This window comes from Phacochoerus africanus, chromosome X (assembly GCF_016906955.1).
Source record: "Phacochoerus africanus isolate WHEZ1 chromosome X, ROS_Pafr_v1, whole genome shotgun sequence".
In the NCBI taxonomy this organism is placed as follows: domain Eukaryota; kingdom Metazoa; phylum Chordata; class Mammalia; order Artiodactyla; family Suidae; genus Phacochoerus; species Phacochoerus africanus.
This window is the reverse complement of record NC_062560.1, coordinates 44,007,162-44,123,433: the sequence shown is the minus strand read 5'-3', so window position 1 is coordinate 44,123,433 and position 116,272 is coordinate 44,007,162. Positions and strand designations below refer to the sequence as shown.

The following is a 116,272-nucleotide window of genomic DNA, read 5'->3' as shown; positions in this document are numbered from 1 at the left end:
GGATGAGGGTTCGATCCCTGGCCTCGCTCAGTGGGTTAAGGATCCGGCGTTGTGGTGAGCTGTGGTATAGGTTGCAGTCACGGCTCAGATCTGGCATTGCTGTGGCTGTGGCGCAGGCCAGCGGCTACAGCTCTGAGTCGACCCCTAGCTTGGGAACCTCCATATGTCCCAGGAGCGGCCCTAAAAAGACAAAAAATAAAAAATAAAAGTGAAAGAATAATGGGATCACCTACATATTGCTAGTGAGAATTTAAAACGGTACAGCTGCTCTGGAAAATAGCTTGAATTTCGCAGTTTCTTATCAAACTAAACATACAGCTAACCTATGACCCGCATTGCATCCCTGGGCATTTATCCCAGAGAAATTGAAAGCGTATGTTCACACAAAAACCTGTCTCCGAAATAGTCTTAACAGCTTTATTTGTGATACCTAAAACTGGGATTAACCAAGATGTGCTTCAGTGAATGAATGGTTAAACAAACGGTGGTAACATCCCTATGACAGAATATACGCAGTGACAAAAAGGAACAAACTATTGATACAGGGAACAGTGCAAGTGGATCTCAAGGGAATTACGCTGAGTGGAAAAAGCCAGTCTGCAAAGGTCTCATATTGTATGGTTCTATTTATGTACCATTCTCGAAATAACACAATTATAGAGATGGAGAACGGATTAGTGGTTGCCAGGGGGACAGAGAGGGGGATGGGGGACCATAAAGGCACAGCACCAGGCTCTTTGTGCCAAAGGAACAGTTCTGTGCCTTGACCGAAGTGCTCATTACATGAAATCTACACAGGTGATGGAACTGTATGGCAACACACACACACACACACACACACACACACACACACACGGCATGTAAAGCTGGTGAAATTCGAATAAAGTCCATCTATTGTACAAATGTCCATTTCCTCATTTTGATATTGCCGTCGAGTGCTGGGAGAGCTGAGAAAAAGGTGGAATCTCTTTGTACTTCTTTTGTTTGGGGCAAGTTAGTGCGGATTTCTTATTTTTTCCAAATTCAAAGTTTAAAAAAGGGAGTTCCCGTCATGGCTCGGCGGTTAGCAAACCTGACTAGCATCCATGTGGGCGCAGGTTCAATCTCTGGCCCCACTCATTGGGTTAAGGATCTGGCGTTGCCGTGAGCTGTGATGTAGGTCGCAGATGTGGCTCGGATCTGGCATGGTTGTGGCTGTGGTGTAGGTCGGCAGCTGCAGCTCCGATTGGACCCCTAGCCTGGGAACCTCCACATGCCGTGGGTATGACCCTAAAAAAGACAAGAAGACCCCCAAAAAAGTTTAAAAATGACATGTGTGGGAGTTCCCACTGTGGCAGAGCGGGTTAAGGATCCGGCCTTGCCAAAGCTGTGGCATAGGTCACAGCTGTGGCTCAGATTTGATCCCTGGCCCAAATATACAGTATATGGAAACATCCATATACTGCAGGTATAGCAAAACAAAGAAAAACCGTGCGTGGAGAAGGAACTGTGCTCAATTGGCAGAGTTGCGGCTGTGTGTGTGTGGAGCTTGCCCTGGGCTCGTGGACCATAAGTGGCATCTGACAACTGGTTGATCAGCCTCCCTGGGGACAACATGGCAGCAGATCGCACCAGACCCACACCTCTGTTGTCAGGGGTCGGTTTGTGACCCTTGCGGTGGATGCCCAGGGAATTAGACCCTTTCAGGATTGGCATCAATGGCTCAACACACTAGCTGGTCCCACACTGCCCAAGTAAGGACCATGGGCGCCTGGACACAGTGCCACACAGCGTATGGTAACCCAGTTACTGTGCAGGACGGGGCCCCAGCATAAAGCCTAGTGCATCCAGCACAGGAAGCCAAGGAAGCCTGGATATGTTGAGATGCCCTGTTCCACGGCCGGGTGGCAAAGAAAGCTTCAGGGCATGTGACCCTCTAGGTCCCTTCCCTCGCTTCTCTTGAGGTTGGCCGGGCACTGACTGCAGTGGACATGTTTTTAGGGCATGGCACTGCCACCTTGTCTGAACAGCAGGTGGGGACAGACTAGTCAAGGCCTCCGAGATGGACAGTCCTACATTTTGGATACCCCAAACATCCAGCCACCACCAAATGGGGCCACCTTTTAGCAAAGGTCACCGGGGAGGGGCCATTCGCTGAACATTTCATGGCCCGTATCACCTCCAGGGGCAAATGCCATTGAAAAATAGAATGGGTTCCCTTTTCTCCCCACACTCTCCAGCATTGGTTATTTGCTGATTTGTTAATGATGGCCATTCCGACTGGTGCGAGGTGGTACCGCATGGCAGTTTTGATTTGCATTTCGCTAATAATTAGTGACATTGAGCGATTTCCCATGTGCCTACTGGCCATCCGCATGTCTTCGTTGGAGAAAGGTCTTGCCAACTATTACGTTCAGAAGGGTTAAGCAATGAGGTCTACTGTACAGCATGGGCAACTGTAAACCAATCCCTTGGGATAGACCGTGAAGGAAGACACTATGAGAAAAAGAATGCATATGTGTGTGTGACTGGGTCGCTACGCTATACAGCAGAAATTGACACAACACGATAAATCAACTATACTCTAATATTATTAATTTATTTATTTTTGCTTTTGAAGGCTGCACCTGCGGCATATGGAGGTTCCCAGGTGAGAGGTCGAATCGAGGAGCTACAGAGCCACAGCAACGCCAGATCCGAGCTGGGTCTGCAACTTACACCACAGTTCATAGCAACACCCGGATCCCTAATCCACGGAGCGAGGCCAGGGCTCGAACCTGCGTCCTCATGGACGCTAGTCAGATTCTTTTCCGCTGAGCCACGACGGGAACTCCCTCTAATATTTTGTAAAGGGTGGGGGTTGGGGGAGTATCCTGGAGGTCTCCTTGTTGGAACTCTGTGCTTTCATCACTGCAGCCCGGGGTTCAATCCCTACTTTGGGAACTGAGATCCGCCTCAAACCGCTGCCCGCCTCGGCCAAAAATCAAAATCAAGGATGGACTGGTGAAACTGGAAAAAGCTAAAAAGAGAAAGAGAGAGAGAGAGAGAGAAGAGGGCCAGCAGGGCTCATCTTGCAGTAGAGCACACAGTGAAAGAGGCAGCAGGGGCTCCAGATGTGGGAGTGCGCCCCAAGAGAACTTCCTCTTTGGAGACAGGAAACAAACTCCTGGACTCGGAGAACTGACTTGTGGTTGTCAAGGGGGAGGGGGAGGGAGGGGGATGGACGGGGGGAGTCTGGGGTTCGTAGATGCAAACTCTTGCCTTTGGAGTGGATAAGCAATGAGATCCTGCTGTATAGCGCAGGGAACTATTATCTAGTCACTTGGGATGGAACAGGACGGAGGATAACATGCAAAAAAGAATAAAGATATATATCTATGTATGACTGGGTCCCTTTGCTATACAGCAGAAATGGACAGAACATGGTAAATCAACTATAATAGAAAAAATAAATTAAAAATAAAAACAAAAATAAAGCTGGGGGCAAGGCGAAGACACCCGGACTGGCTGTAAGAGACCCAAATCACTCGAGATGTCCTTTTCACTCTGTCTTCTTCCTTCCACGCAGAACTGCAGGAAGCCGGCACCTGCTGTAATAATTGATTTTTCCACTTCCACTACAGTTTATGGAACCCACTTCTGATGTGCTCACCGGGCCTATACTTAGTGGCTCTGCACAAACCAGTCTGAACTCTCTAGCAGGACCGGGGATGGACAGTCCCATGGCCCTGGACTTCTTCCTCCTGGCCACCAAGGCAGGGTAGGTGTCCTTGCCAACACCTCTTGCTGCATCTGGATTACATGACGTAGTTAGCTGGCTTGGCTCTGGATCAAGAACCTGCCTGAGGTCTGGTCTCCAGCAGGTGTGATCTTTCTACTGGGAGCCATAGCCCTGGTCACTCTGATCTGATGTCACTCAAGACAAATAGAAAGGATTCTGTCCAAGTCCCTGTCAGTACAGCTACTAATGGGACTTTTGCTGGGATGATTTTGTGCTGTTTTTAAAAAAACACATCAGATGGCTTTTTATTTTTCTGTTTTTGTTCATTAGTGATGCCTGTATTATAGAGGAGATTTTATGAAGAGAAACTTTTTCAGGCAACGATGTCACTACCAAACACACACGATTTAATTCTGAATGCAAATAAATCAAGGTAGGCGTTCTCTTGTGGCACTGTGGGTTGAGGATCCAGTGTTGTCACTGCAGCATCTCACGTCACAGCTGTGGTATGGATTGGATCCCTGGCCTGGAAACTTCCACAAGCCATGGGTGTGAGTAAAAACAAGAGGAGTTCCCGTTGTGGCTCAATGGTAATGAACCCAACTAGTATCCATGAGGATGTGGGTTTGATCCCTGGCCTCGCTCAGTGGGTGAAGGATCCAGCGTTGCCGGGAGCTGTGGTGTAGGTCACAGATGCGACTCGGATCTGGAGTTGCTGTGGCTGTGGTGTAGGTCGACGGCTACAGCTCCGATTAGACCCCTAGCCTGGGAACCTCCATATGCCACAGGTACGGCCCTAGAAAAGGCAAAAAGAGGAAGAAGGAGTGGGAGAGGGAGAGGGTGAAGGAAAAGAAAAAGAAGAAGAAGGAGAAGAAGAAATCAATGTAGGTCTAAAAAGACTAGAATGGGGAGTTCCTGCCGTGGCGCAGTGGTTAACGAATCCAACTAGGAACCATGAGGTTGCGGGTTTGATCCCTGGCCTTGCTCAGTGGGTTAAGGATCTGGCGTTGCCATGAGCTGGGATGTAGGTCACAGATGCAGCTCGGATCCCAAGTTGCTGTGGCTGTGGCGCAGGCCGGCGGCTGTAGCTGTGATTAAACCCCTAGCCTGGGAACCTCCATATGCCATGAGTGTGGCCTTAAAAAAGACCAAAAAAAAAGGACAAGAAAAAAAAGACTAGAATGGTTTGAAAATCAACAATTTTTTAAGATCATATATACATGTAAATTTTATTGGAGTAGGACGTGTGCTTCTAAAGAGAATTATTAGCCGAAGGCAGGACAGATCAGGCAGTGCCATTGTCAGGGAAAACCTCTGCCGTGGGCCTGAGGGACCTTGCACATCTCTACATAGGCCAAGGCGTGGCTGAAGTCTGACACAAGTGTTGCAGAATGTCCTGTGATTTCCTGGGGACATGACAAAACAAGCAGCCGGGTGAGGAGCCGTGGAGGGGCAGTTTTCTGTCCGCCTCCCCGGCTCCGGTGCGGCTGGGAAGCCCACTCTGCCCACATTTAGGGTACAGCTGCAGGCTTCTGTGCAAAGTCTAGACAATTGTTTGGCTGGGGTTTAGAGTTGATTTCTTTCTTTTTCTTTTCTTTTTTTTTTTTTTTAAGGGCCGCACCTGCAGCATATGGAAGTTCCCAGGCTAGAGGTCGAATCAGAGCTACAGCTGGCAGCCTACACCACAGCCACAGCCACGCGGGATCCGAGCCGCATCTGCAACCTATACCACAGCTCACCGCAACGCCGGATCCTTCACCCACTGAGCGAGTCCAGGGATCGAACCCAAAACCTCATGGATATGAGTCAGGTTTGTAACCCACCGAGCCACAACGGGAACTCCTGGAGTTTACTCTTCAATGACTCATGGTCTGTGCTGCCTGTTATCTGGCTCCTGAGGTTCAGTAGCCAACTGTGGGCCCAGGGACATGGGAGCTGACAGTACGCAGGTCTTACTTTTGCTCCCTCTGTAAGTTCTACACTGTCTCAGTGCATTTGGCCTCACTGTCTCTCTTCCAGCTGAATCCATGGACCTGTGACAAGCCAGCCTAGCAGCTGCCACCACACTGCTGCTTAAGAGCTGCATTGCCTGAGTGACATAAATGTGCTGAAACACGAGGGAGGATATGCTTTCTCACACTTTGGCATTTTAATGGAATATCTTCTCACTGTCACTTTATCTTACAGAATTGCTTAGCTTAAATTAAAGTGGGAGTAACATGCTACATCCTAACATTACGTCTTTTTTTTTTTTTCTTTTTTGGTTGCTCTGCAGCAAAGTTCCCAGGCCATGGATCAGGTCTGAACCGCAGTTGCAACCTACCAGCTTCGGCAATGCTGGATCCTTAACCCACAGTGCCCGGACCAGGGATTGAACCCGTGTCCCAGTGCTCCAGAGACACCACTGATGCTGTTGCACCACCACGGGAACGCCCATCTATGTCTTTTTTTAATAAAATTAACTTTATTTAACCATTTATGCTATTAAAGGAGAATGTTTATGTGACCACAAAACTTTTTTTCGATATGATTGGTTTTTCTTTTTCTTATCCATACTGGGGTCAGTGCAACGAAAACAAAACAATGTTACTAAACAGATATAATATGAATCCAAATATATATGTTTTTATACATACCCTGCATGATAAAACTCTAGAAATTATGAGGAAAGTATCACAGTCAGTGGATTTCTTTTTTTTTTTTTTTCTTTCTTTCTTTTCCAGCCGTAGCTAAAATCCGTATGAAGCAGTGAGTTGCAGAGACATCAACAGGAGCATTAGGCTATAAATAACACATCACACACCAACTTCAGAGAATGAACTCCCGGGGCCCTTTGCCCACTGCTGAGTTTTGAACACCCCCTTTCCATAAGCTGGGACTCAAAGCAGTTCTCCTGACTCCAGTGCTTGAGTGTTTTTTTGTTGTTGTTTTTGTTTGTTTGTTTGTTTTTTGTCGTTTTGCCTTTTCTAGGGCTGTATCTGTGGCATATGGAAGCTAGGGGTCGAATCGGAGCTGTAGCTACTGGCCTACACCACAGCCACAGCCACATGAGATCCAAGCCATGTCTGTGACCTACACCACAGCTCATGGCAACGCCAGATCCTTAACCCAATGAGCAAAGCCAGGGATCCAACCCACAACCTCATGGTTCCTAGTCAGATTCGTTAACCACTGCGCCACGACGGGAACTCCTTGAGTGGTTTACATTATGCTACGTGCCTAGTAACTGGAAAAACCGTATGTAATAAGAAATCAATTTACTTCATAGAGTTTGCAATGTGATAACATAAAAGGAAGGACTTATTCTGAACAGTTTTGCATTGTTACATAATTATACAATGTTTTGGGTGACCAAAAAGCAGGGCTATGACAGAACATTTCTTCTTTTTTTTTTTTTGTCTTTTGTCTTTGTTGTTGTTGTTGTTGTTGTTGCTATTTCTTGGGCCGCTCCCGCGGCATATGGAGGTTCCCAGGCTAGGGGTCCAATCGGAGCTGTAGCCACCGGCCTACGCCAGAGACTCAGCAACTCCGGATCCGAGCCGCGTCTGCAACCTACACCACAGCTCACGGCAACGCCGGATCGTTAACCCACTGAGCAAGGGCAGGGACCGAACCCGCAACCTCATGGTTCCTAGTCGGATTCGTTAACCACTGCACCACGACGGGAACTCCGACAGAACATTTCAATACAAAATATCTCCCTATAGTGTCAAAAATGGGGCAGGGCAGGTGGTAGGTATTTACTCCATGGACGTTTAAATAGATCAATCCTGTTAATTACACCATTTTAATAATATTCTATGAAATCCAAATGTTCAAAAGACCAACCTTAACATTCATACACATGCTGAAACTGTATTTTTTTTTTTTTTTGTCTTTTAGGCCCGCACCCGTGGCATATGGATGTTCCCGGGCTAGGGGTCCAATCCAAGCTGTAGCTGCTGGCCTACACCACAGCCACAGCAATGCAGGATCCGAGCCGCATCTGCAACCTACACCACAGCTCCCGGCAACACCGGATCCTTAACCCACGGAGCCAGGCCAGGGATCGAACCTGTGTCCTCATGGATGCTAGTCAGATTTGTTTCCGCTGAGCCATGATGGGAACTTGCAACTGTACTTTAACACTCATTAGTAAATACTATTCATTGAATATTTGTTCCAAGCCCCACAGATGAGGGCGGTAAGCCCCCAGGTAGGCCTCTGCCTCCTTTCTCACGCCACCTCTCAGAGCACACAGTCACTCAATCTGTCTGTGAGGCAAAATGGTCATTAGGAATCAAAAAGTTTGCTCACAAAATCCTCCAACTCACCTTTTAATTTTTTACTTGAAGAAAACAAAAACACTGCAATTCATATTTTTTTTTCTTTTTACCGCCACACCTGCAGCTAGGAGTTTCCAGGCTGGAAATTCCCAGGCTAGGAGTCAAATCGGAGCTGCAACTGCCAGCCTACACCACAGCCACAGCAACGCAGGATCCGAGCCACGTCTGCGACCTACACCATAGCCCATGGCAGTGCCGGATCCTTCACCCACTGAGCGGGGCCAAGGGATTGAACCTGCATCCTCATGGACGCTATGTTGGGCTCTTAACCTGCTGAGCCACAACGGGAACTCCCAATTCACATATTTAGACAACTTTATCACTGTTGCTTGTAGGAAAGTCCTATCTTGGAATTGTACAGAAAGTTCTTGTGTTTGGTAAAGTGGGGAATACTGGGTTCTGCTCATCGAATTGATGAAAGAGTATCCTTCATGCCACATGTGGATTATTAATTTTGCAGAGAATTTCAATGCAAAAAAAAAATCCCCACTAAATCTATTTATTTATTTGGGTTGCACCTGCAGCATGTGGAAGTTCCCAGGCCAGAGACTGAACCCGAGCCACAAGAGCAGCTGAAGCCACAACAGTGACACCACCAGATCCTGAACCCACTGAGGCAGCAGGGAACTCCTGAATCAATATAATTTCAATGTCATTTCACAATTGAGAAAGGATCTCACAATTCTGTTGCGTTGCACTTTGCAAAGAAACCAAGATACCCTTTCTCTATCACAAACTATTTCCTGTTTCCATTTCATAATCTTTGTTGGATGCATGAGGACTTTGGGGGTGGTAAAAAAGAAAGTTTTGGATTTTTAAAATCACTATGGCCTTTAAAAGTGTAGCAAGTTACTGCATTGTGCTTTCAAAAAAACATATCAGGGAGTAACAATATAACAGAACAAAAGCTGAAAATTATTTTCAAGGACTAAAGAAAGGAATTTGTAGTACATGTTGCATGCTCTCTGTGAAAATAGCGAACTGTGGTGAAATATCTTTGGCAGGGGGGAGTAGAGATTTTCACAAATGCAGAAGAAAATACTACTTTTCTGGTTCTGAAGAGTAACAAGGACAAGGAAAAATATGTCAGAACAAGCAGACAAATCAGGTTCTGCGTCTTGAGGATCAAAATCCCTTATTGATTCTCACTAAGAGAATCACTGTGAAGAAGAAGGTGAGTTTGATAACAGCATGAAAAACAGAAAGAGAACAAGAAGAGCAGGAAGCACATTTGAATAGCCACAGGAATGGCTTTGACCGTGAGCAATGGTGTCAGAATTTCAGAAGCGACAGAAAAAGCAGGTAGACAGATGGTGGAGGAAATTTGCTGCAACTCTCAAGCCATAAGGAAGAGAGCCTTGAATGTGTCACAGTTGCTTTTGAGCACTTCCGGGGTCATAGATCCATCTCTGTGAGGAAAAGCTCTGCTAGCCCTTCAAGACTGGTTGTCTTTGGGAAATATGGGACAGTTCGAATGGAAAAGCCTAGGATTTCTTTTTTCTTTTCTTTTTTTTTTTCTTTGTCTTTGTCTTTTTTGTCCTTTCTAGGGCCATACCCGAGGCTGTATGGAGGTTCCCAGGCTAGGGGTCGAATCGGAGCTGTAGCCACCAGCTTACACCACAGCCACAGCAACACGGGATCCAAGCCGTGTCTGTGACCTACACCACAGCTCACGGCAACGCCAGATCCTTAACCCAATGAGCGAGGCCAGGGATCGAACCCTCAACCTCGGGGTTCCTAGTCAGATTCGTTAACCACGGAAGCATGACGGGCACTCCAGGTTTCCTGATGAAAGGAAATCTTTGATGGGGTATTCAAACCCAGAGCAGCATTTTTTTTTTTTTTTTTTGTCTTTCTGCCATTTCTTGGGCTGCTCCCGCGGCATATGGAGGTTCCCAGGCTAGGGGTCGAATCGGAGCTGTAGCCGCCAGCCTACACTACAGCCACAGCAACACGGGATCCAAGCCATGTCTGTGATGTACACCACAGCTCATGGAAATGCCAGATCCTTAACTCACTGAGCGAGACCAGGGATCGAACCTGCAACCTCATGGTTCCTAGTCGGATTTGTTAACCACTGCGCAGCATTTTTGGAAAATATTTTTGAAGAGCATTTTTTTTCATTTTTTAAAGTTTTATTGAAATATAGTTGATTTACAAGGTTGTGATCATTTCTGCTGGACAGCAAAGTGGTCCAGTTATATATACACACACATCCATTCTTTTTCAGATTCTTTTCACATATAGATTATCATAGACTATTGTGATAGCTCTTGTTGACCATCCATTCCATAATACCACACTATGCATATGCCAATCCCAAACCTGCAGGCCATCCCTCCCCTGCCCCCAACCTACCCACTTTGGTAACCATAAGTTTGTTTTCAAAGTCTGTGAGTCTGTGTCTGTTCTGCAAATAAGTTCATTTGTATTTTTTTTTATATTCCACATATAGGTGATATAATAGGATGTTTGTCTTTCATTGTCTAACTTCACTTAGTATAATCATCTCTAGGTCCATCCATGTTGCTGCAAATGGCATTATTTCATTCTTTTCGGCTGAGTAATACTCCATTGTATATAGGTACCATATCTTCTTTACCCATTCCTAAATCTTGATGGGCATTTAGGTTGCTCCCATGTCTTAGGTATTGTAAATAGTGCTACAATGAACATTGGGGTGCATGTACCTCTTCCTCTTATGGTTTTCTCCAGATAGATGCCCAGGAGTGAGATTGTTGGATCATATGGTAGTTCTATTTCTAGGGGTTTTTTTTGAGCAGCCCCCATTCTGATTTCCATAGTGGCTGTACCAATTTACATTCCCACCAGTAGTATAAGAGGCTTCCCCTTTCTCAGCACCCTCTTCAGCATTTACTGTTTGTAGATTTTTTGATGATGGCCATTCTGGCTCTTGTAAGATAGTGCTTCATGGTAGTTTTGATTTGCATTTCTCTAATAATTAGCGATGTTGAGCATCTTTTCGTGTGGTTTTTTTTTTTTTTTTGCCATTTGTATGTCTTCTTTGGAAAAATGTCTATTTAGTCCTTCTGCCCATTTTTTGATTGCGGTGGGTTTTTTTCATATTGACCTGCATGAGTCATTTGCATGTTTTAGAGATTAATCCTTGTCAGTTGCTTCATTGGCAAATATTGTCTCCCATGCTGTGGGTTGCCTTTTTGTTTTGTTCATGGTTTTCTTTGCTGTGCAAAAACTTTTAAGTTTAATTAGGTCCTATTTTTTTTGTTTTGGTTTTCATTTCTCTAGGAGATGGATACATCAGAGAGTGTTCCGCCTGTGCTTTTCTCTGAGAGTTTTATAGTATCTGGTGTTATATTTAGGTCTTTAATCCATTTTGAGTTTATTTTTGTTTTTTTCTTTTTTCCTTTTGCCTTTTAGGGCTACCTGTGTGGCATATGGACGTTCCTAGGCTAGGGGTCCAATCGGAGCTACAGCTGCCAGCCTACACCACAGCCACAGCAACGAGGGATCCAAGGCACATCTGTGACCTATCCCACAGCTCCTGGCAACGCCGGATCCTAAACCCACTGAGCGAGGCCAAGGGATCAAACCCATGTCCTCATGGATACTAGTCAGATTTGTTACCACTCAGCCACATTGGGAACGCCTGAGTTTATTTTTGCATGCAGTGTTAGAGCGTGTTCTAATTTCATTCTTTTACATTTAGCGATCCAGTTTTCCCCGCACCACTTAGTGAAGGGACTGTCTTTTCTCCATCGTATATTCTTGCCCCCTTTGCCAAAGATTGGAGGGCAGGTAATTAGTATGTTCTTCATGGTTGTTTGGGTCTTATATGAAAAGACCCTCTAAGAAACCATCACCTTCTGTGACACCAGGTCAGGCCACTCGACTCTCAAGTCAACCCCTGGTCCTCAGCAATGCAACAAACATTTAATTTAAGTCTAAAGATGATGCGCCGTAGCCGTCCTTAAACTCTCATGATGAGACTTTAGCAAATAGGGACCTCAAAGGGTTGTCCCCAAGAAACATAAGACGACCGAGCCTCTCTGCTGAAAAGACAATGCCAGACTCACTGAAATACCGAATGCTCTCAAGTCTACACAGCCCCTGGAAAGAAACCCCTGCCTGATGGCAGCGGTTAAACAAGGGCAATGCAGAACGGCATTTAGACATCGCTGAGGAAGGGGTTCGATGGTGGGAGGAGGGGAGGAAATACGCAAAGCATCTTTTTTTGATGTAATCACCTGTTTGTTCCAGAAAAGATGCAAGTGAGTCATTGCTCTCCCTGTGTCTCCTCTACCCACGTCCCCCACAGCTCTTACAATTCCAGAGCGGAAATAATGGCCAATAATCACGGCCACCGCAAGTAACCAAGTGATGGTCACAAATGCGCGATCATGAATGTGAAATATCTTAAAATACAAATTACCCAAATGAGTAAAGCACGCACACACATCCTTAAGGGAGGTTACCATAGAGACAGTGAGTCACACTGTTCCCACTTTTATTGCTTATCATGGCTCGGGAATGCATTCACTGTAATTATATTCTTCCTAAAACACTAATACACATGTGCAAGCACATGCGCGCGCGCGCACACACACACACACACACGTGCACACACACACATAGGCTAAACCCAGTCAAACAATGTATTCCTACAAAATTTAGGTTACGCTATTGTTTCATCTGTGCTCTTGGAACCATGGAAACTCAGAGGAATAAGAGCTCCAGGTCCAGGAGTTCCCGTCCTGGTGCAGTGGTTAACAAATCCGACTAGGAAGCATGAGGTTGTGGGTTCGATCCCTGGTCTTGCTCAGTGGGTTAAGGATCCGGTGTGGCCGTGAGATGTCGTGTAGGTAGGTCGCAGACGCGGCTCGGTTCCCACGTTGCTGTGGCTCTAGCATAGGCCGGTAGCAAGAGCTCCGATTCGACCCCTAGCCTGGGAACCTCCATATGCTGCGGGAGTGGCCCTAGGAAAGGCAAAAAGACAAAAAAAATAAAAAAAAAAAAAGAAATTTAAGATGTCTGTCTTTCCTTCAAAAAGATCTTGGGGAGTTCCCTGGTGGCTCAGTTGGGTTAAGGATCCAATGTTATGACTGCCGTGGCTCAGGTGGCTGCTGTGGTGCAAGTTCAGCCCTGGGCCTTGGAACTTCCACATGCTGAAGGCTCGGCCAAAAGGGAAAAAAAAACAAGGAACAATCTGGTCATTACCAGGGGGAAGAGTTGGGGGTATAGATGAGATAAGTGAAGAAGATTAAGAGGAACAAACTAACCCCCCCTTTAAATCTGTGTTAAAAAAGAGCTACCACAAATGGCTGAATTCCTAAAGAAAGTCAGCTTTGTAAAACTGCTCACTTTCAGGAGTTCCTATTCTGGTGCAGCAGAAACGAATTCGACTAGGAACCAGGAGGTTGCCAGTTCGATCCCTTGGCCTTGCTCAGCGGGTTAAGGATCCGGCATTGCTGTGAGCTGTGGTTGTAGGTCGCAGAAACAGCTCGGATCCCGAGTTGCTGTGGCTGTGGCGAAGGCCAGTAGCTTCAGCTCTGATTAGACCCCTAAGCCTGGGAACCTCCCTATGCTGCAGGTGCGGCCCCAAAAAGACAAAAAATAAAATAAAACAATAAATAAATAAATAAATAAATAAAACTGCCCACTTTCAAATCTCATGCCAGAACTCCTAAGAAAGGAGCAATCCCTGTGAACCTGAGACATCCCTCCCTTGGCCACCCTGTGACGGAGAGCCCTTCATTAACTAAGAAGGCATTAATCCTACCATGGCCGGGGCACAGAGAGAAAGCTAGGGAATGAGGTGGTCTCAAATAATGAACCGATTTCTAGAGAGAGCTGGCCCTACCAACATGGCTCATGCCTTCAAATTATAGGAATACATTTCCTTTCTTTTTTTTTTTTTAACGCTAACACATGATAAAATTCATTAGCAGTGACAGTACTTTCTTTTTCATTAAAGAAATAAAATTGCTTTTTCGCACATTTTCTAATAGTACAAAATAAAATAAATAAATAAATAAAATAAAAAATACAAAATAAAATAAGAAATAATAGTACAAAGGGTGTGGCTATACACAGGGAACACTACTCAGTATTCTGTGATATTTCGTCTTTTTAGGGCCACACCCGCAGCATATGGAGGCTCCCAGGCTAGGGGTCGAATTGGAGCTATGCCACAGGCGCAGCAATGCTGGATCTGAGTCAAGTCTGCGACCTACAGTACAGCTCACGGCAATGCCGGATCCTTAACCCACTGAGCAAGGCCAGAGATCGAACCTGCATCCTTATGGATGCTACTCAGATTTGTTTCTGCTGAGCCACAATGGGAACTCCATACACTTCAATAAAATTTTTAAAATTGGAGACGTTCCCTGGTGGCTCAGGGGTTTAAGGATCTAGTCTTATCACCGCTATGGGTCACTGCTGGGGTGTGATTTCGAGCCCTGGCCCAGGAATTTCTGCATGCCACAGGCATGGCCCCCCAAAAAAAATTTAATGGGAAAAAAATGAAGAAAATAAAAGAGTGGGGCTGTAGACAGAAGAACCTGCTGAAAGATACCACTTATTTGCTCTAGGACCGCGGGTGAAGGCAAAATGCCTACCTGCCTGAGCAGCAGCTCCATCATCAACAACGTGGCAATGATAACACCACATCCCACAGTGTCATCACAGAGGACAAATGAGAATGTATCTGGAAGCTTTTTGTGTGTGTCTTTTTAGGGCCGCACCCATGACACATGGAGGTTCCCAGGCTAGGGGTCGAATCGGAGCTATAGCCACTGGCATACGCCAGAGCCACAGCAACGTCGGATCTGAGCCATGTCTGCAACCTACACCACAGCTCACGGCAACGCCGGGTCCTTCACCCACTGAGCAAAGCCAGGGATCGAACCCGCAACCTCATGGTTCCTAGTCGGATTCGTTAACCACTGAACCACAACAGGAACTCCTGGAAAGAATTTTTTTAAAGAGTATATATTACGTGTATATATGTAATTGAATCACTTTGCTATACAGAAGAAATGAACACATTGTAAATCAACTATACTTCCATTTTAAAAAAAGAAAAAGCTGGGGAGTTCCTGCTGTGGCGCAGCAGAAGCGAATCCGACTAGGAACCATGAGGTTGCGGGTTCCATCCCTGGCCTCGCTCCGTGGGTGAAGGATCCGGCGTTGCCGTGAGCTGTGGTGTAGGTCGCAGACGCAGCTCGGATCCCGCGTTGCTGTGGCTGTGGTGTAGGCTGGCAGCTGTAGCTCTGATTCGACCCCTAGCCTGGGAACCTCCATATGCCGTGGGCGCGGCCATTAAAAAAAAAAAGAAAAGCCATCTTCAAAGTCCTAGGGAGGTTTTGTGGCATCTTACTCACCCTTGCCCCACCCTCCCCCTGGGACATGGAATTGTGGTCTGAAAGCAGCAGCCCAGTTCCCAGTACCCTCTCTTGAACTGGAGGGGGCAGAGCAGACTTACAAGTGATGGCGTACCTACTCTATCCATCCACCTCGTTCTAGGTTCCTTTCTTCTTGCCTTCTTTTAAATTATTCATCATTCTGTTTCCCTCCCTCTTTTTTGAAACATACTTTTGCCAGTCTTTAGTTTTCATACCTTTATCAAAATACAGTATCAATCTAACTTGAAATCTAGGAGATGCATTCCTTAGTAGGCTTTAAACTATATCCAAATTACGATTTCCCTCCTCAGCTGTCTGATGTGTTGTTAAACTCATCCACCGACTTTTTTTGTCTTTCGAGGGACACTCTTGCGGCAAATGAACGTTCCCAGGCTAGGGGTTAAATGCGAGCTGCAGCTGCCGGCCTACGCCACAGCCACAGCCACATGCCAGATCCTAGCCACATCTGCGACCTACACCGCAGCTCATGGCCACACTGGATCCTTAACCCACTGAGTGAGGCCAGGGATCAAACCTGCCTCCTCATGGATACTAGTGGGTTCCTACCCCCCTGAGCCACAACGGGAACTCCTCCACTGACTTCTTAAAATTTATTATCTCAGATATGTCACTTCTGTTTGGTTCTTTATCAACGCACTTTCATTTTTAAAAGTGTTAAGTTTCTTGTTCCCGTGTAATCATCTCTATTGCCATGACCAGAATGAGCATAACTGTTTTACATTGAGAGTTCTGCTCAAAGGGGTCTGTAATGCTGCCTGTTGTCTCCTATGTCTCCTGATTCTTAGGCATGTTGTTTCTCTTTCTCTCTCTTTTTTTTTTTTTTTTTTTTGGCCTTTTCTAGGGCCGCTCCCATGGCATATGGAGGTTCCCAGGCTAGGGGTCTAATCAGAGCTGTAGCCACCAGCCTACGCCAGAGCCACAGCAACACGGGATCCGAGCCGCGTCTACAACCTACACCACAGCTCAGGCCACGCCGGATCCTTAACCCATTGAGCAAGGGCAGGGACCGAACCCGCAACCTCATGGTTCCTAATCGGATTCATTAACCACTGCGCCACGATGGGAACTCCGGCATGTTGTCTTTTCAAGCTATTTTTGGCTGTATCAGGAAAGTTATTTTGAATGAATTCATTTGAGGAAGGCTTTTGTCCAGGACTGATTATCCATAATTAATGAGGTCTCCCTGTGCTTAAAGCCGATTCTGAGCCAGCTCTTTATGCCTGCTTCCTCATCTGCAAAATGGGGTAACAGTGCTTAAATCATATGGCCTTTGTGAGGATTAAACGACAGTCATGCCTTTAACTAGTATTTGTTGGAGTTCCCGTCATGGCTCAGTGGTAGGCGAATCCAACTAAGGTTGCAGGTTCGATCCCTGGCCTCGCTCAGTGGGTTAGGGATCCGGCGTTGCCATGAGCTGTGGTGTAGGTTGTTGCAGACGCAGCTTGGATCCTGTGTTGCTGTGGCTCTGGCATAGGCTTGGCAGCTACAGCTCCAATTGGACCCCTAGTCTGGGAACCTCCATATGCCGTGGGTGTGGCCTTAGAAAAGTCAAAAAGACAAAACAAAAACAAAAAACCCCCCTAGTATTTGTTATTTTCACTTAGGTCCATCTGAGCCGGGTTCCTCACAGCAACTACATTGATTTGTCACCTGTTAATAGCAGGCCCGGAGGTTTGTGGGTAATAAGGCTGGGCTGAGTGAGCCTCAGAGGGGGTCTTGCTAGGTTCAGTGCCAAGGGCACAGGCTGTGGGGAATGATGAGGCCCTTTCCTGTGGGAATGGCCTCTCAACTGCCCTGATGAGGATTCCCTTCCTCAATATTAAGAGTTGGGGTGTTCGTCCACGTCCAGATAACCACACATTTGTCCCCTCCACACCGCCCCACGGTTGTCCCCCCGGGAGCCCTATTTCTCGGGGGTGAGAGCTGGTAGCTGATGGCAGGGCTCAGGTGGCATTTTATGCTCTGACACACCACGTGGCTCCCGTTCCGTGGTAGGTGCTCCGTCTCATTCTTCTGTGGGATGAGGCCTGGCGGGGGGAGCTAAGCATGGGGGGCAACCCAGACACGGCCCATCTGTCCGGTCGGCTTGACTGGCTTGGGCCAAGTGTGCCACCTCTGCAGGGGTTCTCCTCAGAGGACAGTCCGGAGGGCCTGTGAGGTCATCTGGTTCGCATCTTTGTGTCCACACAGATGCCTGCCTGTTCCGGGTGTACCTTCCCCACCTCGGCTGTGGCGTAGGTCACAGCCACCAAGATTTCTCTCCTGGGTCCAGAGAGGTCAAACGTCCCCTCCAGGGACTCTACCTCCAGTGTAACTGATAAGGTGCACTGCCTTCCAGACATAACGGGAGCAATTACCTGACCTCTGTATCCTGCTTCCCCATCTGCAAGTGGCGACGACAACTCCTAGGAGTCAGTGTTTGCAAAATGCTTTGGAAAACACTGGGCATACAGTTGGTGCTGAGAACCATGTCTGGCACCCAGATGGTGCTTCAGAAGCCCTGAGACTATAGTACCTGGCACACAGACGGTGCCCCATAAGCACCCAGAGCAGCAGCCGTCACACACCTGGTGTTTAATAAGCACACGGGCATAAAACTGGTGCTTCGTATGTGAAAAAAAAAAAAAAGAAAGAAAGAAAGAAAAAAACCCCACACTGCCAAGGAACACACTGGCACTTTTATATATACACAGCGCAAGGTAACAGGGTTTCAATAAGAAAATACACTCTGTGTTCGGGTGCGCCCCCACCCCCACCCCCTCAGGACACCCCAGGGTGAGGACAAGGGGGCAGGAGACAACCATAAATAGAGAATAGAAGGGAAGGGCAAGGTTCTAAGGGGCAAACACAGGTGGGGAACACACTGCTGGAGGGAGACACGACCTCTTCTTCCCCGGGAGAGAGCGAAATAGCAGCACAGGAGAACAGTAGCCACGACGAAGCCTGTGACACCTGGCACGGGTACCTAACATGGTCAGAGGACAGGGGTGGGCTCGGGAAGGAAGGGAGCGGAGATGGCTTCCTTCCCTGTGGCAGGGCCAGGGCCTCAGTTTACATCCATGAACTCAGAGCTGGACGGGATACCACAGGCGGGGGACACGGGGGTCTCAGAGAAGCCGGGCTGGGGCTGCAGGCGACGGGCCACGTCCTGGCGTTGGTAGAAGAGGACGTAGGCTGCCTTGGACTGCGAGGAGAGCACGGGCGTCAGTGAGGGTCGGGGAAAGGAGGTAGGGGGTGCGGAGGGGGGGAGACGGGAGGATGCAACCCACACCTCGATCTGATTCTCTGTCACGGGCGAGACGCTGTTGTCATCAAAGTAGTGCCACTGACCGCTGTCCTTGTTGCAGGCGAACGTGGTGTCTGTAACAGAGGGCGAAGCCCGGCGTCCTAGGCCGCCCTCCGGGGCCTCGGAAGCGTCCAGGGCCCGCTCTCGCTCCTCCCACCCCGATGCCCTCGCTGCCCCGTCCACACACTGCGTTTCCCACCGGGGGTACCCCGCCCCGTACCCCGCCCCCCCCGTACCCCGCCCCCGCCCCGGGGCGCGCCCCTGCCACCCCCGGGCACCTACAGTGTCCGTCACGCAGGCCCCCGTAATGGTTGGAAACCGCGATGAGATCGTATTTGTACAGCTCTGGGGCCGACTCGTTCTGCGGCTTGATGACGAACTCGGAGAAGTCCAGGTCCCTGGGGGTGGGGAGACAGGGTTAAGCAGGGTTACCAGCGCCCTCTTCCCCCCGCCCCCACTTCCCTGCCAGCCTCCCCGGGACCAGACCGGATGGGAAACTCCACGAGAGTGTCCAGCTTCTCGCGGGAGAACTTGGTGTAGGAGAAGCGCTTCAGGTGGATGATGAGCGTCTCGGGCAGCATCCACAGGTCCAGCTTCTTGGTGGCCAGCTGGTGCTGCTTGCAGGTGGGGCAGTACCTACGGAAGGGGTCAGGACACAGACACTCTCTGAGCACCTACTGCATGCTCTGTGTGCCATGGGGCCTGCAGGGGCCGCATCTGGTCCAGAGATGCTCTCTTACTCCTAGCCTACCTCTTCTTTTTTGTCTTTTTGCCATTTCTTTTTTTTTATTTTATTTATTTATTTTTGTCTTTTTTGCCATTTCTTGGGCCACTCCCGCGGCATATGGAGGTTCCCAGGCTAGGGGTCGAATTGGAGCTGCAGCCACCAGCCCACGCCAGAGCCACAGCAACGCAGGATCCGAGCTGCGTCTGCGACCTACACCACAGCTCATGGCAACGCCGGATGGTCAACCCACCGAGCAAGGGCAGGGATCGAACCCGCAACCTCAGGGTTCCTAGTCGGATGCATTAACCACTGAGCCACGATGAGCACTCCTGCCTCTTATTCTCATTTGCTCTCCTGACACACTAAAGTCCTGCCAGCCACTCCCCAAGTACTTCCCAACTGCCTGGTGCGTGAGGGGCAGGGCGGCAGGAGGTACATGTAGTGGTAACAGGGACCAGGGCAGGGAGTCCCACCCAACTGGACCGCCAGAGGCCCTGTTCTGGCCCCTTACCAGGGGTTTTCCTTCTCCAGGGTCTCCACAGTGGTGAAGAGCTCAATGCACTCCTGCAGCCGCACCGGAGCCTTCTTCAGCACATAGCCGACGCAGTCGTGCTTCACGTAGCCCTAGGTCAGGGGAGGGGACGGCCAGGCATGAGGACGAGTGGATGCAAGGGAGCAAGCAGGGGAAGAGCACAGACTCTGAAGCTAGGAATCCGAGGCCTGGGCGCTCTGTGGGCCATGGCTCGGCGGAGGCGTGGCGCGAGCTGAAGGTGCCCCCCGCGTCCCCGGGAGCTCGTTTACCTCGGCCTCCACCTCATCATAGTACCGCTTCTTCATCTCTGGCTCCCAGTCGATGGCGATGTACGGCTGGGCTGGGGGCGAGCGGAGGTGGTCATGGGCCCTGCTGCCAAGGAAACCCCACCTCCCGCCTCCCCAACCCTGGCTCACAGCTGAAGGAGACACCATGAGTATCCTCGTTGAAGGTCGAGCGGTCGCTGGTCCCGTTGGAGTTCACTGTCTGCAGGGTGAAGAGGTGCTTGCGCCGGGCCCTCTGGGGCCAGTGAGATGGTCCAGGGGAGTTGTCCACGGGGGCCCGGCTCCCGCCCGCGACGCCAGAGCTGGGCCCAGCCTGCTCCAGCCCAGGGTCTTGGGAGCTGCTCCCAGCCACATGTCCAGGCTTAGGGAGGGTGTCCTTATCCTCCAGGTCTGCGAGGACAGGGGAGGATGTCAGCGGTGGGGCCGTGTGAGGCCCGGGGGGCGGAGCGGCCACGCACATCCGGGCGGACCCTGTGTGGGTCAGACCCACCCCGGACCCTGCCGCCTCGAGCCGACCCACCGCCCCTCCCTTGGCCATGGGACCACTCGCGCAGACCCTCATCCTGGCCGATCCGCCCTCCTTCCTCCGCCTCACCTTTCTCATCACCATCGTCCTCGTCATCTGAGCTGGGTCTGGTCACGTAGCGCCTGCAGACAGAAGAGACGCTCGGGGAGGGACACGAGGGCAGGGAAGGCAGAGCCTGGGATTCTTCTTTGCTTATGATGGGAGGCCCCTGGGAACCCTCCACACAATCAGCCGTCAAGGGTGAGCCCAGAAGGCCTCAGAAGATGCCAGGGGAACGCAGGAAGAGGCGGCCTGACAGTTAAGGAGGGTGGATCTTAGGTGTGACAGGTCACTGCTAAACAGACACACAACCAGTTGTAAACGTCCATCAGGGAAGGCCTCTGAGGAGCGCTCGTGAGGGCAACATGATGAGGAGGTAAAGCCTGGTAGTGTGTTGCTGCTTGCCTCACTAAGGACTCCGGATCTTAAAAGCACAGTGAAAATCCATTGGTAAAAACACAAATCAGCAAGCCTCTCCGAGGAAGAGACAGTTAAGGACAAGATGAAGCTGTCTGTGTTTCATCTGTCTTGTTCACCTCTGGAGAGGTGGTGGGCAAAGCCAGAAATTGAGAGAAAGAAAGAAAGGAAAAACAAAAACAAAAACAAAAATCTATGCGTTCCTCTGGCCACGTTAAGTCTGAGCTGTCTTCTGCAAGTGGAAGGGCGGTGGCAAGTACCCAGCTAGACACTCAGGTCTGAGTTCTGCCCCCCCCCACCCCCGACCCCAAGGGCAGACTCACGAGAGGCGGTACAGCAGGATGTGATACAGGGCGTCCCAGGAGAGGCGGTCCCGGGGTACCGACACCAGGAGCGGGTGTCCAAAGAGCATCAGGCCATAGTAGGAGTTGTTGTAGTCCCGGGCTGGGGTGCGCTCCCGCAGGTAGATGGGAAGCACAACGTCCTCTCTGGAGTTCTCGCCGATGGCAGCCCTGCCGGACACCTCGTATCTGCGGGGGATGGACGTCAGGTCATGCCTGATCAGGACACCCAAGAGGGATTCACGGACTCCGCCCCAGGTGCTCCAGCCACTCACCACTCATAGCCTGAAAATATTCTGAAAAGGGTCTGAAGAGTCACCCAGGGTTTGGTGTTTCACAAACTGTTGGGATGATGGACACAGTTCTTTGTCTACGTGATGTGTGATAAAGTACTTTGGTATTATCAGGGCACTGAGGGAGTGGACATTTTTTGTGTGTGTGATACAGGGACCTGGAACCATTCTCTTTCTGGAAAACTGCTGGGTTTACGAAGACCTTTTCTACTCATAAAGCACTTTTTATTGTCGTTATCCAAAGATTGCAGACTTGTTCTCAATGCTTTTGTGTTCAGCAAGCATCTCAGCGTTCCCTGCTTCAAAAATCACCCGGCTTTGAAGGACTGCGATATGAGCACGGAGTGCCGATCAGCCTCTGGTGCCTATGAGGGGCTAGTTAAGTGTTGAACAAAGGAAGGAAGAAATAGGAGCCTCCCCCACATAACGGGGAAGACCGCACCCAAGGATGCCCTGTAGCAGGATGCTACCCCGCTCTCTGACCGGCCTGAGCTCCCCGACCCCACTGAGGCACATGGCCGAGGCCCCGAGCAAGGGCAGGTGCCCTGCGAATCAGGCCAAGGAGGGGAGAGGGGATATGGTTAACGGAGGAGGGTCCTGAGCACCCCCCATCTCCCCGGTGCTCTCACTCACATGAAGATGTCATCTCTGTCCAAGATGCTGCTCAGAGACTCCTCCAGCTGGTAGATCTTATAGAAGCGGTGACTGAAGACGTCGGCCACCATCATCTGGGAATGAGAGGCGGGGAGGGGACCGGTCAGTCTGCAACGTCTCCCCTCGACCCTTCTGCCTCCGTTCCCCTGAATCCCAACCACCCTCCGTCCACAAAGCCTCACCCTTTCTGGCGAGACGCCGGTGTGTTTGGCCAGAGCCACACACAGATCCGAGATCTTGCCTTTCTTGGGGACCACGAGCCGGTGCTGAGGGAGAAACGGTATCCACAAAAGAGCAGCAGGACACGTGGAGAGTCAGGGCAGGAGACCCGGAGGCAGGGCAGAGGAATCCCACTCTAACTGCAGGGCCCTCATCACGGCCCGTGCCCCCACTGCCCCCGTACCTGCTCTGGCTTGCGGCGGGGGTCCATGGAGACGAAGAAGACCTCCATGACCCTTTTGTGGCTGACAGGCAGCGGGACACTGAGGTAGCAGAAGGGGTCGAATGTCACAGACACGTTGCCGCAATCAGGGCACACCAGCGTGGACTTGAAGAGGCCATGGAAAGTGTCCACGATCACAGAATCGTTCCGCCGTTTGTGGTTCTGCCAGGCCTCCTGAGCCACCTCCTGTTGACAGCGGTGTGATGGGCGGTGAGGTCCGCCCAGGGCAGGGGAAAAGCATGGTTTGGGGGTGGATGCGCATGGGATTCCAGTTAAGGTTAAGGCCACGGGCAAAGTCCAGAGGCAGCCTTACCGCCAGGGCTGTCTGGAGACTGTTCACTGTCAGGGCTGGGGGTGAGGTGGGGCAGGGGCCCTGGGTGGGGGTTAATTCTGGATTGGTTGTAGGGGCCGGGGGTGGGGGGGAGCAGATGTGGCCTTGCTGCCAAGGCTGGGACCAAGGTCAGAAAAGAGGGGTGTAACAGAACATGGTCAGGTGTGGGATACGCAAGGGGGACCAGAATATCCCTGGGACAGAGGCCCCTAGCGGCTTTAATGAGGCCCTCGGGATGGGGGGTCTTCAGGAGCACCCACCTGATCTGGCCTCCCCGCAGCATCGCACAGCTCCACGTATTCCTTCTTCTTGACACGGTTGAGGTCCTCGTGCAGCCCATCCAGGAGGAACGACAGCAGCTCCTGTGAGTCATGCTGCTGGTAGCCCAGAAACTGGGACGCGAAGTGGCCGACCTTGGTCTGAGAAGATGGGCAGGGCCATCAGCGCGAGTGCGCGGGAGTCAGGCGTGGTGGGGGGGAGCTGTGGGCAGAGCCGTACCTTGAACACGTGGGGCACGATGGAGCGGTGGTGGCCGGACCATGCCTGCTTCACCAGGTCTGCGTAGGCCTCGGCGATCTCCCCCTTCATGCCCAGCGGGTTGCAGAAGTTGAGCTCCTCCAGGTAGCGGTTTTTGAGGAAGTACTCGGTGAGCTGCGGCACGTTGCTGAGGCACTGCAGGAGGCAGGGGCCAGCCAGGGGAATGAAGAGGAGAGCGTGGTCACCAGGGTGGGGCAGGAGGACAGCAAGAGAGCAGGGAGGAGGAAGAGGGGAGAAAGGGCTAGGGGGGTGGGGGAAAGAGGGCACAGGGTGGTGGCAAAGGAGCGGAGCCACGGGAAGGCAGGGAGCGAGTGGAGGGGACAAGGCACCGACGTTCTGGGAGCCCGGGCATGTCACGCCAGACCTCTGGGGCCCCAGCGTCCGACCTGACCCCTTGCCCTGCCATCCCCCCTCGCGCTGTCCCCAACCGCCACTGCTTGAAGCCACCCCCGTGCTGTGCCAGATCTAGCCCTCAAGGCCCAACCTGCAGGGCCGAGTTCATGAAGCACGTGTTGCCCAGATTGGTGAGACCGCAGATGCCTGGCTGGCCCTGGAAGTCCTCCTCCTCCTCCGTGGCGCTGTTCCTGGGGTGGATGAGAAACCCTTATGAGCTGAGGCCCTGCCACCTGCAGGTGAGATGCGCTCAGGGGCTCGGTCGTTCTGCCTACGGCGGGACCCCACTCTGGACCAGAAACCCCAAGGGCTCACATGGCGTGCGGCTGTGCGCTGGGCCAAGTGCCATCCTTGTTTCGGGTCTCCATGATGACCACCTGGTTTGGAGGGAGAGGAATAAAAATTAGGAAAGGCATTCATGGAGGGCCGCCTGGCACCTGGCCCTCACTCACCCCAACGTGAGCACTGCTGGTGGGCAGACAGGCCCTCCCCGCCCTTACCTGCCCAGTCTTGAGAGCGGCGTCAAGCACTGTGACGTGTGTGTTGCACAACCTCTCAAAGGAGCCCTCTGCGTTCTTGATCCACAGCCGTGTCTCCTCCTGGGGGCTCACCAGAAACTGCTCCCGCGCGGTGTGTAAGACGAGGTCTGGGCAGGGGGATGGAGCACACTCAGCGCCTTCCTAAGCCCATGAAGGAGCCACCCAGCTTGGCATCAGACTCCTGAGGTCGCTGAGCTGCGACTGCGGCTGGGAATGCCACCCCGGGCCGGCCCCCCAGAGACTCACCGAGCGAATCTGTGTGGCTGAATTGAGCAGTGTGGGCTGTGTCCATATCACTGTGCTGGACAAGCAGCAGTTCTACTGGGTACACTTCGACCTTCTGGATGCCGGGCAGCTCCACGACCTGGAAGGAAGGAAGGGGGCACACACAGGTGTACCCAGCCAGCACACACACGGACACAGGCACCAGGACCTGGGAGGAGCACGCCCACAGGCGGACACACAAGGCACCGTCACGCGTACGAGGATGCGTGGGGAGGGGGGCGGTGGCATGCACAGGCAAGCAAACGCAGGGGACACAGCAAGACACTGTCTAGTGACTGGTGAGGGGAGCGGAAAGCCGATACAGGTGTATGGATCCAGCACACACCTCCACACACAGCTCTGGACCCGCGCCCTGGGCCCACGAGGCCTCCCTCCTCCCCTCCTCCCCACGGAAGCTCCCCCCCACCCACCGCCGCCGCCACCAGCGCCCCCTGCACTCACTATACCTTGCGTTCGACAGGAGGCTGGCCATGCTCTAGACCATACCAGTTGACCAGGTAATGCCAAGCAGCCGCTGGGAGCAGCACATAGTCCTCACCTTCCACCAGTCCCTTCTTGAGGCGCCAGTTTACCTGGTCTGCAGGAGAGCAGGGGGAGGTGGCAGAGGAACAATCAGGGAAGGAAAGTGATGAGTCACCCTGGCCATCTCACCAGTGACCTAGCACAGAGAAGGGGCTTATGATCATGTGTGGCGACGGAGGGGACAAGAACTCCAGGGCGAGGCTGGCGTGGGAGGCAGAGGCCTGGTACCTTCAAAGAGCCCAGCATTGTTGATGCAGCCAGGGGAGGTGCTGGAGTCCTGGTCTCCTCCCTGCACGTACTCTTCCCACTGCTGGTACCAGTGCTGCTCCACGAGGAACCTGGATCAGACAGGTGACAGGGGCGATCACATGGTTACCGGGGGGTTGATCACTTCCCATGGCTATGAGACTAAAAGCATCAATACGTTACAGGCGGAGGTGACCAGGTTCACGTACACTGAAAACTAAGACCATGCTATACATGTCAAGCAAACGTTTGCAATGAAAAATGAGAAATGCTTCCCAGGATTCAACATTTCAGAAAACTTGCAGCCTCATATAAAAATAAATTAGAGGCAAAATTTATTCAGTGAGACCCAGATTTGGAGAGAATACTTAACTTCTTAGGATACTAAAAGAGAGTTGGTTAAAAAGAGACAATGTGCTAAGGAACAGCAAAAAAACACCCCAGCCTCATACCCACAGTGCCAGGAAACAGGAGATTTTATTCTAGAATAAACAGCAATTCACTCGTCTTAGTCTGTGGAGTATCACAGTTAAACTGGGTTCAAATTAACTGTTTTTTATAGCCAATGTTATGAGACTTTAACCATTGGTTAAGTGGGCAGTGTTTGAAAAGGGTACAAAAATCTTTCGCTAAGAACTTGAAAAGAAATTTAAATGCCAAAAGAATCACCAGGTTTTCCTTCAAAGACCACGTACTGCCATCTTTAAAATCATTTTTGTACTTGGGATTTATTTTTGCTCTATATTTTTCTAACCTTATGGACTAGCTCACTCTTTTTATAAAACAGTGGGGAAAAACATATAAAATTTACCATTGGAACCATCTTTAAGTACAGCATCACCAGCTCTCTGTTAAATGACAAACTTTTATACACACGACTAGGAGACATTTAGGACTGCTGAAATCTGCCTTCCGAAAATGTCATGAGAAATTCTCAAGTCTGCAAAATACCTGACATATACGAAGTGCTAAAGGGATATGTGCTGTTACCATTCTGATTCCCGGGCTTGGACAAAAAAGTTCACGTACACAGGATCCTCATCCTCCCAACCCAAAGCTGCCCTGTTATGGATTTTTTTTTTTTTGCTTTTTAGGGCTGCACCTGAGGCACATGGAGGCTCCCAGGCTAGGGGTTGAATCGGCGCTATAGCTGGAATCGAGCCGCATCTGTGTGTCAGTGACCTACAGCCACAGCTCACAGCAATGCCAGATCCCTGACCCGCTGAGCGGGGCCAGGGATCGAACCTGCTTCTTCATGGATTCTAGTCGGATTTGTTCCCTCAGCGCCACAACGGGAACTTCCTCTGCTATGGAATTGTTGACACAAAAAAAGGCTGTCTGTCCCAAGTATTTAACAGCCTCAAATAAACACTTCTTTAAAAATTACAAAGCTGATGAAAAATATGTTAACACTGTATTGGTTAGTTTTCCAGCAGTCTAACTCCAGACATTGGATTCTTTAAAATGGCAACGTTCGTTTATAAAAGGGATCAGAAAGGTGGGGGGTTGGAGGTATAGAAAAACTTTGAAATAGTAACATGTCGCCCGAATAGGCAAACATTTTCTGTGGGTTGCTTTTTATTCATTTATTTATTTGAGGGGTTGCAGTGACCCCCACAGACCCTGCACTTTATGCATGCCAGGGACACGCACCCTCCCCAGCCCAGTGCTCAGGCCACAAACAACTTTCCTCACTTAGCTTATCTAGAAGACCAGACCAGGGACCTGCCCCCTGCCCCCTGCCCCCAACTGGCAACTTTGCAGCCCCCCTTCATGGTTTTTAACTGCCTTTATTGACGGTCTGTGAGGTTAATTTGCTCAGGAAGGCTAGTTTATTGTTAACGTGACCTTCGATGCACACGGAGGCACAGCTCCTGGGGTTATTTTTTATAGCAGATTTTTCAAGGAAAGTTAACATTAAAACCACTCTTTATAGTGGTAAGCAAAACCTCCAGATCTGGCTACAACCTGAATTTCTAAAGGCTTCATAGAAGACCAAAGTTTTCCATAAATTTTCACAAAACATTGCTACCATACTTTCTCAATTCAAAGCCACTGAAAAATTTTAATATTTCTGAATTGGGATGTCTCATAATCTGTCAGCTCAGGCGGCAGTCATGACAGATGTGTCACTGTCTAATCAAAAAGCACCCAAGTGTTACATTTACGCCTACATATTCCATTTTTGGGGGTTGCTACTGTAAATGGTATCGTAAATTTTAATTTTCTAATTTCTTGTTGCTAGTACATAGAAATAAAATAGATACTGCTGAAGTCACTTAATGTTTGTGTTTACTTGAATTTGTTAAAATGATGTGAAATATGTGTTTATGGAAAGAAATTACTAAACAGTAACTGTCCTCTAGATTTCTCCTGTGTCTGGAGAAAATACTGGGTTATAATATTTTGATTAATAATTACACTAGATGTAATACAAAGAAACAGATATGTGGATATCAATTGAGAGATGAGATTTTCTACTTGTTTTGTTTATTATAGGGTTATTAGGTTATTCGGATGGTAAGTGTACTATTACATTGTTCTAAATGTATTATTTATATAGCTGTAAAAACCTAACTATGTAAATAAGAAGGCATATAAATCAATCCTTCTGCAAATTGTTAAATGAAGAGCGTACCAAAGGAGAAAAAATAGAATCTGAGCCATTTTCTGTAAAATGACAGTAATTCATGCCCAGATTGGCAATGCCTTTTTTGTCACCAAATCAGTTAACTCTTGGTGCTTGCCATTCTAATTCATTTTTTTTAAAAAGAATCCTTGCTTTTAAAAAAAAGTTAAGCTCCTAATAATCTTTGTTAGTTATCACTGTGTGTTTTGCAAGGTTGACTTGCAAATATTGTCTTCAACTTATATCATTTTCTATCTTGTTAAAAAAAACCAAACCATTCTTGTTTTATCGTTCCCAAATTCAGAATAACAACCCTGTTAAAATGTTTTCTTTTGTGCCTAAACTGTCACTGGGAGATACCACAAAGGTTTGCCCTATGACGCAACAGGTTTATCTAAAACGCCCCCCATTTTCATTCACATTTTCATAAAAGCTCTTTCACTTTCCAAACTTGATTTTTAAAAAATGACAAACCAAAAAGAAAGCTTGTATTCCTAGGTTTACTAGTTAATTATATTGAATTACAGATAGTAATATAAACACCTGTCCATCACTGCAGACTTTTGAAGCTAAAAAGCATACTCCCGTTCAAGCAACAAAGACGAGTAGAGTAACTGTCCCCCAAAAGACACCCTCCCCTCCACCGCCCCAGGACTCTCGACTCACAAACCCTTTTCCCTTTTTGGTTCACAAAAAGTCTGAACAGGTACTGGGACTACCGCCTCCATTAGAGGGGGATTGTCAGAGGCCTATTGTTTATTTCAGTCTTTTCATTAGATCTAGCAGCCAAGGCATATTTACCTTGTGTGACAGCTACAGCAGCAATCGGCAACCAAATGTGGAAATTTCAGTTGATTTAGTTCTAGCGTCTTCACTAAAGGTAATGGTTCCCCGCGCTACGCAGCCTTCTCCATTGACAGAAAACCCTCAGCATCTCTAGGCTCGTCTCAAAGCTCCAATGAGATGCTGCTTTCCCTTCGCGCACCGTTACCAATGCTGCGATACTGAACCCAGCCACCCACCTTCCTTACCTGAACAAAGAGAACCCCATGCTTGCTTACCTCTGTTAGGAAACTATCCACAACCTGCACAGACCTAGAGACGCCTTCAGCTAACCAAGATTTAATTGTTGGGGGCGGTTCATCCTTGAAAATTTGCCAAAGAGGCTATACTAGCACAGGTTTGTTTTTGGTTTTTTTTTTTTTTTTTTGCATCTTCTCTTAAAATGTAAGCTTCGCCTAGAAATAAAATCAGTTCAGATGGCCAAATGAATGAACTGCCCTCGGCCAGCTCTGCCAGCTGACAAAAGATAGAAGGTGCAAATATTAAAGTGGATGTTAGGTTTATGATTTGGGCTTAGTCCATGAATTTGAAATGCTCTATAAACACAAATTTCCTGACCACTGCAGCAAACGCTTGTAAAATGGACTGCACATTAAAGAATCTTGAGATGCTTTTTGCTCTATATAAACATTAAAAAAATGGAGTTAAGGAAAAATGCTGCATGATATTATCCACAAGAGCAGCGATAAACCAGCTTTAATACTGAACCAACACTGATAGGATACATTTTTTTTATCATCAGATCGTATTTTGTTATCCACATAACATGAAGTTAAGTACTTTAAAAGTGAACAATCCAGTGGCATTTAGTACATTCAGTGTTGTGCAACCTCTATCTACTTCCAAAACACTTTCAACACCCCAAAAGGAAACCTGGTAGGGGTGGGGTAATCTTAAAGGGTATTGTCACAACAAGGCTGTAAAGGCAGGATGGGGGTAGGAACCAAAGCCCCCAGACCCTAGGCAACACCTCCAAATGGGCTATAAAAATGTTCCTGTTATTGCTGTTGTTCTCAGGAGGCACTGAGGCTTTGCCTTGCTGGAGAGCTATAGTGTGGTGGTAAAATAAACTGCTTGGCTTCCTGTTTCTCAGTTGGAGAAATCCCCACTTGTCCCTCCAGGAACTGGAACATGTATCTCACTAGTGCTGTGATTAAGGAACTCTGTAAAATTAGCAACCCTCACTCCTAAAGGCTTTCAGGTGAGAGCCATGCTTGAGGCGATGGATCGAGGAACAGCAAGAGTCCAATATGGCCGGATGGAGAAAGTGAGGGGCAGGGTAAGGAGAAGAGAGATGGGAGAAGAAATGAGAGCCAGGGACCAGCCCCGCCATCATAAAGCCCCTGCAAGTCCCTGTAAGAATTTTAGCATTTACATGGCCTGAGAGAGGAAGACCGTTAAAACGTGTTGAGCAAAGTATTGTAAAAGCAATACTAGGTATGGACGAGGAAAATAGTACCTTCACAGTGGAGAAACCCAGCAGAGACCACCTTCCCCCAGGGATCAAGGCTAACGTCACCAATGACGTCATCTGGATACCGAGTACCCACCTGATATGATGCAAAAGACACTCCGTATGCATCCAGTAGTTCATGTATATCCCCCATAAAATGAAAGCTTAGACCACAAATACTATTTAGGGATGCATACAATGGTGGAAAAACGTTAACGAAATTAAATTCAGGAGAAGAGTGTCCTGTGGCGCAGGGAGAGGGATTTTTTTCATCTGGGAGGGGCACAGAAGGATTTCTTAAGGTAACGGTCTGAATCTTCAACCCAGGTGGCTAATTCACACAGTTTTTACTATTTAAAATTTTTACTTTGAAATGGACTCAGAAAAACTGCAAAAATAATACAAAGAATTCCCGCGTGCCCTTCATCCAGATTCTCCAAATTTAACATTTTAACCATTTGCTCCATCGCTGTTTATTTAAATACATTTCTATGTACGCTATTCTTTCAAGCGTTTCAGAGTAAGCTGCTTACACGATGGTTCTTTGCCCCTAAATGTTTCAGCATGCATTTCCTAAAAACAAAGATATTCTATTTCATAATCACAATACAGTTATCAAATGTAAGAAATTAGGAGTACTAATATCTAATCTACAGACCTTAGTAAAGTTGTACCAATTTTCCCATTCATATCTCTCACAGCAGAAAAGAGAAAATAGATCTTCGGAGAAAAAAAAAAAACCTGATTTTTAGAAAATAATTTATTTTTTCTGCTCCGGGATCCAACCCAGGATCACACGTTGCATTTAGTTATCATGACTCCTTCAATCCCATTAATTTCTTCAATCTGGAACAGTTCTTCATCCTTTGTCTCTCACGACCTTGAAATTTTGAGGAGCACAGGCCGTTTATATTTTTTAGAATGTCCATCAACCTGGACTATGCAAACGTTTCATATAATCTCTTCGAGTCTTAAGTATTTCACAATTTAAAAAACGAGATGCAACTCGGCGAGAAATACAACGAACCCAGGCACAGTACATTTCAAGCACTGGTTAGCAAAGAAATCAATTAAACAAGCCGATTTATCAAGATACGCATTGACATTTTTCAAAATAGCTATTTTTTTCCCGATTCCAAAAACAAAACCGTACTAAAACAGAAAACAAATGTAACATCGAAGGCCCCTCCCGTGCCAATCACCTGCACTTTCTCCCGTCCTGGGAAGGGCTCCGCCAGAGGCAAAAACCTCGTCGCGTCACAAACTTTGCTCATTCGCAGGCGCCATTTTCTGCTTCACAGGCACCACCTCCCCTCTGCAGTCTTTCCTCGGTCTCAGGACACGCCCCTTGGCCTGCGTCACAAGCCTCGTTCCCAGGCGCCAGCTCCCTCCACAACGCAGGCTCCGGCTCCCGCCCCCCGCCCCCGCCCCCAGCCGCTCGGCTCAGACGCCGGGCTTCTGCCTGACGTCATCCGCTTCGCCTCCGTACTCGAGCGCGGATGGGCAGCCGGGGCCGCCCCCCGGATGCTCCATTACGCCTCGCAGACCAAGCGCCCCGGCTCCTCTGCCGAGACCGCCTGCTTCCCAGGCTCCAAGTTCCAACCACGCGGTCGGGCCGTTTTTTTCTCATGCCCCGCCCCCTGCCTCTCCACAACAAACCGCGTCCCGTTCTCAGGCCGCAGGCTCCACCTTGCAGGCCCCGCCTCTTTCCCAGACAAGGCACTTCCCCGCCCCTCCCGTCCTCAGTCCCACAGGCCACTCCCCCGCCCCCACGGCAGCGCTCCTGCGGACCTCGACCGCCGCGTCCCCCGCCAGCACCAACGCCCCCTCCGTCCCCTCCAGCAGAGGCTCTGCTCACAGCTCTGCCTCACCAGCTTTCGCCGGCCTGCAGCGGACGCCCTCGCCCATTCTCGCCGTTTTCGATCTGGCGCCGCTGGCTCTCGAGGCCCGGCACCGCTTCGCGCTGTAGCTCCTGTTCCTCGGCCGCAGCCGCTGGACTCGCTGCGACCGCCGCCATAGCCGTTCGCCCTCCACTCACAGCAACTGGGGATAGGAAGAGGCCCCTCAACTGCCACTTCCGGATTCTGGTCCCGGAAACGGAAGCAGAGCCCCCCAAAGAGCCAGGGGGCTACTGCCATCTTGAAATGGGACCCCACGCGTGGACGCGTCGAAGGGCCGGGCGGGCATCGGACCGTGGGCAGTCATCTCTGCGACCAGTAGGCAGGGTAAAATCTCCAATTGGGAACTAAGGACAAAGGTGCCTTGTGGGATTCTAACGCCATGTTGAGTCACGGCAAACGGTTGTGGGGAAGGTGAATTTAGAGCGAGGTGGACCAGGACGTATTGAGGAGTTCTCGGGGGAGACCCGAAGGTTCCAGGTCTTCTCGGTCCCATGCTTTGCTAGGAACCGAGGGCCTCTATCCTGGGAGCGGTGTAGTTAGCCAGACCAGAATGCCCTTCCTTCGTGGCACTACCCTTCTTTTCCATCAAAACCTAATGCAAAAGAGGTCACCACTTCCAGGGTGCCACCCAGGCCTCGGGGCTCTTCCCTGCCTGACCTAGATTTATTCTCTGGACAAACGTGTTGAAGAGAAGTGAGCCCCAGGGCCAGGTGTATTTATTGGCGTTACAGCAATGATAATAATAGTTGGCCCTGTTCAGGTGTTTTACTGCACGTAGGTAGTAGCCTTAGGCAGCAGAATGCCTATGGGCAACAGTGGGGACCAGAAACGTTAATTCACTTTGCCCCAGGTAGTATGTGGGGCAATAACTAATATTAACAATAATACTTCCCTCTTTGGAGCTGTGGTTTGAACTCGGGAATTCCAGTTTTACAGTTGCAACCCTAAAACACCAGGCCAGAGATTCTCAAACTGTGGTCCTAGGCTTTCTACTGGATCAGGAGACCCTTTCCGAGGGTTCACAAAGTCAGAACTCCTCACAGTACTTTTCCATGGTCATGATCTCTTGCAAGTGCAGTGGAATTTTCCAGAGCCTGCATGACCCAAGCAAAAGCTCTTTTGATGTCCTCAATTTTTAAGAATATAAAGGGATCCTGAGACCAAAAGTTTGAGAACCAGGCCACTACACCAGGGTTTTTCAACCTAGACACTATCGGCATTTCTAGCACTGTAGGACGTTTAACTGCATCCCTGGCCTCTGCCCACTAGATACGGGTAGCACCCCCCAGTTGGGACAACCAAAAGTGTCTGCAGACACTGCCAAATGTTTCCTGGGAGTGGGGGGAAGATTATCCCCTGCCGAGAACCACTGCACTAGGCTATACCATCCTGTTCTCTGCCAGGGCTCCCGGCCCTCTGTGTTGACAATTGCTAATATTTCCCTTTTTGACTCCCTGCATCTACCTGCCTATTGGCTGTCTCCACCTGACCATCTCACAAACTCCCCGAGACAGGATCATCATTCTGGGTCCAGTTCAGTGGCTTCCCTATCACCACCCATTCCCACAAGCAAAAACACACCTTGCGTTGTCATACTTCTAGGCCTGTGCACACACAGGTCCCTGGGCCTGGGGTGTCCAGAATACCCTTTCCCTGCGCAATTGCAAACCCCACTACCACCCATACACACACTCTCAGTTTGCTTCTATTTTCAATTAACTCCGCAGGGCAGCCTCCAGCTCAAACCTAGCACAGGTGAGGGGATCACAACTCAGTTATATACACTTTGAAGGATGAAAGGGAGCAGCCCTTTCACCTGGGGATCCCCAAAGTGGCACTGGAATTGGATATGGCATGTAGCCGATTAGGGACACCTCAAGCCCAACTGAAGCTTGTCAGCTTCTGTGAATGACTCTGACTGCCCCTCTGCAGACCCTCCCTACCCATTTAATCGGTAGCCTGTCTTTCTTACAGTCCAACAAGAGGCCACCCTCCCTAGGCCTAGCCTTGGCTTCTCCACCTTCCAGAGGCCAACCTCTGCCCACACCAGTGACCTTACCACTTCCCAAAGCAGTTGGGTGAATTCTAGTCCTTCTAAGCCTGGCCTGGCAATCTTGGCCCCTTTTTGTAAGGTCTTCTTCTCCACCGCCCTTGCTTCCAGAGGTGGCCATGTCATCTGATTCTAGCTAAAGGATGGCACGAGAAGTCTGCTGAACAGCCTGTGGAAGTTTCAGCCCTGTTACAAGGAAATAGGTAGGGAGGGTGTTTTCCCTGCTTGCTTTCCCATCTTTAGGGACATGGCAGCCATAGTGGAACCATAAGGCTGCAAGCTATGACCGAAATGCTTACAGCAGCACAGTAGAGGTCCATGGGCCACTGCCACTGCCGGACTTCAGTAATCAGTCACTTATTTAGGTTTGTGTTAAGTGTAGCGTTCGCCTGGCCCTGCCCACCCCACCTCTTCTGCCTGGAAGTCTAATCCTAGGCATTGTCCCAGATGGTGAACAGGGGCTAGACAGAACTCCCAGGACAAAGGAAATCAAGCCTTGGGTTGAGGCCAAGTCCCAGGCTGTATCTTACGACCTCTCTAGCCCCTCACAAGCCATTTCAGCTTTCCTAGGGCTGTTTCTCACACATGCCCATGGTTTCCATTACTTCCTAGACACCAGCAAACTAAACTTCCAGTTCCATCAACGGCCCCACTCCGGAATTTTATCTCTGTATTAAAGGATTCCCCCATCTCCTAAGTGGTTCAAAATCTGCCCTCCTCCCATATTCTCTCTCCAACTAGTCTGTCTCACAAGGTCCTAGCCAGACATGTCTTGGTCATACTGGGCTTCTTTGCCTCATCTCCCAACCCATTTTATTGGGCTTTCCAAGTGTCTTTCAAACAAACAGCCTCCCTACACCCGCCAGTCTCTGCCCTCTATCTGGCTTCCTTAAATTCTTGGATAAATCTAACTCCTCTTTCTGCTAGATTCTTAGCCCCTCCTCTATACAGCCTTCCCTACCTGCTTCAACTCAATGTTCTGCCCTTATGTGTGCAACCCCTCAGATGCCTTTTTCAATCCGGACACATCCCTGGCCCACTCCCAGGGTTCTCCTAGATGATGGGGACCAGGTATGAATTCTCCAAGGTCCCAGGACTCATCCTGGGTTGAGCCCAACTCACCCCCACAGGGATCTGCAATCAGGTTTTTCACTTTAGACTTTTTAATATTCATACAGCGATTATGGTGCATTCAGGAATCCCCCACCCCGAACCCCCTTGGAGGGCCCCTGCCCCTGCCCTCCCACCCCATTTGAGGGCCCCAGGGTTTAGAGTGGAGGAAGGGGAGGTAACCACCTGTCTGGGGACTGACCCCAGAGACTGTCCCTGCCCTGCCTCACCTTCCCCAGGGGTTAGGGAGTAATGCCTGGGCAACCACCCCCCCCCCCACAAGTGCCCGTCTGTCCCCTGCTTGTGCACATAGACACACTATGGCTCCTCACTGAGTTGGTCAGTTCCTGGCAGGGCCCCTACTCAACAGCACCGAGTGGGCTGGGGGCAGCAGGGCTGGGCTAGGGAGACCCTGAGAAGGAGGCCCCAGCTATGGGACTGCAGGAGGGAAAGAGTGGGGGCCCCCCACCTCATCCATCTCCCAGAGAGTCTCCAGTAGTCCCCAAGTCCCCCAGCGGCTGGGGATGGCAGGTGGGGGTCGGAAGGCGAATGGTCGAGGCATGCTTTCCCTTAGCTGACCCCAGGGTCTGGTGATGGGTCAGGGTTCTGAATAGGGGCTGTGTCCCTGCCGTGGAAAGGCTGGGAGCGGGGCTTCATTGCACAAAATACTGTAGGAGGGCCACACGCAGTTAAGTGGGGCCCAGCCAGTCTGTATACAGAGATATTGCATTTTAAAAATGAAAACCTCATTTAAAATAATTAAAAAAAAAACAACAATGAATGAAACAAACAAACAAAAAAGGCCCACACAACATGAGGCAGGTGGGGCAGGCAGGAAAGCAGGCAGGGGAGCCTCAGACCCAAGGCATCACCATGTCCTGTCTGAGTGGAACTCCCCAGCCTGGACTAGCTCTGGACCCCTGGCTGGCCGTGGGGCAGTGGTCCTGGGGGAGGGTATGATGGCGAGGGGTATGGGCCTGGCCTCAGTGTAGGAGGCTGGCACGGCCATGCTGTCCGCCGGCAACTACCGAGACAGAGAGAGAGAGGAAGAAAGAGACAGACAGACAGACAGACCAGGCGAAGGAGCGATGAGAGCTTTGTTAGCACCCAGCAGACAGGCCAATGGGTGGGCCAACAGGCCAATGGTCAGGTGTCTGGACAGGCAGCAGGGGACATGTGGGCAGGTGAGCATGAGTCAGGCGGGTAGGTAGACAGCAAGCAAGGAGGATGCAGTTGGGGGCTGCCCTGTGAGGGGTATGGCATCCCTCCAGCTGCTGCCTGCTGGGGCCTCGGTCTGTGGCTTAGAACTCGGTGTCCACCACTCGGAAAGCTGGCCTGCCTGCGGGGGAAAGCAGAGCGGATGGCTGTTGGTGGCAAGCAGAGAAGGTGGATGGGGGAGAGAAGAGGGTGAGGGCCACACCTACCTGAGTCAGGCATTGATGAAGACCGAAGGCTGGCCTCCTTTTGTAGCTGGATCTCCTTTAGTGCAAATATGGAAGTAGCTGCAGGTGGAGGAGAGAGAGAAGTGGGGCGTGACCCATGAGGCCATCCGGGACCACCTCCCATGTGGCCCCATCAGGGAAACTAGAAAAAGCTGCCTTTCCTTTGAGAGCCTTGACTTTCTTCATCAAATAATCACACACACAAATCAGTTACAACCAGGGAAAATGGAATATAGACTATTAGGTGATGCCAAGAAGTAAGTAATTTTGTCAAGTGTGATAGTGTTATTGAAATTACCACCTGCTAAGTCTAGATGATGGATGGTGTTTGGAATTTGATTGAGATTAATCCAGTGGGCCATTCTGTAGTGTGATAATGGTATTGTTACTGGCATTTTAGAGATACATGCTGAAATTGTTTATAGATGAATGATATATCTGGGACTTGATTCAAAATAATCAGAGTGAATACAGATAAAACCAGACTGGCCATGAGTTGATGATGACTTGTTGGAGTACTTGGGAAGACATCATATTATTTGGTCTAATATATAAATATATTTAAAGTGTCTATATTAAAAAGTTTTAAAAGATGTAAAAAAAGAACATCCCATGTGACTTCATTTCTGCAGGGTACAAGAACAGGGAAAACTTATCTATGCTGTAAGAAGTGGCAAATTAGTGGCAGCCCTTGGAGGAGGGGCCAGGAATAACTGAAGGAGGAAAAACGGGCACTTTGGGGGGTTCCCGTCGTGGCGCAGTGGTTAACGAATCCGACTAGGAACCATGAGGTTGCGGGTTCAGTCCCTGACCTCACTCAGTGGGTTAAGGATCCGGCGTTGCCGTGGGCTGTGCTGTAGGTCACAGACACGGCTTGGATCCTGTGTTGCTGTGGCTCTGGCACAGGCCAGCGGCTACAGCTCCGATTAGACCTCTAGCCTGGAAACCTCCACATGCCACCAGTGCGGCTCCAGAAAAGACAAAAAAAAAATGGAGGGGGGGCACTTTGGGGCAGCTTCTCATGTCCTATCTCCTTGACCTGTATGCCAGTTACACGGGTGATTCATTTGTGAAAATTCATTGTGCTGTATACGATGATTTGTCATTTCTCAGTGTCGATTTTACAACACTTGCTGTTTTAAAAAAGGTAAAGTGATTTTGCATGTTTTTATGTATGTTTGAAAGTTCCCATGAAAGGTAAAAGAAATCGAAAACTAAAAAACCTTTGTGTAATAAACACATCACACATAGAAACAAGGGCATACCTTCCACCCCGCCCAAGGGTGGCACAGCCAGAGCCCGCCACAACCCGCCCAGCTGTCTGCAGCTGTCCTGTTCCCCAGAGCCCCCCCACCAGCTGGTCCATTCCCCAGGCCACTCACTGTCAGGAAGTTTATGGATCCGCTCCCCCAGACTGAGGAAGAATGGATGTTTCATGGCATCCTCTGCGGAGATCCGATTGCGACCTTCAAACTGAGTGGGGGTGTGTGTTGGGTGGGGGAATATTGACATTTTCAACACGTAGGCTGCTCTTCCTCCCCGCCCCAGACCCTGCCCCGTAACTCCATTTCCCCACACCTGGAATCCATGAGACGCCCTGCCCCCACCCCCCAGGCTGGCCCAAGAAGGTGGTCTCACCTGCAGCAGCTTGGTGAGGAGGTCAGCCCCGTCGCTGTCAAGTCTACCGCAAGGACAAGGGGACCTGTTTTAAACTGAGTTTGGGTACTCTGGCCCCCAACACCCACCCACCCACCAGCCTCACCGGGGTGCATGGCTCAAAAGGGCCTCGGCTCGGTACTTGGGATAGTTGTATGTCTTGAACTCTTCGTTGGACAGGATGCCCGGCCACGTCTCCTCAGTTGGGGTTCCTGGCGGGGAAGCAGAGTTAACCCTAAGCATCTCCCAGGGCCTCCCTGGATGTCCCCACAGCTCCTAGGGCTCATCCCCCACCCCCCTCACCTAAGATGCGGAAGATGAAGTGCAGCTGTTCCTCCACCGTGGAGCCTGGGAAGAGGGGCCGGCCCGTGGCCATCTCATAGAAGATACAGCCCACACCCCTGGGCAGGGAAGGCACAGTGAACAGGAAAGCAGTTGGCTGGCTGGCCGCTGTAACCAAGCCACCTCCCCTTCACTGCATGGCCCCTGGCACACTTCCACCTGTCCTCACCACATGTCAATCTGAGTGGAATAGTCCGTGGATCCGAGCAGGATGTCGGGGGGACGGTACCACAGGGTTACCACCTCATTGGAGTAGGTCTTCGTTGGAATTGACTTGGCCCGGGCCAGGCCTGGCAGATGGAGAGAAAAGGCAGCTGGAATGGAGGAGGTCCTGGCCGGTGTCGGGAAGAATGCAGTTGGGGCAGAGGGCATCCTGAGCAAAGCCTGGAGAGGCTGGAGGGGATCGAGACAAGGTGGCTGTGGGGGAGAGGGAGGCTGGGGTCACTGGGCAGAAAGGGGAGGCCAGGGGTACCGAAGTCGGCCAGCTTGAGCTCTCCTCTCTCGTTTATGAGCAGGTTCTGGGGCTTGAGGTCTCGGTGTAGCACCTTCTGCCGGTGGCAGTAGGCCAGGCCACGGAGCAGCTGGAACAGGAACAGCTAGGGACCCAGGAACGGCAGGCAGAGGTCAAAGAGTATCCAGCAGCCTGAGCCCCAGCAGGCACTGCTCCCCCTCCCAAACACAGGCACTGTGCCCGGAGCCTTGTCTCACAAAAGAGGACAGGGTCCCAATGCCCTCCAAGGGCTCCCAGCAAAAAGGCCAAACGGGAAGTCTGTTTCTGGGAGATTTGTGGGGTGGAATGGGTGAGTGGGGGGCCCCCTTGTGCCCCTGCTTCCTGCCCCACACCCACTTTCACGTTGTGCATGTTGATGACGTTCCCACAGTCATCCAGGTACTGCTTCAGGTCCTTGTCCTGAGGAGAGCAGAGCAGGTAGAGGAAAGAGGGTCACAGCCTGTGGCTCTGGGCCACCTCCCCACCTCCGTCTGGGCCACACTGCCACTCAACCTTACCAGGTACTCAAAGACAAGGGTGAGGGACTTCTCCGTGTGGATAATATCATGTAGCGTGACGATATTGGCATGTTTGAGGTCCTTGAGCAGGGACACTGCAGGGAGCATGGAGGCGGGATGGGAGAAGAGTCAGGGCCCACCCTCAGGACAGAGGCGAGGAAGAGCCCGGGGTTTCCTGCTTTCCCCATGCGGTTTGGGGCGGTGGTTCACAGCCACCGGCTCCAACCAACCTGATACCAGGAAGAAGGTGTGTCCCCAGGTTCCAGAGGTGGACACTAAGGCTCAGAGAAGAGCGCAGAGCAAGAACCTGGGATGGCAGCCCCAGGCTTATGTGATACTGGATTTTCACAACCCATTTTTGGTTTCTGAAAAGGGGCCTTGCTCCAACCCTTAGTACACAAGCCTGCAGCTTATGTGAACGTGAATTTGCATACTCAATTTCTATGCAATTCTGATTCATTCCATGTGATATTCTAACTAGAAACGACTGTGTCAAGTAAACTGGTGAGTGCTTTCAGGGATATTCTCAGAACTGAAGCAAGCACCCTGCTTTCCAATGCATCTGCCTCTTTTCCATATGGCAAGATTCCTGGTTTCCCTAATTTATTATTTGGATATGGGGGGTTGGGGTGACGGGTACTTTCTCATGAAGCCCAGAGTCTCAGGAGGGAAGTCCCGGCCAGAACCCCCAGTCCCCATCACGCCGTGGGGGGAGCCCAGGAAGCCTGGAGCAGATGGCCTGAGGCCTGTACCTTCCCGGATGGCGGTGCAAGGTGCCCCCTCTTCATGTTCCAGTCTGATCTCCTTGAGTGCCACGAGGTTGTCTGTGAGCTTGCTTTTGCCTTTGTAAACGGTGGCATAGGTGCCCTGGGATGTGAGGAAGAGTGACAGGAGAGGAGCTGTGAGGCTGCGGGACTTCTCACTGACCCTCCCCCCCCCGCCCCGCCCTACCAGAGGCCTGCTGGCTGTCTCTCACCTCTCCCAGCTTGTCCAGCTTGATGTAAGTCTCCAGTTTCCCAAAGCCGATCTCAGACTGGGGTAAAGGAGGCAGGTTGAAGTAGGCTCGGGGGAAGGGACTGGGGAGAGGAGGAGGAGGAGACACGAAAAGGAGACAGATGCTCACCAGGCTGACACGCCGGAGGCGGCGGCTGAGCGGCTTGTCGAAGATGGGGCTATTGAGGGTCAGCTTCTCAAGGTAGCCCTCGGGCAGCCGGATGTCGGCTGGTAGTGACAGGCGCTTGTTGATGTCCTAGCAGGAAAGATAGGGGAGACAGAGGACCATGAGCTCCAACTCCCCTGGCCTAACCCTCTTTTCCAGCCCCACTACTGCCCGGACAGGGGGTTAAGCACCTCGGTGGAGATCTTGCGTGGGGGATGGTTGCGCATGCGCACCCTCACTGGTGACTGCACCTCATCCGAGGACGTGGCTGAAGCCTGGTCACTTTCCCCGTCAGACCCCATCTTCAAGTCCTCGTGTACAATCTCTGGTCGTGGGGACAGGTGGAGGGCAGGCCAAGTGGGGTCAGGAGCCCCAGGACCACCCCCCCCCACCCCTGCCATGTAACACCTTCCCTCATCACACATGTGTGCGCACGGCCCCCAGAGCAGCCTGGCGTCCCTCGGGGAGAGGGTGGGAAGGCCCAGGGAGGTTCACGCAGGTCAAGACTGGTTGAATGGGGGTGGGTGGGGTGGGCAATAGTCACCTAGTGCAGCACCCCGTTTCAGCGGCGAGCTGAGACTGCGGCTGGCCCAGGGCCAGTGGGCAGGCAGCAGCAGAGGCAGCCAAAGGCCCCAGGAAGGCAGGCCCAAGGCAGGCAGGCGCCAGGAGGCCTGAGGGGACTGTCACAGAGCTCAGGAGAAGGGCAGAGGGAGGCATGGGGCAGCTGTGGCAGGCGGGGCACCCTTCCTTCCTCCCCCTGAGGCCTGGGCACAAGGCCAAGGAAAGGGGCACGGATGGACAATAGAGAAAGGGTGCTGAGAGGATGGGGGAGAAAACGGTGAAAGGAAAATGAAAGTAACGCAGGTCTAAGAGGAACTTGGCTAGAAGGCAGCACAGCTGGGGACCAGTCTGGGAACAGGGACAGTCAGTGGACCTACCTGGTGCAGAGCTGAGTGGGCCCCGTCCAGAGCGAGGTTCCCCAGGAGCGGTACGTGTGGGGGCCTCTCCAAGGTCACTGCCACCACCACCGCCACTCTCATCGAGGCCTATCTGTTCTGGGGCACCATTGGTCTTGTCTACACTTCGGCCCCCTCGGAGTGTCATTGACAGCTGCCGTTTGATCTTCTTCATCCGATCCATGGCGACCTGAGCAGGGGGAATGGATGGGAATGGGTTCCACATTAGCATTTGCCTGACCCCCACGAGCACCCCAAATCCCTGACCTCCCAGTGAGACGCACTGACACGAACTTGTGTCAGTGTCCACCCAAGCACTGTGGAGCCCGGCCACCCCTCAGGATTCCCGGAAACCTGGCATGGATGGGGACCTCTGTCGGTGCCCACCACCTAGAACGGCCAGCCCCTGGGGACCCTGCTCCTAAGCAGCCCACCTGGGTACTGAGGCTTGGGTGGCTGGCTGAGGGAAAGGGCCCAACTGATGCAGCGGTGGCCTCCATGGCGGCAGCCTCATTGTGGGAGCAGGGAGTTCCACAGCAGGCACTGGGTGCAGCTGCACTGATGGACCCAGCCACTGGCGGGGCTGGGGGCTCGCCCAGGATCCTGGGACGACTGACACGGCCCCGGGCATGCCCATAGAATGGCATGTTCCGCTGGCACCAGCCCCACATCACCCCCAACTGCTGCCAAAGCAGAATGCTCCCTGTGACCACAAGGACCCTCCTGCCTCCCCCAGCAACCATCGTCAAGGTAACCAGTGGACTACCCCATTGGTCTAACTGGTGAGGGGTGTTGGAAGAGGAGGTTCCTGCCTGGACTCAACCACTGGGTGAGGTTATGGGGGGGGGACGGAATCTCAAAGTATACCTGCTACCCTAAGAGCTACTAGAAGGATTCAATCAGGTTGGGACCATTGGGTCCCACACCTAGGTTTTTTATGAGCCGGGTCACATTTTTCCTCTACTGGAGAACGCACATCTCCTTTATCAACCCAAATGAACACCTCAGTCCTTAATGTGGCCCAGCCACCCAAGCCTCAGTACCCAGGTGGGCTACTTAGGAACAGGGTCCCCAGGGGCTGGCCGTTGCAGGTGGTGGGCACTGACAAAGGTCCCCCTTCTCCCCGGCCTCATCTCCCCCTCAATGGTTGCTAGTTGCTGTTCTGCAGCCACACCCAAAAAGTCCAACCTCAGGGCCTTTGCACTGGCTGTTCCTGGTACCCTTCCCCTAGATTTCAAAAGAGCTCACTCCCTTACCCTCTTCAGGTCATTGCTCAACTATCACCTTTTTCATAGATAACCCTCCATGAATATAAGCCTGTTTAAAAATCTGAAACATCCTGAGTTCCCTCACCTGGCCAATTATTCCCCCCAGCATATATCACCTCCTCAGAAAAGACACCATCTAACTTATTGGTTGCTTTATTCTTTACTGTCTGTCTCCTCACCGCCATAACTAGAAGATCAGCTCCGCCAGGGTAGATTTCTGTCTGTTTAGGTCATGGGTATATCCTGAGAACCTAGAATAGTGACTGACACAGAGTAGATGTTCAAAAAGTGCTTACGACAGAAATTAATGAATCAGAGGAATTCCCGTTGTGGCTCAGCGGAAACAAATCTGACTAGTATCCATGAAGTTGCAGGTCTGATCCCTAGTCTTGCTCAGTGGGTTAAGGATCCAGTGTTGCCGGGAGCTGTGGTGTAGGTTGCAGACGCGGCTCGTACCTGGCGTGGCTGTGGCTGTGGTGTAGACCGGCAGCTGTAGCTCCCATTAGACCCCTAGCCTGGGAACTTCCATAGGCCACAGATGTGGCCCTAAAAAGAAAGAAAACGAAAAGAAACGAAAGTAATGAATCAAGGGCTAAGGGCCTAAGACCAACCTCTGCCAGGGTGAGCATGGTTGAGTCCCCACTACTCACGAACAACCCAAGACAAGGTAGCCCAGGGACACTGGCATCGGCAAGAAGATGACCTAGATGGGGCTGCTGGAGGGAACAGGGCCACCGAAAGGCTTAGGCCAGCCTTCTTCTGCTTCCTCCTGGGCTCTGGGCCAGCAAGGAGGGAAAAAGACCTGGCTCAGGAACCATCTGGACTCACAGCAGGGCCTAAGATGGCCCTGGGCCCAAGGGAAGTGGAGCTAGATAGGGGGTTGAGGATGAAGCCGGAGCTGGATTCGAGGAGAGAAGTGGGTCATCTGTTACCTTGAAATAAAGTGCTTACCCAAGTCGTCCCCAAGCCCCACTTTTTGCCTGAACTCATCACCCCCAGGAGGGTAGAGGGGCCAGCCTAATAGAAAGACCTCAGGAAAGAGGACGAAGTCCATCCAAAGAACCTGGGGATAACAGCAACAACAAAAAAAATCCTCACCCAGGAGGCTGAACACTGGACCTGAGGCTGAGGAAGGTGAAGCATGACCAGCCCCCAAAGACTGTCTTGTGTCCTTCTCTATGGAATGGATACCAGTCGCTTTGCCTGTTGTGGCAGGGAATAGGGGACGGGGGACGGGGGGGTGGGGGGGAACCACTCCATCCTCCTGGATGGAGGATGAAAAGGGAGCCAGAAGGAGCCATGGGTCCATGACCTCTAAGTGGAGACCCCAGGGGCTGGACCTGTTCCAGAGTTCAGTCTGGGGGGATTTCAGAAGATAGGGTACAACATCTGTGTATCATCCAATGCCCTCAGCAGGGGAACCCTGGGCAGGGCCCTGTGAACAGAGACACTTGAATATTAATATGCAGTAAAACGTTTAAATATTGTTCCAGTCTTCTGAGATTTCTGGATTTTAGAAGGAAGGAGCAAGACACTGGATACACGACCCCACTCAAAAAAGGGCACATGTCCTCCCTGACCCCCGGAAGGGATGCACCCATCCTCAGAATACTTTCATACCCACGGATACTCACCACCTCACATCACATGGACCACTGAGGACACAGCCATCACACTCTACTGACTCACATTAAGAACACACCATCCTGGAGTTCCCGTCGTGGCGCAGTGGTTAACGAATCCGACTAGGAACCATGAGGTTGCGGGTTCGGTCCCTGCCCTTGCTCAATGGGTTAAGGATCCGGCGTTGCCGTAAGCTGTGGTGTAGGTTGCAGACGCGGCTCAGATCCCGCGTTGCTGTGGCTCTGGCGTAGGCCGGTGGCTGCAGCTCTGATTAGACCCCTAGCCTGGGAACCTCCATATGCCGCGGGAGCGGCCCAAGAAATAACAACAACAACAACAACAACAAAAAAGACAAAAAAAAAAAAACACACCATTCTGGAGTTCCCATTGTGGCTCAGTGGTTAACGAATCTGACTAGGAACCATGAGGTTGCGGCTTCAATCACTGGCCCCCGTTCAGTGAGTTAAGGATCCGTGAGCTGTGGTGTAGGTCGCAGACGCAGCTCGGATCCAGCGTTGCTGTGGCTCTGGTGTAGGCTGGCAGCTACAGCTCCAATTAGACCCCTAGCCTGGGAACCTCCACATGCTGTGGATGTGGCCCCAGAAAAGACAAAAAAAAAAAAAGAGAGAGAGAACACACCATCCTCATCCCGTCCAGACCCATCCCATGAGCACACTGGACTCTCGCAGTGTCCCGCTTCCTTCAGTACACACTGGACCCTCAGGAAGGTTTCCCTGCATTTTAACTGCCTTCGGCACCCCAGTTTCCCTATTTATCTCTAACTCTGATCTGCACACAAAGCCTCAACGGAGCACGGACCTCCACCCAGTCGGCCCCTCTAAAGTTAACTCCGAGCACCACATATAGCCTGTGAACTTCTCTCCCAACATGATTCTGACCCCTATGAACATGCACTTGAGACCCTCTACCGCTAACCCACATGAGCACTCACCGGACCTTCATGCTGCCCTGAATGCCGTTAACACAGAGCGAACACTGCAGATCCCTGACCCGTTTCTGCCCACACTCAGGCCTCTCCACAGCTATGACCATCATGAGCACATCCTCTGGTCTCCCACTACCCTATCCCCCCACTTCCCAGCAGCGAACACTGCAGATCCCTGACCCCTATTAGCACACACTGGGCCTCACGCAGAGCCGAGCCTCCCCATTAACACACCCTGAACCCGTACTGAGCCCTGTTCCCCAGGGGCACACGCGAACACGCTGTTCCATAATGACCTGACCCTCATTGGCACACACAGACCTTCATTCAGCCCAGAACCCTATTAGCACACTTCAGCCCTACATGGCTCTAATCCACTTGAGCACACCTAGACCTTCCCATATTCCTGTCCTTTATTTCTCTTTGCTCCAAGTCCTCCACAGCCATAACCCCTGTTGGCTGACAAATGGATCCCTTCAGAGCCCTGATCTTCCGGATCCCCCCAACAGATCCCCTCCACAGCTCTACGCCCCGCAGCACTCCCTGGAACCTCAACACACCTCAGTCCTCCCCCTTGGACACACGCACACACTGTCTTCACAGCGTCCTGACACGCATTAGCGTATTCCAGACTTCATACTGCTCTGATTCTGCCCGCACTGGCACACATCTAAGTGCCCCCGTGACTCGAAACTCACACGGACAGCCACTAGATCTTCCTATATTACCCTGCCCCTTCTTACTTCTTATTACCCTAGAACCTCATCCTCCCTTGACCTCGTGGACATGGACACACACACACACACACACAGATCTCACACCAGCTTGATCCTTAATGCACGGAACCTCTTACAGGGCTAAGACACTTCGCTGACCACCAACCCCCGGCCCCACGCCTATGTCCACAGCTCTGATACCCATTAGCTCAGGCTCAGGTCTTCACTGCTCTGCCCCATTAGCACATACGGGACCTTTATCACCATGTGCACATACCCTCTACAGCTAGGACCCCCATTAGTACCCTCTCAACACTCCAGTTCTTGCACTACCCTGCCCTCCACGGGCACACTCTGGAACCTCACACCTCGCAGTCCCTCACGGACAAATACACAGCATTAACGCCATCCTGACCACCCCCTTAGCACACACAGGGCCTCAGGAAACGGATCCTATTAGCACACCTTCTGGTACCTCTACCACCTTATCCCCCAGGAACACACACTGGGCCTCTCTCTACAGCCATAACCCCATTTGCATATCTCGGCACTCCTCTGACGTCCTCTGCCCTGTTACACATCCTCGGGTCCCTCTGTTGCCCTGCACCGCCCCTCAGTTAGCACGCACTGGGCCTCAAAACCTTACACAGCGGGAAGATCTCACCACCACATGCTCTGACCCCTCCACAGCTCAGGCCCCCATGGGCAAACCTCGAGTCTTCCACCACTCCGCCACCCACTTCCACACCCTCTGGTCCTTCGATCACCCTGCTCCCCATTTGGACCCACGGTACTTCCCATCCCCAGCTCCCAGACCGGGCCCAGGGCGGGGCCAAGGTCAGGGAGGCCCCAAATGACCCCCCGCCCCGGTGCATTCTGGGAAACTCGCTGGCGGGGTGGGGGGTGGCACATGCCAGCCGTGCAGCCCAGACCCCTGGGCACCGCCCGGGAGTCTGGGTTGGTCCCGGTAGAAGGAAAGGCAGCCCCCACCCCACCCCTCGGGGACGCGCTCACCGGCGGGGGCGCGCGAGCAACCTCAGCGCCGCGGGGCCGGCGCGGCGGCGCCTGGGGCGGCGGCCCGGGCTGAGGCCGCGCGACCTCCTTCTCCTCCTGTTCGCCGCAGGCGCCCGTCCCAGTAGTCTTCGGCCATGGCTGCTGGGCCCGGGCCGCCGCCGGCTGAGGAGGAGGAGGCGGCGGCGGCGGCGGCGGTGGCTGAGGCGGAGGCGGCGTCCCGCTCAGCCGGCCATGAGCTTGGCCGCTGCGGGCGATGCCCCCGGGCTCGCTGGCGCCGGCTAGAACCCGAGAGCTCACGGCGGCTCGCGATTCAGAGCCGACTGTTAGCGGAGACGCGGCGGAACCCGGGGCCGAACAGCCAATGGCCCAACCGCTGCGCGCGCCGCGCGCCGCGCATGCGCACGCACGTGCTGGAAAGGGTGAAGTGGGAAGGAGGGGACTCACCTCGGACTGCATGTACCAAAAGACCCGTCCGCAGCGGGAGGGGGCGCGGCCATCGCGCGCCCACTGGGGAATGTGGCGCCGGCCCTGGAACGGCGCCAGGGGAAGTGTGGAGGTTGTATAGTACTCAGTGCCGATCTTGCTAGAAGTTTGCTAGCGCCGAAGTAGGCAGCAGCCAGTGACCAGCGTGCCAGTCACCATTCGCTCCCCCTACTCGGTCTCACTTGGTACATCCCCATGATGGCAAACTGGACTTTTGCAAGGAGGAAAAAGACAGATGAAGCTGTCAGTCCTACTCCCTTGAGGTGCCTCGGAAGGCAGGGATTTTAAAGGTTCGCGAGAAGATGACTTTTCTAGGAGAGGTGGCCAGGAGAATCATTGGCTTTTACCACCTAAGATAGGACAGAGTCTAGCCCCGCCCAGCTACTCCTCCCCCTCCTCCCTGACCGCGAGCTCATTCCCACTGTGAACGTGTGCGGCCCCGCCCTTTGAGGTTGTCGCCCAGCCAATCGGATTTGCCCCCTGGGGTGAGGCAGCGCAAGAATGAAGGGCGTGGCCTGGTTGGGGAGGCGTGATTTAGCTGTCCCGACCACGCCTCTCCCAGGTTTTCATTGGTTTTCACCGTCGAGAGGGCGAGCCCTCCTTTTTGTTCTGCGTTCCCCTGTCAGCATAGGTCGAATATCTCGCAAAATGTTTGGTCAAAATACCGTTCAATCGAATTTCGTCCCGCCTCTAACTCCTCCCATCTCGGTCAGTGAGATTCCCGGGGTGGAGCCCAGGCTGATGCGAAAGACCGACCTTTATAGGGGCGAGTGCATTACTGTGCACGCTTGAGACTTTGGACTGGAAGGGACCTCTTTTCCGCCTCACTCGAGGATTTGCAACCTGAGTTTTACTGCCACCTCGCAACTACCTCTTCTGGCCCACCAGAGCCTCGCCCATGGCTTCCCCCACCCCCGCCACCTCCCCGGCTCTGCGGTTTTCCGTTTTATCGAGTGGCAGCGTGTCAAGCACTGCCAAACAGACCTAATCCCTCACCTCTCTCTGCCTGAAAAACTCGTAGCACTATCACCAAGCCCAGTTCAAATGGCCACAGCCTCCGGCAGGTCATCTGGAACATCTTTACACTGCACCCCAGTCCAAAGCCAGCTTCCCTGTTTCTTCTGTGCTTCCCTTTACCGTACTCTTGGTGACACCAGTTCATACTAGAGCGGATTTGCCAGAGCATGTCGGGAGTGGAGATACCTGACAGACACCGCGGGATAGATAATCAGATCCATCGCATCCCTGACCTCAACTCTTACCCTTCTTCTCACTCAGCTCCGGGAACACTAATATCCTAGCTATTCCCTAATAAAGCAGGTACAATCCAGCCTCTGGGACTTCACACTTGCTCTTCCCTTTGCCTGGGATGTTCTTTCCCTCAGAAAGCCACATCCCTCACTCTCCTCTTCCAAGTCCTTGTTTCAATGTCAGCTCCTTCATGAAGCCTGCCCCGGCTCCCCTATTTAAAAACGCCTACTGGCACCCCCATCAATCCAGACTCCAAACCTGACCCTGTGGACCTTTGGAATTACACCAATCAACTTTAACATACAGTTTACTTACTGTGTTTATTGTCTATTCTGGGTTTCACCCTAGCAAAACACACACTCCAAACCAGAACAGGAATCTTTTTTTATTCGTTGCGGTCTCCAACACCTATAATAGTGCCTGGCACACAGTACGCGCTCAACAAATGTTTGTTGAGTGCCTGATGGTAAATAGTTCTAGGAAACCTTGTCCCGCCCTGTCCTTTGTGCCTGCTGGATGCATGGAGCTCATTGCAGAGACCCAACCCCTGCCCACTGAGCCCTGGTCTCCTATCTTGCTGGTGTTATAAACATGACAGAGAAATAAAATGGCATGGGCGGGTAACTAAGATGCAATCAGGAATCGTGGGTTCTTGATGAAGCTGTTCTTTTTTTTTTTTTTTTTTTTTTTTTGCTATTTCTTGGGCCGCTCCTGCGGCATATGGAGGTTCCCAGGCTAGGGGTCGAATCGGAGCTGTAGCTGCTGGCCTACGCCAGAGCCACAGCAACGCAGGATCCGAGCCGCGTCTGCAACCTACACCACAGCTCACGGCAACGCCGGATCCTTAACCCACTGAGCAAGGGCAGGGACCGAACCCGCAACCTCATGGTTCCTAGTCGGATTCGTTAACCACTGCGCCACGACAGGAACTCCAATTTTTTGTCTTTTTTTTTTTTTTTTTTTTGCGCTATTGAAGCTGTTCTTATACCTTGTGCGAATTAGGTAGCAAGGGGATCTAGGAGCTGTGGTGCTAAAGAAAGGGACAGCAGTGCCCTGGAGAGTCAGGTGTAATGGAGGAGATACAGGGAACAAGGTCTAAAGTACCCATGAAAGGCCCTGAGATAGTGGAGAAAAGAGGCAGAGGAATCAAGTTTGTGTGCAGGTCTCAGACGTTGTAACAGTGTAAACAGTGGAGAGAGGGGCAGTGTTTGGCGTACTCTAGAGCAGCAATAATGGAAAAAGGACCCGCAGTGGGAAGACCTCTCCAGTTGACCTAGAGAGCTAGCATCGCCATTAAATGGATGCCAGAGGTAAAGCACTTCAGTCCCTCATGTCCCGGTGGGGAACGCAAAGAAAAGTATGGAAGGATGAGGTCACCGGAGCAGCGCGGGCCAAGAAAAAAAAAAAAAAAAAAGCCATGAGGGAGGTGGGCAAGGGCGTACCCTGTGCTTGGGATCTGGAACTGACCCAGGAGGCAACACATGTGGGGACAGCCTGTGATGGCTATCAGGTCAGGGTCAGGCCAGGCTGTGCGAGTCCCAATCCTCAGGTTTGAGTGAAGGAATGAGGGGGTCTGTTTCTAAATGGGAGAAGCTAGAGTCTGGCTGAGTGAGGGACGGAGGTATGAGTGGCATCCCCGGGCACCAGGTGGTGCTTTCAACTGTCTGGAGTGCTCGGCCAAGACCAAGGAAGGAGTGTGGGCAGCTCTGCAGTCCTCCTGGGGCTTGCGGTAAGCCTGCTCTAAGCAATTAACAACCCACAGCAGGCTCTCTCTGCTGGAAGGTGGGAGGCCTCAGGACAGGCCGACCAGGCCCAAGGGACAGGAAGCGGGCTTTTCCTCTACAGATGTTCTCAGCCACATATTTTCATCAAAACTGCAAAGTATGCACAAACACTGGCATTCTTTGGTCCAGCAGAGCTGCTGAGGCCCACCCCCAACTGCCCCGCAGAAGGGAGTTCTTGGCACTGGGAACCTTGATGATAAAGGCTTGTCCAGGATCTGAGTGCTTTTATCCAGGTGGGAAGGGACCTGCCCCAAGGCCATAACCCACACTGACCAAGTCCTGGCCCCCCAGTTGCCATAACGTTCCTCTTCCAAGTCAGGGACAAAGTTAGAGGAGCTAAAGGATTTGCTCAAACGCTCCTCTTTACTACCTCTCAAAATCAATACGGCAGGGAGTGAGGAGCCAGAGACGGAGAAGGCGGAATTTGAACCCGGCTCAAGGAAAGTCGCGTGGACCTAGGTATCTGCTCTTGAGGGCCTCACCAGTGCCTCCATTTCTTCCTAAGCAGGGAGGGGAGGAGGAAGATACGGCAATTCCCACATTTTACCTGCCCAGGAACCTGGCAGTGGGGCAAGGCTGAGCCCTTTGAGGTAGCATCCGAACCAGGAAGCTCCAGGAAGTCCCTTCTTTCCCTGGAACCAGCAGGGTGTGCCACGTCTGGGTTAATAACTCTTTATTAGGATTCAGGTTCCAAACAAGGTAGGAAGCGGCGGCAAGAGGGGTTCAGGTCGGGGGCTGAGGAGGGAACACCGGGCTTGGCTGCCAGAGGCCCTGGGCTGGGAGAGGTCTGGAGGAGGGGGCTGGAGTCAGCCTCAGGGGACAGGGGTCAGCGGATGGTGTATCGTACATAGGGGACCTCGACGTCCTCGCCGCTCTCGTCGTTGCAGCACAGCTCAAGCACCAGCGCCCGCACATGGCGGCCCAGCTTTCGCTTCGACACACGGCTTACGATCTCTGTCATCCTGTGGGCGGCGGAGCAAAGGGTCAGGGGGACAAAAAGTAAGTGCAGAGGGGCAGGCGGCTGGCAGCAGGGGAGCTGGAGGGCAGCGAAACGAGGCAGACAGCTTCAAGATGAGACCCCCCCCCCACACCCAACTCACGGCTGATCCAACCGTTCCTTGAGCTTGGCGGCTGGCATGAAGAAGGAGTAGAGCATAGACACGCCCTGGGACAGCATGGTGATCTCCAGCTTATGCTCTGTCTGCAGCGAGGGGGAAGGACAGCAGTGTCACAGGGGCGGACAGGCCAGCCAGTCACCGGCACGCTCCGCCGCCCCCCCGGGGAGGGTGGGAGTGAGAAAGGGGCCTCACCTTGAAGTAGTCAAGGAACTGTTTGAGGGTCATCTCCTCACCGTTAGGCTGCAGCCCCTGCACCTCAAAGCGATCCCACAACGTCCACTCTTGGTTATAGTACTGCGGGACAAGGAGCAGGCCAGTGGGCTGGGGGCCGCCAGCGTCCAGCCCCATCACTCTCCCCCTCCACTCACGCAGACATGCTAAATAAGTCAGATCGCAAGCCGCTTTTGTCCAAAATTTCCTCGTGGCTTCCAGCTCACCCCGAGGAGGCAATGAAACCCTCACGAGAACGGAGACAAGGCCTTAGGTCACCGGAATCCTCTTCTCTTCCCCCTCATCTCCATCTCATCATCTCATCCTCTCACTCACTCCACTCCAACAACCTCTTCTGCCTCAGACGTACCAGGCACACTCCTACCTCAGTACCCCAGACACCGGCCCCCCGGCCGGAACACCCTCCCCACAAAGCCGGCATGGCCTGTCTCCTCACCCCTCCAAGTCTGGACTCACGTCATCTTCTCTGCTGGGCCGTCCCTGACCATCCCACGTTTTAAATCTCAGACTCATCTCCCTGCCGCCCTGGTACTTTCAAGTCCTCCTTATCCTGATCTTTTTTGGAGTTCCAAAATCATTTACTGCGTTAGTCTATTTCGGGAATAAAGCCTGAACACCCATAAGAGTACCTAGCATACAGTAGGTCCTCAATAAATATTTGAGTGAATGAATGAATGAAGCAAGTCAAAGCCCACAGCAGAACCCAAAAAAGAATGAATGTGTGTATGTGTATGACTGAATCACTCCGTTGCACCAGAGATTACCACACCATTGTCCATCAACTACACTGCAATAAAACTTTAAGAAAGGGGGAAAAGAATCACTTAGCAGAGTAAGCAACCAATAAACATTGGGTGCTGTGACTGTGCAGTTATTAATCATAACTTAACATTCAAATATCTTTTCTGAGGGCTTCCACAGACAGAATCAGACCCTTAGCACATAGAAGGTACTGAAAAATACGAGGTCATGAGTGAACAAGGGGGTACACAAAAGGAACGGGTACACACGGACAGAAACCCTCTCCTGCTGACAGGCTATGAAGCAACCTGGAACCAGCCCTACAGAGAAATGCCCCGCCCACAAATCCACTTCCCCCGAAGCAAGCCCTCACCTGGTGACGGGGTGCCGCAAGGGGTTCAGAGAAGCCGAAGAAGGGTAGGGCCAAGTTGAGAAAACCATTCTTGTAGGAGTCAAGCTGTCGGTGCCCCTGCACCACCTTGTACAGCTCTAAACACACAAGGCCAACCACGGCAGCCGTGGTCGTGGCAATGGCCGGGATGATCTTCCCTGCGATCAGCTTGCTCTGTGAGGCGCGAAGGGATCAAGAAGGTGGAAGTTAAGGGAGAAGAGGCTCGGAGTCTACAGAAGGGACGGGATGTGGGCAACTCCAGCCTGGGAGGGGGCGGGACGCCAGGTCGAGATTCGCCTCACCTTGTGCCGGTCTGCAGGGGGAATGTCATAGTTCTCTGCCCGGAGGTTGGATGCAGCCACGATGAAATCCATGTGGAAGTTGCTGTCATCATCCTTTTATGAGTGACAGGTTACAAGAGGAGGAGGGGGAGACAATAAGGAGAGGACCAGAGCAGGATGAGGACTCCTGGCCTCTGGGGACACAAGGATCCTCCCTACAGTTACCTGCTGGGCTCTCGGATCACGAAGGCCTGACTGGGAACACCTATCTGTTCAGGGCCGCGTAGGAAGCCCGTGATCCAATCCCACAAAGGCCTGGGGCTGCCAGACCCCCAGAGACCTGCTCTGTCCTGCCCATCTGTGCTAATCTATTAGCCCAGCCCCCCCGCCTACCCAGGGCCCCCACCCAGTACCTTCTCAAAGTCAATGGGGTACATCTTGAACCCAGAGAGCTTCTCTGGACTGGGCAGTGTGGCCTTGAGCTCTTCCAGACGGCTGTCATCTGCAGGAAGAAAGGGGTACCATCAACCCTGTAGATCCCAGGCCGGGGTCTCAGGTAGAAACAGGAGCCCAGGTGGGGTAAAGTGTTTATGTTGATAAAGGATTTGAAAAGGGGCAACATCCCGGAGGGCGGGGGTGGGGTGGGGGGAGGCGGGGCAGGGGGGAGAGGTGGGGCGTGACAATGGAGAGCAAACCTGAAGATGGGGGGGGTGGGGGAAGGGGGCTATCAAGAGAGGCATCTTTAGAGACCCTAAGGAACTGAAATGAAGACAGTAGGACAAAGGGGTGACAGAGAGACCCAGATCTCCGGGTGAACAGAGTAGAGGGAGGTGGGGAGACATGGAGGATACAGGAGGAAAGGGCGTATGGAAGGGAAACTGGCAGAAATATGTAGATGTGGATATGGAGGAAAGATACGGGAGGACAGAAGGTATGAGAAGTGGAGAAGAAGGACATATACAGAGGGCGAGACAGGTGAGAAAAGACTTTATATACATGACAGACGCATCTTATATGTACCCTATATAGACTGTATATATATACAGAGTTTACATGCATCGTATCCACTGTATCTGCTTGATAAACATTACACACAGATACACACACGTGCCCATATAGGAGGAGAAAGGCGGAGCAAACGTGGAGGAAAAGAAGTGGCAGAAACACACAGAGAGGAACAGGAGGGGCAGACACTGGGGAAGGAAGATGGGGTCAGGGAGAAGATACACGGAGAGGAGGATGGGGGGGATGGAAGGCAAGTGTGGAAGGAGTTATGCAGGTACAGACGAGTTATTGAGAGAAGGCGAGAGACAGGGAAAGGAAGCCAGGGAGATAAATACACAGACCAGTTATCAGCAACCTACGGCCCAGTAAGCCAGATTCGGTCTGCTGCCTGTCTTATAAAAAATCATATTGGGGAGTTCCCGTCGTGGCGCAGTGGTTAACGAATCCGACTAGGAACCATGAGGTTGCGGGTTCGGTCCCTGCCCTTGCTCAGTGGGTTAACGATCCGGCGTTGCCGTGAGCTGTGGTGTAGGTTGCAGACGCGGCTCAGATCCCGCGTTGCTATGGCTCTGGCGTAGGCCGGTGGCTACAGCTCCGATTCAACCCCTAGCCTGGGAACCTCCATATGCCGCGGGAGCGGCCCAAGAAATAGCAACAACAACAACAACAACAACAAAAAAAGACAAAACACAAAAAAAAATCATATTGGAAAACAGCCCCGTTCCTTTGTTTACATGTTGCGTATGGCTGCTTTTGTGCCTCGACTGCAGAGGTGATGGGCTGCGGACACTACATGGCCTGCAAAGCCTAAGGGTCACGAACTGGCCCTCTATCCCCGACACACAGCATGAGCTGGAGGAAAGAGATGGCGAGAGATGGGGAACTGGGGTGGAGACATGGAGAGGGAGGTGAGGAAAGCTAGGCGGAGGGCAGGACCACGGTGAAGTCGCACACGGAGGAACGCGGGGGTGGGGCGATGGGGGCCGATGTCAAGGGAGCAAGGCCATTGGTGGAAAGCACACCCTCCAGATGACCAGATCACGGAGGAACAGAGGAAAGCCGCTCTTGCCAAGGCAAACACACACAGAGCAAGAGAAACACACAGCTAGCTCTCCTGAGGGCCAGAGAGTGGGGAGCGGGAGGCGGGAGTGAGGGACAGAATTGAAGCCCCCCCGACCCTCCTCACTTCAGGGGAAAGGAGGCTCGAAGGAAGGTGTGGGGAAGCCTCAGGCCAGGGGTCGCAGAGCAGTGCCAGGGGCAGAAGACTGGGGACGGGGAACAAGTGGGGGCAGTGACCCCTGGCCGACTGGCCGAACATCCTCACCCACAGAGGCGTTGGCACTCTGCAGCTCCTGGTCAGAGACGTGGATCTTGACACCAGACTTGGGGGTGAACTCAGGGACGTGCACAGACTGTAGGAGCGTGGCCACGGCAGCTCGGTCCTGAGAGCCCGTCAGCCCGTAGGTCTGGGCGAACAGGTTGGCGGCAGCCATCACATAGTCCAGATGCAGGGGCTGGGAGGAGGCAGGGCCGGAAGGGTGAGCACGCCCACCGGTCAGCCCTCGCCCGGGGAGTCTCGGCCTCCTGCCCCCCCACCCTCCCTTCACCTGACCCCTGGAGCCCCCAAGTTGGAGACTCACGTTGTTGACATCAAAGGTGAGCGGGTGTGGACAGCGTTTGGGCCCAGACCAAAACGGAGCTCCCGAGCTTGTGAGCTAAGGAAGGAGAAGAAGATTTTTGAGGAGCAGGACCTGAGACGGGAGGCCTCTCTTAACCATCCTAACTTCTCACCTTGGCCCTGGATGTGCCCTGACTCACTAGCCCTGGCCGGACACACGCAGGGGGCTGGAACCAATCACGAATGACCCAGAATGTAGGGTCCTATAGGGGCCACACTGAACCAGGGGCCTCAATGACAAGACTCCTGGCACTCACTCTGTGCAAGACACACAGCCAGTGAAGAAACTCGCATGGACTGCCAGGCACTGTACTAACTTAATATTAGTAAATACCGGGGAATCCTCATAAGAACCCCCACGAGGTAGATTATCATCACCTCTCCTTTACTGCGAGGAAACGGAAGTGCAGAGAGAAGCTGTGTGACTTGCCCAAGTGCAAATGGAGCTGGGATTTGAACCCGCGCTGACTGCTGCGAAATGTCTCCCCTGTGACCCTGGGAGGCGGGTATGGGTCAGCCCATACCACAGGTAAGGGAAATGGAAAGGAAGTCTCTTCCTCAAAGGAAAGGGAACAGCAGAAGCAGATCAGGTTTAATCACTCTTCTGAGCTCCCCAGGCCTTGGGGCACCTGCCACCGCTGGACTAAGGACCCACAGGAACCACATGGAGAGCTCACAGCAGGCTCGTTTCGGGGAAAAAGCAGTCTGCCAAATGGACCTGGCAAGTGGGCCTTACCTGGTCGGGAGGGAAGTTGTGCAGCAGCTGCCGGATGTTGTTCGAGTACTGGGTGTGCCAGTGGTGGCAGGCCCAGGTCACGCAGTCAGCCCAGGTCTGTGGCCGCTGCAGCACCAGGCTGCGCTGCACGGCCTCCAGCACCTCCAGGGGTTGGGTGCCTGCCAGCCGCAGGGTCCGCTCCACAAACTTGGGGTCTCTGTCGGGAATGGGAGGGATCAAAGGGGCAGAATTACACGGCAGCCCCAGGAGTGGCCTCCGAGGCAACCCCACTTCCTCCACGGAAAGCTAGTCCTGACCCCCCGATGGAATGAGGCCCGAGCATTCACTGATTCACTTGAGAAGTGTGCCCAGTGCTGGGTGTGACGGTTGTGAGGAGAGCAGACAGGATGCCTGGGCTGATGGGCAGTGGGCAAGGGGGCAAGGGCGTCTGGTTACTCACGTGAGGTATTGGTTGACGTTCTCTGCCGGCTGCTTGAAGAGGCCTTCGAACTCGTCTCGAGCCCACTGCACACAGAGCAAACAGATTACAGGGGACGACGCTTGCCAACATGGGCTTCCAGGGGCATCAGAAAGACCCTCCGTGGACAACAGCAGTTAAGGAAGAACACAACTGCTCTGGAAGAAGGGAAGCCCCTGCTCCCCACCTTTCCCACCTACCCCCGGCACCTAAATTTAAAACCAATGAACTTGATCGGGACAGTGGTTACGCTAGGGAATGTGGGGGAAAAATTAGGATCTATGTACCTTACTCGAGGTATGTCATGCCACAATAAAAAAGAAAAATGCAGTTATAGATATCTTAAAAAAAAAAGAGAGAGAGAGAAAAAGAGGGGGGAAAATAAAAAGGAAAAAGAAAATTCAGACCAAAACTAAAAACAATCCCTATGCAGGCCCCGGGAACTCAGCAGCCAACTGGACAGAGGCTCCGCCCTCTGAGAACTCCTAAGACAGTAAACTTGCAGGCATCCGAGGAAGTTAGCTATTAAGAGGTCTAGGTTCAAATCCAGCTCTGGCACACAGTATCCAGCTTTGTGATTTCAGGAACCTGTGCCCTCCTTTCCGGAAACAGATCCTGTTACAGCCAGAGCTACCTCATGAGTTGCAACTACGTATGTATTCAAAGTTTGTCTGATACAGCATCAGATACATAGTAAATGCCAAGCGCTGTACAAACAGCCCGGGGTGAGGTGGTCACCTCCATTTCTCAGAGGAAGCATCTGAGGCATGGAGAGGCCAGGCCCAAGGTCCCACAGGACCTAGGGAGACTGTGGTGGGCGCCCAAATAGATACACACCTGGTCTGGAATGGCAGGGTTGGCAGAGAAAATGACAGAGGAAATGTTGTTTTCCCCTCTCTATTCTGTTCCCACCCCCGTACTTCTACTAAACACACTGAGTGGTTTGCTCTCGAAGACCATACTGAGAGTCAGCCGACAGCACAAGGGTCATCCTTAGGTTCTGGTCGAGGCCTGGGAGCTGGACGACCTAGTTATGTTCGCTCTGTAAAAGTAAACTCGGCCAAAGAATATGTGCACTGCCCTGTATTCTGTAGGTATAGGCATTGTATTGACAAAATCATCCCGGAAAATCAGCTTTTAAACCCCATTTGAGCACCGGTGGGGGAAACCTGAATATGGACTGGGTGTAAGAGACAAACAAATATCCAGGAGAGACAGTAAGAAGTCGCCACTAACTTTGTTCAGCATGGAAGTGGTGTCTTGATTAGACAGCGACAGTCCTCAGCTGGGAGAGATCACGCCCCCAGGGGACATCGGGCAATGTCTGAGGACATTTTTCGTTGGCACGAATGGAAGGGGCTGCCATTGGCACCTAGTGGGTAGAAGCTAGGGGTGTTGCTGAACATGCTACAGTGCTCGGGATGCCCCCACGGTCAACAGTGCTGAGCCTGAGACCCTGATAGAGGGGAACAAGGAGTGAAGCACCGTGACGACCGTGACATACTTTAGCAAAACAAGAAAAACCCGACTCTAATGTTCGCGTTTGAGGGTTCCCCGTACCGTTCTTTCTATTCGTCTCAATGCTGAAACATCTCCAGAGTACAAGTAAACAAAAACAAACAAACAAGAAGAAGAAGGAAGGAATCATTCTAGGAACCTAGGCTGCAAGGTGGTAAGTGAGAGAGGAAGGTTTAGAGAAACAGCCCAGGTGCCTGCTCCCTGCCCTCTCTGCCCACCGCCGATCACCTGCAGGGTGTGCTCGATGGCATTGGGGAAGTTCTTCAGTGTGCAGATGGGGATGGACTTCTCAGGCGGGTCCTGGCTGGAGCTGTACGATTCTGTCAGGAAGGGGATCACCACCTGCACGTTGCCCTTGGTGCCCAGCGTGCCCGACTCCAACAGTGGCTTACGGTAGTACACACAGCGGCGGTCCATGTACATGCCTGGCGGGCAGAGTCACAACACACTGAGAGTGCTGGCCGAGAAACATCAGGAAACAGGCACCTCCAACACACGCACACGCACACACATTCAAACGCATGCACACACGCACGCGTGCAAGCAACCTGGCCCTTGACCTCCTCACCCGCCTCCAAACTCACGAGCATCCACGTTATCCAGGGCATTGGCCACGCCATCCAGGTTTTGGAAGAAATCGTCGTCATAGATGCGCTCGGTGTCAGGGCCCACACGGTTCTGGTGGCTTGTCACTCGGATGTGCGGATTCATCTGGCGCACAGCTGCAGCAGCCGTGTCAGACTTTAACTTCTGCAGGGGGTGGGGGGACAGGGGAAGAGAGCTCAGCTATTCGTGCCTGCACCCAGTGAACCCCTACAGAGCTGTGCTCCGGAAGGTGGACTTCGTTGACACTGAGAAGAACCAGGCCCTGAGTTCAGGAGGCTCCCGGATGCGGCAGGAGACAGTTGGTGGCAGTACCACATGGCAGGGGCTCTGAGGGATATGGCAGGGGCTCAGGGCGAAGGGAAGAAGCGGACAGACACGGACTGGAGACCAGAGGCCAGCCATCTGTTCTTCTGCCCACCCGACGCCTATTGTTCTTTCAGTTAACGGCACCCAGGACCTAGGGGACATCCCCCCCGCCCCCGAAAGAAAAGAGAATCTTAGCACGCAGACAAGCAGGATGCTTTCCAAATCCAAGTCGGGTCATGCCCCTCCTCTGCTCAAAATCATCCCCCGGGCTCCCACCTCCACTGAAGGTGAAGTACGTTGGCCCCCCGTTTCCCCTGGCTCATCTCCCACTACTCCCCACCTCAGGATCTGGCCTGGAGCACTCTTCCCCAGGAGGGGTTCTCCTCCCTCCCACCCACCAAGTCAGCAGAAGTGAGCCCTTCCTTAACCACTGTAATCAAAACTGCAAACCAATCTCCCTGGCCTGCCCGCTGCCCTTATCTTTTTTTTGTTGTTTCCTCTGCACAGCACTTATCACGGACGTTAACTCTAAACCTCGCTGCTGTACCGTTTCCTGCTTACTGTCTGTGTCCACCGCCCCCACGAGAATCTTTGCTTCTCCTGTGTATTGCAAGAACCTAGAACAGCACGTACCTCAGTAACCACTTGGTGAATAAATGAATGCACCAAAGGGGAACCCTGGGCCAGCAACGGTGACACTGTCCCCTACCAAAGGCTGCCCAGCTAGGTCCCCACATAACCCAGCTTCTATCTGTGCAAAGAAGAGTGAACCGAGCACAGGCACTCTCCTAGGAAAGGCCTGCTGGCCGGGCTGGCCCCTGGCTGGCGCCTGGGAACTTGGATTTGGAGGGGTGCCGGCCATTCCCTGCCTGAGAAGGACGGCTCCCGGTGCCTAGATCGCTCATGCAAACGAGGTGGTTTAGGCTCAACTCCTGCTCTCCTTCTGGGAGTCTGGAATTTGGGTGCATGCCCAGCAGAGGCTGCCTACATGACCAGCCCAGGGTAAAAAACCCTGCGTGCCGAGTCTCTAACAAGCTTCCCTGGTTGACAACACTTCACATGTGTTGGTGCAGCACGCTACTGCGGGAATTGAGCGTGTCCTGCGCGACTCCACTGGGACAGCAGTCTTGGAAACTTGTGCCTGGTCTCCCCCAGACTTTGCCCCATGAACCATGCCCGTCTGCCAGGCCTGTTATGCATCTCTTTGCTGGAAGAAACCATAGCTGTGAGTTCATCTATATGCCAAGTCCTGTGAGTCCTCCTAGGGAATCACTGAACTTGGCGCCCCCAACACACTGTCCCCACCAGCAGTGATAAGAAGTCAAGGGAAAAGAAAAAAAAAAAAAAAAGGAGAACGCAGAGATTCAACAGAAGGGCATTTAATGTTTGTTGAGTGAATGACAGAGAAAAACTGAGGGAAAGAGCTGAAGGAAAGAAAAAGGTGGTAAAGCCCCCTCTCTAGGAAGAACGGGAACAGAAGACGAGACGGAAACCAAAAATGGCAGAGTCCCACCTCCGCCCCCAGCGCACTCACCGTGACGTCCCAGGGCCGGAACAGAAACTGTCTGTTCAGATTTGACTTCTCGATGGTGTCCATGTCTGTGACGACAATTTCTCCGCCCTCCCCGCAGCCCAGCCCAATCATGGCGAAGTTCTTGAGCAGTTCACAGCCAATGGCCCCTGCGCCCACCTAGAAGACAGTGAGAAGGGACACGGAGGCCAGTCGGGGTGGTGTGGGTCAGTGTGAAGTCTCCCACCCCTCTTCACGCTCCCTCCCTGTGGACGGCAAGGGAGGGGACAAGGGTCTGGTGCCACAGCCTCAAGTGCCAGGGCTAGGAGAAATAGCCCAGTCATCTGAGGGAGGAGGCACCAGATGGGAAATACAGACGGACGCACCAGGCTTTCCCTCAAGCTAAAACGGAAAAGGTCATGTGAGGGGAGACCCGAGAACCAAGAGACCCTCCCTCAGGAGACAGAGGTGGCCAGAGGCCGGGGCGATGAAGGGAGTGGGTGTCCAAGGGACCCGATCACTCACCAGGAAGTACTTCTGCTTGCCCAACTTCTCTTGCAGGTCCGAGCCGAAGACGGCCACCTGCCCATCGAAACGGTTCTGGCGCTGAGGAACGCAAAGGGAGGAGGGTCGGAGAGGGGCCTCGCCAGCAATGCCCCCCCCCATGACACCTTCCCCAGGGACCCTCCTCACATACTGGAAGGCACTTGTCCTCTGTGAGGGCCTCTTTGTCCTCCGGGAGACACTCCAGGGCATCAAAGTAGAGCCACTGCATGATGGGCATAAACTTCCCAGAGCAGGCCTGGGGATCGGGCAGGAGAGGGGAAGGGGTCAGTGGTTAACTGGGGTCTGACGCAGACGAACAAGCGACGGACTCGGGGAGGTGCCTGGCCCACCCAAAGCCTTCTCCGCCCGCGCTGACCTTCATGACTTCCTGGGCAGCCAGGCCCCCAATGAAGGCGTTGATGGGTGCCAGATCCCCAGCAGCCACGTATGCCAGCTTCCGGATGAGGTCCTCGTCCAGGCTGTCCTGCTGCACTGCTGGCAGGGCTCGAGCGTTCACGGCCCGTGCTAAGGTCACCAGCTCTGTTGCATCCTCCTGGTGGGGCAGAAGGAACCAAGAGCACACCTGTCAGGCCCCTGGCGCGGGCAGAGAGGCACGGGGGGCCTTCCGTGCCAAGGTCATCTGGCTCGCCCACCTCCCCACCTCATTGCGGGGCCGAGGGGGCCGGCCGTGCTGAGCACAGAACTGGTGCAGGGCCTGGAAGCCAATGTGCAGCTGCGCGGGGCGGGAATACTTGGCGAAGTCTGTCATCACGAAGTCAGGCTCTGCCAGGGAGGCCAGCAAGGATTTCTGTGGGAGGCAGGGCATCAGAACCCGAAGAGCGGAGAACCCGGAAATGCCCAGCCCCTGCCCCCCAGCCCACCACTCCCCACACTCACAAAGCTGATCTTTTTAGGTACTTTGACCTGGCTGACGATGCCTCCACGGATGTAGTCGGAGAAGCTGGAGGTGTCACAAATGCTAAAGGTGTAAGGACCTAGGGTAGACAGGGAAGCTACCAGGTTACCCACCCTCCTGAAAACCCACAGCACCCACAGGGTGAGGAAGAATCCTTCCCTGACCCAGCTCAGACCTTAGGAGCCATCTCCTCTCCAGCCTGGGTTCCAGCTGAACATCAAAAACCATCTCCCCTCTGCCCCCAACCCGGCACAGAGCCATGGGACCCCGGGTCCCTGACCCCAGGTCCACACAGGAAGATGTTCCCTGCTCCCCATGCAAATCAGCTCAGATCCTCTGATCTGCGTGGTTCAAATACCAGAGACCTTTCCCCTCTCCATGCAGATACCAGAGGCTGACTCGTAGAACCGCTCAAACGTGAGACAGCACCTCTCGCCCATGTCCCTCGTTCTGCGTGGACCCCAGGATGTGTCGCCCCTCACGCAGAGCCCAAGGAGACACCTCCTCCATCTCCCGATTCCCCACGGCCCCAGCTCACCCAGGACTTTGATCTCCATGGGCTGACTTCCGTTGAGTTCAATCATGCCCTGTACTTCCGAAAAGGAGACAAAGTCGCCACTCTCGAAGCCATGTCGGGCCTCATCCAGGCAGGTAACCACACCGGGGTTGTCCTGGTTAAAAGGAGCAGTGCCTCAGAGGCAGGCCCAGGGCACCAGGAGCAGACAGGAAGGCCTGCTGCCACCCATCCGCCTGCCAGGACCCCTTGAGGCTGGTCTTCTCACCTTGGTGACCATAGAAACCATGGCACTGAGCGGCTGCTCCCCGTTGGAATCTGTGAGGATCATTTCCTCTCCAAAGTCACAGAAGAGCTGCCTGTGGAGGGAGGCAACAGGGCTGGTGCTGGAGTCCCATGTGCACAGGGACCCCATGGGTCCCTCCAGATGAGGCAACTTCGCGGAGCAGGTTCAGCCCATCACTGCTGGGACTTGGACGGCGCTCCCACTGCATGGGTAGAGGTAAATCCGCAGTATCCAAACCCCGAGGTGCTAAGGGGGCTGAGGACAGTGAGAGCTGGGGGGTCTTGACCCGGGCACGGCAGGGGGCAGGCGAAAAGGTTGGAGGCACTCACCCAAACAGGCCCCGCGTGTCTGCCACCACCAGCTTGATGCCACGGCTGTGACAGAACTCCCCCACACGCAGCTGGTCCTCCAGGGGGGTGTTGGTGAGGACCACCACCTGCGGAGAGGTGGCGGTTCAGGCCAGGGCCCGGCACCAGACGAAGCCTGGTGGGAGGGCTCAGGGAGGCCTGGAGACTTTGCCAGCTCTGCTCTTGCCCAACTACGAAGTATCTACTGGGTGTCAGATCCAGCCCAGGGTGGAACTGGATGAGGGGAAATGTGAATCCCTAGACTACAGCAGGCCAGGTAAAGGGGCAGCTGGTAGGACAGAGTCTGGAGAACAGCTGACACCCGCATCTGCCAACACCCAGTGCCGCCTGCCTACAGCCCTGCCGTGCCCTGCGAGACACAGAAGCAAAACTCTGGCCTCCGCCAAAGTCTGAGCTCACTCCTACCACACCCATTTGCTCCCGATTCTCAACACAACACCTGCTCAAGCCAGGATCCTTGGGACTTTGCTCTCTGCCCGAAGGCCCACCCATTCCCAACAGGGTGAACACCCGCTGCGACATCAGGGCTCACTGGGACACCCCAGGGCAGAATCTCAGCTCCTCTTTCTGGCCCAGTGTTGAACAGCCAACCAACCACGTGGCCCTTTATCACGTGCCAGCTGCCATGATGAGTGCTCAGCCCTCAGAGAATCTCGAGGAGGTCAGCGTTACTACCACTCTCGTGTCTACAGACAGACAAGAGGCAGGCACGGGAGGTTCAGCAACCTGCCCAGGGCCACACGAGCGCAACCGGAGACGCGCGTCAAGGCCATCTGGGTCCAGTCTGCACATGAAACCGTCACGCTGGACTGCTGGCCGGCTCACATCTCCCCCTCACACCCCCGAAAAGCCAGGTCCAGAGTGTGAAGCCTGCCTGCATCCCCGAGCTGCAGGCGCAGCATGAGACCTGGCACACAGGCTGGCCCCCATTAATTACTCATCAGATGAACAAACCGGAGATGGGCTCTGCGAAAACCGGGGAGGAGGCGGGGCGGTGGGCCAAGGTACCTGGAAGCCACTGAGGAAGTCCTCCACGAGTGGCCCGGTGTAGGCGCTGACAGGCACGTAGCTGTTGAGCTCAGCGAGGCGGGGCTGAGAGACCTCAGCCCGGTTTTTGCCGATGTCCTCCTCCCGCAGGTAGAACTGCAGAAGGCAATGAGGACATGAGAGAGCTGGCTGTGGGACCCGGGTGGGGGGGGGGGGGCTCAGCAGAGGAGAAGGGGGCTGGGAGGAGGTACCTGGGAGGAGAGGTCTGCCCACTGGGCAGTGCCCTGGTCATGCAGGGTGACGGCCTTGACCCCACCAAGGATGATATTCTTGGCAATCTCCACACCCAGGCCCCGCAAGCCTGATACCAGTACACTGGAGGTCTGCAGCCGCTTCATTGCCTCATGGCCCAACACATACCTGCCAGGTGAAGGGGCGTCTCAAGTCGGGGCCCGGCCCTCCTGAGCCACCTGCTCAGCGCCCTCACCCACCTCACAGGCCAACCCCGGCCCCACTTACAGCTGCCGGGAGTAAAGGCCCTCATCTATGTCTGCTTCACTGCCGTTCTTCGCCATTCCCTAGGGATGGAGGAGAGGAACAGGTGCCGGGAAACGTGCAGGAAGAGGGCAGGGTGACAGACGGACAGCGACACTGAAGACCTTCCCAACCAGCGCCCCGCCTGCCGTCTCCACGAGGAAGACACTCACGTTGGTTGGCACCGAGGGCACTTCGGACAACACGGAGTGGGCAGGGGAACAGTTAGAACCCGGCTTTGGATCAGGCCCGGACACGCGACGTTTCTTGGACAGCGGCGAGCTGGACATCTGGAGGGGACAGAGGTCAGAGGTGAGCAGGGGGTGCGTGGGTGTGCCTGCTGGTTAGAGGTGACTGCAGGGAAAGGGAAGATGGACGGGCCCATGTCCCCATTTTACAGACGAGGAGACAGGGACAGAGAGGTGAGGGGACTTGCCCAGGGTCACACAGCTGGCAGGGCTAAGATCTGAACCCAGGTGGTCTGGCTTGCAATCCCTGCTGCTGACCCCCAGGCCATGTGCCTTCCTCCCCAGCCCAGCATAATGAGGGAGAGACTCCAAGCCTGTGGGGGGAAAGGAGGGACAAGAAGCACGTCCTGGGGTTGGGGGCACTCAGACGCAGGACAGAGATTCAGGTCAGACCCTGCCACTCCTCAGAAGTTATCACTTAACCCCGACGGGCTCTGTTCCCTGGCCTGCACAACATGGCGGGGGGGGGGGGGGGGGGGCGGACAGGACCACTCACCTACCCCACGCAGCTGTTGAGGTGACAAGATATAACACAGACCAGAGAGCACAGAGCAGGTGGGCAAGAGCAAGCAGCCATTCTCCTCTCCCTTAGCCCCAGCAACAGGGGTCTGAGAGGGAAACGCAGCTTGGACAGCCAGCAGGGGGACATGATGGCAGGAGCTACTTTGCCGAGAACTCAGTCCCCAGAGGGGCTCAAGGAGAAGAGGTTTACAAAGTCCAACCCCCTTCCCCACCAACCCCAGCTCTGGGAGGGGAAAACACCCAGGGCCAGGAAGAGAGGTCGCAGGGAGAGAGAAAACACACCGCCCAAGCCTTGTCTGGGTGAAGAGTCCCTCCAACAGGTCAACGACAAAGATAAATGAATATTGATGAGGAGTCAGCCCTGTGCCAGATGTCAAACTAAGCACTCCATCCTCAGGCCTCAGGCCAGCCCCGGGGCCGCTGGGACCACTGGCAGTAACATCCCCAACCCACACCGGAGGGAAAAAAATCACTCAGGGATGCCCGGCGACTTGACTGAGGTTCCCACAAAGAGAGTGGCCAAGCTGGGACTGCACCAGAATCCGCTGGCCCTGAAGCCCAGGCTGCCTCCGAGTTAGGGAGTTTCATCCCCTCAGGGGTCCTGACCCGGGGCCGGCAAGGCCGAGCGACCTCGGCCGACAAAGGGGAACACCTGAGCTCACAAGGACCGGGGACCCAGAGACAGCACAACACAGCCTGCTCCGGAAGGGTGGGGGGGGGACGCGATCTAGTCACTGGAGAGGACAGGACCCCCCAATCCGTCCCCCTCACCCCCAATGCTACTCTAAGCCTCCACGTTCCTGCACCCAAGCACAGCAAGTATCTCCATCTGGGGACCTGTCACATGCTAGCGTCAGTAAGCAAGAGCAAGACGACAGGAGCTCCCCACCACCTACCAAGAGCTTACAGCCCCGTCAATCAGGGAATAAAGGGCTTTGTCTAATCCTAACAATGCCCACGAACCAGATAACCTTATACCCACATCACAGAGAAAACAATGGCTCAGGGAACTCGAGTCACTTGCCCAGAGTTGTGCAGCTGAAGGACTGTTGGCCAAATGCCTCGTGGGGGAACAGAGTCCGGATCCAGCTCAGGGCCCAGCTTGCAGGGCTAAGAGATGAGGGGTGCAGGAGGGGGACCCAGGAGGCCGGAGGCTGGCTAGGGCCCAGGTCGCCCAGCTGAACTGCTGGGCATGCCAAGAACCAAGCTAGGTAGAAGAGGCTTGGTGAGTCAGTAGCGAGACAGAAGTCAATCTTATTTTTCCACTTCTTGACCTCCTGACCTGGAGTAGGGAGCTCATTTCCCGTGAGCCCCATTTTCCCCCTCAAAGCAGGGGCAAACAGAAAACAGAACTACCTTCAAGGGGCCGCTAAGGAGGGTAACGAAGTCAAAGGTTTGGGTCAGAGCTCAGCCACCTGATACCTGCAGAGACCTCCACTACTCAGCTATCTCTTTGCCTGGTCTCTGGTTCGGTGGCTTAGGACACACCATCTCCCTGCTCCTGAAATCAGAGATGACCTGGGCCAGAGAGATCTTTGCTCTCTGGACCTTTTGTATCTGGAGCCCTAGTACTGGCCAGTGAGAGTCGAAGCAGGTTTTGGTTGATGGTCTGAGAGTGGATTTCAACGACAGAGCTTTGGAAGAGACCAGTCTCAAGGCAACAAGAAGGGGTCTGGGGCAGAAACCCCAAAGAGGAGCTAAATGATCCTCCACCCCCAGTCTAAAATCAATACCTTTCCTCGCAACCTATGCTCAAGGCTCCAGTCAGAGTACGTATACCATCAACCATTCAGGAAAGTTGAACTGGGGCTCAGAGAATCTCCGAACTTGCCTGAGGTCTCCCAACTGGTGATTTTTGAGGCCTGAGCATTCTCTAGCACCCAAACCAGAGAAGAAGGTTTGAGGCAGGAGTCCTGGAGCAGGCCTGAGAGGGGAGGCGCAGGGTCAGGTTATCAGGATGGAGAGAAGCTAGGGCACAGGATGCTGGGGCCTGTCAAGCCCCCTGGGAGGGATTGACTGAGAAGTCCCTGGGAATAAAAGAGAGGAGTCAGGAGGTGGTTGTCTGAGCCCACAGAGGCTCAGAGGGAGATGGGAAAGGGACAATTAGAAGCCGTGGAGAAGGGGGGCAGGAGGGGCAGGGCCAGGCAAGGTTGTTAAGACTCACATTTGGGTCCTTGGAAAAGGAGCTTTTCCGAAAGCTGGGAAATTGCACTGGAGGCCCCCAGGACTGCAGAAGGAATGGGTGGGAGGTTGTGGGGCCCCAAGAAGGCTGCGGGAAGATGCTGGGGTCTGGAAGGAGGGTGTTCTCCAACAGGAGGATGCTGGGGTCCTGGGGGGGGGGCGGGTCTCTGCTGGTGGCAAAGGGAAATCTTTGACTAAACATAACAAGAGACTTACAGGGGAAAGGTATCTCGACACTGATGTCAGAATCCCAGGAGGCTAAGAGGGTGGTTGCTGAGATTCAGGGTAGGGCTGGAGAGGGATTTCTAACGGAGCACAAGGGCCTTGTGCTGATCTCTGATTGGTACACGCCAGATACTGCAGCTGCTCTGAGGAGTGGAAAGGGGAGATTGAGCCCAGACAGCGCTGGCCTTAAAAAGTTCAGTAAGCAGATACTGGCTAGGTCCCCAAGTTGGGTATGCGTTCTCTACCCAATTATGGGGTAACCCCAACGGAGGTGGTGAGGGTAGATGCTGCGAAGGGGGGTTTCTCCTCTGATGGAGGACAACTGGGCCTGTTGTGGGAAGAGAGAACTGACAATGAGGTTGGGGTCCTGGGAAGCTGAGAGCCTAACTGAAGGTGCTGGGATCTCAAAAGGCTCTGAGGGCGGAGTCTTAAGCCTTGTGTGAGGTTTAAGGGATCTGAGAGAAGCTGGAACCCTGGCTGGCTTTTGAAGGCAGAGGTTGAGTGAAGGGTGGGGTGTGACAGGCAAGTCTCTGATGGAGAGGGCCAAGGGCCAACAGAGTCTGCAAGGGCTGATGCTGGCAGAAAGACTCTCTGATGGAGGATTATGTGTCCAAACAGTTCCTCTCTGGTGTCTGGTTCCCTGGGAGGCTCTGAGGGAAGGTACTGAGGGTTAAGGTTGTTTGATGGGAGAGAGGCTGAGGCCTGCGAGGGGTAGTCCCTGAAGAGAACACCAGCACCATAAAAGAAGTGAGCATTCTCTTCAGGGGGAAGAAGGCCCTAAGGGCAGATTTGAGGAATTCAAGGAGTCTCTAAAGGGGAACAGTGAGGGGACCTCCAAGTAGAAATGCTGGCCTGGAAGGGTTTCTGCAGGGAGGATGCTTGCACGCCGGGTGGGGTTGGGAGACCTGACATGTGGAGGAGGGATATCTGACATGGAGGCCAAGCCCAAAGGGCCTTTCACAGGGTCTAGACCCCCTTGCAAGCTCTGAGGGCAGATGAGGCGACTGGAGGAAAGGTTCTCAAGAAAGATGCTAGAGAGGACTCAGAAATGAAGCCAAATGGACCCTCCCGAAGGCCTGGCCCTTCTTGGAAGCTGCGAGGGCAAATACTGGGGGACTAGGAGTGTCTGAAGAGAGATTCCGAGAAGGTCTTTAACAACGTACACTGAGAGGAGGCTTTGACCGGGAACGCCGATCCTCTAAGTCTCTATTGCTGATGGGGGAAGTTCCGATCTGCGATGCAAGGCTCAGGATGGGATCAGGTCCCTGACTAGGAATACTAGCCAGAATCTCCAAAAGGAGATCCTGGGGGGTCTGGATCCTAACATCCGATTTTGGAGCCCCGGGGGACTGGGCTGGTCCTGGATGGGAAATGTCGGCCCCGCCCCAAAACCTACCCCCCCCACCTTCTCTCCACCGTTCCCGAGGGTACGAGTCATCACGGCCCGCCCCGACATCAGCTTGGCCCAGCGCCGGCCCTGGACCCTCCACTGCTTCCCGAAACCCCTGCCCCGGCCAAGGCGCTGAGAAAGGCCGTTTGTTACCAATGCCGGTTCCCCGGGTCGTGCCGCCGCCAACTCCTCTAGGAGCCGAAGCCAAGCCCGGCAGCCACCCTCCTCCTTCTCCTCCTCCTCCTCCCCGCCGCCTGGGCCGCCTAGAATCGCCGCCGCCGCCGCCTTCTCCTCCCCCGGCCGTAGTGGCTGTGATCGTCCCCGCCGGCCACCTCCTTCACCTCCGCCGCCGACACAAGATGGCGGCCGCTGAGCCTGAGGCCGGAACAAAACCTTGGGCCCCACCCCCCAGAAACCCGGATGCAGGCAGGCCGCGCCCACTCATGAATCATGTATGAAGGTCTCCTACTGTCTGTGATGCATTCAAAGGGGAATAGCTCCACCTGGTGGCTACGGTAGCAGTAACTAGGAAAACAGGTAAAACTACACAGAGGCCACGCCCATAGAACGTGAATAATGATTACATTGTAGCGGCCAGGCTACTGTGGAAACCAAGAAAGGACAGCAAGGCCACACTTCCTGATCATGAATTATGCATGAGGCCGGGTGGCTGGTTGACTAACACCCTGGAACCAGAAAGCCAATGTTAAAACATGGAAGCCACACCCCAATGCTCATGAATAATTAATGACCTTGCTGCAGCCCGGAAGCCAAGGAGACAGAGGCCACATCTTACATGAATAATGCATGAGGCCCTGTGGGCAAGAACAAAAGACAGGTCCGCCTATTGCTCCCTCTAAAACCCTGTAAGCAGGGAAATAGGGCTAACAAAGGGAAAACACACTGCCCCCCCACCCTCGGCTAATGAATAATGAATGATGATGCTGCCTGCGGCCCAACCTGGAAACGCAGAGAGGTCAAGAAAGGTCCCACCCAGTTACTCATGAATTATGCAAGAGGCTGGATGGACAGAAACAGCCCCGTGCAGCAAGGAGGGATGATGGTACTCCAGCCAAGGCAACATGGTCCCTCCTTCCTGTTCATGAATAATGAAAGATGCTGCAAAGCCACAGGGGAAACCCAGGGGAAGTGTAAGCTGCCTCCTCCCTACCCTTAACTAACTGCACGTGAACCAGGGCTGCCTTGGTCCAACCAAACCCAGATTTACTACATGCCTCTGGCAGGTGCCTCAGTTTCTACAACTGTAAGATGTGAAGAGTTATAGAACCCAACTACCTTATTTATTTATTTATTTATTTATTTATTGTCTTTTTTTGCCTTTTCTAGGGCTGCTCCTGTGGCATATGGAGGTTCCCAGGCTAGGGGTCTAATCAGAGCTGTAGCCGCCGGCCTACACACAGCAATGTGAGATCCGAGCCACGTCTGCAACCTACACCACATCTCGCTTGGCAACGCCGGATCCTTAACCCACTGAGCAAGGCCAGGGATTGAACCCGCACCTCATGGTTCCTAGTCGGATTCATTAACCACTGAGCTGCGACGGGAACTCCAGAACCCAACTACCTTATAAAGGCAAAATGTGTTCCAATGGAAACCAGAGAATATGAACAATGGAATGAGCTCAGAACAGTGCTGGTACAGGGTACTGCCAAATTTTTTAAGCATCAGATACTTAAATAGGTAGGATAGACTACCTGGTCACCAGAGATACAACTGTATACCAAAGCCCCAGGCACACAATAAGCACACTATACATTTCCATCGAATAGTAATAATAGATCACATTAACTGATGGCCCACTATGTGAGGGTTCCTGTGATGCGTCCTTTCCATGCACTGTGCCACTGGACTCAGGAATGCAGAGCAGGAAATCAGTTCCTTCTTGTCCTTCAGTTCTCAGTTCAAAAGCGACCTCCTTAGAGAGTTCTTAAACCCTCACAAAAATCATTTCCACCCACTGATTCCTAGCTGTGGGACTTAGGGCCAGACACCTCATTTCTCTGGGCCACTGTTTCCCTGCTCATAAAATGAGAGCAGCAGTCACCTACCTTGTGACGGAGTTTAAATGAATACATATGTAGAAAGGGCTCAGAACAGTGTCTGGCACAGGGTGCTATATGACCATCCACAGTAGTAGCACCATTAAATTGGATGGGTGGGAGAGAGACATTCGGACATTTGATTAAGACTACAAACTCTGGAACTAGACTAACTGGATTTAGAATCCTGGCCCAGCCACTCACGGACGGGGAGTAACCGCAGGCAAACTACTTGGCCTCCTGGTGTCCCAGTTTCCTCATCTATAAAACGGGATGATAATAACCTACCTCCTGGGATTGTTGTGGGGATTAAATGGGCTAATAAAATGCCGAATGAGTGTAAACTAATCTGATCATCATTATGCTCAGACTCATTTTTTTCAGGCTCACAGAACGACTTGCCAAAGATCACACCAGCTGGCATGAATCAATGAGATTGGCATCTACAGCCTTTGTTGATAATTCTGGGGTTACTGGGCCATAAGGAATGAACAATGCGGGAGGCCTCATCCCGGTCGCAAGATGCAAAACTTCAATCCTGAAACCTCTAAGGGAAAGCTAACAGCGGATCATGCAGATGAAGCCGTAAAAGCTACGCCCCTCATGAATTATGCACAACGCCCCTGGAAAAGCCACAGAAAACTTCGGGCCCTACTCACCTTTACGCTTAATCAATGAGATCTAACTTGCCGGGCAGGCTGCAGAACGCCCCTACAGCACACCGATCCTCCCCTTCGTGAAAAATTCACAAGCTGATACTTCCATCGGACCAGGTGTGAAAGGGGCAAAAACGGGCTTCCTCGACAGCCCACCTCCTCATGAATAAGGAAAAAAGCCACGGCCCACCAAGGCCCGGTGGCACCCTGACCCCTCGGGAAGAGCCTACCGGCGTCTCTTCCACAGCCTGAGCGAGGGGCTCCTCTTCCTAAAAAAAACGCGAGGGCCTCAACTTTACCAGTCTCCCCGCCCCTAATACCCAAACGCGGTGAGACATCATAATAGAACTAGAGGTCACAAAGGCCACGGATAACTCCACATGCCACGTCGGTCCCGAACGTTCCCCCTGTCATCAGGACCTTTCCTGAAACGAGCCCTCCCCAAATTCCGCCTTGAGTTCAGGAACCTCAAACTTTGCCTCTATCCTTGCGAAGCACACCAAATCCTGCCCCGTGGACAGAGCACTCACACACGGACCCTAAAGGTCTCCCCAAACATCGCCCAAACCCTGTCTCCAAGGGATATATATATATAAAGCCTGCCTCCGAGGGATATAGAAACCCGGCTTCCAAGGGAAGCTTCTTAAAACAAACTCCCCAATCCCACCCTGGAGTCCCTAAACGCCCCTTGCTAAAGGTTCCCTCAAAAAAGCCACCTCTAAATGCCACCCCGGGCCCAGAGCCCCCAAATATGCCCATTCGGGGATCCCCGAAATTGAGCCCCCTCCCTTAACTACTGCTATCCAGGAGGCTGGGGGTACCGTGCTCCAGCTCACCCCCTGCGCCGGGCGGAAGCCTCGCCTTCCTGCTGGAGAGGAGCCGAAGCCACGGGGCAACGGAAGAGCAAACCACCTCCGTCGTTCAAGAGCCAGAGTTTGCGCGGAGCTCGGAAGCGCGGGGCCTTGGAGGGCCCCCGGTTTGGAACGTACCACAGATACTTAGCCAGAGGGGAGGCTGCCCCTGCTCCTGCGCCGTCGGCGCCCATGTCAGACCCAGACACCCCTGAGGGTTGTGGTACTTTCCGAACGCGCTAGACATGCTGGGGATGGTAGTCCAGGTCGGGCCGGTTCCCGGTGCACGTGGTGAGCATCCGCGCCCCTGGGAAAATGTAAACTAGGGCTGTGGAATTGCCGGACCTGTGCTCTGCAGAGGACATAGGAAAGGGGATCGGAACACGGGGAAAGGCACACCCATTCTACAGATGGGAAAATTGAGGCTCGGGTAGCCAAAGGAGTTCTTTCATTTGACATTTATGAAGCTTAAGCTGTGGGCCAGGTGCTAGGGATTCTTCCTTGCCCTCACGGAGCTGACACACTAGCGAGAGATGCAAACCGTAAATGTAATAAATAAGTTACAATTATATTAGAAACATGTGACTATAATGTAAATTATATAAAATAAAGTGGACATATAAAGTTTACATAGTTTACATAACATGATAGTGTCAATAGGTAAATAATTTACATCTGTAAATGTCTTATAGGAGTTCCGGTTGTGGCTCAGCAGTACTCAACCAGGCTAGTATCCATGAGGATACCGGTTCCACCCTTGGCCTCACTTAGTGGGCTAAGGATCCGGCCTTGGCGGCGGCTCGGATCCCATGTGGCTGTGGCTGTGGCAACGCTGGCGGCTTACAGCTCTCATTCGACCGCTAGCCTGGGAACTTCCATATACCGTGGGTGTGGCCCCCAAAAGACACAAAATAAATCAATAAATGTCATATTAAATACATTGTGTATAGTCTATGTTCACATGTGAATATACAATTAAATACATATATAAATACAATATATATGTGATAACTGCTAAATGTTACTGGAAAAAATAGAACAAAGTGGGGACAGGTAACATTTTTAAATAGCAGGGTCAAGGAAGGCCTCCTTGGGAAGATGTTTGAGCAAAGATGTTTAACACAAAATGCCTTTATCACCTTATCCCAAATTCTGTATCACATATCCTGTGCTCAAATCCTCCACATTTGTTCATTCGAAAAAGGTTTATTGAGTGCCTACTAGGGGCATGGCACCAGGAGCAAAGCAAAGAACATAGCAAGGATATCACTGCCCTTGCAACAGTCAAGAACAGTCTTCCATCAGAACTTTTCCTTTTTTTTTTTTTTTTTTTTTTTGCTTTTTAGGGCCGCACCCACGGCATATGGAAGTTCCCAGGCTAGGGGTCTAATCAGAGCTACAGTGGCCGGCCTACATCACAGCCACAGCCACAGCAACGAGGGATCCAAGCCTTGTCTGCGACCTACCCCACAGCTCACGGCAGCGCCGGATCCTTAACCCACTGATGGAGGCCAGGGATCGAACTCGAGTCCTCATGGATGCTAGTGGGGTTCGTTAACCACCGAGACACGAAGGGAACTCCAGATGTTTGGTTTTCAATTCTTTTTTTTTTTTTTTGTCTTTTGTCTTTGTTGTTGTTGTTGTTGTTGTTGTTGTTGCTATTTCTTGGGCCGCTCCCTCGGCTTATGGAGGTTCCCAGGCTAGGGGTTGAATCGGAGCTGTAGCCACTGGCCTATGCCAGAGCCACAGCAACTCGGGATCCGAGCCGCGTCTGCAACCTACACCACAGCTCATGGCAACGCCGGATCGTTAACCCACTGAGCAAGGGCAGGGACCGAACCCGCAACCTCATGGTTCTTAGTCGGATTCGTTAACCACTGTGCCACGACGGGAACTCCTGGTTTTCAATTCTAAGAACCATGGGGCACCATAAAAAGATTTTAAGTAGGGGAATCACGTTATATGCATTATATTTTAGAATAAATAATCTGGCTGCTCTGTGTGGAGAGAGAACAAACTGTAGGGGGGAAAGTGGAAACAGAAAAGCCAGTGGACAGGGTCCAGGAAGTGATGAGAGAGGGTCAGACCAAGGTGATAAAAGAGGAAGTGGTGTTGGTGGGGGGCTGAGGTTTGATTTTGAATTGGTTTTTGTCTTTTTTTTTTTTTTTGCTTCTTAGGGCCACACCCATGGCCTGTGGAGGTTCCCAGGTTAGGGGTCTAGTCGGAGCTACAGCTGCCACCTACACCACAGCCACAGCAATGCAGGATCCAAGCTGCGTCTGCGACCTATACCACAGCTCACAGCAGTGCTGGATCCTTGACCCACTGATCGAAGCCAGGGATCAAACCCGAAACCTCATGGTTCCTAGTTGGATTTGTTTCCACTGCGCCACGATGGGAACTCCTGAATTGGTTGTTGAAAGTCAAGACACCAGGACTGGCTGTGACATCAGTTATGGGGCACAAAAAATAGGAGTCCCTGGCTGACCTGCAGGTTTTTAACCTGAGCTGCGGCAGGATGGAGTTGTCATTAACCAACATGGGAAATACTCCACTAGGAGCAAGAGGGGGGCAAAATCAAGAGATCGTTTTCTGATGTGTTATATATTTTTTTCTTTTTTTTCTTTTTGGCCACCCTTAGGCATACAGAGTTCCCAGGCCAGGGATCAGATCGGAGCTGCAGTTGCGAGCTAAGCCTCACCTGTGGCAGCGCGGGATCCCTTTAACCCACTGTGCCGGGCAGGGGATGGAACCTGCATCATGGTGCTTCAGAGAAGCCGCCAATCTCCGTTGCACCACAGCGGGAAATTCCGGATGTGTTACATTTTTGATGCCTGTTAGACATCCAAGGTCTGGAATGTGTCAGTTGAGTGAACAGTTTGGGGCCAGGTCCGAGATTCAGGGGATGGATTTGGGGACCATCAGAGGTGACGACTGAAGCCATCAGTGTGGCCAACTTCTCTGAACCATTGATTGCCTTCACATGGATCAGTAGGAGTAACTGAAGCAGGATTTGGACTTTCCAAAGTGAGAGGGAAGGGTATTCCAGTCAGAGGGAACAGCTTGAGCAAAAAAGCCTGTGGAGGTAAGAAAGCGGGGGGTGGGGGGGAGGTGTGTGTGGGGGAATTGTGACGTTCCGCATTGCCCCCAGCCACGAATGAGACTGCAGCTGGCTCACAGCCTCACCGAGCAGATTGTCAAAGCCTTTGGATGTTTGCCAGTGCAGCGTAATTATAATTTACATTTCTGGAGTTCCCATCGTGGCTCAGCGGTTAACAAACCCCACTAGCATCCCCGAGGACTCGGGTTCGATCCCTGGCCTCCATCAGTGGGTTAAGGATTCAGCGTTGCCGTGACCTGTGGTGTAGATCACAGATGTGGCTCGGATCCCGCATGGCTGTGGCTGTGGTATAGGCCGGCCGCTGTAGCTCCGATTGGACCCCTAGCCTGGGAACCTCCATATGCCGCAGGTGCGGCCCTAGAAAAGACAAAAGGACAAAAAATAATAATAATTTGGATGTCTCATTAGGAATAAACTTGGGCATCTTTTCATAAATTTAGAGGTATTCGCAGTTGTTTTCTGTTCATTTCCCTTTTCCATTTTCTATTGGGTTTGTTGTACTTTTTTTTTTGTCTTTTTACCTTTTCTAGGGCCGCTCCCGCGGCATATGGAGGTTCCCAGGCTAGGGGTCGAATCGGAGCTGTAGCCTCCGGCCTACGCCAGAGCCACAGCAACGTGGGATCCGAGCCGCGTCTGCAACCTACACCACAGCTCACGGCAACGCCGGATCCTCAACCCACTGAGCAAGGCCAGGTATCGAACCCGCAACCTCATGGTTCCCAGGTGGATTCGTTAACCACTGTGCCACGACGGGAACTCCTGGCTCAGGATTTTAATACTGATGATGTTTTCACTTTGTTCCTTTCACTAAGATGGTATCTGCCAGGGTTCTACAATTTTCCCCTTTGGAAGTAGCATGTGTTTCCTGGAGAGGTACTTTGAATCTATGTAAATACCCCACATACATCAAACTGTAACCCTAGTTTTAGCACCCAGAGATTTTATTTTCTTTCTTTATTTTGTCTTTTGAGGACTGCACCCACGGCATATGGAACTTCCCAGGCCAGGGGGTCAAATCAGAACTGTAGCTGCCAGCCTACATCCCAGCCACTGACACACCGGATTCTTAACCCACTGAGCAAGGCCAGAGATTGAAACTGTGTCCTCATGGATGCTAGTCAGGTTCATTACAGCTGAGCCGTGATGGGAACTCCAGCACCCAGAGATTTTAAAACATTAATAGAACATCATTATTGGGCCGTGATTATTAGTTGACATTCTACTGTAAAGGGGATATTTCTCTTCTCCTCCATGTGTTATTCTTTTATCCAGAAATTGCTGTTAAGTACAGATTTATGGGTGCTTGAACTTTAGCAGATGCTTTCACTGTGGCTGAGACTATTATGTTTGCTTACTTTTGGTCTATATACATATATAGCTTCTCTGATGTTGACCCAACTTTGCCTTCCTGGGGTAAATTCTATGTGATCAAAACACATTTGCTAGGAGTTCCCATCGTGGCTCAGTGGTTAACGAACTCGGCTAGTATCCATGAGGACACGGGTTCGATCCCTGGCCTCACTCAGTGGATTAAGGATCCGGCATTGCCATGAGCTGTGGTGTAGGTTGCAGACGCGGCTCGGATCTGGCGTGGCTGTGGCTGTGGTGTAGGCTGGCAGCTACAGCTCCAATTCGACCCCTAGCCTGGGAACCTCCATATGCCATGGGCGCGGCCCTACAAAAACAAAAGACAAAAACAAATTTGCTAAATATGCTGTTCAATTCACTTGGCTAAGATTTTATGAAGGATTTTTACTTCTACAGGTTTAAGTGGCTTGAAATGTTCTCTTCTTGTATTATCTGTTTTGGGGATCAAGATTACACTAACATCATAAAGTAGACGTATTTTGTTCTTTTTCTTATATCTAGAACAACTTTTGTGAGATCACAGTTAACTGTTTCTTGGGAGTTTGGTAGATGGCACCTGTAAAAACCACCTGGGTTCTTTTTTCTTTTCTTTTTTTTTTTTTTTGTCTTTTTGCTCCCTCGGCATATGGAGGGTCCCAGGCTAGGGGTCGAATCGGAGCTGCAGCCGCCGGCCTACACCACAGCCACAGCAACGCGGGATCCGAGCCACGTCTGTGACCTATACCACAGCTCAGGGCAACGCCAGATCCTTAACCCACTGAGCAAGGCCAGGGATCAAACCCGCAACCTCATGGTTCCTAGTCAGATTCGTTAACCACTGAGCCACGATGGGAACTCCGTCTGGGTTCTTTTTTTGGCGGGAATAAGGAAGATTTCGACCACCATTTCAACTTCTTTATTACTTTTTTCCCTTTTCAAGTGATCTGCTTTTTTCACAGAATGGTTTTGGCATTTTATATTCTAAGGAATGTATTCATCTGTATTTTCATTCATTCATTCACTTATTTATTTATGTTTAGGACCACCCCTGCGGCATATGGAAGCCCCCAGGCTAGGGGTTGAATCAGAGCTACAGCTGCTGGCCTAAGCCACAGCCACACCAGATCTGAGTCATCTGTGACCTACACCACAGCTCTCGGTGACGGTGGATCTTTAACCTCTTGAGCGAGGTCAGGGATCAAACCCATATCCTCATGAATACTAGCCAGGTTCTTAACCCAGTGAGCCACAACGGGAACTCATCTATATTTTCAAATTTACTGCATGTATTTATTTTTTGGACATACCTGCAGCATCCCTAAGTCCCTGGGTCAGGGATCAAACTCAAGCTACAGCAGTGACCCGAGCCATAGCAGTGACAATGCCAGATCCTCAACCTGCTGCACCGTAAAACTCCCTAGATTTTACTCATACAGCTTGTTGAATGTTTGCCTAATTGTACCCCTGTACAATCAGCACCCTTGTCAAGATAAAACCTTTCCATTATTTCAGAAAGCTACCCTGCAACTTTTTTTTTTTTCTCTTCTATTTGGGGCGGCACCAGTGGCATGTGAAGTTCCCAGGCTGGGTGTCGAATCCGAGCTGTAGCCGCTGGCCTACATCACAACTACAGCAATGCAAAATCTGAGCCGCGTCTGTAATCTACACCACAGCTCACGGCCATGCCGGATCCTTAACCTACTGAGCAAGGCCAGGGGTCGAACCCTCATCCTCATCGATACTAGTCAGGTTTGTTACTGTTGAACCACAATGGGAACTCCAAGTTTCATTTCTGTTGATGTTTGTATCAGTATCTCGGTTCCATTCTCCTCTTGCTGGACATTTGGGTGGTTGCTAGTTTTTGGCTCTTCCGAATAGTTGCTATGAATATACACACAACAAGCCCTTTTGTTGGCATGTTTGCATTTATTCGGGGTTCTAAGAATGGAATTGCTTGGGCATAGGGTAAGCGTGTGTTTACCTCTGAAACAGCCAAAGTTTTCCAGAGGGGCTGTATCATTGACTACTGCCAGCCATGTATGAGGGCTCCTTGTTGTGGGGTTTCTGGAAGCTGGGCTCTGGGGAGTGGGAAGAGGGAAGGGAACGTGGGAGTGTCTCCAGACGAGAGGCCACCCATCCTGAGATTAAGGCTCTCTCTGCTGGCTTCTACTCCTACTTCCCCTCCCTCTCCCTGACTTCCTCTCTCCCTGGGCAACAGGCCCATCCCAGATCAGCACCAGCCCACCTCTGGGGGCCATTTTTCTCACCCCATCCCCACAACTGGTGTGGGGTCATGTCACAATGCACGCTAGCCAGCTGGGAAGGGGCTGGGCCAGTTGCTCTTCCTACACCACCTCCCTGTCTCACAAGCACACATGCCTTGGGGAGGGGCGGTTCCTGACCCCATTTCACAGCCCAGCCCCACAAGGCCCAGAGAGGGCAGCCCCAGCTTCACGTCACACCTACAGTCAGCGTGCACACACAGGAGTACTTCTGAGTCACGGGACTGGACCCAAATGGTGGGGCGTCTCTGGGACCTGGGATTGGCAGGCTGATTTCTCCAGCTCCACGCCTCTGGGGTCATCATCCCTTTGAGGGCACAAGGCCCACCAGCACCAGAGTGTCCACTGTTCACTTAGAGAGGCCCTGGGGAATCGTCCCTGGACCCAGGGAGGGCCAAGTACCATTTAGCCTTGCAATTAGACATCGAGTGCAGCTTTGGGGTGGTGAGGCTAGGGGGTGGCGGCGGGGTGTGTGTGTGTGTCTCAGTCCTGGCTCTGACCCAGAGGGACTTCAGGTCTGACGGTGCCTTGGCGGTGCTCGATTTCCTGGTACAGCACAACCGGCTGGACCCGACAATGGTGAGGGTCTGTGACCAGGACCTTGTGTTTTGGGGTACAGGCCAGGACTCCATGTTCTGCCCCAACCCCCACCAAGCTGGGGAGCGGCCATGTACCAGACACCGTGAATGCCACCACGGTCACCCACCTCAGCTTGACAAGGCCCCTTGTCCATCTGTGTTTACGTCCTTGTGTCTGCGTGGGACATGAGAGACACTTGCAAAGTGTAGACTTTTTGGCTTTTATTACAAAAAGAAGGTCATGATTCCAGCCCAGTTTTTCAACAAAAGTCACCAAGTCGCATTCCGACTTGGTCAGAGCCTCTCTGGCTGGGGAGTGGGGCTGGCAGACAGGCACAGGGCCCTGCTCAGACCACCCATCACTTTATCATTCTCCCCTGCCCCAGGCTAGACACCCAACATTAAGTACAAGCAGGTCTCCGAGCTGCTCACTGGGCCTCGTTGAAGCGGGTCACCATTGTCTTGTGCAGCGTCTCCTTGTAGGACTCGGTTGAAGTGACCCCATAGGAGCTACCTCGGGCACCCAAGCCGGAGCCTCGCACCCGCGTCTGGGCCTGTGTGAGGGAGGCAGATTCTGTCAGGTTGGCCAGGGGCTGGGGCGACGGTGGGGAGCAGTGGAGGCTGGGGATGGGACCCTGGGAGACACACCTCAATGGGAGTCACGATGCCCTGTTTCTTGCGGCCCAGGCCACTGCCCTCTTTCCAGCCCATAGCCTGGAGCATGCGACTGCCAATGTTGTCACTGCCCAGCCCGTCCCGCGTGGGCTGCTCGAAGTCCCTGCAGTGGACAGGGGCAGAGTGTGAGTGACTGGCCAGTCGGCCCCAGGCCCCCCACCCAGCCCCGGGCACTCACACGGAGGCTGCAGACATGCCACCATACTTCCTCCTCTTGGGCTCGGGTGGCTCAGGGATGCCATACTTCTCTCTGCGTTCAGCTGCGCGGTCCCGGTACTTCATTTGCTGAGGGAGAGAAAGCGAGCGCGTCTGTGTGACAATGAAGGAACTGACTGCTATCTGCAGGAAACGTGGGCGCAGTCAGGGGGCCTCCACGGGGAGCTGGATCTGGGGAATAGGTCTGAGGTCCTGCGGGCAGGACAAGGTGAGCATGACCAGCCGGCATTGGGGCACCGGGAAGAAGCCTCGCAGGGCCAGGACGTGAGGTGGCTGACGGCAGCCGGGCTGTGTCTAGCCGAGGGATTGGAGCACCAGCTGCCCACAGGGCCAGGCCACCTGGCAAGGGCCGGAGGGGTAGGGTTCCGGGAGTGGGTCACGGCTCACCTCCATGTCGTTCTTCTCAAGTGCTTCCAGCTCATTTTCTGACAGGTGGGCTCGCCGGTGAATCTCAAGGTTTTGCTGCAAAGACAGGAAAAGGCATGAAGCGGCTGGGCCGGGCCAGACCCGCGTTCCCGGCCAAGCCGCCCTCAGTCACCTTGTGGAGCCCGGAGAGCTGCTGGTGCCGGATGAGCGCCTCCTTGCTAGGGAACTGGCGCCGGCAGAGCAGACAGGCCAGCTTCTGCCAGTCAGTGAGCTTCTCCTCCCGCTCCGGGCCCCCGCGCTCCTGCTCCTCTTCGCTGTCACTCTCCCCACTGTAGGCTGCCACCAGTCCCCGTGGTGGGCTCTGGGAAAGGGAAGGGTGAGAGGTCAGGCCCGGCTGGCTCAGAGCACCCCCGCCTCGCCCCTCGCCCTTCCCTCTGGCCCGGGCACTCACCGGGCGGTCATCACTGGCCAGCTTTGGCAGGTCCATGCTGGTGTGCTGCCTCTCGGCTAGTGCTCCCTGGGGTGGAGGGACACAGAAATTCAAGGGAGTCCACAGAAGGACCAAAGGGAGGACAAGACTGGGGACAGGACGTGGATGGGCAGCCACAACACACCTTCTTCTCGAGGATGGCGTAACCAGCATCCGCGGTGGCCGACTCCCGTCTTTCATCGTCCCGCAGCGAGCTGATGGGCTGGAAGCTGTTCTTGAAGTTTTCTTTTTGTTTGTTGAGGCTGCGGGCCCAACGTTCCATGTCCTTGGCAATCTAGGGGCGAGGGTGGGGGTGAGGCTCTCAGGAACCCTCCAACTGCCAGGGTCACCAACTCCATCCACTGCCCCTGCAGCCACCTGTCCCTTCCTGCCCTGCAGCCTCAAGCAGGTGAGAGAGGCGGTAGTGAAAGTCCCCATTCCTCTGTCATACTGTCATCGGTGCTCCTCAGCAAGCCCCTCCTTCGCTGTGCCCCATTCTCCTGATGGGCACCCACGCTATTAGGTTCACTGTAGGTTTTCATTTCATCATTCTAAACTGCAGAGAACGGCTTGCTCTGTGTGTATAATTTTATTTAATTAGTTAATTTGTTTTTTAAGGACCGCACCCGTGGCATATGGAGGTTCCCCAGGCTAGGGGTCGAATTGGAGATAACAGCTGCCAGCCTACACCACAGCCACAGCAACGCCAGATCCGAGCCGCATCTGTGACCTACACCACAGCTCAGAGCAACGCCGGATCCCTGACTCACTGAGGGAGGCCAGGGATCGAACCCACATCCTCACTGACAACTGGTCGGATTCGTTTCCACTGCACCACAACAGGAACTCCGGTGTCTATAATTTAATTTACACGTGATACTATGCTACGTTCTACACTGCTGCCTACCCTCCAGGCACAACACCATTTTTAGTATTTATGGGGCTGCCAAGGGGACACGGAGTTCTTGATCCTAAGTGGCGCACCCAGACTGTCATACTCTTCCTCCACAGACAAGACCCTGAGCTTCCCTCCATCTGCCCACCACCGTGGAACACTGCCACGGCGACTTCCCCACCCGCCCGCCCCAATGGGCCGGCGAGACGGTCTCTGGGATGGGAACAGACAGACACGGACATGCACCCTTGAGCAGGGTCCTGGGCCCCAAGGAGCACCCGCGCCCATTCGTTTCCACACGGTGGGCTGGCCCGGCTTCAGGTATGCCCCCGCCAGCCCACACTTCCCACCAGGGGCCCGGAAAGCTGACGGGGTGCACCTGGATGGCACGGGCCACCCCAGGGAGGAGACTGCCCTGGCTCGAGGTCACACAGCCAAGAGCAGAGCTGGACCAGGAGCCTGGTCTCTCTGGAGCACAGACACCACCCAGGGACACAGCCCCCGCCATCCCCTCCCTCGGCAGCCGAAGATAGAATGGCATTCCTCGGAGGAAGACAGCGAGGGGCTGGGGAGCGAGGGCCGGCCCCGGCGTTCACCTGTTGGGCCGTCTTGGTCTTGTGCTTTTCCTTCTTCTCCTTGCCCTCCTTCGAGGGCGCCCCCGTCTCCTTATGCCCATCAGCTGACTGCTCCAGGGCAGGGACGTAGGTCCGCCTCTCGCCATCCCAGTACAGGTACTGCTGGCTCTGGGCATTGTAGTAGTACTGCAGAGGTGGGGGAGAAAGGGCGTGAGGGAAGGCCGCGAGCAGAGGATGGCAGACCCTGCCCACTCCCCAGGCTGCCCTATCACCTGGGAGTTGGGGTCATAGTAGAGGCCGGTCTGAGGGTCGTAGTAGTAGCCGGACGTCTCGTCGTACTGGTAGGTAGAGACGTCAGGAACAGCTGGCGAGGGAGAAGGGGCGGGGTCACACTCCCGCCGCTTGGTGAGCGCATCCCCCACCCGTCCCCGTAGACCACGGCTGCTCACGGTACTGGCTGTAGGACTCCTGGGCAGTGGGACTCGTGGCCGGTGGCAGGGAAGAGCTGGGATGGGTGGGGCTCTGGAGCTCAGATTTGAGCACAGCGGGCGACATGATGGTATATGACTAGGAGGGCAAGACAGGGCAACAGGGCTCAGTGCCTGCCAAAGCCCCCAGGCCCCCCGGGAGCCACTCCCCAGTCCCCCTTGATTTCCCTCACCTGGCTGTTGGTGGCAGCGCCCTGACTGCCACTCGCCTCGGCTGCTGACTGCTGGTAGACGCCAGGGGTGGCACCTGGCTGGGCACGGGAGAAAGCCTGCAGTGACACAGAGTCTGCCCCGGGCTCCAGGGAGGCCTCGGGACCTGTAAAGAGGCACCGGGAGAAAGGAGAACGCCTGTGAAGGACAGGGTCCAGCACCCTCCGCCCGCCAGTCCCCACCACGGGCTCTGGGAGTGATGCCGGGGCTTACCTGCTCCGCTTGGGTCCCCTTTGGTTCCCGTGATGCCGGGGCCCTTGGCGCCTTTGAGGTAGCCATGGGCATAGAGGGACGACTCTGTGCCCTGGCTGCCGCCATAGCCCTCATCCTGTTGGTAGTAGCTGTAGTCGACCGGTGGCTCCTCGGGGGTGGCCCAGGCACCCTCCCCACCCTGGGAGGCCTGAGGGGCAGGTGGGAGGGGCTCATTAGCAGAGGAGGGGGTGCGGGAGTGGGGGGGGAGGGGAACCTGCTAAGAGGCATCTGCCCACAGATGAGGCTAGTGTCTGTCAGCTGACAGAAAGCATGCAGCCCCCAGACAAGTGAACCTCGAGGGCCACCCGGCCGCAGCAGAGCAGGGTGGCGACAAACACAAGCCTGGAATGAAGACAGACAGGTACCAAAATGCTCCCAGGGCTGACACTGGTACGTGTGTTGTGTGGTACGCGTGTCGCTTGTCAGAAAATACCATCCTCCCCTGCTTTAGTCTTATCTCCCAATTTCCTTACAGCCGCCACTTTCTATCAAATGAAGGTGTAATAATTTAGGATGGTAAGTAATCACCAGATGGAAGAGAAAAGCAGCCGAGAGAGCACTGAAAGGAAAGCCTGGAAGGAGGTGCCCAGGAAGGGAGCTGCAGTGAGGCCCCCGAAGCCCTGAGCAGCCACCACGAGAGGGTTTGGGGTCCACGGGAAGCCAAAACAGCAAGCCAGCCCTCCTGCCTGCAGAGGGAGTGGGAGGGTGGAGGCGGCCTGAGTGCGGGGATGCTGGGGCGGAGGGGAATCTCTGAGTACCTGCGAGATGGCCCACTGGGCCGCGGCAATGGCGGTGCTGGCCACAGAGGCAGCATTGATGCGACTGCCTTCGTTGGAGGCCATGTCCCTGGGGAGGATGTCAGAGACTGGGAATGAGACGGGAGGCCCCGAGCTGGGGGACAAGTGGGGAAGGGACACAGGTGGGGCCCTGACCTCTTAGAACCTTTGGCAAACTCAACGTTGATGGTCTTGCCGTCGATGGTGAGCGGCGGGTGCAGGGCCTGCAGGATCTGCAGCAGCTGGGCTGCCTCCTGGGGGAGAAGCGGGGGCAGGGGCAGAAGGGTCAGGCCCGGGGAGGTCCCCGGCTCCATTGCCCCACTTCCAGGCTTGGGGCCGCGGTGTGGGGGGCTGGGGTCAGGGTCCCTCCTCCCCGCCCCGGGGGCCGGGACCCTGGCTGCCCGGCCCCCCCCTGTGCCGCCCTCACCACGATGGTGGAGAGCTGGATGAAGGCGAAGCCACGGTTCAGTTGGGTCTGCTTGTCCTTGATGACGCGCACGTTGGAGGACGACAGCACTGCGTAGGGGGCCAGGGCCCCCAGGATGGAGTCCATGGTGCTGTGTGGGTTCAGGTTGCGCAAGATGATGGCTGTGGGAAGAGGCCGAGCATTCGGGTGCATCCCTGATATTCTGCTCCTGCCCTACCCTTGGGTGGCTTCTCAATGCTCCCTCTCCTCTGGCCTCTGCAAAGACGTCCTCTCCCCTCTTCCTCTTGGAGAAACTCTGCTTGTCAGTCCAAGCCCCATCTCAGTCACCCACCTGCCGAGAACCTTCCCAACGCCCCACAAAGTCGAGTTTGGGAACGTGCTCCTCTGCTCGTCCTACACTACATGTCTGTCCCCCCCACCAGGCGGAGAGGACCAGGTCCTGGTCACCACCATCAAGAGATGGCCTCGGAGAGTCCAGTCGAGAGCAGGGAGGAAGGAGGAAGGAACAACGGACTCACTGTCGTTGGCGTTCTCCGAGCTGGGCTCTGAGCCCTGTGACAGGGCCTGGGAAGCCAGCACTCCCTGGGCCTGGTAGGGCTGCGGCAGGGGGAGCAGGCCTTGGCTTAGCTCCCGACCGCCCAGCGGCAGAGTCTGCTGATCCAACCTTGCGCCCAGGGGCAGCTTCTGCTCTGCCTCTGTCAGGGGTTGCAGGGGACAGGTCAGTGACAGGGGAGCCTCCCATGCTGGTCGCACCCGCCTCCCACAGCGCCGGCCCCTTAGCCTTCTTCCCGCTCCCACCACGTTGCAGGGAGGAGGGAGGCAGGAGGGCCGTACCTGACTTGGGCACGCCACATTTGAAGCACTTCTCGCGGCGTTTGAAGTTCTGGACGCCACACTGTGAGGCACAGGCCAGGCCGTCAGGGGGACTGGGGCTTTCCGCTGTGCCCTCCAAACTTGGATCCAGAGATCCCCCAGGAAACCCGCCATGCCCCCGGGGAAGGTCCCAGGGTCAGGGGTGGCCAGCGGCTTTGGCTGTCATTCTCAGTCCCGTGAATCCTCCCTTTACGTGGTCCCGAGTTTGTCCTCAGGGCCAGCTCCTCAACTTGGGAATCCACACCCCCCCACCTCGGTTACCAGCTGCCACCTCCTCTGCGGTAGCAACTCCCGGAACTGTCCCCTACCGAGTTCCTTTGGTAGACTCCTCTTCCCAAAACGTGCTTCCCTATTCAGAGACCTTCACCATTTCTACCCCCTAAAGCCAGGAGCCCCTCTCCTGCCAGACTCCCAGCCCTCCTTTGTCTCGAGGACTGGGCTGGATCCTGCCTCTCTGGAGAAATAAATCTGCTGTGGGCAGTGCAGCCTCTGGAGACCCCCGGCTTTCCACACATTTCCCTCTCTGTTCCATGGTCAGCTGCTGAGCACTGCTCCCGTGCCAGGCTCTGCCCAGCATGTGGCCTCTGGCCTCCGGGCCTCACAGCAGGAAGCCGATGTAGCACAGAGGGGCAGCGGGCTAGTCACCCACAGGGGCTCTGGGAGGGGAGCAGGCCGAGAGGTCCAGCTCACTCAGCTGGTAAGGTCAGCAGGGAGGTTGGATCTGGGAGGCCCAGGAGTTTGCTTTGGCGTTGCTGGGGATCGACTGCTAGCAGAGGGGACAAGAGGTTTGTGTGGCTGGTGTAGGAGGGTGAGGAGAGAGGCAAAAGCTGAGGCTGGGGAGGGAAGAAGCCGACGCCAGATCACAGAGGATTGTCACGCTCAAGCTCAGAGCTGTGGGGGTTTTGAGCAGAGGCGGCGGCATATGGTCAGAGGTGCTTTTACAGGAATGTCACAGGTGAGGGGGCAGGAGAAAGAGGCAAGAGACCGGCACACCAAACAGGGGCCTATGGTGACTGAGGGAGGGGGTGAGGCCTAAACGGTGGCAACTCCTAGTTTCAAGGAGTATCAGAAAATACAGGACGGCTGGAGTCCTCGTGTCACTCTGTCCCTAGCCCTCTAGAGACGCTGGACACCTGACCTCTGATACTACTTTTTTGGCCTTCAAACAAATGGGCGCCAATTCTTAGTGGCACAGAGTTCTTCTTGGGGGGAGGCCTGGGGCCTCCACAAGCCCTCAACCTCCCCTGACGCCTCCGGGCTGCCAGCCGGCTGCAGGAGATGGGGCTGTGGAGTCCCAAGGCTCCCAGTGAGGCTGGACCCAGGGGAGATCTGAACCCACGGTGGCATCCAGGGCCCATGATCGGGAGCAAGTCACGGCTCAAGGTTCCATCTCTCTGAGCCTCAGCTCCCTCGTAGGGAGTCTGACTGCCAAAGACCTACATCGCGTGCCCCCTCAGTCTCAGGTGGATGCGGTTTTGTCAGAAGTTGGGTCCCCTGACACAGGCTCTCCGAACAGCCTACACGTTCCTCCAGGACAACAGATGACATAAAACGGTGCTAACTGCAGGCCAGGTGTTGTTGCAAGCGTGACACCCGCACCCCTCGTGACCACATTTCAATCCTCCCAACCACCCTGGGGAGAGGTATGGCTTCATTAGCGTTTGCATTTTAGAGGTGGGGAGAGTGAGGCAGAGAGAGGTTAAATGCCCTGACCCAAACCGAGGCAGCTCTGGAAGAGTCCAATTTCAGCCAGCCTGGCTCTCAAGTCTGCATTTTACACACCGCGTTATGCCTCCACTGGCGTTCTGTCACTCACGTAAACATCTGTCTAAAGTCTACTGAGGCTTCAGGCAAGATCATGCTGCATGAGGGCAGAACCTGGTGCCGAGGGAAAGCTCGGTACACACTGGTGGGAGGCGGCAAGGAGCAGAGCTGCTCGGGCTGAGCCAACCCTCCACGCCCACTGCACTCAGAGGCCCCAGAGAGATAGAGATGTGGCCGCTGCCGCTGCCGCCGCCACTTCAATCCATGGCAACTGCTGCCCACCGCCCCTGTACCTTATTACACAGCCAGTCCTCATTGATCTTGGGCTTGGGGTCGCTGTAGTGCATGGACACCTTCTGGCCCAGGATGTTGAGGGAGTGCTGTGGGGAAAAGCAGAGCACAGTGAGGCCTGGGCAGCAGTGCCCCACGCACCGTTTCAGCACAGGAGAAGAGAGTGAGCGAGCCCTTCAGCTGGATGGATGAGGGACAGGGAACGGAGGGAGGTCGGAGAACTGACGAGGGAAGAAGGAAGGGAAGGAGGGAGGGAAAGCGCCACAGCCCTCGGGCGCAGCTGTTTGCTGCCTTTCCGGGCACGCGCACGCACACGTGAACACACGCCACCAGGCACACAGTGCTCGGCTGACCGAAGCTTGCCGGACAGCGGGGGACGCCCCCACTTGGCCCTGACACTGTCAGGCCACACCTAGGGCCAGCACTACACAGGCTACACTTGGGATGAGGGGGGACGGGGAGGGGAGGGAAAGGAGGGGAGAGAAAGAGAGAGAGCGCACGCGCGCTAGTGCTGGAGAAGGGGAAAAAGAAAGAGCCATATTTAAAGGATGGATGGTCCTGCTGTGAGGCTGTCTTCCCGGGGCCGGCAGGGTCCGGGGCCCACGGCACTAGCCTGTGGACTGGCAGAGCTGGCCCCAGGGCCGCCCCTGCTGAGCCAGCCCCCCTTCTGCCACATCGCCCCTTCCTCCCCCGAGGCTTTCCTTCAGTGCCCCACACCAGTGAGCTGGGCTCTGGGAGGGCGAACAGAGCAGATCCTTGGGTCTCTGAAGGTCCCAAAGCTGCTGGGTTGGGAGCCTGTGCAGGGCTGGGGGAGAAGCAGGCTCCCCTCCCTTCTGGACAGCATGGCTCCCTGCTGAGAGGGCAGGCCTGCCCCCCAGCAGAGTGGGACACATGGTGACTCCTGTCGGGGGGGGGGGGCAGGTGCAGTGGGAGGGTGGGCCGACCAAGGTGAGTCCTGATGAATGAAACGACCACTCCTGACTGGTGCTTGAGATCAACAGAGCTGTGCGGGCCTATCTCATGGAAATCAAAGGGCCAACCAAACTCACATGCAGGGGGAGCCGGCAAAACAGGACTGGCTAGTTAGTGTGCCAACAGCTATAGGTTCCCCGGTGGCTGGACTTCCAGCGGGGCCTGACGAGAGTGGGACGAAGCCCTGGCTCTGCCTAACCCCCGAGCAGGGAGGTCCCCTAGGGAGTGAGGGAGTGGGAACCTAAGTGAAAGACCCTCCCTCCCCCTACGGCAGCCCTTTCTCTCGAAGCTCAGCCGGGAGAGGAGGAGAGGCAGAGCTAGTGCCTGGCCAACAGGAGGGGCCACTGGTGAGTGTGGGCTCTTGGTGGGAGGCCCAGTGGGCAGCGAGAGGTGGGAAGAGGAGACAGTGAGGGTCAGGAAGGGGGAGAGAGAGGGGGTGGGGGACGGGACACAGGGCCACAGGGCAGGGAACTGTGTCCGTAAGAATCAGGCGATGGGGAGCGCTCGATTACAAAGTAGTATTTGTTTGGGGGGGGGTTCAAGTGCGGCAAAGCAACCTGATTGGCTTCCATCCATCGTGTAGCGTCCTGCAAGTGACTAAACTCGACGAAGGCGAAGCCCCGGCTCTGACCTGGAGACAGCATTCAGATACAGACGCAGTGGGTTAGTCAACAGCTTTGGACACACGGTGTTCCCGGGGGTGGGACCCGAGGGGAGAGGACTGGGGGGCAGAGAGGGAAGTGGGGAAAGGAAAAAGGAAGAAAGGGGGAGAGAGAGAGAGAGAAAAGCAGAGAGAGAAAGACCAGGGGGTGGGAGGCAAGGTAGATGGCTGGGAGGGGCGGGAAGGAGGGAAGCGAGGAAGGGAGGGAGAAAGACAGTCGGAGGAAGGTTGGGGGGCGGTGGGGGAGGGGGTACACACACGCCAGCTGGGAAGAGAGAGAGCCAGGGCTCAGGCACACCTGCCTGGACAGCCTGGGGTGACAGAGACAGAGAGAAGGAGCTGGGATGGAAAGGGTCCAAGGAGAGGTCTGTCTCCAGAGAAGGCAGGAGGGCAGAGGGGCCGGCTGCTGGCTCCACACAGGCCAGAATAAACAAGCAAGTGGTGGGGCCCAGCACAAGGCCGGCACAGCCCGGGGTGGGGGGCCTGTCTCAGGTGTTTCATCAAAGGAGCAAACGAGAAGCCAGGTCAGGCTGCTCAGTGAGGCTGGGAAGGCTCCGGGCCCATCAGGAACCAGACGGGGCTAGGGACACCCCGTTGCCTCAGCCTCACCATGGTGCAGGGGAGGCGGGCCTCACCGGGCAGCCGCCTCGGGGCCAAGCTGGGAAGATTACAGCCACCTACGGTCCAGGTCCTCCTAGACAGCAGGAGAACGGGGGCCAGGATCAACCAGGTAGACCGTAAAGAGCCAGTGGGCACCTGGGAGAAGCATCCAGGGCCGCAGAGGGGGCTGCGCCTGGGACACCACTTCAGGACGAGAGAGACCAGAATCCTGTCAGCTTGGCTGGGGTGCAGCAGAGCAAGACCTACATGCTACCGAGAGAGACTCCAGGCCTGGCCAGGGTTGGGAAAAGGATCCAGGGCTTGAGGCCGCAGGAAAGTAGCTCCTTCTTTGGAGGGACACACTCAGGGAGGGCTTAGACACGGCGGGACTCAAGGGGCATGCTTGATCTCCAAAAGAATAACCGTTAGGATGCACGGGAGGATGGAACAGTATAATCAGAGGGGAGGAGATAGATAAGACATGGAGGTGTGGGGAGGAGAGAGACTGAGAGATGGAGAGAGAAGCCCAGGCAGAGCGAGGCCCCACTGTGCCTGCCTCGGGGAGCCTGGGCCAGAGGTCCTGCAGAGACAACCCCCCCCGCCCCCGCTAACCTCAGGCCGGGTCCGAGCAGCCTGCAAGAGGGAGGGAGGGAACAAGCGAGGCCAGCAATCCTGGCTGCTCCTTGGGATGTGCCCCTGGACAAGAGCCATCCCCTGCCTCCCCTCTTGGGACACACGGGTGGGGGGCCATGTCAGACCTACTTTGTGGTCAGAGGCTGTTACCAGAAAAATGTGGGGAAGAGCAAGGGGCAGGGGCAGGAGAAGAAAGGCGTCGACCGGTGGGGACGGGGCTACCATTTCAGATACTCGGAGTCCCAAAGATGAGGTTCCCGGGGGGCCTGGCCCTGGCCCTGCCCCCGGGGAGCACCCGGCCCGGCTCAGAGCCACGCCCCCTCCGCAACAGCCCCACACAAGAGGCTGCTGGCCGGAGCTGGGAGGAGAGTGGGACGAGGGGGAGAGAAGAAGAGAGGGTACCCCCCAAGCTGCCCATTCCCAGCTGTGGCAGGAAGGCAGGGTAAGGAGGGTGGGGGAGAAGGCAGAGGCAGGAGGGAGACTTGGAGGCTGAGGCTGGCCAGCGGAAGGGGAGGGTACTGGAACGAAAGCTCACCTGAGGATTTATTCCGCATCAGCCGCACCTCCCGTGCTTGGACGCCGTGGGACTGCAGTTGGCCACGGATCTGTACGGGGAGACACGGATTGGGGCAGGCTCAGTGCAAGGGGGCTGCTGGGTACCTGAGGCCGCCTGGGGGCCTCTGGGGCCTCAAGGGGTCACTGGCGATGCGCACACACCGTCTTCTCTCCCTCTCTCAGGGCTTTGGCCCCGAGGGACCCCAGCCCCAGCCCCAGCCCCAGCCCCAAACCAGGACCCGGTCTTAGCTTTCAGCCCAGTCTTGCAGAGTGAGTCAAATGAAGAAAGGGGCGTGGTGCAAGGTGAGGAAGCATGGCAGCGTAACAACCCTCAGGGGCGGAGAACGGCAAGAGAGCAAGCGAGCCAGCAGCTCAAGAACGGTGGGCAGGGGTGGTCTGACCACAGGCTTGGTGCAGCCACAAGGCGAGGAAAGCTGGGATGCAATTCTGGCCCTTTGCAAAGGGACCGCCCTCCAGCTTGCATCAAGAGACCCATGACACGAGTACCAAACTGGGAAGGCCTGGGGTCTGAGCAAACCCCAGCCATGTGCCCTAGACCATGAATGGAGCAGTAACTTGGGGTGGAGACCAAAAGGCATGGCCGTGGGGTTCAGAAAGCTTCCCAGATGACCTAAGCCAGAGGGAAGCTGCAGAGGCCTTTGGGACCTGGGCCAGGTGGGGCAGGGTCCCTAGGGCAGTAGCACCCTCTCAGAAGATGGGGAGCCTGTGCTGGGCATTCTCGGGCAGCAGCCTTAACGCCTCTGGGCCTCATCAGGTTAAACAACAGAAGGGAGAGTAAACGTACACACACGAGGCTGAAAAAAGAAAGACACAGAGGAGCAGATCAGGACTGCTAACGCTAAGGGCTCAGGAACAGCAAGAATGTGGGCTCCGGGGTTCAGCGGTCCAGGTTCAGACTCCAACTCCGCGTGGCCACTCACTGGCCGCGGGACCTGGGGCAAGTTGCTTCACTGCTGGGGGACCGGCTTCCTCATCCGTAGGATGAAAATACAAAGAGTACCTTCCCCGCAGGGTGGCTGTGAGGATTCAATCAGACCTGGCACATGGCCCACTGCATGATACAATCTCAGAGAAATGTCAGCACTCAGTTACCATCTGACCCTGAACAGGGCAGGTGGGCCAGACTTGAAAAGCTCTCACACACACAGGTGGGCTTTTCTCTGCGACAACATAGGCAGCCAGCGGGTTTCAGAGGAGAGCTGAGCAGCGAACTCCCGGTGGTGGGGAGGAGGAGGAGAAACTCCCGACTAGCCGACCAGTGAGGAGGCTGTTCTAGACGCCCTCTCAGGGTTTTGCTGCTCGCTAGGGCAGTGTGTGTGAGAAGGGAGGAGGGTGGGAGGAAACGTCACACAGGAAAACAGGGTGGGAAGGCTGCAGCAGCAGTGAAGGAAGTCAAACAAGAGCCCAAGGCTCTGTGGCCGTGCCAGTGGGGAGATTGGATGCTGCTGGCAAAAGAGGGTGGGGGTGGGGAATGAGAATAAGCCCTCAGAATGGCCCACAGGGAACCTCCCCACCCCCCAGGCCCCAGGGTCTCCGCATTATCTCTGCCACCAGCAATAACTGGCACTGGGCCTGCTGAGCGTCTGGCCTTGGATCAACATGTGCAGAACGGATGGATGGCCAGTGGAATGTGCAGAAGGAATGCTCTGTTCCCTCCCACACCCACCACCGCAGCCCCTTGGCCTTGTCAGCCTATCCAACGCTCCTCCCTTCCAGACTAAGAGACGACAGGGCCTGCCCAGGGGACGGATCAGAGCTGGGGGACAGGAGCTGATGGGGAGAAGGGATGAAAGGTGCTGAGGTTGGGGGTAAGGGAGAAGCTGAGGTCCCTGGAGGAGACTCAGCCTGGCCTCCTGCTCTGCCGCCTGCCCGGGGACATGGGGGGCACGTACGTCATCCTCAGTGGCTGCCTGTGGCAGCATCCTCAGCATGACGATGTTACTGGCCTTCTCCTCCTCCTCCTCCTCCTCCTCCTCCTCCTCCTCCTCCCCTTGCTCGGTCCGATAGTCCTGGTCCCGATAGTCGCCGTCTCGGGGGAAGCCTGGTGGGCCGGTGGGGCTGTGCCTGTGCCGCCGCCGCCGCCTACGCTGAGTCTCAGAGCCCGGGGAGGCCTCGTAGGAATCCTGGCCAACAGAACGAGACGAGAGACACCAGACGGGCAGTCAGTCTAGGGTGGGCCTAGGGCTGGCCGCTGGCTCTCTGAGGGAGGCAGGCTCTGAAAGCCAGGGGTGGGCGGGCTCCGGCTAAAGGCTTGGGGCAGGCAGGGTGGATAGGCTCTGGACCACAACCAATTTCTGGGGTTGGAAATTCTCCCCAGGATGCCCTGGGGGGGCGCTGCTTTGCTGAGGAGTGGGGAGAGGCTGGTGGCACGATCGGTGTGGGGGAGGAACTCCCACAGACAGGTGACCAGACACCACTGAAACCTCGATGGAAGAGGGGTTGGCACACTAAACCCGGCTCTGTGTCCTCCCCCTCCTCCCTTGCCAGCTCAGCCAGTATGTGCACAATTGTTCCTTGTGCCCCAGAGGACCATACCTTACCTAAGATTCCCAGCCCAGGCCCTGCAACCAAGTTGTGGGTATAGGACTAGCTTAAGACCTCGGCCAGAACCAGACAGCAAGGGCTGGCCAAGGTGCAAGGGCTACGGCGCTGCCCCTTAGTCCCTGACACAGTCCTCCTCCATCTCCATCAGGCTCCCTTCTAAGCGGGTGAGGTCACTGGATTCTCGGGTGTTGCCCAAACCGTCCCTCCAGGATGAAGCTGGCCAGGCCTGGGTGCACAGCCCTCCTGGCCTCACAGTGCTCCACCCTTCCTGGTCCACCCAGGCCCACCTAGTGCTCTGGAGACATCCAGGCACAGCTCGCAGCTGCCCCTGAGGAAGCTTGGCTGCCCACCACAGAGGTCTGCACCAGACCCCCCCGAGGGTGGCTGGCAGCCCACCGTTTGCCTCCCAGGGCCGGGGGTACAAGTGCGCTCTTCCCACCTTGCCGGATAGGAGGGCTGTCGGCTCGCTGGGACCAGGGGCCTGACTGCCCCCTCAAAGCGGGGTTCCTCTAAGGCAAGGCGGCTTCCGCCCCTCAGACAGGGGCCCCCTGATGGTGAGCATCTGGCTTCTCGCCTCAGGCCAGGGCTAACTAGCAGTCATGGAAGTAGCTAGCCCCTGAGGGCAAAGGAGAGCCCCGAGGGGTCTTTCTCTTCTGTCTAGGGGCTCTGCCACCTCTGGGACGGCCCACGGTCAGCCCTGCAGAGCTGCTCTGCTTAGTGCTGTCGTTTCTCAGGTGCCCTCCCAACCCTAGACACTGGGTCCCCGAATTAGCTGGGAGCAGGCAGTACAGGGCTTGCAGTGAACCCTGAACAACAGGGAAGAAGGGAGAGAGGTGGTGGCCAGGGGCCCTCAGAAGTATAGAGCCAAGCACATGGAAGTCAGGGAGACTCAACTTGGGAGAGGAGCCCTCAGAGAGGGGAGTGGGGACAGACCCTCCAGGTGAGGCAAAGCCACCGAGCACAGTCCGAAGGCATGGGAGCTGAGAGCTACCTGCACATGGTGCTGCAGCCAAACAAAGGCCCCGCAAGAAGCGGCCCTCCCCGGCCCTCACCTCTGCGCTCTGCTCCTCGGACGAATCATCATAGTCGTGCTTGCCCTCCTGGCCGCCGTACTCGCGGGGATACGAGCGGTAGTCCATGTCCCGGTAGTCGTGGTCTCGGCTGCGGTTCTCCCCGCCGTCATCCTGTGAACGGTCGGCGGCTCCGTAACGGCCAGTCCTGTCTCCACGGCCCCCTCTGGGGAGAGAAGGATGGGGAGCGATAAGAGGACAGTCCTTTCAGAAAGGGGCAAGCGGTGAAGGTGACCCACCGGCTCACTTCCTCTGGACCCTCAGCCCCAGCCCGACAGGGATCCCCACCTCCCGATCCCATGCGGCGAGCGGGCTCCCACTTCTCCCTCAAACCCCATCCACTCCTCGCCTTCCCTCCGCCACCTCTCCCATTCGTGCCTGTGTTCCCTCACCGGGCCCTCGGGTGTAGCCCGCTGACTGGTGGCCTTACCTCCACCCAGGCCTCCCCCAGTTCATTCTCTACACCCCAAATGTGAGCATCTCATAAGGCAATGCCGATCCGGCCCAACCACATCGCTCCTTCAACGACTCCCTCTTATTCTCAAGACAAAACTCCGGAGTGCTCAGCAAGGTCCCGCAAGGTGCGCCGGGTCCCGAGGGGTGAGGTGCACTGCGCCGCCCCACTCGTTTGCCAGTTGCCTTGCTCGCACCCGCAGCCATTTTGTTACAACGGCTCCGACTGCAGTAACGGTAAAATAATGATCTCAACGTTGATTTAATGGGCATGTCTTTCATTCTTTCCTTTTTTGCTTTTTAGGGCCGCACCCATGGCATATGGAGGTTCCTAGGTGAGGGGCCAAATCGGAGCTACAGCTGCCGGCCTACACCACAGCTCATGGCAATGCCCGATCCTCAACCCACTGAGCGAGGCCAGGGATTGAACCCGCAACCTCATGGGTGCTAGTCGGATTCATTTCTTCTGAGCCACAACAGGAACTCCTGGGCATTTCTTTGATGATTTAAGAAAGTACTAGACTATGAGCTTCAGGAGACAAGGGGACCATACCTGTTGGTTCACTACCCTATTTCCCAAAGCTTAGCCTGGTGCCTAATACTCAGCAGACGCCCAATGATAATTTTTTTTTGGTCTTTTTTGCCATTTTCTTGGGCTGCTCCCGTGGCATACGGAGGTTCCTAGGCTAGGAGTCGAATCGGAGCTGTAGCCACCGGCCTACGCCAGAGCCACAGCAACGTGGGATCCGAGCTGTGTCTGCGACCTACACCACATCTCACTTGGCAACGCCGGATCCTTAACCCACTGAGCAAGGCCAGGGACCGAACCCGCAACCTCATGGTTCCTAGTCGGATTCGTTAACCACTGCGCCATGATGGGAACTCCAATGATTGTTTCTTTTTTGAAAAAGCAATGATTTTAAAAGTATTCTAAACAGAACCCACTACATAGCACAGGGAACTATACTTAGTATTCTGTAATGACCTGGATAGGAAACGAATCTGAAAAAGAATGGATATTTGTATGTATATAACTAAATTACTTTGCTGTACACCTGAAACAAACACAAAACTTCAATAAAAAATAAAAATGAAAAAAATTCCTCTAAAAGCAACCAATACACATCTACTTAAAACAAGAAAAAACGGGCCCCCCTATAAACTACTACTAGCAGGATCCCAATGCTGGCCAGAAACAACACTAAAATGTCCATTATCGACACCATCATTAACATGATTCCCAGATACTAGCTATAAAACAAACAAAGGAATGAAGAAAAGAGATTAAAAGGTGGGAAGGAGAAGGTAAAACTACCATTATTTGTAAATGATATGAGGATGTGCCAGCAAAGCATAAGAGAATCAAATGAAAAATGATTATAATCATAACTCACTGTGGCTCAGTGAGTTAAGAACCTGACATAGTGTCCATGAGGTTGCAGGTTGGATCCGTGACCTCGCTCCATGGGTTAAGGATCTGACACTGCAGCGTAGGTCACAGATGTGGCTCAGATCCAGTGTTGCTGTTGCTGTGGCCATGGGTATAGGCCTCAGCTCCAGCTCCAATTTGACCCTGTAGCCGAGGATCTTCCATGTGCCATGGGTGAGGCCATAAAAAGGAAAAATAAAATAAAATAAGTCAGATGCTGGGCACAAAATTAATATGCCGAAATAAATACCTTGCCTGTATTGAGAGCCGCTGTTTAGAAACAGTAAGATCCTAAATACCCAGATATGTGTAAGACCTCATAACTGTTCTTCACACATATAAAACCATGATACATTTGGAATGGGTCAAAGATTTAAATGGGAGTTCCCGTCGTGGCTCAGTGGTTAACCAACCCGATTAGTATCCATGAGGACGCGGGTTCAATCCCTGGCCTCACTCAGTGGGCTAAGGATCCAGCATTGCCATGGCTGTGGTGTGGGCCGGCGGCTACAGCTCCAATTCAGCCCCTAGCCTGGGAACCTCCATATGCCTCGGGTGCGGCCCTAAAAAGACCAAAAAACAAAAAAAAGAAAAAAAAAGATTTAAATAGAAGAAATGAAACCACAGAAGAAAAGCAGAAGAAAACATGGGATTTTTTTTTTTTTTTTTGGCTGTCCCACGGCATATGGAGTTCCCAGGCCAGGGATCAGATCTGAGCCGCAGTCGTGACCTAAGCTGCAGTTGCAGCAATGCCAGATCCTTAACCCACTGTGCTGTGCCAGGGATCGAACCTGCGTCCCAGAGCTCCCAAGACTCCACTGATCCTGTGGCCCCACGGCGGGAACTCTGAGATAATTTTTTTGATAATCTTGAAATAGGGAAAACTATAATCCAAATCCATAAGCCAGAGAAGAAAGTACTATTAAATTTGACTCTATTAAAATAAAACATTTCTGCCAGGAAAAAACAAAAATAGAAAACCCCAAATCATTACAAACCAAGTCAAGACAAACACTAAACAGGGGACATATATGGAAAAAAGAAAAAGGAAGAGAATTCACAGAAACTACATACAGTTGACCTTGAACAATGTGGGGGTTAAGGGTGCTGACCCCTCACTCTGTTGAAAATCAGAGTGTAACTTATGTTGGCCTCCAGATCTGTGGTTCCTCCACATGCTCAGATTCAACCCATCATGGATCGCGTAGCACTGTAGTGTTTAATAGTGAAAAACATCTGAATTATCAGTGGACCTGCACAGTCCGAACCTGTGTCGTTCGAGGGTCAACTACGCAGATGGTTTATATTTGAAAAGATGCTCTACCTCACTCACAATTCTAGATGAAAATTAAAACTATACTGGATAAATCATTTTTATAATGCTTAAAATTTATTTCTGTATATTTTTCCTAAACTATTTTTACTGTGATAATAAATAACAAAAATGTTACCATTTTGAAGTTTACAATGCTGTGGCACAAAGTACACCCACCATGTTGTGCAACCATCACCACTATCTATTTCCAGAAACTTTTCATCACCCCAAACAGAAATTCCACACTTATTAAACGCTAACTCCATGCCGGCCCCACAACTTCTATTCTACTTTCTGTCTCTGAGTTTGCCTCTTCCAGGTATCTCATAGAAGTAGAATTATGTAACACTTGGCCCTCTGCGTCTAGCTTATTTCACTTAGCAGAATGGTTTCAAGGGTCAACCATGGTGTAAAATGTATCGGAATCATATTTTTCATGGCGATATATGCATGTATGGTATATACCCCATCGGCTGATGGACGCCCGGGCTGTTTCCACCTACCGGTGCTTTTCCATACTATGAATGACGCTATGAACACTAGTGTACAAGTCTCTGTTTGAGTGCCTGCTTTCAGGGCCTTTGGGTATATACCCAGGAGTGGAACTGCTGAATCACAGGGTAACCCTATATTTAATTGTTTGAGGAACTGCCTAACAGTGTGCCACAGCAGCTATTTTACATCCCCACCAGCCACCGCTTCCAATTTCTCTGCATACACTTGTTAGTATGCATCTTTACATGTGCCGATTGGCCATTTGTGTACCATTTTTGGAGAAATATCTATTCAAGTCCCTTGCCTTTTTTTTCTTCTTTTTACACCCACACCTGAGGCATACAGAAATTCCCGGGCCAGGGGTCAAATTGGAGCTGCAGCTGCCAGCCTACACCACATACATAGCAACACCAGATCCAAGCCTCATCTGTGACCAGTGCTGCAGCCTGTGGCAACAGTGGATCCTTAACCCAATGAGTGAGGTCAGGGATCGAACCTGCATCCTCACAGGGACAACATCAGTTCCTTAACCCGCTGAGCCACAATGGGAACTCACTTTTGCTCACTTTTGAATTGGGTTTCTCTGTTGCTGTTTAGTTCTTTATATATCCTAGGTGTTAACCCTTTATCAGATACATGATTTGCAAATACATTCTACCATTCTATGGGTTATCTTTTCATTCTTTTTTTTTGCCTGCTTCACATTACATGGAAGTTCCCGGGCCAAGGATCAAACCCTCAGCACAGCAGCAGCCGACCCTCTGCAGACAAGACCGGATCCTTAACCCACTGTGCCACAAGGAACTCTGTCTTTTCACTTTTTTTTTGAACAGCATTTTTTGATGTACAACAGTTTCTAATCTTGATAAAGTCAAACTTATTTTAAGAAATGATCATTTTAGATTTACAGAAAAGTTCAAAGATAACAGAATTCTCATACCTTTCACCTAGCTTCTCCTAATGTTAAAAGAACCATGGTACATTTGCCAAAACTAGAAAGTTAACTGAACTACATACTTTCTTAGGATTTCACCAGTTTTTCCACTATTATCCTCTTTCTGTTCCAGGACTGAATCCAAGATACCACATTGCATTTAGTCATCATAGCCCTTCAGTCTCCTCTGGGCTGTGAAAGTTTCTCAATCTTGTCTTTTTTTTTTCCCCCTACAACCGTGACAGAATTTTTAAGAGTTCTGGTCGTGGGGAGTTCCTATTGTGGCTCAGCAGTAATGAACCCGACCAGTATACATGATGACATGAGTTTAATCCCTGGCCTTGCTCAGTGGGTTAAGGATCCAGCAATGCCGTGAGCTGTGGTGTAGGTAGCAGATGCAGCTCGGATCCAGCGGGTACTGGTCAGGTATTTTGTCGAATACAAGAGACAGGAGTTGCCCTTCTGATCACATCAGATGGCAGGTGCATGCTATATCAACATGACTTCCACCGTGATGCTGACCTTGGTCATCTAGTTATGGGGGGGGGTCCACCAGGTTTTTCCACTGTAGTTTCTTTTCCTTCTGTCTTTTTCCCTTTTCTAGGGCCGCTCCTGTGGCGTACAGAGGTTCCCAGGCTAGGGGTCGAATCGGAGCTGTAGCCATTGGCCTACGCCAGAGCCACAGCAACGTGGGATCCGAGCTGTGTCTGCGACCTACACCACAGCTCATGACAACGCCCGATCCTTAACCCACTGAGTGAGGCCAGGGATCGAACCTGCAACCTCATGGTTCCTAGTCAGATTCGTTAACCACTGAGCCATGACGGGAACTCCTCCACTGTAAAGTTTCTTTTACCCTTACAATCTATCCTTTAGAAGCAAGTCACTCACCCTCAAGAGAAGATACACTTGCACACATACAGAAAAGAAACAGTATTCAGTGGCAGCACTGTTAAGAGCAAAGGACAGGAAACAACTTAGAAGAGTCTGCGAAATTCTGTTTAAAACGAAGACTAATGAGGGGGACAGGAGCCCTACCACACATATTATTACATATTATAAAGATGACCAAAAAGAAAAAAAACTCCACAAAATGTGTATATTTCTGGAAAACAAAATGCTAAAATTGGCAGAAGTAGATAAAATTACAATAAAAAACCCAGGCCCTTTGAAAGGTGAGTTTTACCAAGATTTCAAGGGACATGATTCTTATGTGAGTTTCTCCAATAAAGAGAAATAGCAAAAGCTGCCCAATTCATGTCATGAGGCTACCCTGACTCAATGCCAGATAAATACTAAAAAAAAGGAAATTATAGGATCACATCACTGATGAACATGGGTGCAAATATCCTAAACAAAACAACTATCTAAGCAAAGATAACACTGTTTTAAAAAAGTATACATAACATTATTTTAATGATTTTTTTTGCCAAAAATTCATGAGTAAACATTAGAAAAACCCAAACTGAGGCGTTCCCATTGCTGTGCAATGGAAACGAATCCGACCAGTATCCATGAGGTTGTGGGTTCAATCCTTGGCCTCACTAAGTGGGTTGCAGTTCCAGCGTTGCCGTGAGCTGTGGTGTAGGCTGCAGACGCGGCTTGGATTCCGTGTTGCTGTGGCTGGGGTGTAGGCCAGCAGTTGCAGCTCCGATTTGACCCCTAATCTGGCAACTTCCATACGCTGCGGGTTCAGCCCTAAAAAGTGAAGGAAAAAAAAAAAAAAGAAAAACCCAAATTGGAAAACCAGCTACCAAACTGACATGTATTTTTAAAACATACCAAGGTCATAACAAAGACTGAATAACTATTCCAGATTAAAGGAAACTAAAAAACTGAAGTAGTTCAATGAGATGTGTGATCTTTATATTAGACACTGGATTAGGGAAAAAAACCTACAAAGGACAAGTGATGACATCTGAATGTAGACTTGAAAGACAAAAGTACTGTATGTTAAATTTCCTGATATTGGTTAAGTACCCTTTGGTCTTAGGACACACATGCTGTAGTACTTAAGGGTCAGGTCTTCCACTAACTCAAATGATTCAGAAAAAAATGGTATATATAGAGAGGGGAGGGGGGTAGAGGGGAGGGAGGAGGGAGGAAGAAAGAGGGGAGAAGAAGTGGGGAGGGAGGGAGGAGTAGGTTTGAAGGTTGGTGAATCAAATGTGGCAAAAATGCTTACAATCAGTGATTCTGGATAGAGGACTGCACTTGTAATTTTCTTTGTCTTTTTAGGTCCACACTCGTGACATATGGAAGTTCCCAGGCTCGGGATCAAATCAGAGCTACAGCTGGTGGTCTACACCAGTCACAGCAACGCTGGATCCGAGCTGCATCTGTGACCTACACCACAGCTCATGGCAACGCTGGATCCTTAACCTGCTGAACGAGGCCAGGGATCGAACCTGCATCCTCATGGATACCAGTCGGGTTCGTTAACCACTGCGCCATGATGGGAACTCCATACTTGTGATTTTTTTTGTGTCTTTTTGCTATTTCTTTGGGCCGCTCTCGCGGCATATGGAGGTTCCCAGGCTAGGGGTCTAATCGGAGCTGTAGCCACTGGCCTACGCCAGAGCCACAGCAACGCGGGATCCGAGCCGCGTCTGCAACCTAACACCACAGCTCACGGCAACGCCGGATCCTTAACCCACGGAGCAAGGCCAGGGATCGAACCCGCAACCTCATGGTTCCTAGTTGGATTCGTTAACCTCTGCGCCACGACAGGAACTCCTTTTTTTTTTGTAAATTTGAAGTTTTTCCAAAATAAGAAGGTATAAACACATACATACATACCATGATCAAGAAGGGATTCTCAAGAATATAAAGGATGCAAATTTAATGCAATTTATAAAGTTGCTAACAAAAGAGGGAAAAAAGCATGTAATTACAAACTTCAATATTAGTTTCTGATCAGTCTTAGCAAACTCAGATTTGAGAATTTTCTTGACTTATCAAAGACTACATTCTAAAAGCCTACAGTTGGGGTTCCCATTGCGGCTCAGTGGTAACGAACCTGACTAGTATTCATGAGAACATGGGTTCGATCCCTGGCCTTGCTCAGTGGGTTAAGGATCCGGCATTGCCGTGAGCTGTGGTGTACACTGCAGATACAGGTCAGGTCTGGTGTTGCTGTGCTGTGGTGTAGGCGACAGCTGCAGCTCAGATTTGACTCCTAGCCTGGGAACTTCCCTATGCCGCGGGTGTGGCCCTAAAAATAAAATAAGACAAAAAGCCTACAGTACACATTATACTTGATGGCTAAGCAAAAGGGGCTGCTTATCAGGCCTGGGCTTGGGCTGACTGCTTATCTGCAGATGTCCTTTATGGGAAAGAAAATAACTATATTTTTTAAGCCGTTATTCTTTGGATTTTCTGTTAAAATCTGCCAAAATGAATTTTAATTTGTGATTCTTAATTACAATGAATCTTAACCAGCATCACTGATACTACTTAACATGGTACCAAAAGTCCTGATCAACACTGTGAGGAAAAAGAAATCAGAAGAGCCAGGATTGGTTTGTATACAACACGACCAACTACTTAGAAAGACCATCAAAACCAACAATGAATGATTAGAAATAATAACAAAGAGAACACAGCAGGAATAAGATAACTTACAAAAATCAAAAGCTTTCCTCTAGCCCAGGAAATACTAGCTTGGAAAATACAAAAAACAAGATGTCAATAAAAACTACTGAAGCACCTAGGAATTACCTTAAAGAATAAATGTCCAGATTAAACCCAAAAGCTTCTGCACAACAACGAAAACCATCAGCAGAACAAAACGATGACCTACTGAATAGGAAATATATTTGCAAATGATATGACCAATAAAGGGTTAATTTCCAAAATATATAAACAGCTCATACAACTCAACATCCAAAAAAAAAAAAAGCAACCATCAAAAAATGGGCAGAAGACCTGAACATTTTCCCCAAAAACATACAGACAGCTAACAGGCACAGGAAGAGATGCTTCACATTGTTAACTAGTAAGAGAAATGAAAAGCAAAACGATGGCATATCACTTCACAATCATCAAAACAGCTATCATCACAAAGTCTACAAATCACGAATGCTGGTGAGGATGTGGAAAAAAAGGGAATCCTCGGTGCACTGTGGGTGGGAATATAAGTTGGTGCAGCCACTAAGGAAAACAGTCTGGAGGCTCCTCAAAAACTAAAACTAGAACTACCATATGACCCAGCAATTCCACTCCTGAGTATCTATATGAAAAAAACAAAAACACTAATTTGAAAAGGTACATGCAAAAAAAAAAAAGGGGGGGGGGGGGAGTTCCCGTCGTGGCGCAGTGGTTAACGAATTCAACTAGGAACCATGAGGTTGCGGGTTCGGTCCCTGCCCTTGCTCAGTGGGTTAACAATCCGGCGTTGCCTTGAGCTGTGGTGTTGCAGACGCGGCTCGGATCCCGCGATACTGTGGCTCTGGCGTAGGCTGGTGGCTACAGCTCCGATTTGACCCCTAGCCTGGGAGCTTCCATATGCCGTGGGAGCGGCCCAAGAAATAGCAAAAAGACAAAAAAAAAAAAAAAGAAAAGGTACATGCACCCCCACAGCAGCATTATTTACATTATTTAGGTTGGAAGCAACCTAAGTGTCCAACAACAGATGAATGGATAAAGAAGATACAGTATATATGTATGTGCACGTGTGTGTATATATACATACAGACACACACGCACACAGGAATACTGCTCAGCCATTAAAAGAATGAAATTTTGCTATTTGCAACAACATGGATGGACTTGGAGGGTATTATGCTAAGTGAAATAAGTCAGAGAAAGAAAATTCTGATATCGCCTACATGGAATCTAAAAATTAACAAACTAGTCAATGTAACAAAAAAGAAACAGAATCCCAGATAAAGAGAACTAGTGGTTACCAGTGGGAAGAAGAAAGGGGAGGGCGAGATAGAGGTAGGGCATTAAGAGGTACAAATTACTATGTATAACACAAGTAAGATACAAGGCTGTGGTGTACAATAGAGTTCATTGCCAGTATTTTATAATAACTATAAATAATCTTTAAAAAATTATCACTATGCTGTACCCTTGAAACTTAAAAAGTATTGTACATCGTCTACACATCAATTAAAAAAGAATACCCAAGGCTTGTATTTTTAGTTTATTCAGATTTATGGCCTTTAAATGAACTCCAAAATATTCACCATATAGCTCTTGGATGACCGCTTACAAAGATGACAATTCTCCTCAAATTAATATAAAATTCAATACAATCCCAATCAAAATTCTTGAATTTTCTGAAGGACTTGATAAACTTTTTACATAAGGCTCTGCAAATGGCTAGATCAACTCTGAAGAACAGATCACTGAAATGAATCAGATCATTCAAGACAGATCCATGTACATGAAGGAACTTGAAATGAGAAGAGGTACTGCAAATTAATAAAGAAAGAACGGACTATTTCAGGGGTGCTACTGGGAAAACTGGTCACCATTTGGAGGAAAATAAAACCAGAACCTACCTTATACCATATTCAAAAGTGGACTCTAGATGGATTTAAAGACCTGAGTGCAAAAGGTAGAACTACAGAGAACAACCTTTGTGTGATCCAGAGGTAGGAACAGAGAAGATTCCGAAAGGACAGACTGTAAGACGAAAAAGTGATCATTTTCAGGAGCTCCCGTCATGGCACAGCAGAAATGAATCCAACTAGGAACCGTGAGGTTGCGAGTTCGATCCCTGCCTCACTCAGTGGGTTAAGGATCCAGCGTGGCCATGAGTTGTGGTGTAGGTGGCAGACGAGGCTTGGATCCTGCATGGCTGTGGCTGTGGCCAGCAGCTGTAGCTCTGATTAGACCCCTAGCCTGGGAACCTCCATATACCTCAAGTGCAGCCCTAAAAAAAGCAAAAGAAAAAAAGAAAAGAAAGTGATGATTTTCAGCACACCAAAATTAAGAACAGGTATAGAGCCTTGGGGAATGGCTAAATAAAAGGCAGCAGGCACACCTCAGGGTGTCCCTGGGAACAATTAGAAGCAAAAAACTAACATACATATGGCAACTAACATACATACAGACAGATCTTAAAAACGCAGTGCTCAGTAGTACAAAGTTCAGGAAACAGAATGAAGACTGTAGCACTCTACCATTTGTGTAAATTGAAAACACAGACACTGAAAACAACACTACATATTTTGGAAGGTACATTTCAAACACAACAGAGCAGCTGCCTACAGCTATGGGAATTGCAAATAAAAAGGAAAAAATAAATATAAGGTCTTGTACCAACCTATGATAGAAACCTACCTTGAGGTGAAAAACTATGATTAACACAAACCTTTGCACTTGGGGTCCTTTAAAAGCCAAAAGAAAGTCAGTGGCTTTATTTGGTAATAAAGTCTGAAGCAAGTATGTTACCTACACAAACTAAGAAATTGCCACAGAGCGCTTCCAGTGAATACCACCCAAAATTGAATGCCTTTCAAAAGACATTCTGAAACAAAGACTGATGATGACCACATCTAGAATTTGGGCTCAGTTTTCAGAAAATGAGATACTATAATTCTACAGTTTTTAAAAGGTAGAAGAAACCCTCTGTAAGACATTAAAAGGGATCTCTGTATTTTACCAAGTGTCCCAACTGTTTCTTGTTCATACCAGAGTTTAAAAATAACTATCCGAGAGTGTCCCATTCCAAGATAAATATCACACCAACTTCAACCCACCCTGTCCCTGAATCCCAGATCTTAAAAATGCAGTGCTGAGTTCTACTAGCTGACCTGGCTTGCCCCATACTTGACCTGGGCAATTCCTGATTCTGAAGGCACCACTCCCATCCATCCCTCAAACCCAAAGCTACAGCCCACACCTTTCCCCTGAGAATCCACAGGCACTTACGACCCACCACCCACCTGCCACCCACCTCCGCCTCTCTTCCTGCAGGGGCTGTCCACATCTTAGTGGATGGCACCATATACCTATCTGGGTCAACCAGACTGGAAACCTGGGCATCAGCCTCCATTCCTCCCTTTCTCTTGATCCCTTCCCACCCTGTAACCAAACACGACACCAATCAAGCTGTTTTGTAATCATCTGTAACTGTGTAGTATCCCCTGTGAGATCCTAAGTAAGGAGAAGGCTGCAATCCTATTTTTGTTGTTTTTATGGCCACACATCTGCAGTATATGGAGGTTCCCAGGCTAGGGAGCTATAGCTGCTGGCCTACACCACAGCCACCCCAGATCTGAGCCACATCTGCGACCTACACTGCAGCTTGAGGCAATGCTGGATCCTTAACCCACTGAGAGAGGCCAGGGATTCAACCCGCATCCTCATGGACACTATGTTGGGTTCTTAACCTGCTGAGCCACAACAGGAACTCCAAAGGCTGCAATCTTGTCTATCTCATTCACCAATGCACTCTCAGAGCCTAGCGCAAGTTCTGGCTCACAAGTGCCAAATAAACATCTGCTGAAAAGAAACCAATCATCTGCTGTGCTGTTTTTTTTTTTTTTTTCTTCCTTCCCCCTGCCCGGAAGCCCCCTCCCAGCGCTTTCCTGGGTCAGTTCGCATACAAGGACAAGCCTGGGCTGCTTGGAAGGGGTAGGAGTGGGTAACTCACCGTCTTTCATACTCCATGTCCTGATACGGCCTGCGGGGGCTGCTGGGGCCCCTCCTCAGCCGCTGGCTCCGTTTCACTTCCCAGCCACCCCCGCTGCTGCCACCATGATCTGCCAGCCTGGGCGATGCCTCCTGCAGGGACTCTGGGGAGAGGAGAAGGAAGAAAGGGGTCAAGGCACTTGAGGCAGAGAGGGGTTCCTTGAAAAACCCTTTTCAAGGCTCTCTGCTGTCCCTGAGCCCAGCGACGTTGTTTCCCAACTCGAAATACTCCCGGGGACCAGAGCAGGAAGGCAGTCCCTGTTTGGCTTGCTCCTTCCTTTCTTTCCCCACAAACGTGAGGCTAGAGCCCGCCACCCTAGACACAGCATAGCCTTCAGCAGAGGGAGAGCATCTCGCAGAGAGACCCAGTGGCGCCACCCATGCTGTGATCAGGGCTCTGCCATCGGAGACTGGTAGACAAGTTCAAGCCCAGAGCTATCTGCCCGGGTGGGCAGCGGGGGAGAGCGGGCTCTCAGTGCTGGATGACTTGTCTCAGATCAGGCACATTAGACATCGGGGCAAGACACCACAACAGGGGTCCCAGGCACCCACCAGGCTACCATCCGCGAGCCTCCAGGGGATATTTCATCCTCCCCCAAAGATGCTGGCTGCCCACTCTGACACGGCAGGAGACCACGAAAGGCTCAGGGGGTGACGGGGCTAACTTGGCAATGACACAGCTGCCGCCTCCCTAGGCTCCTGGCCAACACAGTTTTGGCTCCGCACAGCAACTGGCTCAGCCCTGAGCCCTGTCTCTTATGCACAGCCAGGTCCCCCAAGGGGGCTCCCTCCCCAGAGCCCTGGACCCGAGTTGTTCAGAAGCAAAATGAGTCCTTTTGGAGCCTGTTCTGAACCGATGTGTTATTCCTCCGGGACGTATGGGCAGTCACTTTACCCAACCCTCAGGCTCCGGTGAGAACTAAGGAAGGCCTGAGAGCCTTGAGACCAGGCCAGGGGTCACCACAAAGTATCCCGGAATCTTTAGGCCCCACCCTCTGAACAAGACTCAGGCAAAGCCAGGCGGTAACAGCACCTGCCCCAAACTAGGTTGCCACTTCACCTTTCCTCCGCGGATACACTCACACCGATTTTCTCTTCCTCCTCAAGCCACAGAGAACCAGCGCTACCCGCTCCCGGATGGCTAAGAGTTAGAATCACGACCAGGGGCTCCAGTGGATGAGAGCCGGACACAAAACCCTTTAGATCTGGCAAAGGAGCCAGGGTTATACACTGGTATCCACAACAGATAGGGAACAAACTCAATAGAGTCAAGCCCCGAATAACTACGGGCCAAAATCACAGACAGGAATCCAGGGTAAATACAAGCCATAATCACCCACTGAGGCCCCCTTTCACAGGATGAGCGTCAGAGTAACAGATACGAAACACCCTCTTCCCCCACCCCCCACCCCCGCAAAGAAGGGACACTAAGTCTTACACACGTTCCTTGCACTTCCTCCCACCCAGTAAGTGGATTAGGGCCAGTTGTGAGAAGACTTTCTGGGGATAAGGACCCCTCCCCATGGATAAGGACCAGGGTTACGGACACACGATCCGAGGATAGAGACCCCAGTCATACGTTCTCCCTCCTCCCCCACTCAAGAATAAGGACCAGAGCCACCAAACACTTCCCCGTGGATAGGTAAGTACCAAAGTCACACAGGAGAGCAGACAGCACACTTCCTATAGATAAAAACCAAAGTCGCAGACACTCGCCTCCCACGGATAAAGTTCGGCGTCGCAGACACACTAAGCCACAGTAACCCACTCCCATCCGTCCCTCCCTTCCCCCAACCCGCGTGCACCCATCCTGTGTCCCAATCGCGCACGCGCCTCTGCTCTCAAAAGGAGAAAAACAAAAAACAACAACAAAAAAAGACACCCCCTCCCGAGCACAGACCGTGTGAGCATCGGGGGTTCTGCACGAAAGCCCAAACCTGCCGCCCGCAGTTCGCCCTCGCGCCTCCTCTACGTGTTCCCCCCCCCCACCCCCGCCCCCGGTCCCTTACCTCCGCCCCCACGACCAGCGTCGACGCTCACCTTCTCGGCCCGGGCTGTCAAGGGAGGGCTCCCGGACATCACCTCGGCCCGCCGCCACCTCCTCCAACTCTCCCAGCTCAGCCGGAGCCGGTCCGCGCAACGACCCAGTCCGAGGCTGAATGCGGAAGGGCGGAGGACTGGGGAGGGAAGGAGCGCCCAGGCGCGCTGCCCTCCCCGGGCAACTCACTGCCGCCTACTCCCAGCCGGCCGCGATCACCAGCACAAAATGGCGACGACGAGAAGGGAGCCGGCGCTTCGACCACCATCCACCTACTAAGGGAGCGCGCTCTGGCCGGCCCCGTCTATTGGCCGCCGTCCTTCTTGGGCCAGCCCTGGCCTGCTCTGATTGGCAAGCGCATGCCACCACCCCGCTCCCCGTGCGAACGCCCGCAAGTCGAGAAAAAGAGTAGCTATTGGCCAATCCGGCGAGGCCCGCTTTTTAGAAGCTCGGCTTCCTAGGAAGATGAAAGACCAACGGAAGCTCCGCCCCTCTCGCCAAAGGGCACGGGAACTCTCCCCGAGATTGGTTGGGGACTGCATCCACCCAAGTGTCACCGTTTTCTTCTCGTCAAGGAAATAAGCAGCCTTTTCGGTCAGAAATTCCACAGCCTGACAGAGAAGATAGGAAGATGGTTGCTCCCGTGAGGCCATGAGAGAGGGAGGGAAAAAGGACGTTTGAAAACAAAATCCCAACTCGGGACCTATTTAGTGCGGCGGGGGCGGAGCGACAATTCTCGCGCTCAGGGCCAACTGCAGCTGCGCAGAGTCACATTTCCGTCCCCGCCCCCGCGAGCCTGCAGAACGAGCTGTCATGGCGGCCGGGGTGTTAGGTTTGTGCGCTCGCCGCCTTTTAGCAGCAGCGGCGACGCGAGGGCTCCCGGCTGCCCGTGTTCGCTGGGAGTCCGGCTCCTCCAGGGCTGTGATCGCCCCGTCCGCTCTGGTGGGAAAGCGGCCGCCGGAACCGACTATACGCTTGCAGGAGGACCCAGATCCGGAGGACGAAAACCTCTATGAGAAGGTGAGAGGGAGGGGAAACGGGACGCCGCAAGGGTCAATCGGGGACCTGCGGACGGGGCGCCGTAGAGGACGTTCTTAGTCGGCTGAGGATTGCGCAGCTGGCAAAATCCTCAAAGATTTGGGAGTTCTTTCTAGCTCCTTTTCCTCCTTTGTCCCCTGATAACCTTCGGTTCAGGGCCAGAGGCGAGACTGACCTTATTTTCCAGACAGATATCAAACCTGAAATGAGCAGTATACCATAACAGCAATAATATTAAACACTGATACGGTCCTTGCTCAGGTGTTCGAAACACTTTATAATATTAACTTATTTAATCCTCAAAACAGCCCTATTTCGAGGTAGGTACTATTAATATACCCATTCTGCAGATGAGGAAACTGAAGCATGAAGGTATTAAGTGACTCCTCCAAGCTCACTTAACTGAATGTGTGGCAGAATCAGGTCTGCTGTGCTATCCTGTTAGCAGAGACTGAAATCGGAATGCCTGAGTTGGAATACAGGCCCTGATAGTTACTTACATATGTGACCTTGGGCGAGTAGCTTAACCCCTTGGTGCCTCAGTTTCTTTGAAAGATGGGGAAAGTATTAGGACACTTTCTAAAAAATAAAATATTACACCTGCCTCGTGTAATTAAATGAGTCAGAATGCTCAGAACAGCAATTGGCACTTATTAAGTACTCACCATTAGAAGCTGTTAATTATTCTTGCCACTTTCCACCTTACCAGGATATTGTGCAGTTTGTGCTTGTGAAAAGGCCTGGCACGTGATAGATGCTTCATCAATACTAACCTTTGGTTGAGGAGCTTGGCTCTGTAGGATGCTTATTCATTTATATATTAATTCTGTAAATATGTATTGAAGGCCTGCTGTGTGCCAGGCTAAGTTCAGGGTGCTAGGGATTCAGCCACATGGGAGTTAGATAAAGCCCTTGCTTTCACAGAGCATACATGATAGCAGAGAACAGGGAAAATAAATGTATAGAATATTAGAAAACAGTGATATAGAGGAATTCCCGTCGTGGTGCAGTGGTTAACGAATCTGACTAGGAACCATGAGGGTGCAGGTTTGATCCTTGGCCTTACTCAGTGGGTTAAGGATCCGGTGTTGCTGTGGGCTGTGGTGTAGGTCGAAGACGTGGCTCGGATCCCGAGTTGCTGTGGCTGTGGTGTAGACCAGCAGCTACAGCTCCGATTGGACCCCTAGCCTGGGAGCCTCCACATGCCGTGGGAGCGGCCCTAGAAAAGGCAAAAAGATAAAAAAGAAAAAAAACCCAGTGATATAGAGTATGCAATCAATAATATAAGATAATGTGATCAGAGGATTTGGGGGCTATACTGCTTTGGCAAACAAGTAAATGCTAGAAAGACTGTTAAGCAAGATAAGTGAATGGATAGTGACTTGGGGTAGGGAGTTATTTTATTAGTTTGAGCCATAGGAAATTGCCAATATTCAATAATTTTTGACCTGTTAAAAATGTCAGTTTGCTCTAGCTCAACTTAATAGACAAGGTGACTAGGAAATGCCTCCTGAGGGGAGCGATGATGAAGCCAAAACCTTGATTGAGGAGGCAGATCCAGCCACAGCTAGGTCGGCGGGAAAAGCTTTCCCAGCAGAGGAAAGAGCAAGTGCAAAGGCCCTGTGGTGGGAAGGAGCTTGACAAATCCTAAGAATAGAGAGGAATTTAGGAAGGGAGGGAGGAGCTTGGTCCAAGGTGAAATTGGAGATCGGGTTATACTGCTTTGTGGAGTGGCAGGAAGCCTTCATTGACCTCTTCTCTTTGCCTCAGAACCCAGATTCCCACGGTTATGACAAGGACCCCGTTGTGGACCTCTGGAACATGCGGGTCGTCTTCTTCTTTGGCTTCTCCATCGTCTTGGTCCTTGGCAGCACCTTTGTGGCTTATCTGCCTGACTACAGGTGCATGGGGTGTCCAAGAGAGTGGGGTGGATGGGGGCAGAGGCAGGGGTGGAGCTTTAAAGAGACTGTCAGGAATCCTGTCCCTGTGCAGCAATGGGAGCTAAGATGGGGATTGGTGTCCATGGAGGCTCCCTCAAGTCTACCCCCACGCTGCTGCCTCCAGGATGCAGGAGTGGGCCCGCCGGGAAGCTGAGAGGCTCGTGAAATACCGAGAGGCCAACGGCCTCCCCCTCATGGAATCCAACTGCTTCGACCCCAACAAGATCCAGCTGCCGGAGGGTGAGGACTGACCTGGGGCCGAGAGAGGCTTAAGAAGCACCACTTTCTTTATCTCCTGTCTGCCGTTCTGCCCTCCTCTCAGAGCACCTAATTAAAGGGACTGAAAATGTGCCTGGCTGGTGTTGCTTTTGTTGTGAGGGGGCTGTGGGAGTGGGGGTGTCAGGCTTTAAAAGCTTTTTCTAGGTATGCAGGTTAGCTGTTGCCATGTGACAAACACCCTAAAACTTAGTGGCTTAAAACAATAATTTGGTATTATCTTTCATGGTCCAGTGGTTGACTGGGCTCAACTAGGTGGTCCTTCCTGGGGTCTTGCGTGGTTGCAGTCAGATGGTGGCTGGGCCCAGAGTCATCTGGAGGCTCAGCTGAGCTGGACATCCAGGATGGCTTCTTTACTTCCATGTCTGGTACTTCAGTCTGCTATGTGGCCTCTCCCTCCAGCAGAATAGCCTGGGCTTTGTATATGGTGGTTCAGCGCTCCTTTGAATGGAGGTGTAGCATGTAGGAAGAAACTGATGGCAGCCGTCTTTAGAATAAAGCTACCACACCGGAACCTCCTCTGTTGGAAGAAGGGCCAGGGTGGCCAGGGATTGAGGGTGGTGGCTGAGAATGAGTGCTTGTCTCCATCCCTGCCTTCTTTTGGCTTTGGGCTTCCTTCCTTCCTTCCTTTTCCCAGGCTAGGGATCAGTCAGAGCTATAGCCGCCAGCTCATGCCACAGCCACAGCCATGCCAGATCCGAGCCACGTCTGCAACCTACACCACAGCTCACGGCAACACCGGATCCTTAACCCACTGAGCAAGGCCAGGGGTTGAACCCGCATCCTCATGGATACTAGTTGGGTTCATTACTGTTGAACCACAACGGGAACTCCTCTTTTTTTTCTTTTTGGCCACCCCACAGCATATGAAGTTCCTGGGCCAGGGTTGTAACCTAAGCCATAGCTGCGGCAACGCCGGATCCTTAACCCACTGTGCCAGGCCAGGGGTCAAACCTGCATCCCAGTGCTCCCAAGACACCAATCATCCCTTTCTGCCACAGTGGGAACTCTTCAGCTTTGGGGTTTCCGCCTCTGTCTCATGCCTTGGTGAGTCTGGATGACTCTTCCCTTCTGCTCCCATCTGGGTGGTCTCTAACTCAGGATACACATGTCTCTGTGTGCATGTGTATCTGTTTCACTGCCCGCTCATCCCTTGCCCTGACTTTCTGTGTCTCTCTTCCGAGCAGAAGTCTCTCCCTGCCCCCCCATCCCCAACATTATTTTTCTCTGGCTATTGGCTCTCTCCTTGCATCGTGGGCTTATTCTCAGGCTCTCTCTGTCTCTGTCCATCTCCCTGGATCTGGCAGATGGAGTTGGAGACTTGCTTTGGCTCTTTGTTTCTTTCCAGGAAGTCTCTCCTAGATCCCTGTTAATTCTGGGCATCTGGGCTTCCCTTCTTGCCCCTGGCATCTCTGCCTTCTCCTCGCCGGCCCCCTTCCACAGCTCACACTTTCAGATTCCCACATCACATGCACGTTGCTACCCTCTCTGCATGTCCCTGCTTGGGGCATCGGAGAGGGCGGGGGCCGCCAAGTCACTGGCTGCCAGGAGAACATCTGGCCTGATGGACCCACCACTGCAGGCGATGCCCCTATACATCAGGAGGAGCCCTCGCTTGTGTGTAGCTAAGGTGGGAGTGATACACCTTCCTGGGACTGAGCCGTGGAAGGAAGCCCTGAGTGCTTCCTTGTGGGGCCAGTCTCCCAACTCAAGGACAGCTTCAAAGCA

At 52.9% G+C, this 116,272-nt stretch overlaps 4 protein-coding genes across 21 annotated transcripts; 1 reads left to right on the top strand and 3 right to left on the bottom strand.

Annotated features, from left to right (window-relative positions):
• Positions 1-18,084: 18,084 nt before the first annotated feature.
• On the bottom strand, positions 18,085-48,818 carry CDK16 (cyclin dependent kinase 16). 10 transcript variants are annotated; one of them, XM_047765668.1, is made up of 36 exons: positions 48,383-48,409; positions 42,354-42,561; positions 41,607-41,740; positions 41,380-41,505; positions 41,233-41,289; positions 41,009-41,123; positions 40,257-40,351; positions 40,096-40,158; positions 39,721-39,844; positions 39,418-39,538; positions 39,210-39,307; positions 39,013-39,118; positions 38,889-38,931; positions 38,633-38,723; positions 37,233-37,310; positions 32,619-32,790; positions 25,805-25,914; positions 25,501-25,631; positions 25,016-25,133; positions 24,731-24,876; positions 24,546-24,607; positions 24,322-24,421; positions 23,799-23,972; positions 23,561-23,719; positions 22,931-23,155; positions 22,710-22,793; positions 22,507-22,601; positions 21,563-21,769; positions 20,853-20,905; positions 20,390-20,647; positions 20,243-20,313; positions 19,953-20,065; positions 19,201-19,350; positions 18,997-19,112; positions 18,700-18,788; positions 18,085-18,612 (listed from the first exon to the last, which is right to left on the bottom strand). In XM_047765668.1, exons 1-36 carry the CDS (start codon positions 48,392-48,394, stop codon positions 18,475-18,477), a joined length of 4,242 nt encoding a protein of 1,413 aa, XP_047621624.1. In that variant the 5' UTR covers positions 48,395-48,409; the 3' UTR covers positions 18,085-18,474. The 10 variants fall into 10 exon arrangements, with proteins under 10 accessions (XP_047621624.1, XP_047621626.1, XP_047621620.1 ...); XM_047765670.1 differs by lacking the exon at positions 48,383-48,409 and adding an exon at positions 47,939-48,067; XM_047765664.1 differs by lacking the exon at positions 48,383-48,409 and adding an exon at positions 42,806-44,004.
• A 3,294-nt stretch (positions 48,819-52,112) lies between these two features.
• On the bottom strand, positions 52,113-74,444 carry UBA1 (ubiquitin like modifier activating enzyme 1). Of its 2 annotated transcripts, none has more exons than XM_047765677.1 (26): positions 74,304-74,444; positions 66,359-66,475; positions 66,171-66,229; positions 65,903-66,071; positions 65,673-65,807; positions 64,626-64,732; positions 64,279-64,369; positions 64,035-64,167; positions 63,478-63,575; positions 63,242-63,388; positions 62,957-63,133; positions 62,732-62,836; positions 62,560-62,640; positions 62,059-62,214; positions 60,197-60,362; positions 59,841-60,037; positions 58,077-58,141; positions 57,638-57,833; positions 56,864-56,938; positions 56,548-56,737; positions 54,632-54,720; positions 54,240-54,332; positions 53,920-54,111; positions 52,767-52,868; positions 52,557-52,657; positions 52,113-52,418 (listed from the first exon to the last, which is right to left on the bottom strand). In XM_047765677.1, exons 2-26 carry the CDS (start codon positions 66,473-66,475, stop codon positions 52,283-52,285), a joined length of 3,177 nt encoding a protein of 1,058 aa, XP_047621633.1. In that variant the 5' UTR covers positions 74,304-74,444; the 3' UTR covers positions 52,113-52,282. The 2 variants fall into 2 exon arrangements, with proteins under 2 accessions (XP_047621633.1, XP_047621631.1); XM_047765675.1 differs by lacking the exon at positions 74,304-74,444 and adding an exon at positions 70,905-71,109.
• A 7,409-nt stretch (positions 74,445-81,853) lies between these two features.
• Positions 81,854-111,483, bottom strand: RBM10 (RNA binding motif protein 10). 8 transcript variants are annotated; one of them, XM_047765684.1, is made up of 24 exons: positions 111,293-111,483; positions 109,215-109,356; positions 96,962-97,145; positions 95,258-95,488; positions 93,325-93,394; positions 91,453-91,526; positions 89,926-90,012; positions 87,830-87,890; positions 87,514-87,690; positions 86,999-87,156; positions 86,725-86,822; positions 86,551-86,638; positions 85,754-85,940; positions 85,504-85,646; positions 85,292-85,409; positions 85,115-85,206; positions 84,864-85,028; positions 83,518-83,667; positions 83,355-83,420; positions 83,076-83,264; positions 82,925-82,999; positions 82,500-82,606; positions 82,295-82,424; positions 81,854-82,200 (listed from the first exon to the last, which is right to left on the bottom strand). In XM_047765684.1, exons 2-24 carry the CDS (start codon positions 109,229-109,231, stop codon positions 82,075-82,077), a joined length of 2,793 nt encoding a protein of 930 aa, XP_047621640.1. In that variant the 5' UTR covers positions 109,232-109,356; positions 111,293-111,483; the 3' UTR covers positions 81,854-82,074. The 8 variants fall into 8 exon arrangements, with proteins under 8 accessions (XP_047621640.1, XP_047621637.1, XP_047621634.1 ...); XM_047765681.1 differs by having other exon boundaries at positions 86,996-87,156; positions 111,293-111,426; XM_047765678.1 differs by having other exon boundaries at positions 86,996-87,156; positions 111,262-111,394.
• Positions 111,484-111,953: 470 nt separating this feature from the next.
• On the top strand, positions 111,954-114,619 carry NDUFB11 (NADH:ubiquinone oxidoreductase subunit B11). The gene is made up of 3 exons (XM_047765734.1): positions 111,954-112,310; positions 114,099-114,229; positions 114,393-114,619. The coding sequence occupies exons 1-3, from the start codon at positions 112,104-112,106 to the stop codon at positions 114,517-114,519; spliced, it is 465 nt and encodes a 154-aa protein (XP_047621690.1). The 5' UTR covers positions 111,954-112,103; the 3' UTR covers positions 114,520-114,619.
• The last annotated feature ends 1,653 nt before the right edge of the window (positions 114,620-116,272 follow it).

Bases quoted from the DNA above. Each gene is read 5' to 3' on its own strand.
- UBA1 (XM_047765677.1), bottom strand. From the start codon at position 66,475: ATGTCCAGCTCGCCGCTGTCCAAGAAACGTCGCGTGTCCGGGCCTGAT. The intron at 63,389-63,477 runs GTGAGTGTGGGG...TGCCTCCCACAG, and splicing joins TACCTAAAAAGATCAGCTTT to AAATCCTTGCTGGCCTCCCT. The intron at 56,738-56,863 runs GTGAGTCTCCAA...GCCTCCTCCCAG, and splicing joins TCACCTTTGATGTCAACAAC to CCCCTGCATCTGGACTATGT.
- CDK16 (XM_047765664.1), bottom strand. From the start codon at position 43,114: ATGGTTGCTGGGGGAGGCAGGAGGGTCCTTGTGGTCACAGGGAGCATT. The intron at 25,632-25,804 runs GTACCAGGCCTC...GCTCTCCTGCAG, and splicing joins CAATGCTGGGCTCTTTGAAG to ACCAGGTAAACTGGCGCCTC. The intron at 22,602-22,709 runs GTGAGGCTTTGT...TCTCATTCCCAG, and splicing joins CCGGCGTCTCGCCAGAAAGG to ATGATGGTGGCCGACGTCTT.
- RBM10 (XM_047765678.1), bottom strand. From the start codon at position 111,331: ATGTCCGGGAGCCCTCCCTTGACAGCCCGGGCCGAGAAGGTGAGCGTC. The intron at 85,647-85,753 runs GTAAGCCCCGGC...GCCTCTTTACAG, and splicing joins AGGGGACCCAAGCGGAGCAG to GTCCCGAGGCCTCCCTGGAG. The intron at 83,668-84,863 runs GTGAACGCCGGG...CCTCGCCCCTAG, and splicing joins AGACCAAGACGGCCCAACAG to ATTGCCAAGGACATGGAACG.
- NDUFB11 (XM_047765734.1), top strand. From the start codon at position 112,104: ATGGCGGCCGGGGTGTTAGGTTTGTGCGCTCGCCGCCTTTTAGCAGCA. The intron at 112,311-114,098 runs GTGAGAGGGAGG...TCTTTGCCTCAG, and splicing joins ACGAAAACCTCTATGAGAAG to AACCCAGATTCCCACGGTTA. The intron at 114,230-114,392 runs GTGCATGGGGTG...TGCTGCCTCCAG, and splicing joins GCTTATCTGCCTGACTACAG to GATGCAGGAGTGGGCCCGCC.